The following is a 144179-nucleotide window of genomic DNA, read 5'->3' on the forward strand; positions in this document are numbered from 1 at the left end:
GTTCTACACGCACTGATGTGTTGACAAGTAAGAATCCATCCCCATCTAGGATGCTTTCCAATACCACAATTAGCTTTTTCCGGTTGATAATGTCAAAGCACAGGATAGATAAATTCCAAAGATTTTTTGGTTTTTGGCACATTGCACACAACTATCTGTGACTCCATACTACGTTTGTTGTCGATATGGAATGTCTGAATCTATGTTGACTCATATTTAGGAATTCATTTATAGGGCCTGAAATACGATCCAGCACAACAAGAGAAAGTATTTTCTTTTGCGTATTCATTGACGTAATTAGGCGTAGACTGTTTAAATTTCCCTTCTCGTTTCTAGATTTCTGAATTGGCATTAAAGTGAAATTCCCCGCGTCAAATAGGCTGTACATTTTAATGGCCTGCACAAGACTGTGAAAATCAATTCAACCACTCTGCCCAGCGCGTATTTCAATAATTCTACATTCATGTTGTCTGGTCCCATTTTCAGGCAGAAATACTTCATGGCGCGTGATGTCTTTATTATGTTTTTTGAGAGTTCCTTCAAATAGTTCCAGATGATGATTCTGATTTTAAATAATGTTCCGATATTTTCTGTAATTAATTCAGCCACTTCATGTTAAGCAAAAATTAGTTTTCCATCATATCAGTATTTGTCTTAAAAATTTGCTTCTGCCATGGATCGATCGTTATAACTGCTGAATGTAAAAAGATGCGGAAGTATTCTTCACTCGTGGAAAAGTATCAATTCCTTCTATTCGCAGTTGAGACGTTGGTTCCTTGGGTGGAAAGGCAATCAGCTTCGTTCAGATATCGGGTGGGGTTTTGAGCGGATATCCCTCGCGATAGTACGCTCTAACTCTTTTTCGATTGCGTCAGCCTCTTGCCCAGTAAAGAATCAGCGTTTTTGATTAATCCAATACAATTTAGTTGACTAGTTGATCAAATTTTAAAAAATTTTACGAATGGTCTTGTAAAATTTTGCATTGTCGAGAGGGATTCAATTTTTTTTAATTTGGACCGTTTGTGTTGTTTTTTTATTTCGGCGTATAATTTTTCTAATTTTTATTTCGATAACTGTTCTTTCCTTTCATAGTCTCAGCGTTGTATTCTAATCGTGTGTATTTTGATCTGGCGTCTTAACTTTTGCAGATTTGTCGAGAAGTTTCAAAGCATTTATTTTTTCCTCTGATGTATTCCCCTCCCAGTTTTTTTGAGGTGTGTATCAGCTGTCTTTAAGATCTGCTTCACTAGGTCCCATGACTTTTTAGGTGAAAATTGGTTTGATATTGCTTCTAGTTTGTCAATCTCGTTGTAAATTTTTTCGGTCATTGCCAGACCATGTTGACCTATGTTTTGTTAACTGGATAAAGGCCGTGTTACGAAGGAAAAGGTTGTTTGTTTGACAGAAAGTGGCTAATAAAGTTCTTGAAAAATAGTTCTCTTGCTCTTTTCTTTATTTTGTATTTAATTTTATTAAGTTCTGTTTTAAAAGAATTAATGAGTTCAGTCGAGTTTAACGATTCAATTAGTAGACGGAGTTTCTTTTGTTCTTTCGTCAATTTGTCTATTTCTTTGTCAAAAGTCTTCTTGAATTTCCTTGGATTTGGTGAGATATTAGGGATTGTCCGGGACACAAACCACCTAATTCAAAAGTCGTGGAAATCGACGGAGAACCCACCAGACTCCGGACTTTGAGAAAAAAGAACTCGTGAAAGATAGAGGTGTGGATTGTCAGAAAAAGTCCACTCATTCCATCTCTCCAGTCTGAAAGAAGGCAAATACCTTTTCCCTTTTAGGCAGTGCATTGGAGAAACAGCAATAAGTGACAAGGTTAGGTCGGAGGAAGAAGTGGTGGAGGGTTAGTTAGTTTCGGCCACTTCAGTTACTCCTGAACCCAAAATAAAAGGCTAACATAAAACTAATTATTAGAAAAACATTTTTTAACCTTAAAAATTAACCTTAAAAAGTTAACTTTATTAAACAAAAATTTTTAACTTAAATTAACAAAAATTTTTTACTTAAAAATAAAGTGCCGTAAACTGATGAAGTTGAAAATATTTAGAAAATAATAAAGAATTATAAATCATCGACTAGGTGACGTGCAATGCCCATACTCGAAAGTGTATTTTTATAATGTGTCATATATTCAGGATCCGTCAAATAAAATATTTTTGGGTCCCTCTGTGTCTTATTTGAGTATTTTGATTGGCGATAAAATACGACTCCAATCAATATGATACTTATTACTGAAAATATGAAAAAAATAATCCAGGCAGACACCAAGACTTTCCTCTTTAAATTGTTGGAATCTGAGTCCGAGGATTCTAAAATCCCCAAATAAACGGTCTTTGCTGCTTTTCCAAAATTATTTTCAACAAGACATCGAATACTCATCGACTTAACAGCCAAAATACTCAAAAATGAATAATTTTTCGACACTTTTGATACAAATTTATTCGAACAATTTTCTAAATGTTATTCTAATATGATTACCATATTCCTCTGAATTGATATACCACTTTATTTTAGGTTCGGGATACCCTTTTTCAGGAATACATTCAAAATTTGCCGTATTACCAGACGTGACGTTTTGTGAGCGAAGAGAATCAGAAATGGCAGGCAATTCTTTAATATTTAAAACTATTTCAACCATATATAGACACAGTGAATGTTTTATCAACTCTTGAATAAAATGACACTTGATGGTAAGACATGCAAGTAAAATTTTCAGGTTCTTTTTTTTCATTTGCCTCAACTTTCAGAAAGTGAGATGAAATCAGTTTGTAATTCTTAAAATAAAGACCAGGATTTCCCTTCCTAAAATCAATATTGGTTAAAAACCTTCCAAAAAAGAAACAGGGGACAATATTATGAACTTTGCCAAACTCTAATGAAATGCTTGACGTTATTGGATAAACGTGAATTAAATCAAAATAGGATTCTTTTAAGTTATTATTTTTAAAATAAACCTTGAATGGTTTGATTAAAATAAAATGATTTGAATTCTTGGTTTGCAAGACAAAGATACTCGCACATGGAGTCTTCTGCAATTAAGTATTTTATGTATAAAGCATTTCCGTGCACATAAAATCTGTCCGCATTCTCCTTCCCTATTTGGGTCATTTTCCACGTATTTTTAGGCTTTCTGTACCAGGTGCATTGGCCGTTGACTCCATTCCCATGTAGAATGGCATAAGGAAGTGTATATGTATTATATACTACAATAATAATATATTTTATACCAATGTTTAGTTTTGGACTCTCTACGTCCATTGGGAGAGATATTTCGTGACCACATTCGTTTTCGACAGAACATTGAAATATTTCATTTCCTTCGAATTTCTGACTGAATGTGAGCTTATTGCCATTTTTGTAAAAATAATAATTATTTTCAAAGTCAATAGGAGTCCCACCTTTAGTCCAACTGAATATTTTATATATAAATATACTTATATTCATTTTTATCTGTCTCTATTGGACATGTAATACTACGTTTATAGTAAGTGAGTATAAATTTAGTTTGGGGCATATCCATTGTCGGGGGGATGCAGTCGAGGGATATACTTGAATAAATAAATATGAGCAGATAAACTAACATTTGTAGTCATCTACGGAATTATACATATTTATAATTCATTTCCTTTGCTGCTATTTATGTCTATTTTTATAAAAAGGGTTACAATCCTCAAAATTAAACTTTCACAATTTCAATTCTTGGGAAAAAATGGTTTTCTATTTGTCTAAAGAATAAAGAATCATGCGAGTAGTTAAACAAACATATCCCATAAACCGAAAGCACAGGATGTCTAATTTCTAAATTTGGATTTAAGGATAAAGGAAATATGTGAAATATAGAAAATCATTGGTATTAAAATACGCAAACAAGTGTAATGCAGCAATCCAAACTAATAAAGAACACCATTTTCATAAGCATGATGCATGTGTGTATTTTCGACCATCATTAGGTAGTCTCTACAACTGGCATATCTAATCAGTCTTCTCTATTTTCAGGTCATTGATAAGCCCTCGTTACGTCCTCACGGCACTTCTTCTCTAAAGTGGGGGCTGTGCCCTCGCCCTTGTTGGAGCACAAGTATTGATGGAGTGTTGGTGAGTGCGTCAATGGGGTGACGGGGACTGACTTGTTCCAACGAACTGTCGATAGTGGATGACACAACATAACTTTACAGTCCTCTCGTCGTTGTTCTCAATTCAAAATGGGGGAATACTGAGCAGTATCCTTATCTGGGAATGGTTTATGAAACTGCACTTTATAATAGAAATAAGAATGCAGATATAAAAACAATCCAGTAGTATTCACAAATTATGTCTATACTTACCAATTCCTTGGCATTAAGAACTTTACTGGAAATTGGTCCTATTGGGATTACAATTTGTATATCAAATTATTTGTATTTGTATTCAGGAGGTATAATTGTGTAGAATTATAGGAATTTTTGACAACACAGATGAACATATTTCATTTACAGTTCGAAGATCAGTCCCCTTCCATAAAAGCCTCGTTAAGTGAGCAAAGTGGCCTTTTCAGTGCACTGAGTAATTTCCTCATTATGACCACCATCTAAATCCTCCAAAATACCACCCACCGAATAGAGGAACTGTAGCTATACAAACCTGTCTTCCGTCTTTTCCCCTATTAAATTAATTTATTTAATTTTGTTTTTTTTCAGTGGTGAAACGCATGCTTAATAGACTAATTATAAAGCAATAAGAGTATTCATAATATATGACAGCGACCCAATTGCTTGTCTTTACAGTTTTGGCATCCCCCTTTGTGATCAACTCATATAATAACGAGACCTGGCAATCCCTCAGTGGGATCAACTCGAGTAACAACAGCATCTCGGAATCGGCCACTGTGACCTGGATGACCAAAAGACCTCGAAATACATGGGGATCGGGGAAATCAGCGACGGCGGAGTTTTTCCTCAACTTATTTTTAGACGACATCCAAATATTTGACCAATTATTCCAATTTCGACCAAATTATTTCAAACGCAAGTGCGGGACGGGCGGGAAGCAGTTTTATGAGGAATTGAATAGGGGTGATGTGCTTCTGGTTGCTAAGGTCTTGAGACTATCAGTTATGAGTATTTTGAGAACAATCAAGTCCCCTAATATAAAAAATAGCCTACAAATAACACATCAGAATGGAATAAATCAATTAAATGGTGGAGGGGTAGATGATCTAAACCAGAGGTTGTCAAACGGTGTGCCGCAAGACGATTTCTAGTGTGCCGCCTGACAAATACAAATTTGAACAATTTTTTTCTCCAAATTAATTCAAAAAGGTAAACAAATTAAAATAATTACTAAAATTTAAATAATCATTTTTTTATTATATATTAAATGACATTTACATTGGTTAGCCATTATTTATTAATTTTTTAATAACGTGCGTATCAACGTGCTTATGGGTAAATCAGTTCGTCGTTCTTATAAAAATTCTTATTTGTCATTTGGATTTATATGCAATGATAAAAATAAACTACCTCAATGTTTAATTCGATTGGGTTATTAGTTTTTTAATATATTTAAGATACGAAATCCTTTTCTTGTCCCTGAATCAAAAAACTTGTCTATTAAAGAAAATGAAGAACTTATTTCGCTATTTAATGATCGATTCTTAAGATTAAAGATGACGGAGTTAGACATTGGAGAATTCTGGATATATATTCAAAACATATATCCCAGTTTATCAAAACAAGCACTGACCATAATTTTACAGTTTTCAACGACCTATTTATGCGAAGCAGGTTTTTCTAAGCTGCATAATATGAAATATAACAAACGCGAAAGTTTGAGAAACATTGATGCTGAAATGCGGGTGGCTTTGTCAACCATTCGACCTGATATTGATGATTTTTATTTATTTATTAAATCACCGAGACCACGCTAGAAACCGAACAAACGTCACGTGATCCCGATGCACTCAACCAGGGACCTCATCCTCGCTCGGTGATCTTTCCACGAGCCCACACAAGATCGCACAGGGCGGCAGGCCGTTTTTGGCGGAGCAATCGCTGACGGGCCCAGGTTTAGCTTGATGAGGTCATCTAGGGAGGCTGGACCGGGTCATGATATATGCAACAATAATAATAATTAAGTCTTAATTAGTTTTACATATCTTAAAAATTTATTTTTTTTATTTTTAATGTGTGCCGTGGATTATTTTTTTAAGATTAGTGTGCCGCGAGAATTATTTTTTGAAAAGCTCTGATCTAAACATACCAAAACACAGCCTGACCACACGAATCCTCCTTCCCATGGCGGAGGGTGGCAAATTATGCCAAAAGAGAGCCCGGACTGCACCATTATTGCCATGAGAGGCCACGACCTTCCCCAAATGCACCGAAATCTCGACCCGACGATGGGATAGTTAGTAGGCCTGTGTTATACACATTTTTGACTGACTTTTTCCTTTGTAGACATAACAACACTTTTCTACTTAGAAAGGGAAATCTACAATTTTAGTCAATGTATAAATCTCGACGTATAAACAATAGCTTTTAATTATTTTTTCATTATTTGTTAATTTAATTTTAATGGGATTGTCTATTGGATTGTCTGGATTTTTATATTTTTTAAGAATAAAAATTAAGCCGAAAAATCGTATTTGTTAGACGTTCAATATGTGTACAGTTAAAATCTGAAAAAAATGACTAACTTTGGCTCCTAAAAGAGCGAACGAACAAATAAAGATAACAGAAAAAAGAATTTGTTTGAAGCAAAACAGAAGAAAAGACAAAAAAGGGAAAGTAGATGTTAGCTCTTTTCTCATTTTATCAACCGAAAACAAAGGTGAGAACAACAGCTGAACAAACTTTTCAGTTCAATATCAGTATAATTTAATGACCATTTTCTGCTTCACACCTAACTTTGTCGAATATCTTTGGATAATTACCTGATTCTTTTAATTTTTTAAAAATAATTGCGAGATTAATAGTTTAGTTTACCTTCATATAATGTGCTAATCTTTTTTGCTAAACAAAATACGTCTTATATCAAAATAATCTGTCAAATTATGGGATATTCGCTATCAGAAATAACGTCAAGTTGGATTATATATTTTTTATTAATGCTTATAAATAGAAATCCCTCCTTTGAATGTCCCTCTCACACCAACACGCTTTGACACCATATATGACATCCAACACTTTTGTGTTCTCTTCCAGGACGTCATTGTACAGACAGATGCCGTCCCCACTCTTCTCGCCCTGGTTCTTAATGTCCGCAAAAAAAAGACTTCATTTTATTCCCTAACTTTTAATTTGTTTCCTTTCATAGGAGTATATTACTGACCAATCAAAAAAATGGATGCTTGACCTGTCTACACTATGTGGTACTTTCGCCTGCATTCTCTCATGAATAATTCTGGTGAAGTACAACCAAATATTCTAATTTTTCACACCCTCTAAATATTTCGACATATCAGCTAATAATGTTTTTTATTTTGGTGTAAATTAACACAAAATGTCACAAACAAGTATTAGTAGTATATATATCATCCTGGAATATAATATCTCCTCATTCTACCACTACTACCAACACCACAACCTCAGTGCACTCACAAGCCCACACACAGGAGGATCACCAGAAGGAGGAACAGGAGTAATCCTCCCCTTAAGTGTATCCCTCAAATTCTCCCCACTCGGAACATTACTTCTCCCCATCCCCGAATCTCGTGGCACTTGTGAGGATATATTCTGCCTCAATGCCTCTGAACTCGGCCAAGAACTAGTCGACCGCCTCAGACAAGGCGACTTACTTCTCTTGGGCTGTACTACCCACCCAGTACAGTGACTACAACTCGATATCGATATAGCATCAGACGATGACTAGAATACACCGACAGTACTACTCTTTCCGACTGAACTAAATTATTGCTTTCTACTAAATTCATTCCTGTCAGAATTGAGTTATTTGCCTTTATTATTCCATCCAATATAACTTTTTTGAGCAAACTATAGTCGGGCTCATCCTCCGACGACAGTCCTGAAATATGTGCAGCAAAACGCTGACATACTTCAGGAAGAAGGGCAATCTTTATATCAATCAAAAAACAACATTCTGGTTGAATTTTTCTTTAAATTTCCCCACAGTTTGTTTATGTCGGATTTTATGCCATGGGAGTCCCCCGGTGATAAATTCGACCATAATATACAAAAGTGACCACAAGTCATCTCTCCTGCCTGGATACTACCCATAAATAGCACGTTTATTCACCACGTTCTTGTGGGAGTGCACGGAGGCGTACCTCACTGTCCCACGGAATGGAGAATATCTCTTTATACGACTGGAATCATATTCTCTACTCAAACCAAAATCAATTATATATAAATTATTTTTCCCCCCAAAATTATTTCCCGCCACAAAATTTCCCTTTAATAAAAAAACGTGCAAAAAACCGGTTTAATGTCTCTGTGGATGAATCCTGCTTTGTGGACGACTTGAATAGCCTCCAACATTTCCATGCCAATGCGATATGTGGCTGCAGGACTGAAGACACAGCCCTCCTCCTTACGGACTTGGCTCATGCTCTTGCCCTTCAATTCCATGGATAGGTAACTGAAGGACTCGGTAGTGCCAAATTCGTAGAGTTTACAAATCCTTTTCTGTCCTGGGAAATTATTGGTTTGTTGGGTACCTTCTAATCGTCGTAGTACATAGGCTTCCCATTTTAGTACTTTGTGACGTTTAGTGTTGGATTCTAGCTTTATTGCTGCTTTATTGTTGGTTAGTAAATTAGTGGCACTGTACACCACTCCGAAGCCTCCTTTGCCTATTTGTGTTTTCTAGTTAGTTTTTATGGGTTATTAAACTAATTTCCAGTGGTCGTTGATTATGTCTCCTGAAGATAGTTGATCGGATTTGGTGGAGTCCATTATTTAGTAAAAGACTGTAACCACAACAAACATCGTGGCTCTTAGTAATTTTATTTAATATAATAGTTATTAATATATAAGTAATAAAAACATAAATAGAAATTAAACCCTTAGTAAAATTGACCAGCACAAGTATAGTTTTTTGAGGAGGTTTAAATTTGTTAAATCTGTCTGTGATAAATTAAGTTAAAATTGTTAGATGTGTTTTGTTGGAATATTGTAGACAAAATTATGTTTTGATTTCGCAAATGGAAAAATATGATAAATCATTTTCAATACAACTCTTTCAATTTTTTTTAATTTAAAATAATCCGTTATTTTATCTCTGATTTTGTACTTTTTAATTAATTGATCCATCGTTATCTTTTTAAAGTTATAAAATGCAGTTAATATCTCTGGAGCAAGCTGAAAAATACAACCTTCCATCTTATTAATTGTAGAAATTAGTTTCTTAGTAGATTGACATTTTTAACACCGTCATATAACGCCTTTTCATTTTCTATACCAGAGATTTCTACTAATATAATTTCCTTGACAGTTTCTTCGATCTTTTCTTCATTTATTTGACTACATTTTTTTGAACATCATCATAACTGGTGTTGACTAGCCAATTCATGTTTGGAATTTCTAATTTAGTATTTAACGTTTAATACCTGAACTTATTATCAAGATTTTGCATTAACTTGCATTTATTTTCAAAACGCTTTTTCTTTCTGTTTCCATTGTCATCGTATATGTCCAGATATTTAGTAGAGTTTTTCAGAATATCCGATACAGTGCTGGTTCCAATACCATATTTTTGGCTTAGATCTTTCTGTATTAACTTGGGTGTGGATTGATAATCTTTTATGAGTTGAACTTTGTGGTTCAGGTCGAGTTCAAAACGAGCACGTTTCATTGATATTAAGTCAAATATGAAACTTATTAACCTTTTAAATTAGAATAGAATAGAATAGTGTTTATTGAGGGAAAAGAAAAAGAAAAACGAGGAAGAAATCATCAACGGGGAGATAAAGACAAGGCACCGAAGTGTCTCTTTCCATGCGAACCTTTTAAATTATTATTTTTTAATTTTTAAAAAATAAAAGTTATTTTTAATACCTCTTTGTCCGGTTTGCACAGTGTGAAAAAAGCCGTTGGGACTTGACATTACGGCCGGTTTTCAGAATATAGAGGATCCGGAATAAAGAGGTGAAATTTATATTGAAAAATACTGTAAAAAATTGGGACCGGAGAAAACGGCCGGTATATGGAGAGATCCGGTATATTCAGGGGCCGGTTTAGACAAGTTCCACTGTACATTTATTAATTATAAATGATTCTAATTCAATAAATAAATTAAATTGACTTGATATTATTTTTCTAAAGGAAACCATTTGATTTTATGTCAGATTGTAAAAATTTCTACTTTGTCAAACCTAAAAATTATTTTAAAATATTTAGCAAAATATATTAACTAAATCACAGTTCCTGTTTATTAATTGTTCAATTATGTAAGAAATTACGTTTTAGAAATAATAAAACCCGTATTGTGACGTTTTTTAGAAATGGATTCTTTTTTTAATCCAGTAGTTTTAAACTCTAACAATTTTTACATTCCTAATTATTTTTACCCTACTTTTGATAACCAATATATTTCCGATTTTTATCTAAATAATTTAAACTTGGTCAATTATTTTGCAACTGTTCCTATTGAAATCTCAAACAACATATTTCCTCATTTGACACTCAAAATAATGATCCTCTCTTATTCCACACCGACATTCTACCAATTTGGGTACCTCATGTTTTCTCGGAAAGCCCAATAAATTATTTTTCAGGATTCAATCACCTTGAATTTATGTTTTACGACAATCCACTAGAAATTGGAAACCATTATTGTCCCTTTGATGGCTGTATATATAACTTTTCATATATTCATCCTTCCGAGGTTCATAATGGCGACTTGTCCTGTCCTTTTGAATTTCAGATTAATCCTTTTACATATCCGCATTTTTATAAACCTTATATTATCGACAATCCACAAACAAATAGACAACCTTCTCCGTTTTTGAAATACAAAATTCAATCTTTCATCAAAAACTTCACAAATAAATAAAAACTTCACTATTCCATCTGAAATCCAACCCCCTCTTAAAACATTGATTCAATCCCAAATACTTTTACTAATAATTTGAAAATAGCTTGTATCACCTCTGAAAAGTTTGACACTAAAATCTTGGGTGAAAACAACCGTTCTCGTACCAAAATAAACGTTAAAGACAGAAAACCGGCCAAATTATCAAATAAAGATCAAATCAGTTTGGCAAAGTAATAATTTTTGATACCTTATTGTTTAAGATTGATAAGAAGAGAAAAGTTGCACTTCGTATGAAAATTCGACGACAAGAACACAAACAATTAAATGAATTAAAGAAGAAGTTGAATATCAGCAGTAAAACCCAAGTGGAAACCTTAACAAAAATAGCCGCGTGATTGAAACAGACAAAAGAGACAGTTATGGAAATATGGTGCACTCTTTTATGAAAATCGAGGCTATCATAAATGAAATACACGGAAATAGCCACGATAAATACAAGGAAAAACAGGACTTACCATTATAACTAGTTTTATTATTTGCGGTCGTGGATAAAATATTAACGTGTATAAAGTTTTAACTGCATGGATAAGATCACTATTTGAAATCTGATCAAAACAACAAATATTTGTAATTGATTAAATTTAACTTATTTAAGCGAAACCAACAACAAAGTTAAAAAAAGAAGAAATAAGAAAAGCTATTTTTTAAGAAGCCAATCGATAAGAATCAACCAGGAATCGCTATACAATAGATGCAGAACTGGCCCTCTGAGTGTGGAAATCGTTAATATGCGGTGGAGGTTATTTGGCCATATTCTACGAATGGACATGCTTGCCCCAGCTAACATAGCAATGGAGGGCTACTTCCTGAAAGAGGGATCGAGCTTCCGTGGACGTCCACGTGTTACGCTGCCGGAAACACTTGACGGAGACCTGAAATGTGTGAAGAAAAGGCTAAGGAGTGGTGAGATCTGGACGAGTGAGGAAACTCGCTCACGACAGAGGAGGTTGGAGGAGGCTGGTTCAAAGGATTGTTTTTAATGCTGCACGAGTAAAATTATAACTAATATGATTCTACGTATGTTGCAAATAATAATAATAATCGATACTGAAGACTGGAGGATCGTATAAAATAAAATTTTATTTTGTCAAAAATACCGTTTTTGTCATCTTTCTTATACCCATTATCATCTTTTTGATCTTCGCCGCATCTTTTTTGATCTTTTTCTTGGTTTCGAAGTCCAATTGGTTTTTTGTTGCCACACACTTTTGGGTTTTCCAAATTTCTCATAAAATGTGTATATGTCCGTTTTTTATCGACGACATCAGATAAAATAATTGTTATACTAATCAAACAATATATGTGCCAGTCATCAGTTGTGATACAGTCTGGTAGTCTTATATAATTGGTTCTTGGATTATCTCATTGACGTATAGCTTCTCTCTCGATATCTATAAATGCATTCCAACGTTTGCCCCAAATGTCATCATTCATTGTATTTGAATTGTCCCATTCTCTCCACAGAGATTGTCTTTGTTCATTTCTTTGTCTTTGAGTCTCTTGTTGGCTACTCCAGTGGATGTCTGACCACTCATCGGCTTTAAATCGACATGGAATTCTCATGCAGGTACAGTTGTGATATTGACTGAGTCTCTAAATAATAATTTCAAATTACCTTAGTAGTTCTTTTATCTTTAGACTACTGAAAACCAGCAAATTTTGCACAAAAACTTGTCTTGCTATATATTCCAGCAATTCGTGATCGTTTTTATAGCAGCATTCATCCAAGCATCTTCAATTGCTAACAAAACAAATAGTTTCATTTTCTCTCCAATTGAATTTGTACATAAAAGAACGGTAACTCTTTCTTTATTTTTTTGACACCATCACAAGTATCTGTTAACTCTACGAAAGATTTATGTCGGATTTTTTCACAAATAATCCAGTCTCATCGCAGTTGAAGATATCCTTGGTAGAATATGCTTCCAGATGATCATCATAAGTCTTAAAAAAGTTTTCCAACCTCGATGTGTCGCATGACTTTTTTTCACCAGAAATTGTTTTAAAAAAAGTTGATGCCGTTTCTTAAAACGATCAAGCCACTCATTGAAAGCTTTAAATTCGGGTAAATTTAAAATTTCTAAAAACTTAGGCATATTTAATTATTACTTTTGAAATTAAATAAAAACAACCTTGTCCAGAAAGGGTTGCTGTATTCCCCTGCATGAACCAAAAAAGGCCTTTAAAAGTTTAATCTTCTCTTATAACTTAGCTATAAGATTGTCAATATGCTTAGAGAATGAGAACTAAGCATCAAAAAATCACATTTCGGAGTTGGATAATTTTTATTAGTCGTGAATAGAGTTTTCATGCATTTTTCGGGGCTTAGACTCAGCTGCTTTGTAGATAGCATATTTCCCTGATGTCTTTGTATTACTGTGAGTAGATTTTTGTCCCGTGATTTTATGATGATTTTAATAGCATAGGAGAGTAAGATGTCGTCCTAGTGAGTAAAGATTAAAATATTGCTCATATAAAGATTGAAAGAATTAGTGATCCAGTAGAGACACCGTTTGTTAATAGTTTAAAAACAAAGTTTATTTTGCCATCATTTATAAGGCATCGAACAAAAAGTTAGCTAACCATAGTTTGAGATTCAATTATATATTTGAGCTAAAAATCTTTCAAATAAATAAATTCTAGCTTAATTTTTAATTTATAACCAGGACATACATAAGTATAATAAATTTCCAAAACATTCCCCAATTAATTCACCCAGACCACCCCTCATCATCTCCAACATACTTTACTAATAAAAAAAAGAAACTAATTAACTAAGTAATTTTTCCAAATCCAAACCCTTCTAAATGAGTCATCTCTAACATAACCAACATTTTTATAGTCAATAAAATATTCATATTTAAAACAAAAATAGACTATCCCACCAAATAGTAAATCAACCACGAAATTACTGATTGATACAACGAAAACACCACAATAAAAAGATGACAAGATAAATTCCCAAAATGTCCGCTTCCCTTCATTGTGAGTAGTCTCACCCTCAGAGACCTCACGTTAAAAAATAACTGCGACAGTGGAAATACAACAAGCACGAATTTCAACCACGAAGAAACAAGCCCGTCAAAAATAACAAGAAAAATGACTCTAAAGGGGACATCCACTTGTTAGAAATACCCAACGAATTTGTAGCCCGTCAAACCAACAATTTCGTACACAGAAAGTTCAAGTTTGAAGACAAAACACCAAAATAAAACTGCCAAAACTTCCAATATCCAAAAAACAGTCCAAAAACTGAACAAACTGCCAAATTGGTCAGGATCAAATCTACAGATATATAAATCTCCACTTACGCGTGTTTAAGTCCCTTTGAGATCCCACAAACCAATATGAAAGTTAAAAATCCCATAACTAATTAATTATATTTTAAATATTATAATTTATTTTTTAATTAAATAAATACTTGGAATATATAAATCAATTGCATTTATGTTTTGTCGTGGTGGTAATATTCGTCCGTCGTTAGACCGTAAAGTCCAATCCTTAAAACTGTAAAAATACAAATACTTTGTTAAAAAAAGGAAAAAACAATATTCTTAATTTCTTTAAAAAATATTTAGTATCAACTTCAAAGTGATGTTTCATTCCTGGGACGTTAATCTAAAAATATTTAAAGACACTGACATAATTCTCAGGATTCAGTTGACTGGTGTAACTGCCTGTAATCTTCATAAGGGAGTCTTGTATGCCATAATATGCGATATTCTCAATTCCTCCAAAAGTACTTTTAGATGAGGGTTGATTGTGCTGGGGTTCTTGATTGAGGTTGTTTTTGTGTTAGTACCTGGATTAGGCATATAAAAATCATTTTGTGTTTGTTGAATGTTAGGGTCAAAGTAATTATTCATTCACTAAATCGTCACCACAAAGAATAATTCCAAATAAATTATTTAATTAAGAATTAATATAACAAAATTTATTTTAATTTATAAAATATATTACATCTAATCTTTAACTAAATATAAATTTTATATTGACTAATCATATCGCTAGCGCTAACCGGTCAATGAAATCAATTTAAAATTAACCTAATTTTCTGAATTTCAAAATAAAGAATAATTATTATTCATACCACTACATTCACTTCTAAAGTCTTTTTTGATCTATTTTCGTTACTAATCCATCACTATTTTCCACATTGAGAATATATTTTAATCCGAAGCCTTTTCTTGATTTTGTTTCGTTCTAGTACAATGTTAAATCCAGGAATCCCACAACATATTTAGAACAAACTAATTCGTACAACAAATTATAAGTGGCAATTTACCAGTGGATAATTGAATTTTTCGAATGTATTTCACTCACTCCTTTTCATTATCCAAACTCGTTATTTTAGACAAGCTCCTTGTTATTTTCTAAAATCTCTATACAATATCTCCACTTGTATTTAAAAGATTTGTTGTAAGAAATTTTCGGCTTTCTTTTTAAGACGATATTTTTTATGCTTTACAAGATCTTACTCCTCATTATTTTGTAATGTTTTAACAAATTATATTCATCTTAATTTTTTTATTATTATTTTTTTTTTAAAAAAAAAACTAGCTATTATGAACTGGCTTGCAGGATTGAAAGACAATTCCCGCGTAAAACAGCCAGCGAGATCCTCTGAATGAGGAATATAAATTCCCTCGGATCTCTGGAGCGGTGGGTGCACAGGCGGCCAAGTTTCTTGAAATGGGCAAGCGTCTTGGCCCCAAAAACACAGGAGGTTTCGACAGCAATTGCCCAAAAGCAAAATCGATTGAGTAAATCAACATATTTCGATAGTTTTGCAATTCGGCCTTCTCGGCCGACGAGCCGGGTCGACAAGCCGTAGCATTTAAGGCACCCTTGGCGAAGGAGTCGGAACAGGTGACGTTCATCTTAATTGTTTACAAAAAACTAACATAAAAAGAAAAAAACAAAATTTGCTAATCAGTATAAAATTTTATATGATGTTATGCCGACAAAAAATTATGATTAGTACTCATTCTTGATCTTTAAAAATTTAAGTTATTTTGTTGAATTAATTCCACATTAATTACATCGACGCGTCTCGCGCTCGCAACAAATTACTAATCTTAATAATAAAATGGTATGGTGTGTGTCTGTCTGTCTGTCTGTCTTTCTGTCTGTCTGTCTGTGTCTGTCTGTCTGTCTGTGTGTGCACACCAACTTCAAATTGGCAATACGATGTCCTCGACTTACATGATGAGGTCCTTAAAACCTTCCCCCCAAAAAAAATTAAAAAAAAATTTCTGCATTTTGGTTAAAATGAACAACTACGATGTCCTCGACTTACATGATGAGGTCCTTAAAACCTTCCCCCCAAAAAAATTAAAAAAAATTTTCTGCATTTTGGTTAAAATGAACAACTACAATGTCCTCGACTTACATGATGAGGTCCTTAAAACCTTCCCCCCAAAAAAATTAAAAAAAAATTTCTGCATTTTGTTAAAATGAACAACTACGATGTCCTCGACTTACATGATGAGGTCCTTAAAACCTTCCCCCCAAAAAAATTAAAAAAAAATTTCTGCATTTTGGTTAAAATGAACAACTACGATGTCCTCGACTTACATGATGAGGTCCTAAAACCTTCCCCCCAAAAAAATTAAAAAAAAATTTTCTGCATTTTGGTTAAAATGAACAACTACGATGTCCTCGACTTACATGATGAGGTCCTTAAAACCTTCCCCCCAAAAAAAATTAAAAAAAATTTTCTGCATTTTGGTTAAAATGAACAACTACAATGTCCTCGACTTACATGATGAAGTCCTTAAAACCTTCCCCCCAAAAAAAATTAAAAAAAAATTTTCTGCATTTTGGTTAAAATGAACAACTACAATGTCCTCGACTTACATGATGAAGTCCTTAAAACCTTCCCCCCAAAAAAAATTAAAAAAAAATTTTCTGCATTTTGGTTAAAATGAACAACTACGATGTCCTCGACTTACATGATGAGGTCCTAAAACCTTCCCCCCAAAAAAAATTAAAAAAAATTTTCTGCATTTTGGTTAAAATGAACAACTACGATGTCCTCGACTTACATGATGAGGTCCTTAAAACCTTCCGCCAAAAAATCAAAAAATTATTTTCTGCATTTGATTAAAATGAACAACGTTAATGTCCTCGACATTCATGATGAGGTCCATTAAAAATCTCACGTATTAAGAATATCCTTGATGAAAACGACAGCGAGAATATTAACAATGATGAACTCCCAATTATTCGCGATAAAGAAATTCAATTCATCTTATGATTTTCTCTTTAAAATTAAATGCATATACCATTCAAAATTAAACCTATTATCATATTTGACTTTGACAGAATGTGCAATTACAGATTGCACGACCTTGAATAGAGTGTGCAATTAACAGATTTTGAAAAACACTTTGATAGTTGAAACCACATTAGCAAATCATTAACACAATTTACCACCAATTGACAGCGCAATCAGAAGAATTTGCGTAAAAATATTAACTATTTAGTTAAGTTTTTCGTAAAGATAGAATTTATTTTCGGTATGCCTCTTTTCCTAAACTTTTTATTATTCAAAAATAATTTTTTCAATAGATAACTGAAGGAGGGAAGACGACCTTAAGAAAAGAAGTTTTTCGTAAAGATAGAATTTATTTTCTGTATGCCTCTTTTTTCCTAATATTTTTTATTATTCAAAAATAATTTTTTAAATAGATAACCGAAGGAGGAAAAACGAAGCTGAAGAAAAAACGGTCAGCTTAAGGTAATTAAATCTTTTTTGTGTGTCGTTTTGTTGGCTGCTACTACTCTGCCTGCCGCATCTCCGGCTGCCCCATCTCCGGCTGCCCCATCTCCGCCAGTGGTTTGTCTAATCAAGGTCACTAAGCTAAATCTCCGGACTATAAAGGCTCTTAAGCATTATCTTAACTGGCTGTTAAAAAAATTAGACAGGTTGTTGCCGTGGCGGCAGAGATTTTTTTTGTTTATACTTTTTTACAAATTTTTAAAGTTTTTTTTGTTTTTTCATTTCTTTTGTTTTTAAATTATTTATTTTTATTTGTTTTTTTTATTTTTTTTGTTATTTTCTACAAATTCAACCGGATTGAATTTTTAAACTCCTTAGATCCCTCTGGAATGCCGAATCATCTTTTAAAGTTAAAGATAGGCGTTCCAGTGGTTTTATTACGAAATCTTGCGCTACCTAAATTATGCAACGGAACGAGGTTAGTTATCAAAAATTTGATGGCTAACGTAATAGAGGCGACGATATAACAGGTAAGTATAGAGGTGAGGATGTTTATATTCCACGAATTCCGATAATTTCTGATGAATTACCATTTATATTTAAAAGGCTGCAATTTCCTTTGAGGATGAGTTTTGCAATGACAATAAACAAGGCCCAGGGACAGTCATTAAAGGTAGTTGGTTATTTTTAGAGAGTGAGTGCTTTTCACATGGACAGCTGTATGTGGGATGCTCGAGGGTAGGCAGAAGAGAAAATTTATTCATATATGCCAAGGAAGGACGGACGACAAACATCGTTTATCAACAGGCGATAGAATAGGGTTACATTAAAGCAGGTAGTTTTATACATCTACATAAACTTATAGTTGTTTGATGAAACAGGCCCTCCGCAGGAGCTAGGTCGCGGTGAGCGAAGCGAGCTGCCGAGCTAGTTTAAAATATATGTATATCAAAAAAAGCAAAATTATATTTAAAATACATATTTATAATGTTTTTACTGACAATAATATTAGTTTTCTTTGTAAAACTGACTATTCAACTAACATAACTATTCTACTTGTTTGCTTTGAGTAACAGATTGTCACAAAATGACATCCGGTCATAATTATGTAAAAAACACACATATGACACATTATAAAAAATAAATACAAATTAACTATAATTAATAAATATGAAAACTTTTATCACCTTCTTTATTTTAGTAATTAATGAAATTAATATTCTAGGCATTACTTTCAGTGCACATTTTTAGTCAAGGTAATCCAATAAATATAAAATTTACAAGACTTGGAAAATAACCAAGAATTTGACGAATCTGAAGAAAACATTTCAGAAATATTAGAAGATGAAATGGAAATTTTAGGTAAAAATAAAGAAATAAATAACTTAGATGAATTAAATGAAATCGACAAAAAACTTGACAGTCAGGATGATTTGAATTTACAAGATGTTGAGGATTTAATAGAAGATGAAGAGAAAATCTTAGGTAACGTAATAAAACAAATTTCCTAGATGAATTAAATGAAATTGAAGACAAGTCGGAAGACCAAGACGAAGAAACTGATCAAGAAGAGTTGGAAGACGAAGAGGAAACTGCTGATGATGAAGATTTGGAAGTCGAATCTGATAAAGAAATAGAAAATACAGAGGAAGAGGATATAAGTATAAGAATATAATATAAAATAGACTGTCAGGACAATTCTGAATCATGCAAAACATGGGCAGAAGGAGGGCATTGTAAAGTCGTACCATCTGTGATGAACGCTTGTAAAAAAAGTTGCAAAAATTGTCGTGGCACTCAAAAAGCAGGAAATCCGACTGGTAAAAAATATAAAACACAATTTTAGAATGTGTTGACTATGGGACTGAGGACTACTGTTCAAATATAAACTGCGAAACTCATCGAGTGGCGAATTTAATAACTTGCAGAAAAACCTGCAATTCATGCGACGGTATTTTATTAGAAATATAATTTTTAGTATGTCAAGATTTTGATAATAGATGTAATCCTAAGTATTGTGACAATGCATCAAAGCACAGATGCCGCAAAACATGCCGAGTTTGTAATTGATTCGACTTCAGTTAATTAACATTACTAAAAACGGACTATAATTATATTTCACTAAAACTAATATTTTAAATAAATTTATTCGATTTGGGTTACTTGTTTGAACGATTACGTGTGATCAATCTGTTAGCTTGACCAATGAGAAATCTGAAAAACGATTAAAATTATATTCGATTAATTAAAAATCATTAAATCACAATCTCATTGATAGATCAGTATCTTACTGTCTTAATAATTTTACAAAATTCAGTTTTGATCTGTTTAAGACATATAAAAGAAATAGTTAAAACATCGATAAATTTTTTTAAAGATTTAAGCAATTGTGGCCAAAAAAATCCCCAGAAGTTTTTTGATCAGAGTCCCAAGTCGGAAAAGGTTTTGCACTGTTTTTGTACCAAAATGAGTAATAAATATAAAGCTAACAAAAATACAGTCAAAATACGATGAATGTCAAACAATACTATCATTCTTTAGGTATAACTAATTAATAGTGTTTATTACCTTCTTTGAATTCATTAATAATGTTTAGGAGTTCGAGAATCTGAATGATGATTTTTATGCCATCAGACATAACAAGTTGATTAGTGAAGTTAGTCTGGATAAAATTGATTATTTTTTAGAAACAAGTATTTAATAATGATTACTACATTTTTCTTAAAAATGAATATACAAATAGGAAAGCATGTTATAAAGACATTTCAATATGATAAATATTGTCATTTGCCATCCTGAATGTGCTATTAGATAAGCAAGAAATAGTAAACAAGCAACACATTGCAAAAAATGACATTTGTTCATAATTATAAAAGTATCCATATGATGCATTCTAAATATATAAATGACACTTTTTAATATCCAATCAAACATGGGAACATTATTAATTATTTTAGTATTATCTATGATAAAAAACAATTTAGGGATTTCTTTCACTACAAATTACAAATGAAGGTAATATAATTTTTTCACAAATTAGAAAATGTCGGATGGGATATTGACGAAACTGAATTTGATGAAGATTACGACGTAAATGAATATTTAAATCAGGACGAAAAGGATATTTTAGGTAATATTAAACCAGTAAACGCAGATGAGATAAACACCGACGAGGAAGATACTGATTACCAATTTGAGGACGAATTTGATGATGAAAAAATAAAAGATTCGACAAAAAATAAAAAAGAAATCTTAGGTAATATCAAATTTATAGATATTTCCAGATGAAGTAAAAGAAATTGAAGCCGAAATCAGCAACGACGAGAAAATAATAGAGCAGGACAAATCTGATGACGAAGATGTGAAAAAAGCAAAAGAAATAATAAATGATGCCAAGGATATCGTAGGTAATAATGTAATAACAATTTAGACGACGTAAAATCAATCGAGAACATGAATGAGAATGAACAACCAGTTCAAGACACGAATAAAAACGAAGAAAAATCAAAAAATATTGGCAAATATACAAATAAAATAAATAACAGATTGCAAAAATGATTATCCTGATTGCAATCACTGGGCAGAAGAAGGACATTGCCAAGTCGTAGAAAGTGTACTGAAACATTGCAAAAAAAGTTGCCAAAATTGCGCGGGAATTAAAAAAGCAAGAGACCCTACTGGTGAGTAATATTTGAGATTACAAGAGAGTGTGATGACTACGGAAGTGAGGACCACTGCTCACGTGTGGACTGTGACTCTGACCGTGTGGCCAAAATTTTGACTTGCAGGAAAACCTGTAAATCATGCGATTGTAAATATTGAACTTGTAATTTGTAGTATGTGAGGATTTTGATGATAGATGTGATTCTAAATATTGTGATATTTCATCAAAACACAGATGCCGAAACTTGTGGGGTTTGTTAATAGTTTATGTTAAATAATATAACATTACTAACAAAATTGATTTTGATTACTTAAAAGAATTAACCTTCACGTATATAATTGGTTTTAAGAGTATCTATGTATTAACCTTGGCAAATAAAAACAGCTCCAAGACGCCTCCTAATCAAGACAGCGTAAAGATGACTAAAAAAATTCTACGTATAAACCGTAGAAAATAAAAACAATCTTTTTTGATTCATTGATGAAAAGATGATTGTGCACAGTCGATTCAAATTAATAATTTATAAAATATTATTAGAATTCAAATACTTTATTAATATTAATAGAATAGATCTAAAATAAAACTTAAAATTATAGAATTATTATATATTAAATACTAAATATTAAAGCAGTTTCTCCGATCTCGTAATTTTACTATAATGAATTACCTTCTTGAAAACGCCAAACTAAGTTTTATCACCCTGATTCCTATGCAAAACGTATAAATCTTTCGCCTTTTACTAAAGATTTCCGTGTGTAGGGATCTACTGGTTCTTTATTTTTTGTGCCTCTTCTGAGGTTTTTTCATTTAGAAATAAAATCTAAACACTTCCATACTTTACTACTTTTATTAACAGCAATCAAACTCTGGTTCAGAAGATTCTCCATTTTTTTCCCGAATCTTCAATACCAGGGGTGTCAAACATGCGGCCCTCAGCGTACTTTGCCAAACATAAGTGCGGTCTGATTTAATGGCTATAAAATGCAAAAAATTATTTTTGCTTTTTTTACATTTAATTAAAATTTTTAATTGTATTTTTAAATCGTGTTTGTTAATGCCAATTTCTCGAACTAGTACCAATGCACGATACTACTACAAGTAAAGATATCTTTATAAAACTACTACAAATTCTCTTTGAATATGGGTTTGATTTGAAGAAGCTTGTATGTTTATGCACTGATGGTGCTCCGAATATGGTTGGACGACATGCTGGCGTTGCCGCTAAATTGCGAGCTGAAATAGAAAAGGTAAATCCCGGGTCATCATTTGCTCATTTTCATTGCATTATTCATCAGCAATATTTGTGTTCAAAAATATTAAAAATGGAAAATACCATTAGTTTGGTCACGAAAACAGTAAACTATATCAGAGGTCATCCCCTCAACCACCGGCAGTTTAATAAACTGCTGACAGATATTAATAATCAGTTCAGCGACATTTCTTTTTATACTCCAGTCAGCTGGTTATCACTTCACAAAGTTGTTAAAAGATTTTATTTGTTGAGATCGGAAATAATTTTATTTATGGAGATGAAAGGGCAAAACACAGACGAAATGAAAAGTCAATCTTGGATCAAAGATTTGGCATTTGCAGTGGATATTATCACACATATGAACGACCTTAATTTAGAATTGCAGGGCAAAGACAAGCTCATAACTCAGTTGTCAGATCATATCAAGTGTTTTATTTCGAAAATAAAATTATGGAAGTTTCAGCTATTAAATGAAGATTTATCTCATTTTCCTACGTGCAAAGAGCTCAGGAGTACTGTTGATGCACATAATGTAATGAATTTTTCTCAGTATGAAAGACAACTAGAATCGTTGTTAAAGGAATTTCAAGAAAGATTTAATGATTTTTCGTCTTTTGAACAACAATTTTCATTATTCGCATCACCATTCTCTTTTAATGTTTCTATTGCAGATGAAAGTTTACAAATGGAACTATTGGAAATCCAATCAGATTCTATACTTAAAGCTAAATATTTGGAGGTTGGAATACCTGCTTTCTTTTCATATCTTCCTGGAAAGTTTAAAAACTTTAAAAAGTTTGCAACAAAAATCATTGCTATGTTTGGTTCGACATATGTGTGTGAACAGCTTTTTTCATTTATGAAAATGACAAAAACTGCTCAAAGAACAAGACTAACTGATGAACATTTATCCTCTTTAATAAAAGTCGGAACTACACGAATAGCTCAGCCTGACATATCAAAAATTGTATCTAAAAAAAGATGTCAATCCTCTGGAAGCAGCTCTCACCAAAATTAAAGGGCGATAATTGAATAATTTAGTTTCTCTTATTTTGGTTATTCATCATAATAAATATCAGAACTAATCTTCCCTTAATGAGAAATTATTATAAATGCGGCCCTCGAAGCGAAATTGTTACAAAATGCGGCCCTCAAAGCGAAATGAGTTTGACACCCCTGTTCAATACCTAAGATGACTGCCTACTTTGACAGTTGGAGCGCAAACGAATCGAAGCTGCCGCCGGACTTCTCCTTACAGAAGAGTTATGACAAGATTGTGTGCGAAGGTCGGTTCGAGAGTCTCCTAAAGACATCGAATCAACATCGTAGAGCATGCTTGCTTGCCGGGAGGTCCACGGGGAGTGGAGAATGGTTGGAAGCCTTCCCGATCGGAAGCTTGGGGACTCTCTTGGATTCTGACACACTGTGAGTTGGTATCTGTCTACGTATCGGTCTCAAAGTTTGTAAACCACACAAATGCCGCTGTGGTGCATCGATTGATCAATTTGGACTCCACCCTCTTTCCTGTCGAAAAAGCGCTGGTAGATTCCCGAAGCATTCAGCTCTCAACGACGTTATAAGAAGAGCTCTCGATTCAATCGGATTCCCATCAGTGCTGGAACTACCTGGATTGGACCGAGAAGATGGAAAACGCCCAGACGGGATGACTATCTTTCCGTTTTTGGAAGGAAAGCCTCTCGTATGGGATTCAACATGTTCCGACTCCTTGTCAAAGACATACATGTTGGAAAGTGCCTGCAATGCTGGCACAGCTGCGGATAAAGCAGAGGACATCAAGAAGAAGAAATATGATAGGCTCACCGATCGTTACGTTTTCCGGCCGGTTGCTGTCGAAACCCTGGGATCGATTGGGAAGGAGTCGTTGTGCTTTCTCAAGAGTATTGGACGTCTCAAGACCTTGAGAACACACAATCCTCTGGAGACGAGATGGCTCCTCCAGAACGTGTCGCAAGCAATAGTGAGGGGAAACAGGATCGCCATCAGTTCTTCTTCTTATTGTCCTTAACAATTTCTTTCGTTTCAAAATATTACTTTACTACTACTTTTCGTTTCTAAAAAGACCATCAATTAATTATAGTGGCATTTCAACATATTTCGTTCGTTATTTTCTCCAAAAGAATGTTCAAATAAAATTAAATACAACGTCTAATTTCATCCAAATGCTTATAATCAATTTAAAAAGAGAATAATTATTAGAATAGACCAAATCAGGATGAATACAATCGAATATGATCCTCCAACATTCTTCGAGCCCTCTTGATCTCCCCAGTAGACCCACTAATAGTGACCAGCATCTCATCCCTCGTCTCCCCATCCCCAACAATAACATCAGCCCCCGATTCCTTCCTCAACCGAGCCAATCTCTTCCCATCATGTCCAAATGCAGGAGTAGACAAATCACACGGCACAGATATCTTCATTATCGAACACGCCTCGTCACTCTCCTTCACTCTCTTCTTCTCAGAATGCTTCAAACCACTATCAAAGTGAGAAAGCAATTTGGCTCTGTGCTGTCTCGGCATTCTAAACTATTTTATGAAGAAGACCGACCCCTTTGAGCCATATCCCTCCTGCAGGGTCCACCCAAGATAGTCACAAGTAGCCAAATCTGAATACATGGTGGGGATATAATAAATCTCCGGTCCCCAAATTGGATTCTAATCAAAACTCAAACAAAATGCGAAATTTGACGATAAAACTAAAAAAATACTTTTTTGAGGTGATTTTGAATGTACGTGATTGCCCCTATGATTTGATCGACTGTGCCTCTAAGAGCAATGACCCGGTCTGTCGCACAGGGACAACAACACTTGGACATTTTAAATTGACATTTTGTTGTCTAAAATAATTAAAAAATACAACCTGAGTCAATTCCTCCACCACTTGTGTGTTGAATGACTCAACCTGACTTTTATGAATCAATGGCTTTATTTCCAGGATGGAATTATGGTCGGAATACTCAAATATATAATCCACAATACATCTTCAAGCCATTCAAGTATCCTTCTTAGACATTGCCTGACAACTTCCGTGTTTGGACTGATTCGGAGAATTCTTTCGGGGGACTCGCTGTCGGGGATATTCACCGTGGCTTTGAACTATTTTATAGAGACCTTTGTACCTCTCGTTCTAGGCGACGGACATTTTCTCCACGGAAGCCTATTACTGCTCCTGCGTTCTGAAGTTGATTTTAGGGATATTTACTCTTGTTTGGAGGAGGAATCGCATTGAGTCATTGGCTGATTTTCCTTTACAAAAATTGTCAATGTCGTCTAGTGAGTATACCTCTCCTGTCCTTTCGTCGATATATTCATTTGTTGTCACTTTTTCTGCTGGAGCTGTTTATATAGTACATCAACATAGGGATACCACGAGACATTAGTATTCAGTAGTTTTTATTATAAATATAATTAAATTTTATATAATCAATATTAATAAAAAATGTCAATAAATTATTCCTATTGCTGGAGAAACAATCTTTAAATCACCTCTATTACTCACATTTTATTAATTTTATTTAATGTTTTATTTAACGCGAAACTGAGAGAACGAAAACAAGTTATGTTGTGAATAAAAAAATCTTGTTATGATACTTAACTTAGCCTCTTCGGTATGGTGACTGTTTCCAAAAACATTGAAGTATCTATTAGTAATGAGAGTCTTTATTCTCTGTTCGATAAGAGGGCCGATTTAGTCGAGTTTGCCTTTAAGTCGCTAAACGGATTATCCAACTTCATTAATATTTTTTGTCGAAAATGTTAACAATCAGTTGTTTTCGTCGAGAACATCCAACTTTTGTATCCGTATAAAAGTTTTGGTTCGACCACATTTTAATAAATACAGTCTAACCTCTTTTTGGGGCACCTAGTGCCCCAAAAACAGGGGTTTCCCCAGATAGAGGGGTTTTCTAATATTAACGAAAAAAACTAACGTTTTGTTAATTTAAAACCAAAAGATATTTATTCTTAATTTCATTTAACAATTTTAGTCTTTACTTGTTGGGAAATGATCCGTTATTTTCGCTCCGAATTGGTACTTTTGAATTAATCGATCCATTGTCAAATTGATCGATCCAAAACGACCTTGTCGAGAAATGAATGTTTATCACTATTATCGGGCTCTCTGAAGCCCTCAGAACCTTCACATCCATCAAAATTACATCCATCAAAACAACAGAAACACGTTATTATTAGTTATTATAAAATAAAATTCAAAAATTATAACTAAAAAATATATATAATATTAAATGCCCATAACGGGGTTTATCTTATAAAGAATAAACAGAAAAACTCCTAATAGAAATTCAAATTGCCCCAAAACCCGAGGGTGACCCACGTCCGGGGTCGCCCCAATAAGGGGTTGCACTGTATAAACAAACGTTTCGGTATCCATGTCTAGGTGAATCAAACTTTTTAGAATTGTGTTGCCTTCTTTTCCTTCAGTATGCATCAAATGATCCTTTTTTATTGTTTTTAAAAGCCATTCCAAAATAACGAAGACTCTGAATCCGAACAAACTCCGATATTAGACTATCAGCCTGTTTCTCACTTCTTTTTTCCGATATATGTGTAACTGTACATTTTTCCGATGCCAGAGAAATACTTCCTTGTACAACAGATTTTGATTTTCGAAACTTTCCTTAATAATCAATGAAAAGATAGAATTATGTTTATGGTGGATATGTAGCCTGGCGGATTGCCAAACTGTTTCCCCGGATAATGGCAATCGAGAGCCGTTGCATTAGCCAGTTCGCCTCCCGAGGATCATGGGTGCGCATTGAGATTTTGGCTCCGAGCTTGCGAAGGAACTTTTCAGTTTTTGGACCGAGAGCACCCGACGTCTCAGCCGCGATCGGCACCACGGAAAACTTCTCCGAGAGGGCAGAATATTTTAAAAGCTTTAAATCTTCAGCCTTCTTAGCTGCAGATTTAGCCTCCAGGGCACACGAAGTTAAGTGAGAAGCAGGAAAGGTGTCCCAGCAGGTTGCGTCCCAAACGAGGCCTTTTCCGCCTTCGAAGGGGAAAAGGGTCATCCCGTCAGGACGTTTCCCGTCGCCGCGGTCAAGGCCCGGTTGCTCGAGGACTGAAGGAAATCCCGCCGAGTCGAGGGCCCTCCGTATGATGTCGTTCATAGCAGAGTGCCTCGGAAAACGTCCTGCACTCCTCTTGCACGATAAAGGGTGCAGACCGAAAGGGTCAACAGTGCAGCCACAGCGGCACGTGTGCGGGACACATTTCGAAACTAGTTTGAGAAACATGCGTTATGAATGCACTAATCTCCAAAACATGTCCGTTATGAGCACATTATCCACATAAATGCAATTCTGGTGTTCTGACTTTGAAATATCTGCCATATAAATGTTAAATAATAGTGGACTGAAAGGAGATCCTAGTGGAACTCCTTTTTTAAACACTATTTCCGAATTAGATATAAAAATTTTTGTTTTCTATGAAACTTCTGAACCAATTAAAACATGTTTTATCAGTTTTTGTGTTGGCAACTCGAACAAAAAAGTTCCAAATACCACACACTATCAAACATGGGTGGATAATCTTCTAAACACGATTTTCGCCATTATTCTTGACATTGAGTCAATAAGATTTATAGATCTGTAATATACACCCCAATCTTTGCTTTTCCCCGATTTTGGTATCATCCGTACTTCTGACCGTTTCTAACCCGATTGTTGATAACCCCAAAAACCAACTTTCATTGAAAATCTAATTTACTAAAAGAAGCAGTCTATCTGGTACATTTTTTATACCCTCATTGAAATCCAGTCAAAACCATGTGGGTTGTTTTTACAGATATTTATTGAATCAATTGTTTTCTAGATACTACATTTCTTAGGCTAACCTCTTGGACTTTTCTAATTGTTCCCGAAACAAAGAAGTTAATTTTACTTATGACTATATATTTTTTTTATTTTTAATAAATTTATAAATTCTCTGAATTTATTAACTGACATTATTAATAATGAAAAATTTTCATTAAAATAAATAATTTTTTCCTTTAAAAAAAAAATAAATTATAATAAACATTTTTTGTATGTGGTTAAATTCGTTTGCTATTGTTAAAACATTTATCAGAAACATGCAGAGTAAGAAAATGCTTTTCATACCACTAGCTCAATATAATTGCATAACATCCGAACTTGTGGGCGTAAATAATAACATTGGTCTCATCCAAATGAATAGACCTAAAGCCCTCAATGCCTTATGCGACGAGATGATGGGCGAAATAGACCAATGTATATCCCAATACAATAAAAATGAAAATATAAAATGCATTATTCTTACCGGGGACTCAAAAGCATTTGCCGGTAATCAAAAAACTAATCAAAACAACAGCGGGAGCTGATATCTCTGAAATGCACCAAAAGACATACGCAGAAAACTACAAAAATAATTTTCTCAGCAACTGGTCCTGCATCCAGGAATGTCGTCTCCCAATAATCGCAGCAGTCCGAGGATATGCAGTTTGTCCCTTTCAAAAATAACTGATAAGTTGGGTGGAGGATGTGAAGTGGCCATGAGTTGTGACGTGATCTACGCCTCAGAAGATGCCAAATTTGGACAGCCCGAGATCAAGTTGGGGACCATTCCAGGCGGCGGGGGGACTCAGACTCTGATAAGGGCAGTGGGTAAGTACAAAGCAATGGAAATGATTTTGACCGGAAGTACAATAAGTGCACAGGAGGCACAAGATTGGGGTCTTGATGAATTTATGACTATTGATCGTAGGATTGGTTTGTAGAGTATTTCAAAGCGACCAAGTGGTGAACGAAGCGATTAAAACTGCTGAGAGGATTGCAAGTCATTCCAGAATTACTGCCATGATTTGTAAAGATGCTGTCAAGTCTGGTTTGGAGACATTAAGGTCATTTTAGCTGAGGAAATGTCACTGACTCAGGGACTTCGTTATGAGAGGAGACTTTTTTGGTCGACTTTTGCTCTCGTAGGAATATGTCTACATTTCTTGTAGAATGACAGAAAAGAAGGAATGGGAGCATTTCTTGAGAAACGGACTCCACAATTTACTAATGATTGACTTGATTTTTGTTTGGTTATTTTCGTTTTGGAATAAAATAATTGTCTTATAAACTGCCAAAATATTTTATTTTTAGATGAAATATATTGGAAGGATTTAATTATAAGGTACACCTTCCATCGTGCCCGACTCAGCCATGAAATACCATTCAGTCCAAGACCCGCAGTAAAGTCCAAAATTATCGACTCCAGAAACCAATTTAACAACAAACGGTACAAAACATGCCGTGATTCCTTAAATATACTAAACAATAAACCTGATGAACACATATAATAAAATTGTTCACTCATGTCAATTCCAAAATTGGCAAAAATGTGTTTTATTTCATTTTTATTCTTTAATTTTTTCATTTTTCTGTCCAAAAATTCCGTGAACGGAATATTTACTGATCCACGGATATGTCCAGGTCGCACCCCTAAAAATGATTTATCCAAAACACACCAGTAACACACTCTTCTTGACATCCATTAAATCGTTCAATGCAACGAGTATCGACCATTTTAAAAGTTTGTTTTTTAAAACTTTCATAAACCTGTTTAAAAGTGATGAAATCTGATTTTTGATTGACTACAAAATTCCCGTCCGAAATTCCCATAGAGCTCAGCCCCTCAGTCACCGGAAAACCACATTTGACCCATGCGGCCAGTCCCCCATCAAGGACCCCAACATTTTCGTGCCCAAACAACCTAAACATGAACCAAACCCTTGGAGAGGAGTAGATCCCATAGTCGCTGTTATCATAGCAACATATCCGATCGGAATTTGAAATCCCCAAATTTTTTACGAAAAGTGCGAATTGCTCTCCTGGTGGAAGTGTGTTTTCAAATTGTGATTTTTTGTCTTCGCATTCTGCAATGTCAAAAAACAGTGCTCCTGGAATGTGTTTAGTGATATATTCCTAAAATAATTATATTGGTTTCTTTCCTTATAAGGGTTGCGACAATCAGCACGTGGGTAATATGAGCAATCTAGGATTTTTATCTTGTTGGTTTGCAAGCTTTCAAATAAATCTTGTGGAGAGAGTAAAATCGTGATCATAAATTAAAAAGTACAGATGTTTATTGTTCACGCCAATTAAATGTGAATTATTTAAATAAATGGGGTTAAATTAAAATTCATATTTATTATATTTAATAAGTAGTTTTTCTTTTTGGTTAATTATACTTTTACTCATAAATTGGATGAGTCAATTCCTCACGAAAACTGTTCCCCGCCCGTCCGGCACTTACGTTGGGTCCAGAGTTCAACATCGGGAAGAGCTGAGAAAGATCTTGAGGATTGTTGGAATCACCTAATTAATTACCCTAATTAACTGTTGTTGATTCTTGGGTTAAATAAAAAAAGTCAATTTTGACAATATTGACAGTTTTTAGATAATAGGAAAGTGGAGACAGTGACTATTCGCAGTTCTTGGTGATAAATAGATAAATTCAAAAATATTTTTTGCTAAGAATTAGATTTTCTACAACTAGATTTAGGAAATTTTCTCACACGAGACTCACATTAATATAAATTTTAATTTAACCTGGTTTACCCTGGTCCTTTGGTCAATAAAAGTCTAAATGTTTAAATTTCGATATTCATGTAAACAATTATTATAAATTTTCAGTTTTGTCGATTGTATACGACTATAAAAAATAAAATAATGATATGAAAAGATAAAAACTGATATTAAAGAATTAATTTTTTCCAATAACAAGAAATATTAGTAAAACCAGAAAAAGAAATTAGAATCCATAAATGAATAATTTGAGCATTTCAATCGTAGCTTCTGGCTGATCAGTGGGGACCATATGTCCAGAATCCCTCACAATCAACTGCATCACATTCCCAGCAAATTTGTAGTATCCATTCACACGGGAAGGTCCTTTTGTGGAATACCAAATTTGCTGAGGCGCAGAAACAAATTCTTCTTTTCCATTCCAATTAAGTTTTCTTAAAAATTGACTTGTGGCAGTGTAGGGAACTACCAAATCCACCTGACCCGAATAAAAAAGAGTCTAAAAATAAATCAAAACGTGTTATATCACTTTGTATCCGGCATTTATAAGATACTCAATTGTAGGGGACATTGTCATTGCTTCGTCTGAGGACAGTTTGAGATAAACGGGTTCAGAAAAGCCGTAAAAAGTCAAATTTCCTGCATTTAGTCGACGTGAATTTCTGTTTACATAATCAATATAATTCTGATAAGAAGGTTCCTTAACTTTTAGTACCTTAAATCAAACCCTGTCAAGATAAAAGTTATATAAGTCATCCAGTCCAGTGAGTTCGACCATAAGATCCCAAATCCGATCTTGATACTTGTAATTTATTTATTAAACAATAAACTTGGCCGGCACGATCAAAGTCCCCTTTTTGGGCGTACTGTCGAACCAAAGCGATCAAGTCATCGAATTTTCCAATTTGATTATCAAAAATAAGTCCAACGTTAAACAAATATTCCCCATAGTCATTCATCTGTTGTAAAATGACAAAAATACATTTGTGGGGTCACAATATCCATTTCCGATGAGCATTCCAATTAGGTTGATTGGCGTGGGAGTGTTTTGGTTGTACTGATCTATTGCATAGACCATTGCAGGAATGTATTTCCCAGCGTATGACTCCCCAGTAATGTACAGAGCATTCGGTCTTAGTTCTGGAAAAAGCTGATAAAATTGTTGCATCATTCTAATTTATATCAATTTGATAAATTACATTGATAAATATAAACCGACCTGATTTTGGGTGGTGAGATAACATTCTTGTTTCGAAAAACTAAATCCTGTTCCAACCTGAATGTCAAAAATATTGAAATACTGGATTATCAATGTAGATTACATTATATTCATTTGTCCATGAAAGTTTTCTCAATTGTACTATGACGTAAATCACACTAAACTACAGTTGTTATTAGAATCAAAAAAGAAGGGGCCATTTTCTACAAATAGTCCATAAATTGAAGATGATCCGGGTCCACCTTGTAACCAAACCAAAAGAGGGGCTGACGTATTTCCATTCTATTAAATATTTATTACAAATTGTTTCACCTCTGCTGGAAAATACCAGAAATACATATTCCTGACACAATCAATGCTTACTCTGAAGAAACCAGCGTAACTTTCAATATTTCCAATTAAGGGTTCGACTCTGCTCAATTCACGTGCCAATTCTGTTTTTCCTTCATTTAAATAGTCAGTTATAATTAAGGGCTCGTCGCGGTTGACATTAAGAGTGTTTTTGCTTCTATATGGGTAACTACAGCCGACATTGAATATTGTTAAAATTATATAGAGAAAACTCATTTTGAAATTTTAATTATCTGTTAAAAGTGCATTTACTTTTGGGTTTACTATTTGAACTTAAATAAAAATATATATATTAATATAAGAAATATAAAGTTATAATACCACATAGAAACGTTTTCCAGTTTTTTGAGTCGCCAGAAAAAACGTGTATTGAAACTAGCGAGAGAGGTCAAACCAAAGATCGTGTGTTCTGTGTTCATGGCAAAGATTTTTTCAGTTACATTTCAGTCTTGTGGTTTTTCATTATGTTTAACACTCGACTTTATTAGTGTTATTCATAGCTAGAACATTATTCTCAAACAAAATAAAATAAACATCATCTATCACACCATCATAAAAATAACAAAAATAGTCAGTATGAATGAAATGAATGAATGAATTTTTATTAACGGAAAAGCCGAAAAAAGAGGGAGAAAGTTAATGAGACAACGTATGCCTCTTCTTCGTTGTTTCCCTCTTTTTTTTTTTTTAATATTTAATTCGAGAGGAAAAGGCTCTCTCAAGAACACTTCCAACCGTTCCCGTCGCGTCTTCCATCACTTGAGGGATAATAGTCAGTATAACCATTCCATTCAAAAGAAGATTTACTTTAAGTCTACAAATCTTTTGTAATGGCTTGTCCTTCGTATTTGTGTTAACCTCACTCTCTCTTGTCTTTCATACCGGCCTTCAATATAATTTATTGTCATATCCGGGTTCAATTCCCCATTAAAACATTTTTTAAATAACCAGTTTGAAACGATTGGCCCAAACATCCAACTCAAATGCAGACCAAATGAACGCTCTGGGTCACATAAAAAAATAATCTAAAAGATTCTACATTTCTTCTCAGGATATATAAGAGCCACACAACACACATTTTGAGAATGATCAGCTAAGATCACTAAATTCTCAAAAATTCTAGAAAAAAGACTCAGAATTTGTAAATATAAAACACAATTGATAAGTAAAAGTATTAAATGATAATTAAATTCATTTTTTATCCAAAGAAATATCTCTGTCAATTGTCTCCTGGTCAAAGTTGAGAGCAAAAGTGGTCCCGCCATTATGCCAATGAGCAGCCACGGAAACTCCCAAAAAATAAAACCAAAAAATACAAATCCAGAACACACCAAAACTCCCTCAACAATCCCAGCCTGAAATGAGGCACAATTCGGTCCTCCCAACTCCTTTGGATATTGAATAAAGCGATTGACAAGAGGACTTTTCTCTATTATATAATCTATATACAGTGACTCCTCTGAAATTGGCCATTTTGGTTCCACGTGTTTTGTGGTCAATTCGAGAAATGGCCAATTTGAGAAATAAAATCAATCTTTTGTGTAAATTAAATTTTGAATAAGAACAACTTTTATCCAGAAAATTTTAAGTAATTAAGCATTATTAATGTTCTTAAAGTAGAATTGGATGCCCATCTGCTTTTTTTGAGTTTTAATGACATTTTCCTTATAGCGCCTTATGATGTAATCAATTGAACTTCATGTTCGTTCTCAATGTTTTTTAGGAGGTCGTTTTCAATTTTAAATAACTTAACCACAATGTCTTCTTTGTCATTGAATCATTGGATTCTACTTCATTGGATTCTACTTCAGCTTCTACTTCTTCTTCATTTTTTATATTTTCAATATCCTCAACGTCTTGAAATGTATCATTTTCAGAATATTCAAAATTAAGAAATTCTTCGACTTCTAAGGGATCAAAAATGTCAGTTTTTTCTACTGCAATATCTTGAACTTCAACTACATGATTCTTTTTGAATGGGTTGCTTAATATTCCGAAACAATTTGCAATCGTTTTTTCAGACACATCTTCCCAAGCCATTTTTACAAAAATTACAGTATCCTTTAGAGTTAACTTTTTGTAGGAACTGTATACTGAAATATTTTGCTGTTCCAACAAATCAGTCAAATACATTAACTTGTGTCGAGTAAAATGTGTTTTAAATGTTTTTATTATACCCAAATCCACAGGTTGAATAAGACCAGTACTATTTGGAGGAAAAACAATATTTTTATGTTATCCAAATTTGATGGAACACAATGTGAAGGACAATTGTCCATGAGAAGTAAAATTTGCTTTTTTTCATTTTTGAGATGGTAATCAAAGTTTATTTTGATTTTTATAAGTTAAAATCTGTATTTTTTGATAAAAAGTGAGACGAGTATAATTACCACGAGAATTGTTCGAAGACATAAAATAACTGAAATTTTATTAATTTGCAAATTATATAAAATATGTTTTAAAATTTATGGTCAATTTGAGAATTGGCCACTTTCAATGGAAATTCGAATTTTTCTTAAGATAATTTTATAAGTGTGGTCAATTTCAGAGGTGGCCAATTTCAGAGGTGGCCAATTTCAGAGGAGTCACTGTATCAGCATTCCCAAATCCACATATTTGCTTGTTGTCGGTCTTGTCCAGTTGGTCTGCCTCACTTCCGAACAGACGCTAAAATACTAATTGGGCATAAAACCTTCCAGATTGCGGATTTTAAGAAAATTAGCATTTGCAGGACTCTGACTTGATGTTTGTACGATTTTTCAAGGGAAATGAACACTGCGTTTGACATGCGCTCTCCAATTTTAAATCCGAGGTGGGATAGTCTATTTTTGATGTATTTTTTAGTTGCCTGTCTTGAAATAGACTGACTGATTTTTCCTTATCTCGGTAATATCTGACAATTTCAACAAATAAAAAGTAAAATGCACTTTCATTTATCTTGGATTAGTTATTATATTAACCCCTTGAATATTTCTTGTAATATCTTTTTTCTTATTAATCATAATCACCACAAGGACACGTTGAACTTAATTATAAATAAATTATTTTTACAAATTTAATATCATTATTAATAACACAAAGACAACCGGCTCTTTGAGCGTGTCTCAATAGCCGTTCTCAGGGGAACAGCTTCTCAATTCTCTCTGCGGGTAGTCTTTGATCGCTTTTTTGTTTCGTTTATTTCCATTGACTACATGTTAAAAAAATGACAGACGCCCATTAAAATACTCGTGTCAATATTAAAAAAATTATTTGTTTGTAACATAAGCAGGATTGTGATGGGAATTCTTGAATCTACTTTTTCCTGTTTAAAAAAGAGATTATTTTTTGTTTATCAATTTGTAATATCTTTAGCTTTTTTGAATGATTTGTAAGCTCTGATGGTGTATTGTGACAATTGTAAATAAATTTATGATTGTAAATAAAGTTTTTGTTATAAACAATGAATAAAAAAATATTTCGACCAAGGCTAAAATTTGGCGATTTTTACCTTTATGAATACATTAGTTTATTTTACTAATAAAGTTGACGCCTTTGGGCTACATCCTCTGTCTTGTCGAATGAGCGCCGGCCGATTTTCTCGGCACACTGAAATTAACAATCTAATTCACAAAGCTCTGGAAAGAGCTGGTTTTCCTTCTATTCTGGAACCGACGGGCCTTGTTTTGAAGATGCAAAAGGTCCAGACGGCTGTACGCTTTTCGCTTTTGAATCCGGGAAGCAGCTCGTTTGGGACGTCACCTGTACCGACTCTTTCGCCAAGGGTGCTTTGAATGCTACGGCTTGTCGATTTTTTTTGACGATTTCTCTTTTTCAAATATATTTTTATTAAAAAAAAAGTTGAAGCTAAACTTGTATAATAAGACACTGTTCATAGACGTTGAAAATGTGCCTAAACGCTATCGTGCTTCGTTTTAGACAATTTTAAGGATAAAATATTTTTCGTTTTAAAGAGAATAGTGGTTTGTCTGTAAGAATTAGCATTTTCTAAGTTTTTGAGAAAACTGATTTTCTAATAAATTTGGATTTATTTGAGATTTTAATAAAAATAATATATAAATTCATTTTTTAAAAATTATTTAAATAATAATAAAATATTGTCAATTTACATAATGCACGGATTCTATTTCATTGCTCTAATTTTAATAAATAATTTAACTGCAAATAAATTAAACCAAATTGGAGAGTTTTTTATGAATATTAATTTGCGTTAGTTTTAGCTGTGACTGCTATTATTCATTATTCAACCGGGGTGATAATCCACGAACTATTATTGTACAGAATTCCCCACCACAACGGAATTCCAAGTTTGAATTTAGAGATGCACAAATCTTGTACTGAAAAGTTTTATATTAATAATAGTCAGTGTGATTCCAGTTCATTTTACGAAATATGGGAACACTCTTTTGACAATTTGCCTAAATTGTCTAAAATGTACATCTAACATTTATAATCATTAGCGATCTGGAATATTGTGGTAGTTTGAATTTTATTGACGTCGATGCTTTTTCAGATCTCACCCTTTTAAAAACAATGTAATAATCATTTTTAATTCTAAAGAGTAATGCCACAGAACTCCATTTTTGTACAACCTAATTTTAAGACCAGAACATCTATTCAGTATTTTAGTCAATCATTGTTTAGAATGTTTTCATCGAACAAGATGTGCATATACAACGGCGAGTTGGAAGAGTATACAATGTATTCAGAGATTTTCTTATATAGGGTTACCATGGAGGATTCTTCTCTATATTTTGATACTACATATGTTAAATTAAGAAGTAACTGGCCTTCAATAAAAACTCTAACATTGTCTGAAACATATCGTATGTTTTACTTAATTATCAATAGCCTGCGATAAATGCGACCACCTGGAGACAAATAATATTCTATGCATAACTGGATGTGTGGAAATGGATGATTTATAACCGATTCTACGTAAACTAACATGATTTAATTTTCTTTTCCTTTTTTGGTCCTAATTAATTTCATTTTTAATTTTATTTTTAAGTAAAGTAACATTTTAATTGACAACGAAAATCGTTAAGTCCCAGCGGCGAGGACGCAGTGTGCGTTGCCCCGAACAATGGCCAGGCCGATGCGCTGGTGGAACCAGAGGCCCTCTTTCGTGTCCTTGAGCCTCCTCCCAATGGACTGCCCGACCTCGTTGAGGAACGAGTCAGTCTCCTTTCCCGCAGCTCCAGCGGTCTCCAGGGCGATTGCCGTAACGCGGTAGCGGTCCGCAAACGAAGAATATTTTTGTATTTTGATCTTTTCGGCGTGGTTTGCAGCCGAACAAGGGTTTGTGGCGGAAGAATGGATCCTCGATTTTGAAAAGGTATCCACAACGGTAACATCCCATACGAGGGCCTTCCCCGACGAGTACGGGAATATTGTCATCCCGTCAGGCCTTTTGCCATCTCCCCGATCGAGTCCGACCGGTTCGAGGAGGCACGAATGGCCCGCCGATTCGAGACCGGCCTTCACGATTTCATTGAGGGCCTTGTGTCTGTGTTCCCTGCCTGCGCTCCTCTTGCAGGAAAGTGGGTGCAGTCCCTTTTCGTCAACGTCCTTACCGCATCTGCAGCGGTACTTTACTTTACTTAAAAATAAAATTAAAAAAAGGTTTCTGAAAAAAAAATTAATTTCATTATTACTTGCTATTTAACCATTGTTGATTATACCGGACAAATTAAATTTAGTAAAATTTAAGTCTCTTGAGGTATAAAAAGTATCATCGAACACAAAATTTATTATTTTTAAATATAATTAAGTCGCATTCTTAAATACATTTTTGTGACAATTCATAAGATGCTTTAAATTCTTTTAGAAAAGTTTTTCATTAAATTACAGACAAAAATTGAAAAGTAAAAAATCCAAATGAAATTAGTTTTTAATTAATGTCTATTACTACCTTGATTAATTTTAAAAATTGTCAAAAAAAGTTTCTATAAATTTTTTTAATCAATTAGGTAAACTTTTTAGATTTTTAAACAAATTTTTTAAATTATATAAATTTTTAAACAGGCTCCAACTCGATCTGAAGATATAATCTTACAAGACACCGGATTTGCATTTATTATAAAGGTTTTCATTAATTATCTTCAAAGGCCATTTGATTTTGATTAACGATTTTAACTGTGTTCTGTGTAAAGAATCAAGACGGTACATATCGTGTTTAGAGATTCCCCATGTGCCAGAACCGGGATGACAAAAGCCCTATATATCTTAAGTCTGGTATTTAATCCTATTTTTTGTGATTCCATATAGCCGATATTTTTTTTAATGCACCCATAGCAAGAATCTTCCTGCGAGTAACATCTTCTGAGTCCCCTAGATACGAGCCCAGTTTCTTTTGCTTTCTCCAAGATTCGTCTGATCTACGATCAGTACGTGTGAGCATTGTAAATTCCGTTTTATTGGGATTTGCGAATAAAAACCATTTCAAAAATACGTGTGGAAATTTGTTGAGAATGTTCTGGAGTGTTTGAATATCCTCAGAAACAAAGTTCAGATCGTCTGCATAAATCATCTCCTCATAATTGTTTTCAACGAGAGCTCTGAACTCTCTTAGTGCTGCTTCAAGGTATACAACGAAAAGGACCGGAGATAGCGAATCCCTCTGTGGGACTCTACGAGAAGTCAGAAAAAAGTTTGAACAACATTTGCCAAGTTTGACTTTTGTAGTTGTTTCATCTTTGTTAATACTCTTCCTTTCTGCGTACGGAGTTCTTTGATTTTTTCAGGTAAGCTTGTATTTTCCGATTGTAATATGACTTCTTTTTGTATTAGAGAAAGTCGCCCACACTCTTGACACACAGTTAATAAGGTCCCGGTGAACTGCGAACCCGAGACCATAATGTCGTGATTCGTCAACCGGTTCTACACATTACACTGTAATTTTTGTCTCTTGTAGACAGCAGACGTAAATGTTGTATTTTGATAAATCACGAGCAAGTTGTTGTTTTTTGTAAGCTTTGCTGAGTTCTCTGCAGTTTAAAGATCCAAGAGAAAAAGGAGAGGCCGGTAAAGAACACGAATAAGACATAAGTGCAAGAGAGGCACGTCACCACCTCAACCAAAAGAGCTATGTCCTACGCTTAAACGACCTGGTTTCAGCATCCTGGTCGAGACTTACGGAGAGAATGTACAGAACACGGCACAAGGGAGACTTAATTAACTTTATGTTTTCTCGAAAGTGCTTTTAATAATAAACAAAATGGTTAGGATAAAGTTTTTAATCTCAAGTTTGACTCAATAAGCATACTCGGCAAAGTTTTTCCATTGTTATATTTGTAAACCGAAATCATTCTGAACTTATTTTCTCACGAATACTCTCCAGTGTTTTTCGGATAACCACTGACTGCTTGTGTGGGTTCTTCGATTAAAGTTAGTGGCGGATTCCCGACATTCAACTTTGGCACAGATTTTGAAAAACTACATTTTCTGTTCATAAAGTGACAAGCCTAGACGTTTTTCCCTTCAACCAATAAGTTAAGTAATAAATTGACAATACAATAAGTATTATTAAAAATTAGTTTCATCAGACTCTTGAGGACTGTACTGCACTTCTCGACTATCAAACCTCCAAAACTCGTTAATATCAATAAGAACAGAAAAGAACACTCCTCCCTGGCCACTAAACAATATCCAATCCCCAAAACCTATCAATTAAATCTCTAAGCGTTATTCTCCTCGATTCCCCAACGGAAAGCATATCGAACAGTTCATTACTCACATCGCTCACGGAAATAGGGACACATCCATCCATTTCGAACTGTTCTTGAATACACTACAATCAACAAAGCTCATTCACCTTATAAAAATAATAAATATTCAAATCAGTGAGATATCCCTTTCCGTCCAGGTCAAATATTTTGAAAAAATATATCAAAGATCGCTCTTCTGTGGGGTTTTCCAAGGCCAAAACAAGATCCAAGTATGTTTTGTAGTCCTAGAGAAGCCATTAGTGTCATGACTAACAATCGCCCCATTATAGGTCACTGATACATCAAAAAATCTCTCTATAAACGTACAAGTCAATGCCCCTTCATTATATCTATAATATATATTAATTGTAAATATATTATATTTATTTAATAAATAAAATATACTGGGACAAATCGGTTTTAGTGAGCATTCCACGTTGTTCTCGATCTAATTGAAGAAACTGCCCATAAACCCGCCTTACACTCTCTTCTGAAAACCAATTCGAATTGGCGGGAAAAGAATGATCTTCTCGCAGTTCAAGTAAATCATCGAGAAACCCCGATGCCAAAATATCCGTCAATTTAACCACCTCTCGACCATTCTGGTCCAAAAAGAAAAAAAACTTGCGGACCACCGTGTAGAGATAAACCTGATAAAATGTCTCAGGCATCCCGGAAAGCTGAACTTAGAAAATCGTGAATAACCTGAGGCAACGTGGGGATCAATTCCATTACGTAACTTCTCAAATCCTGAGAATTTTCCCGCCAAAAATAAATTACCGATTCATTGAAGTAGCCCTCCCCTTTGGAGTCACACAGGGACAGTCCAATGAGTGATTGGTACAGCCAAGTCTTCCTCATCAAATAGGCATACAAATCCTCGATTTTGACCTTGTCGACCAGGCCAGATAATTTTATAAAGACAGTGGGACTCAAATATGGTCTTGGATTTGATTTTTCTACTTAAACCTGCATTTTTCGGGGACTGTATTTCTGATTTGACAGAATATTTCGTAGGTGATTGTTCTCTCGTTTATATCGGCGTGTTCTTCTAATAGTTCTAGAATGTTCTGGAATGTTCTTTTTGTTTAAAAGGTACTTGTAGTTGGTCGTCGTTGAGTAATTCGTTGTTTTTAGATTCGAGAAAAATTGCTCTGTGAATAAATTGGGCGGGAATGACCTTGAGTGTTCCCTTAGGAGATGAGATAGGGGATCTTCCTCAGTGGGGGGCTGACCTTGGAATATCCATTTGGGTTACCGGGTGGTAGAATCTGGGGATGGTGAGGGTGGTGGGTGTCCCCATTAATTCTCGATAGTATTTTTCGGTGAGTTCCAGTTCGTTTGAGTCATTTTTTTGAGGTGTGTCTATTAGTAGTTTGATATGGTTATATACTGTTTATGTATGATAGTAATGTGGACTTGAGGTTCGCCATGTAACTTGGTAACTGATAATATTTATTTAATTATTAAGTAAAAATAATATTAGTTTTTGTAAAAATGAAATTAATTATATATTATTTCACCGGTTTTTGAGAGGAGCACCAAACAAATTGTATAAATAAATTTATTTTATCCTGAAAATAATTATAAAGGAACTGCCCATAAACTCGGTCATCTGTTCACTTAAAGAACTTTAAGATTTACGTGGACTTTTTTATTCTAGAAATATTTATATTCTTATAAACATAGTCATTCTAATTTTCTAAAGAATAGTTTAAATTATTTTCTTTGATGATTCCATATTTTGTTGCATCGACATGATCGAATAAGAAAAGCCTTTCATTGTTTATATAAGCATCAATGTCATGTTTAATATCGCCGATATTTATATTTTCTTCGGTTTTCATTTTCTCGCCAGTTTTTGGGATATTTTTCGCTATGATTGGAGGTTTTGTTGCCGTCGTCTTATTTTAATCATTATAACTGCCAAAACAGACAGTTTTTAATAACATTTTCAAAATCATTTTGAGTAACACCATAATTTTTTCTGACAGCTGACAAATCATTCTATTTCTGCCAAAATAATTAGAATTATGTGCCTTTTAAACGTTGAGAAAATTGTATAACCTCAATCATTGTTTATTTTATTTTTTATAGAAAAATATAAATGCACTTTCGTCAGAGAATTCAAATTTTGTTGCGTGATTTTGGAATCTATGCTTTACTTTTTTTCATATAAAATAATATTTTAAAATAATAATTTAAAATCTAGTTGTCATGATTCTTCTGATTTGTATTCCGATCCAAAATGAATGCTAAAAATACAACAAAATCAATTCAAAAATCAAAAGAATTCAAGTACTATCAAAACTTGTATCAAAAAATTACATTTTCTGATTGCATTCCAAATGCTTTTTCGGATGATTATTTTTCATCAAATGAATATAAGAATTACTCAACAAGTCGATCCTTGTTCCGACTACACGAAAGAACAGAACCAACAAAGCAGACAAGCTCAGCTCGTCTTCAAATATTCTTGAAAATAAATGGAAAAATAATTTCTCATAAAAAACATATTTCTCTATCGACCGATAAGCCAAAAAAAGTGATATCCAACATTCACGAGTAATACATTCCCGAATTACATTTAAGACAAAAATCCATAAGCAAAAATATCAAAAATAAATTAAAAATGACCCCTAACGAAATGGAGGAAATTAAAAAGTTTATTTTTTTAGTTTTGACTTGACGTAGACTAAAATTCGACCAGGAAATGACAGATTTGAGTAAGATTTAAATTCACTGATTTATTTTTAGTCCCCTCCACAGAATCTGTGACTGAGGAGACTGTAAATAATTAAATTACATTAAAATTAGTTAGAAACAACAAGAAAAATCATCGAAGACTTGTTCTGTCCTTGTTGTAAAACTAGAGAAAATGCATGCACCAAACAAATTGTATCCATACTTTGTTGCATCGACATGATCGAATAAGAAAGCCTTTCATTGTTTATATAAGCATCAATGTCATTTTAATATCGCCGATGTTTATATTTTCTTCGGTTTTCATTTTCTCGCCAGTTTTTGGGATATTTTTCGCAATGATTGGAGGTTTTGTTGCCGTCGTCTTATTTTAATCATTAAACTGCCAAAACAGACAGTTTTTTTAATAACATTTTCAAAATCATTTTGAGTAACACCATAATTTTTTCTAACAGCTGACAAATCAGTCTATTTCTACACCAAAATAATTAGAATTATGTGCCTTTTAAACTTTGAGAAAATTATATAACCTCAATCATTGTTTTATTTTGTTTTTTATAGAAAAATATAAATGCACTTTTGTCAGAGAATTCAAATTTTTTTGCGTGATTTTGGAATCTATGCTTTACTTTTTTCATTAAAATAATATTTTATTCGAATAATATTTTAAAATAATAATTAAAATCTAGTTTTCATGATTCTTCTGACTTGTATTTCAATTCAAAATGAATGCTAAAAATAAACAAAATCAATTCAAAAATCAAAAGATTCAAGTACTATCAAAACTTGTATCAAAAAATTACATTTTCTGATTGCATTCCAAATGCTTTTTCGGATGATTATTTTTCATCAAATGATATAAGAATTACTCAACAAGTCGATCCTTGTTCCGACTACACGAAAGAACAGAACCAACAAAGCAGACAAGCTCAGCTCGTCTTAAATATTCTTGAAAATAAATGGAAAAATAATTTCTCATAAAAAACATATTCTTCTATCGATCGACCGATAAACCAAAAAAAGTGATATCCAACATTCACGAGTAATACATTCCCGAATTACATTTAAGAAACAAATCCATAAGCAAAAATATCAAAAATAAATTAAAAATGACCCCAACGAATTGAGGAAATTAAAAAGTTTATTTTTTTCGTTTTAACTTGAATAGACTAAAATTCGACCAGGAAATGACAGATTTGAGTAAGATTTAAATTAATTGATTTATTTTTAGTCCCCTCCACAGAATCTGTGACTGAAGAGACTGTAAATAATTAAATTACATTAAAATTAGTTAGAAACAACCAGAAAGATCATCGAAGACTTGTTCTGTCCTTGTTGTAAAACTAGAGAAAATGCATGCACCAACAAATTGTATCCATACTTTGTTGCATCGACATGATCGAATAAGAGAGAAGCCTTTCATTGTTTATATAAGCATCAATGTCATGTTTAATATCGCCGATGTTTAATTTTTTTTCGTTTTCATTTTCTCGCCAGTTTTTTGGATATTTTTCGCAATGATTGAAGGTTTTGTTGCCGTCGTCTTATTTTAATCATTATAACTGCCAAAACAGACAGTTTTTAATAACATTTTCAAAATCATTTTGAGTAACACCATAATTTTTTCTAACAGCTGACAAATCAGTCTATTTCTACCAAAATAATTAGAATTATGTGTCTTTTAAACTTTGAGAAAATTATATGTCACGTCCAGGGCTGCGAGCCGTCCAGGGCTGCGAGGTCAATGCTTAAAATGCAAAAAAATATTTTTTTTTAGAAAACTTTTCATTGGAAAAATTATTAATAATAAAAATAAAACTTATTATATAATTTTAATTTAAATATTAATTATAAAAATGGTTCTAGTGGAATTAACACTTGAAACAATTCAAAAATTAAAAATTTCAGTGAATCCTGTTCTGTCCTTGTTGTAAAACTAGAGAAAATGCATGTGATAAAATTCTGTCAAAAAATGTTAATTTATCAGAAGTAAAAAACCAATTTCTACTTTCCAGGAAGTCCAAGACAAAATAATGAACATGGCTGTGTGTGATTCAAGTTCTGTTGTAAGAAATCGAGCAAAAAGCATACTGAATCTACAAATTGGTGTAGAAAAAGTTCAGAAATTGATTCAAAAGTTGATCCAAGGTGACGATTCAGATAAAAAGAAGTCCCTCAGTATATTATCATTCAGTATACTTGTGATGGTCACATTGAAGGGGTCATCAACCAGAAAATCACGGATTTAATCCGACAACTATTCCAAGACGAGAGCTTTTCTATTAGAAAGCTATGTTGTCGTGTTTGTTCTGAAAGTGTCGAGTTGTTTGAACTTTTTGAAAATGAGATTTTCCGTGTTTGCAAATATGATCAATGCGAAAGTGTCAGATTGGAGGCTTTGAACAGTTTGAATATGAATGATGACATTTTAGCAATTATGATGAATTGTAATGAAGAGAAATTATCTTTATTTATTTCAAAAATAATATTAATTGAGGAAAATGAATGTTTTCTAGGACATGTCCTGAGCTTTGTTGGGACTCTGAGTGACATTAATAAACAAATCCGTCAGTCCTTACTCGTTAGAAAAAACTTGCTGAGTAGGGATATTAATAGGTATAAAAGTTGTTATTATTTTTAGAAAAATTAATAATCTGTTAAAATGTTAAATTAATTTTAAATATATTTTTAATAAATATTTATTTCTTAGTTGTTTGTTGTGGGGATTTTTTGTGTTTAGATACTATGAACATATTTGGTAAGAAAAAAAGTATGAAGGAACAGGTATAGACTATAAAAAACAACCAAAGAGCAACGAATGGATATCCCAGATTCGGAAGGAAGGCTACATACTGGACAGACACCTACGTGGTAATAAAACATTAAAAAAGCTATCAGAACTGTAGAAATGGAACGAAAAAAAACAACCACAGAAAACGAAATCAGGAAATACGGCCGTGAAAATAAAATCGACATTTGTAAAGTATATGCCAGACAGTTGGTTGGGGAACGTAAAGCCATATCCCGAATTTACACAGCGAAGGCTCAGCTCAGTTCAATCCAAATGCACATTCGAGAACAACAAGGCAGGGGAATATATTAATATAATCAGGCATTTTGAGGACCACTGGTTGTATGGAAAAGAGTACAAAAGTGATGGCAGCAATGCAGTCGGCAGTGTCCTTGCCTGGCCTGCAGAATACGATGATGAACCTTTCGAAGGAAATGATGAAGGCAGGCATAGTGGATGAGATGATTACGGACACTTTCGACACTGTTCTTGGCGATGCGGAAGACGATCAGATCGCGGATGAGGAGGTCAACAAGATTCTTGAGGAGATTTTTATTGGTTTGATGTTTATTTTTTGTATTTAAATAGATAAGGTTGGTGGGTCAGTTTTGGTCAATCCCGGGGTTGCTCAAAGTACATCTGTCCTCCCAGAGCCTGCTAAAAATATTGATCGTGTCAATGAAATGTGAAGTTCTTTATTTAAATTGACTAATTTTGATTTATGAAATTAGTTTGTCTTAATAAATTTTTATTAAAATTTGTGCTTTTTTATCTTTTGTTTTATGTGAGAGACGATGTATATTTTGGCAAATAATTTGGTTTTGTTTTTTACGACTATCAAGTACAGACAATTCTATTGGAAATGAAGTTGTCATGCTTTAAAAATTATATTGATAAATTATCTATTTGAGAAACAATTAAGACATTAGATTTGCTAAAAAAGACTTTTGAGAGCATGCTAATCAAACACAAGCACGTGATGAAGGTATCAGGTTGTCGGAGATAAAGATATTTGGCTTATTGAACTGAGCTATTATTGTTCTAAATTAGATCTTTTGTTTTTAGTTAAAAAATTAAAAATAGTGCCAAGTAACTGAAATTTGCGAGTAACTAAATTTTTTTATATAATTTTATTTTCGAAATATAAAATAGCTTTTTGGAAATTCATTGGAAAAGAATTATTCGTTAATTATCACGTTCATAACAATTTTTATTAAAAATTGAAAATTACAGCTTATTTTTAATTAAAAAAATTAAAAAATGTAATTGATTAAATTTACGAGGATGACAATTTTCAGATTAGGCAGATATTTTTGATGAAATACCTTAAATTGAATAAAATGACTTAAATAGAACAATATTTATTAAACACTTTGTAATAAAATGATGGCTTAAGTTCGTTCTAATTAACAGGGCTAAATTTTATTAGACGTGTAATTTGTTCATGACAAATCGATTAGACAGATATGATAATTTTCGGAAATGACAATATTCGAATTTCGGTCTTTGGCCAAAATTTTATGAAGAACTGAAAACGAGCGCTCCACCGAACACGTAGTGGCCTGACACTGTAGTAGTTGAAACTCTTTCAAAGACGAAAAAATTCAATCTCCGTCAACAAATTTTAGAATTTCATTCGAGTTAAATCTTTTCTCAATATATTCATTTATTTTACATGTATCTTCATTTAAATTGAATTTTCTCAGAAAATTGTATGGTTGTGTGGAATATTCATTCCACATCTCTTTTAAATCATTAAAAAGTTCTTTATTTTTTATTGATTTCATTGCTCTCCGAATCAATATGAATTTTCCTTCTAGCGAATTACATATTTCCAACACTCTGGGATAATTTTCTGGTAGTACTTGATTGCTCGGAGCCAGTTTCCTCATCTAGTAACAATAGGTTCTAGAGATAGTCCTATTTCATCAAATAGTTTCCTTCGACTATTATTTTTAAAAACAAGTTCTTTTATAAGGGCAATTAAGTTATCCACTACTGGATAATTTATTTTTATCCTTAGTGTACAATAGTGAATAAAATGTGCAATACATGTTACGTGGAATAAATTAGGATTTTTTAGTGTTTTTCCGGCTGAAATCATAAACTTTGACACGTAGGTTTTTCCTTTAAGTAAAATTTTTCCTTTACATTTGCACATGTTACACATCGAATCGTGTCATCCATAATCGTATCATCCATAAGCTGACATACAATTGATACATTCGGCAAAGAATCTTATGGTATACAATCGATAAGATAGCTGATTTGAAGATCCGTTATTTTCCCAATAAGAATATTTACATATTTTTTTACCGGAATGAAAAAATTGATTAACGCAGGATTCCTTAGTTTATATAAGGGAATATTTCTGAAAGAAATTATTCAGACAGATTTAGTGAAAATCATTAGTAGTAGGAAGAAACGTTTGAATCGTCTTTTTTTAATACTTAGAAATTCTTTTTCAAAATTAATGTTGATTAATTAAACGGGGGGAAGCCGACGCGATCGAGAAAGAGTTAGACCGTACTATTGCGAGGGATATCCGCACGAAAAACCATCTCGATTCACGGGCCTCGCCAGTGAGAGAGGACATGCGAAACCCGATCTCCTGACTTTATTGACTTTTTTCTCTACTAATGACAATAACATCATCCCAAAGTTACATGCCTTTCTGATAGTAGTAAGTTGAACAACCTGCGACAAGGAGAACTCCAAGATCTGGTAAAATAAGTCTTTTTTTCATTTTCCTCCTGTTTAACGAGAAAATTATCAGAAAAATTGAGGTAAAAGGCAATGGAGATTACACTCGAACCTATGGGGAAAAAGATGAGTCAGAACTGGTCTCAAATCGAGCATATCACGACTATGAGAATTATGAGACCTATCAACTCGGCATTGTCCTTTTGGGAACCGAAATCAGATTTCACCGTGATCACGGGGGGTCGCTCCAGAATGCTTATGTCGTCATCAACAAAGGCGAACTTTTTTTAAAACAGCTTTTAATGGCACTCTATAATTTTGAAAATATCTTCATCTACGAAGAACATTTAGAAAGAAAACTTTTTCATCACTATGAGATTTCCATGTTGAAAATGCAAATTAAGCATTATTATGTTAGCAATGTACCTAAAAAATTAATCGTGATGGTCAAATTGGGTCTCGTTGAAAAAAACACCATGAAAAAAAGACAATTCATTAAAGAAAGAGAAGTAAAGCTCTCAATTGCACGCATACTTAAACATCAGGGTTGATACAGGAAGATAAGTAATTTATTTTTTCATTTAATGCAAGTAATTAAGGGATACGCCATGAAAATTATTGTTTCGCAAACGGAACTTGTCAAACTGATTGAAACCATTCGAAAAGTTGTCTCTTTTAAGCCAGCAATTTCTATTATGGCGAAATTTTAATAGAATCATTTGATGTTATTATGCGAGCGCAGACGAAAGCAAACATGATTGAAGAAGAAGCAATCACCCTTCTTTTAAAGCGGTTCTTTAATTCATGGGAGAGATAACTGCTTAAGATATCAAAATTGAATTCTCGACAAGAAATTGCTTACGTGTGCAGAGAAGCCTTGAATTTCGTTTTAATTTATTCATAAAAATGAATTTCCTGCACGTCCTGGTATGAACCAATGACAAAGCTTTGCTCTACCTGTAAAAAATTCAAAGAAATGCTAACCAAGTCAGTCCTTAAAAATGAGACTAATAAGCTCGTCTTTTGCAACTTTCGAAATTATGTGAACAAGGCTGTCACGTTTAGCTTGGCAGTTAATCTAATCTATGGAAAAAATTGTGCAGGAAAAACGAACCTTTTATAACCTATCTATCTACCTAGTACAAGGAGTTCTTTTTGCACATCTCACTTAACAGACCCAATTCGAAAGAAAAGCCAAATATACATTTTAATTCAGTTTGAAAAAGATGGGATTGAACAATTCCTTACGATTGGGTTTGATAAAATTTCAAAAATTCACTATAACGCAACCATACTGAGCAATTTTTCACATTTACTAAGTCTTTTCCCCTCTGTTCCCTATGCTTTTGTTGATAGTCAACTAATTGCTGGAGCTCCACTAGAGAGGCGTCGCTTTTTAAACATTCAAAAACCCTAAACCATTTTTGACCAAGTTAGGATATTTTCATTGTGGAATTTGACTCGAAATTCTATAGTTCACTTGACCTTAATACGAGATAACTATTAAATCTGCCTACATTTCAATTAGCTCCACCTTATATGATACACATAAAGCAAATGCAGTATCTATTTCCATGGGTGACGGAAATATTTTCATACTAGGCAGATCTTCCTTAAAATCATTAAAACAAGTTTCGAATTCATCGATTAAGTCACTAATAACAGAAATTTTCATATTATTCATCATCGCTGTGGTTTAAAAGTATTGGAAAATGAATGGTAACTCTACTTGCAAATTGTATTTTGAAAATTTGTAGTTTTTCAATAAATGTAGATCCAGTCCGTATAATTCATGACATATTTTGTTCTTTGGTGCAGAGAAGTATTCAAAATCAAAAAGTGTGTATCCCTAACCCTATTCTGGCTTACGAAACAATTCTGCGACCATTTTTTTGATATTTGAAACTCCAGATGTTCACGCTTCCGCGTTATTTAATTCGTGTCGGTTCTAACTCTTCGCAAAACCTTGTCCTCAATGTTGAATACACAGATGTCATTTACCGCATACGACGTTGTCGAATGCACCGTTGAGTTATATGAACTTGTTATCCTGTCTATTATCGAAATCCATTTATAATCAAAATTTTCAGACAAACATATGGAGGGCAACATATATTTTGAGGATTGGTTCAGTCTTTCTACCTGCCTCTGCACCAAAAAGTACCTTGCACGACCTCTCATGTGGTTTATCCTGTACTCCTTACATAATCGGGAAATCCTTTCGTTTACAAATTCCTTCCCATTGCCCGTATGAAGAATTAAAAGTTTTCCAAACATTAATATTATTTTATTTATTGCTTTGGACACTTCCATAGCTAATTTGAACAATAGTGGTGACGTCCAACAAAACTTGAGAATGAATCAAAGCCAACCAAAAGCCATGCGTAATTTTCGTTCTCATGTGCATAATGACGTAAATCCACTAGATAAAAAATATATCTAATATAAGACTAAATAATGATGGCTTCTCTCATGCTATAGGCTCTTATGGGCTTAATTGCCGGCCCGGTATTCATAAGATTTTTCGACAGACATTAAAAACAGGATTTGAAAACAAACATAACCTCACTTAGGCAAGATCCATAAACAGTATCTTTAAGAAAAAAAGCAGTTTGTCTTGTCTAGATGCCCATTTTTAGATTGAGATTTTCGATAAAATTTTATTTTCTTCTATTTCTTCGAAAATGAAGGTACATAATAAGATCCCGTATGTTTTAAAATAAACTACGTCTTTTTTGGAGTCGGACAATCTAAATAATGATGTAGTCCTCCTAGAATTCGACTCATTCTGATTCTGAGTCATTCCATCTGGCAATACACCATCTTTTTCTGTAACGTTAATAATATAAACTTCATAACACAAAATAATGTTAACGAGATCGGAAAATTTCAAATCTCAAATGAAGTCAGCCATTCTAAAAAATTAAATTTTCTTTCTTTTTTGAACTAAAAAATCTAAATTGATAAATTTCGTGTTTATATTCATTTAATTTTTTGATAATTTAGCCAGGCATGTACGCCATAGGTCAACACGGGTAACACCATGGCGTTAAACACGCGTAGCCAGGCACTTTTTCGCAGCCGGAAAGCACGCAACGCGCCTAATCGCTGCATTGCACGAATTTTAAAAATGTAATTCAAGTCGCTAAAAAATTAAATGACATTTTTATGGATTATGAAATATTTACAGTCTGATAACGAGACAGAATTCAAAAATTTTTACATTTCTAATTTGAGTAAAGAATTCAAAATTGCTCAAATTCATGAAAGGTCGAGCAATCCTCAGAGTCAGGGAATAGTTGAACGATTTAATCAGACAATCACGAGGAGTTTATCCAAATTGATGTCCTTGGATGATAAAAAAGAGTGGATAAAAACATTCGAAGAGCTGAATTTTTGTACAATCAGAGAGCTCGTTCATTTATGTGTAAATTGCATTTTTTTATTTTCTAGGCCTTAGTCCATTTTAAATATATGGTGGTATTCCAGGATTGAACACTACTGTTGAATCAGATGTTAAGAAAAATCCAAAAAGTTCTGATATAAAAGAATTGGAAGTTGTATAAAATCCCGACATTTATAATAAAGGTTTTTTTTATAAATTTTGAGAGAGTGATTTTGCAGTTTTTATATTATTTGTCTCGAAATTTTAAAAGCAACGAGAACTTACATTCAATCCGTTATACTGAAAAAAAACTCTCGAAAGTATGTAATTGAACACAAGCATGCATCTGGTGAAGAATACGCCTCTGCTACCGACCAAATTGTGGACCTGGTATGCTATCGGGACAGGTCAATTGAAGCTATAAGACATATAAAAACTTTGTCAGAGGGGAGATAGGGCGCTAGCCTAGCCGCAAATTTTCCCCCTTAAAAAGAAGAATGTTTTTTTAATAATAAGGAATCAAAGCCTTAATCTAGATCGTTTGCAGACGGTGGAAGTGGAGAAAAGGAGGAAGTATGACCTCCTTGACATTAAGCTAGTGTCGATGCATCAGTGCAAAGGCCATGTCATTTCGTGTGTGATAACATGGGATGGACTGGTCACTAATTACCATAAGGGGTACTTAAAAGAACTGGGTGTAGATAAATCTCTACAGGCTTATATGGAGTCAACTGTTCTTAAGAGGACCCTGGAGAGTGTCGTTTGATCGCCAATCCAGTCCTCCCCCCTGGCTTATAGTAGGTATGATGCATTTGTGATTAGTTTCTTTCTATTAATAAAGTTATTTTTGAGGAGAATTATTAAATTTAGTCAAAATGTGCAAGCTTTCCATGACTTTTTGGCCCCACTGTATGGCGAATGATTGGAATAGTCATACTCCGAGGGGCCTCATTTTCGATCCAAGCAGCAAGCTTCTTAAATTAAATTAAAAAAAATAATTAATTGAATCAGCATAGCAATCCTTCTATGCTGTTCCATTAAAGATGAAAAAAAGTATTAGAAAGTATAAATCACCCAGATGCCTTAAAAATATTAGAACTGATGATTATGGAGTAATGTTTTTAAATTATACATGTAGGTTATATACTATGCATATAAAAATGCATGGATAACTAGTAATATTTCCAACAATTGATTACAAAAAAGTAATAATGAAATGTTTTCACAAAATTTAATTGTTCTTGATAATGCTACGTGTCAAAGATTTGATTGCAAGGAATCATTTCGTCCATTCTCAGGACATGTCCAAAAAGTCTCCAGCGAGCCTCGGAGTGAAAATGGGGAGAGACTATTCGGATAAATTTACTACCGGGATTGGTTCTCCGCAAGGGAACTCTCTTTCGCCAGTCCTCTTTGTAATCTATTTAGAATCCGCATTAAGGGATGTTAGAAAGGAATTATTATAGGCACTTTCGCGATGCCATGGATCATGACAAAGCTTGTGCAGCACAGAAAACAATACGAGTAATTAGTTTATTCCATTTCCCGCGATATTGGCCGACGTCCCGTAGTGCATCGAAATCGTCCCCGTTCTACAGTTCTTTACCAGCCCTCTTTAGGTCCCTATCCAGCGTACCCGGGAGAGAATTTCTTGGTTATAATAGGTATAATTGATCAAATATATATTTTAGAAATAGTTTTACTCAACCTTACCAAACATAAACTTGAAGTAATCAAAAATATTCAAATAGATGTTTTTTATATGGACCGATTTCAGAAATCTGAAAAAAGATACAGAAAATTAGCAGAACAGTTAATTTTCGAGGAGGAAGGGATAAAATACAAAAACCAGAGGTTACGCTTTTTTCCCCAAGAAGAAAAGGAACTTAAACTAAAAACTATCGAGGTGATCGTTACATAATTATTATAGATTAAACATATGAGGACACAATCAATCGATCAAAAGCTGGATTAGCTCAACTAGTGCCTCAAATGGGTCTTTTGAAAACCATAAAGACTTTTATCAAGAAATCGTTTATAAATATAACATGGACTAAGAGAACACCTTTTGGAATTTTTATGCGAGGAAATAATCTAATCCCGGAGGAAATAAGATCGGCGTTATTATCATTCGAAGGAAATGAAGCGGTCGAATTATGTCAATCGGAGATAATTGATCCGATTATTTCGAAAACAAGGACGATTCTTTGAATCAAGAAAGTGTATATGAAAGCCATGTTCTCGCTGGAGAAAAAATGAAAGGGAGGCGGAAATGGAAATTTGATGAGGATTTAGCCGTAGGAGATAATGTTCTACTCAGACACGATATTGATGCAAATCCGAATAATCGAAAATATCCCTTGTACGATCAGATCGATTCAATTATATACGAAATATCCGAAGTTGATAAAGACACGTGCACACTTAAAGATCTGAATGACGTAGTGAATTCTATTTCACTGTAAAACGTCCTCCAATCATCGAACAAATTATAAAAGAATGCGAAATTTGTAAATTTGCCCTACCATTGAAAGTATTTTTTTTTTAAATACCTAGGTGTCGGATTCTAATTACCATGTAACTGCAGGAAAACCCAATGAAAGATTCCAGGCGGATCTTATTGATGTTAGAAGATATAAAGAGTTTAACGATGGATGTAATTGGATACTGACAATTATTGACATCCACAGCAAATTTGTTGTCTGCAAATCTTTAAAAAATAAAACTGCTTCTGGTAAGACTTAAAATTTAATTGAAGAAGTGGTGAATAAATTCCAAAAATTGTTTTATCAAATTGGATATTGTCAGATCTTGCAAACGGACAACGGGTTGGAATTCAAAAACCAACTTATGGCTCAACTATGCGAGGAAAACAAAATTAAGCATATTTATGGAAGGCCAAAGAGGTTTAACCAAACCTTATGCCTATTCAACTGGGCGTGGGCGTGAAAGGAGCTTGCGAAGAAGCCGCCCATGGCATACGGCAGCTGACTTCTGCAAAATGTAATGAAATCCCATTTCTCCTTAAAATTGATGTCAAAAACGCGTTCAACTCGATTCGGCGCGATCATACCCTTGAAACTGTCCGAAGCCGTTTCCCTGCCTTATATCCGATCGTCCATCTGTCTTACGCCTCCCCCAGCTGTCTCTTGTTTGCCGACAATGTTATTATGTCCGAAACTGGTATTCAACAAGGCGACCCTCTTGGGCCTCTTTTATTCTCACTCGGTGTTGATCACATTGCCCGCCAATTGTCCTCTGAGGTCAACATTTGGTACCTCGATAATGTTACTCTTGGTGGGGCTTTGGAGATCGTCAAGAATGATGTAGAAAAAATTATTTCTGGTTTTGCTTCCATTGGACTCGCTTTGAATGGATCCAAATCTGAGCTGATATGTTTGTCTGCGAGCCCTTCAGAATTCAAACTTATTTTTTCCACCTTATCTCACCACATTGAAGACCTGTGCATCACCCAGCTTGATGACCTTATCATTCTGGGTTCTCCAATCAATAGCAAGTCTACTAGGAAGGCTTTATGTAACAGGCTCGAAGAATTGGAAACTCCATTCTCCCGCATTTCCAAACTTGAATCCCATTTAGGCCTTTTCTTGCTCAAGAACTATCTCTTTATACCGAAGCTAACTTATCTCATGCGCTCATTTTTAGAAAAAGTTACATTTTCCTATAATACTTCACATCACACACCAATAAATGAGACGCCGTTCAAAAAGTTTAGGGGTATTTCTGGAATTAACACCGTGATTAGTGAAATACCAGGTTTTTATTTCATTTATAATTTAGATGAAAATATTGAGGCATCGTTAGAAACAAATAACACTATTTTTAATTTTTCGTCCCTAGATATGAATTCACCGTATTTTAAAAGAATGAATAAAAAGATGGGAGTGCAGACTATGATTTTGAAGAAGGGAATGACGTATAATTAATTAGTAACATTATAGGTTCGAATATTAGAAGATTATGGAACAAATCCATCATTAAAACTGAGCAGATTTGAATCCCCATATGAAGAAAAGGGAACAGTGAAAGAAGTAATGTCAAATAACAGATTACTAGTGTGTTACCATTCCTAACATTTAGATCGAATTCAAAAATGAGACTAGGATCGTTACTATGAACAGAGTTAAAAAATGTTAATTTTTTTAAGTGTTAACATGTCATTAGTTTTTTTTGATTGATACAAAAATACATCAATTAAAATACATCACCTGTCAAACTGATGGTCGCCAGCGTGGATCGCGACATAATAAAATACGTAATTGATTCGGAAAAATTGGTGATGCCGGTTTCTGCAGACTCTTGGTAAAATTCATTAAAACCAAAAATTGATAAAAATTGAATAAATCGACTTAATTCCATTATCAAGTTATTTTTAATTAATTATCAGGTTATTTTCGTTTGATTTTAATAAATTTTTAAGGGGGTATTATCCAACCTGGGGCACTTAATAACTAGATTGTCTGATTTTTATCATTTAAATTAAAAAAATAATTGAACCAGCATGACACATGGGAAAATAAAATAAGATTAAATGATGAAGATGAAAAGATTAAATAATAAAGATGGAAAAATAAAAAAGTAAAGGTGAAGAATTAAATAGTAAAAATGAAAAGATATAAATGATGAAGGTGATAAAAAAGATTAAATTATCGTCGAAATAAAACCAATTCAATTACAGATTATCCTATATTATAAGAACTTCTGTAAATCAACAATATATTTAATCCATTTTAAACAGAAAATAAAAATTCAACCATTAATATCAAATAAAAGATGATTATATAAACAAAAATATCCACAACAACCAAATGAATTATTAGTAGCAACGTGGTTATTTGATTACATTAGGTTTTCCAAAATAAAAATTAAGTATATTAAAACGAATTTTATTATAATATGTCACATGCCCTGTTCGTTACCATGCCCCCGCTCGTTACCATTGCTCTAAATTTTTAAAATTTCAATTTAAATATTAAAATGATTGAAATATATTTACTTATTAATTTAAAAATTAATAATATTATGGATTTTATTTTTTCAAGCTTAACCACCATAGAAGAAAGAGTGGATCGGCAAACGACGACTTGTACGTCACTTCGTCTGAGGATGTATGAAGCCTTTGTCAAACCAATCCTGACATATAATTCGGCGACCTGGGGAATGTCTAGTACTGAACAACGTGGACTCGATTCTTTTCACCGCAGGCAACTTAGATCCCTACTGGGATTGAACTGGCCTATAAGAATCAACCAGGAATCGCTATACAATAGATGCAGAACTGGCCCTCTGAGTGTGGAAATTGTTAATATGCGGTGGAGGTTATTTGGCCATATTCTACGAATGGACATGCTTGCCCCAGCTACATAGCAATGGAGGGCTACTTCCTGAAAGAGGGATCGAGCTTCCGTGGACGTCACGTGTTACGCTGCCGGAAACACTTGACGGAGACCTGAAATGTGTGAAGAAAAGGCTAAGGAGTGGGAGGATCTGGACGAGCTGAGGAAAACTCGCTCACGAAGAGAGGAGGTTGGAGGAGGCTGGTTCAAAGGATTGTTTTTAATGCTGCACGAGTAAAATTATAACTAATATGATTCTACGTATGTTGCAAATAATAATAATAATGCTTACCATTATCATTAAAAAACAATAAATTAAGCATGCTGTTTTATCTCATGGTTATGGTTAGGGTATAGGTTAGGGTTAGGGTATAGGTTAGGGTTAGGGTGAAGGTTAGGGTTTGGGTGAAGGTTAGGGTTTGGGTGAAGGTTAGGGTTTGGGTGAAGGTTAGGGTTAGGGTGGTGAAGGTTAGGGAATGGTTGGGTTTAGGGTTTGAAAAAATTTAAAGTAGAATTTTCGAATGGAGATACAAAGATTGTTCACATGAAAAGAATCAAAAAAGGACAATTTAATTTTTCGTTTAAACTTCAGATCTATATATGATTTTAAACTAAAAAACTGGATAAAGTTTGAGTTTTTTATAAGAGATACAGATGATTTTAAACCTTTATCTTTTTACATTTCAAAAAATGTTTTAAATAAAACTAAAAAACTGGTTAGAGTTAATTATAAAACTATCAAATTATGTGCCTTTAAAGCGTTTCACACAATTCACATTTTTAAAATATGTTTTAATGTGCTATCAGTCAAAATGGTTTGTTGTATAAAATAATTATTTTAATTTATTTGTTTTAAAGCATCTTTTAGTATATCATTAAATTGTACTCTAATTCAGTGTTTCTCAACGTTGGGCCCCAGGCCCACTTGTGGGCCTGAGAAATTTTGAAATGGGCCTGAAGATTTAATTGGGCCTGGAGTGGGCCTCAAAGAAAATATGTTAATACTAATACTAATAAATCTTTATTCGTTATTATTTTCAAATTGATTTGATTTGTTTTTAATTTAATGATATTGTCATATTTAAATTTAAATATTATAGGCCTGATTGTATAGTTCATGTCAAAAGTACACAAGGAAAAAAGGAAGACTACACGCAAATACCAGACTGATTTTTTATTACTAGGCTTCATCCCATCAAGTGCTGATTCTAAGAGGCCTGAATGTGTGGACTGTGGCTTAGTAATGACAAATGTTTCCATGAAGAAATCAAAATTGTTCGCCCATCAACAGTTGAAGCATCCTGCTTCTGTTGGAAAGGAGCGCAGCTATTTCAGGAAGAAAGTGGAGTTACGCCAAAAGAATGCTCCAAAAACTTTAGAATTCTGCTTAAAAAAAGCAAATGAGCATAATAACAAGACACTAAAAGTCAGTTATGCAGTGAGTGAACTGGTTGCTAAGGTGGGGAAGCCACATACAATTGCAGAACGTCTGGTGAAGCCAGCAATGTTGATCTGTGCTAAAGAACTGCTAGGAGAACAGGCTGCCAACATTCTACAAAAAATCCCATTGTCTAATGACACAGTGAAGAGAAGGCAAATTGAAATGGCAGAAAACCTCGAGAAACAGCTTGTGGAAAAATTAAAAGTTTCTAAGTTCTCACTACAAATTGATGAGACAACAATCAACAATTCTGCCTTATTACTTACTTATGTCCGATATATTGATGCAATGGCAATTCATGAAGAAATGTTATATAAAAAAGTTGATTGACACACGAAGCGACACTATATATGCGGCTGTTTACGACTATCTGTACGATAATGGGATCCCTCTGTCAAATCTGTTGCAGATTGCAACAGACGGTGCCAGCGCTATGACCGGCAAACAGAATGGCTTTGTAGCTAAATTAAAAAAAGTTGCCCCTCATATATTGGCAATTCATTGCATCATCCATCGAGAACATCTTTGTGCTAAATCTCTCAATGATGACATGGAACATGCATTGAAAGTCGCTGTTTCAACAGTGAATTTTGTCAAAGCCAATGCTTTGCATGACCGCCTATTTCAACATTTATGTGAACATGAGGACCACCAGAGACTCCTCATGCACACTGAAGTGAGATGGCTTTCCAAAGGAAATTCCCTAGTTCGTCTTGCTGAAATGTGGGATATGGTTCTTATTTTTGTTCATGACATGAAAACACAAGCTTGTAGCAAGAAGCAGAAAGATAAAGCTGAGACTTTGTTTTCAGTGATAAATAACAACGATACAAAAGCAAGGATTTTTTACCTGGCTGACTTATTCGCACATGTCAACCAACTGAACATGACACTGCAAGGGCGAAATGCTAATCTGATAGATAGTGCTGAGAAAGTACGCTCTTTTTTGAACAAGTTATGTCTCTGGAAGATGCATCTTCAAAAAAATGAATTTGCTTATTTTTGTAATTTTGCCAAAACTGCTCCGAGCTCAGAAGTAATCGCAAGCTGCACTGACCACTTGAAATGCTTGAAAGAAGATATGACTAGAAGATTTAAAGATATCATCGAAATGAATCCGCCTAGTTGGATTATAGATATAGCACATTTTGACGTATTAAGTGAAAAAGACATTGATCCTATTATTGCTGGAGAACTTCTTGAACTGAAGGAGAACAAAGTATTAATGAAAAATATTGAAAGGGATGGCTTATATGGATGGATGAAAGTAGAATCGATTCATCCATTACTCTTTGAAAAAGTTGTTCCGTTTGTACTTGGCTTTCCCACCACTTGGTTGGTTGAGACAGGATTTTCTGCAACAAACGATTTACTCACAAAAAAACGCAATCAATTGCAGATTGAGAAGAGAGGAGACTTACGTTTGAGGTTGAACCAAGATCTGGAAATTCAACTTGACAAATTGATAGATAGACATCAAGAGCAGTGTAGTCATTGACATTTTAATAAGATTTTTTATGTTAATAAAAATACTTTTTTGTTAATCAAAGTTTTATTAAAGGCAATGGGCCTGAGATTTTATATGACCCTGAAAATGGGCTCAGGGAAAAAAAGGTTGAGAAACACTGCTCTAATTGACCTAATATATAGGTTGAATTTTATCGTTGTGATGTGATTATAATTTTTCTAAAAAATTGAAAAATCATTAATCAATATTTTCAGAAATTAATTCGGAGGTAACGAGTGGGGCCATAGTAATCCCGAGGCATGTGACATAATATAATTAAATTATAATTTTTGAATTTTATAATCTGGACCATCTTCACGGACGGCGCTTAGATGCTCGAGAGACTTGCATAACTCCAAAGTTTCTTGCCAGTTTAAGATAATGTGACTATCCAAATAGTATGACTATTTCAAAAATATTTATGCAATCAGTCCCTCTGATGGGACACGTCCTGAGGTAGACCCGACATCCTGATTTTTAAAATACATTACAGTCTTTCCAAAACGTCCCGGAAGACTTCTTGCTAAAAGACTGGAATAGTAATGGCTGTGGAGAAGGACTATTACTTGGACTTGAGGCCAAGACGAATGAGGTTTCCCAATGAGGCCAAGACGAGCAGGATCAGCACTGGCATGTGCATAACCAGGAAGGGAGGTTCACAAATATTTGCCAGTTTAGTCACGTGCTTACGGAATATGCACTCAACCATCCCCAAAAGTAAACATCAGTCATTAAAATATTCAAAAAACCAACAAAATAGTTTCCCTCGTATACATGCTTCTGCCAAAATATTGATAAAACGTGCACACAAGTGCCGAATCAGACCATCTGTGTGAACAAGGCATTGTTTTAGGAGAGAATATTTTTGCAGAATTTTCTCAAATATTCTTCCTGCTGTTTTAAATATTTTTTATTATTATTATTATTATTAGCACTGTCATAGGAACATAATGTAATTTAAACTAATTAAGTTCCCACATGTGCCACATATGAGACTATCTTTTCGGTCATAATTTTCCATGATGTGCGGTTGTATGCTATACTCCTGAGAGTATCTAGGTCGTCTCCATTTTTCAGTTGTCTTTTAACGCGTTGTAGTTCTTTGAGATTACAATAGGTAATGTATTTCGTGGGCGTCCTCGGGACGCAGATCTTTCGTCCTTTGCGTAATATGATTCCATTGCCCAGTTAGCATAAACATCCTGGTCGAGTCTTAGAATGTGGCCCAATAGGCGCCAACGTGCTTCGGTAATGTCCACACTGACGGGTCTGCTGTTGCAGATATTGTATAGGGTGGAGTTCTTGATTTTCTTTGGCCAGTTGATGCCAATAAGAATTCTAACTGTCTTCTATGGAATGCATCAAGAGATTTTGATTCAGACTCAGATATTCCCCATGTTCCTCCGTTGTACAAAAGTATGGGTTTAATAAAAGCATTGTATAATTTGGCACGTAAGGCCGTTCCAACCTCGCGGTTTCGTAGCCAAGTGGTCCGCAGTTTGTTAAGTGCAACAGTCGATAGCATCTTTCCTCATAATGTCTTCACTATCTCCTAAAAGAGTTCCAACTTTTTCGAGTTTCGCCATTTTTCGTCTGTTCTATTTGCCTCCGGTTGATTGTTACATATTCGGTTTTTTCTATGTTCACTTTTAAGAACCATTTTTCCAGTGCCTGAGGAGCAATGTTCAGCAGTTCTTCGAGAGTCGACTTATCATGAGACAAAAAGTCTACATCGTCGGCATATATCACTTCAGTTATTGAAGTAGACTTCACTAGTTTTCTCAGATCTCTTAGTGCCGCTTCAAGATAGACAATGAATAGTACAGGTGATATTGAATCACCTTGGGGCGTCCCAATGCTTGTTTTGAAAGATTGATTGTACGGGTCCGATCTTCACCGTTAACTCGGTGTCTATAAGTAGTGCTCGAACCATTCTGATCGAGTCATTGTCAAGAATAGTTTTGAGGATCTCCATTAGCTTGTCTCTGCGGATTGTATCAAATGCCCTGCTCATATCAATGCCCAATATTGTGGTCGCCATTTTAAATTTCTGAGATATGGCACAGATCCATCTATGTCCCCATACTACATCTGCAGTTGATCGCCCAGGCCTGAATCCACTTTGGCTAGCCGACAGATATTCATTAACAGGGTCCTTAATACGTTCCAGTGTTACGAGTGAGAAGATTTTCCTTATTGTGTTCAAGAGTATGATTGGGCGAATGTTGTTAAGAGGACCTTGCGGCTTGTTGGTTTTTGGAGAGGAATTAGCGTTCCTTTCCCAATAGGCGGTATGGTATTTCCATGGAACATCTCGTTCAGGAGATTTGTGATTATAGTTGAGATCTCCATTGGGGAGTACTTTATCAATTCACCGTTGATGTTGTCTGGACCCGCCGCACGGTTGTTTTTTATTTTTTTATAGCCTTCAAAACTTCAAGGTGTGTTATTTTGTTGTTTAGATAACGTTCTTCACCCTCATCGAGAGCATCGGCCCTGCCATTGAATAGTATTTCGAAGTGGTCGGCGATTGTATTTACCATTTCGATTGGGTTTCCAATTGTTTTCCCATGTTCATCGTGCACAACCAGTTTTGTTTTCTGTTGTCGTCGGCGTAGTAGTCTGATGCTGCGTACATTTGCGCACCATCCTTTAAGTCTTCAACTTCTGATATTCGAGAGTTTAATAAAGCTTTCACGTATTTAAGATTTTCCTTCTTGATTGTTCTCGATATTTTCCTACGTTCTCTTTTGAGTTTTTCCTTTGCCTCCTTGTCGTTGGTGTTTTCAATTTTCAGTTGGATGGCTTTTTGTTTTGTTGCCATTTCGGCAACATTTGGATTCAATGGGTTTGAGTGGTTTCTGAATGCAGTCGTTCCAATGGTTTCCGTTGCAGCTTGTGTATTATGAAAAATAATTTTTTATCTAATTGTAAGTTAAATTAATTAACATTTATAATTCTCATTACACGTTAAATTGTATTTTTGTGATGCGTCGCTGTGTTAGACTTTCTATCAACGAAAAAATTTCTATACTACGTTATATTCTGACAACCCATTCGTTTTTTGCACCTCAAATTTCCAGGATTTTTCTTCACGGTTAAAAAAGAAAATTTCTCCGAGAACTATAAACGACCTTAAATCAAAATCGGACCTTTTGAATAGGACTGACATCAAAAAATTAAACATAACGAGAATTCCAAAACTCAAATTTAATGAAATTGATGTAGCGATGATAACATGGATTAACTTAATGGAATCTAGAGGAGCAATTCTATCAGATTTGATGTTAATTGCAAAAGCTCTTAAATTTGGAAAAAAATTTTCCAGAATTTAAACCAAGTCGTGGGTGGCTAGAAAAGTTTAAATTACGAAATGGTATCAAGTTAAGAAAATTTCACGGAGACAGTGGATCAGTAAATCATGATGAAAAATCTATTACTGATTTTAATGAAACAATGAGTTTAAAAATTGAACAATATGGATTGGACAATGTTTATAATGCAGATGAAACTGGTGTTTTTACAAGGCGATTCCTTCCAAAAGTGTGTGCACCAAATCACGGCCTGGAATAAAGTTGTCGAAGGATCGATTTTCGTTACTATTATGCGCAAATTGTTCTGGTTCCGATAAAAGAAGGCCTGTGATGATAGGAAGATTCAAAAGTCCAAGGTGTTTTAAAAATTTCAACATTGGAAAATATGTTACCTACACCCATTCCAATAAGGCATGGATGAACCGTGAAATTTTTAACAAGTGGCTCAGTGATTTTGATTCTGAACTTGCAAAGAAAAAAAGAAAAATTCTACTTGTAATAGATCAATGTCCATCTCATCAAATTATTGTCACGTTAAACTCAATTGAAATTCTTTTTTTGCCTTCTAGAACATCCTCGCTCTTGCAACCAATGGATCAAGGAATTATAAAATGCTTAAAGCCGAATTTACCAATTTGAAAATAAATGATATAATCGAAAAGGTCGAGGCAGGGGAAAATTTCAGAATGCAATTAATGGAATCACCCTTAAAACTGCTGCGACATTAACATTCTTCGCTTGGATAAAGTTACTCCTACGACCATCAAAAATTGTTTCCGTCATGCACAATGGATAAAATGTGAAACAATCACAATCAACAGTGAATCTAAGAACTACGAAAATAATTATGAAGAAATAATTAAGAAATTTCAAATTGACGATCCAATATCTTATAGTGAATTTGTTGATTACGGATATACTGAAAATGAAGAGCTAATCGAATTTTTAGACAAATCTGAACAAGCTGGTACATTACAGTCAAAAAAAGTTCAATCAGTTAGTGATTTATTAATAATTATACTTAGGAAACAATTATTGAAGAGGAATCAAATGAGAAAAAAGTTGATCTCTCAGAAGCCTTCAGAGCTCTAGAGATTATTAAAACTTATGCTTCTCAGGTAAATGCAGATATAGATGATCATGAAAATATTATGCGAATTTTTTTTTTTTTTTGATTACTAATGGTTTATAAGGTAAAGAAATCACTAATTAAGAGGCGGAACCGCAGCCGAGAGGAGGATCGAGGAACAGTTCCCCCTTAGAACTGCGAGAGAGATGCGCTCAAAAAGCCACATCAGTTCACGGGGGTCGTTCCTTGCCCTTCCCAATGACCTTCCGATCTTCGAGAGGAAACGGAGAGTAGACGGGCCAAGTACACCGGAAGTTTCCACTGACACCGGTTCGAAGATGAAACGGTCCATCAGGGAGGCGTACTTAGATGCCTTCTTCGTCTCCGCCCTCTTGGCTGCTGAGCCAGCCTCGACCGCCGACAAGGAAAGACATGATGATGCGAAAGTATCAGAGCATGTCGCATCCCAGACGATTGCTTTCCCGTTTTTTTTTTTTTTTTCACGTGTTGGTTCTTGTGGTGTTTTCTTGTCTCGTTCCTATCTCGTTCTAAATCAATCCACCCAATCCAATCTTCCTTTCTTATTTTTCTTTTTTTTTTTTCCAATTTACCCCCTTTTTATCTTTCTTTCCAATGTTGTTCTTCCCTCTATTTCTTGTCTCTCTATCTCTCTATTTTTCTTTCTCAATCTTATCTTTACTCTATCTACTAACTCACTTTTATCACTCTCTATCTTTTCATACCTCTTCAATGGCCCACAAGCATTTTCTCCATGAAAACACCCCATGTGGCATTTGCCTCTCATCCTCCTCCAAAAAGAACGGTCTTCGCTGCTCTTCGTGTTTCACCTTCCTCCACCTTAGCTGCCTTAAAATCCCAAAAAAATCCGCAGCTATTATCCCAAAACTACTCTGCCCTTCTTGCCTTCCGTTGTCCAGTAACTCCCCTAAAATGTGTGGCGAGATAGATGTCGCAGCTCAAGTCCCATCCTGTCCGAGCGCCGAAGAGGTGCTACTATCTATCTCTCTAATACGTAAAAATCGCTATGTTCTCACTAAGATTCCTAAATCCGCACGCCCTTCGGCGGCTGACGCCCTTTCCATGTTATTCAAAGCGCTCTGGACCTGAAAACTCCGTTCGCTTGGATCCGCGTCTTCTTGTTCCCCCTTTATGCCTTGATTGCCTTACAACTGCAAATCCGACTGCTCCTTATCCTCATTAGTCAAGCATAATATCTCCAGTTTCCTGAACTCTTCCTCCTGTGACCTCTTCCTATCGGAGATTATTACCGACAACTGTCCATCCACTTCTTCCAACATAACTGATTCTTGCCGTGAGGAGTCCAATTCGGCTCCTGACTCAGGCGCTTACCTCGGCCACCGTATCATGGCCAAGCTAATGGAAGGCGACGTACGCGCTGCGCTGAGGGTACTGGCATCCAACGGGGGAGTTCTGGAATCCTCACCTGGTGTGGTCAACACCCTTAGAAACAAACATCCATCGAGCCCATCCGATCTCCGACCTTTTCCATCCACCAATTCAATTCCACTTGGCCCGGCTCTTAGCTTCGAAGCTGTGTGCCAGGCCATAAACTCATTTCGCCAAGCAGTAGCGGAGGATTGGACGGTCTCCGTCCCAGTCATCTTCGCAACCTAATCTCGAGCCAAATCGGTGAATCGGGCAGGCGGCTTGTCAATGTCGTAAATTCTCTTATAAACCAAATGCTTGCTGCTGACATCCCCCCCTTCGCTCGCAATCTCTTGTTCTCGGCCAATCTTCTTCCCTTTTCGAAAAAGGATGGTGGAGTCCGCCCAATCGCGGTTGGCAATGTCTTTCGTCGGTTGGCGTCCAAGATTGCCTGCTGGTCTGTTTCTCCCGACCTGAGCAAAAACTTCGTCCCCACTCAAGTCGGAGTCCCTTCCGGTTGTGAGGCGGCTGTCCACGCCGCCAGGCGGTATCTCTCTACAGCAACACCGAACAGAGTCCTTGTCAAACTGGATATTTCTAACGCTTTCAACAGCGTCCGACGTGATTCCTTATTAGATGCTTGCTTGTCTCGGTGTCCATCAATTTACCGTTATGTCGATCTGTCCTACGGTTCCCCCAGTTCTTTGATTTGTGGTTCTTCAGCCATCTCTTCTGAAAACGGAGTCCAACAGGGGGACCCTCTTGGCCCTCTCCCTGTTCTCTCTTGCTATTGACAGTGCCGTTAAAGCATGCCAGTCCGAGTTCAACGTCTGGTATCTGGACGATGCCACCATCGGGGGCCCGCCATGCTCAATCCTCGAAGATCTGAACATATATAATCCCCGCACTTTTTTCCCTTGGCCTGTCTATAACCCTTCGAAATCTGAGATTTTTAACATCTCTATGATCCCAATTATTTTAACACATCTATCTATCCATTATTTAATTCGCTTCTCCCTATATCAAGGCTGTTACATCCTCTGATCTTATTGTCCTTGGCTCCCCAATCTTTTCCTCGGCTATCCCTTCCTTCCTGGAGCTTAAGCTCACAAAAATACAAGAATCTATAGCCACACTTAAAACAGTCGACGCACATGCTGCCTTCTTCCTGATCAAAAATTTCCTTGCTTTCCCCCGGTTACAATTTTTCTTACAGTCCGCCCCTTGTCACCGCCATCATTGTGCTCTTCAGCACTTCGATCTTTTGCTAAGAAACTCAATTTCGGCTAATACTAATGTCAATTTTGATGATGCCGGGTGGCAACAAGCGATCCTGCCAGTCCGTCACGGCGGACTAGGTCTGCAAGCTCCTTCTGTTTTGGCTCTCCCTTTCTACCTACCTTCTTCGTCATACCGCTGTAGTCCGCTTGTCCTTAGGATTCTTTCTCCCCATTCCGAATCCGTTCTGGACCAAGAGCTTTCTCATGGTATCGAAGTTTGGTCTTCCCGTGGCTTCGACATTCCTTGCTATCCCTGCTATACAAAGGCGTGGACGGAAACAATGTTTCTTCAGTTATACAATTCGCTATTATCCTCCTGTGATCAACACCGGCGCGCTTGTCTTTTGGCCGCATCCTCCGAATGGAGTGGCGCTTGGCTCAACGCATACCCTTCCGGAAATACGGGAACCCTGCTGGACCCAAAAAGTGTGCAGATTGGCATTTCTCTTAGACTTGGTCTGGACATCTGCTTTCCACACACTTGCCGCTGTGGTTCTGTCGTAGATCGGAAAGGTCTCCATCCACTTTCCTGTCGCAAAAGCCCTGGCCGGATTCCCAGGCATTCTGAATTAAATTCCGTAGTAAAACATGCACTTGAAGCAGCCGGATTTCCCTGTCAGCTGGAGCCTCCTGGCCTTCTAAGGGAGGATGGTAAGAGACCTGACGGGGTCTCACTCCTTATGCGAATTGGGGAAATGTTAAGAAAATCAATTAAAAAAAATAAAATTTCTGATTTTTTTGAATATAAATAATTTTATGTATTCAGTCATTTGTATATAAAAAGAAATACTTAATCTATATTGTAAGTTCATATTTCAACTATAAAATATTATTTAAATTGCCTCTCTAATCCGCCGATTTCTCGAATCCGCCGATTTTTTGGTCGGTCCCAAAATCAGGTTATTTTCGTTTGATTTTAATAAATTTTGATTTTAATAAAATTTTAAGGGGGTATTATCCAACCCGGGGCACTTAATAACTAGATTGTCTGATTTTTATCATTTAAATTAAAAAAATATTTGAACCAGCATGACACATGGGAAAATAAAATAAGATTAAATGATGAAGATGAAAAGATTAAATAATAAAGATGGAAAAATAAAAAAATAAAGGTGAAGAATTAATAGTAAAAATGAAAAGATATAAATGATGAAGGTGATAAAAAAGATTAAATTATCGTCGAAATAAAACCAATTCAATTACAGATTATCCTATATTATAAGAACTTCTGTAAATCAACAATATATTTAATCCATTTTAAACAGAAAATAAAAATTCAACCATTAATATCAAATAAAAGATGATTATATAAACAAAAATATCCACAACAACCAAATGAATTATTAGTAGCAACGTGGTTATTTGATTACATTAGGTTTTCCAAAATAAAATTAAGTATATTAAAACGAATATTTTATTATAATATAATTAAAATTATTAATTTTTGAATTTATATATTCTGGACCATCTTCACGGACGGCGCTTAGATTGCTCGAGAGACTTGCATAACTCCAAAGTTTCTTGCCAGTTTAAGATAATGTGACTATCCAAATAGTATGACTATTTCAAAAATATTTATGCAATCAGTCCCTCTGATGGGACACGTCCTGAGGTAGACCCGACATCCTGATTTTTAAAATACATTACAGTCTTTCCAAAACGTCCCGGAAGACTTCTTGCTAAAAGACTGGAATAGTAATGGCTGTGGAGAAGGACTATTACTTGGACTTGAGGCCAAGACGAATGAGGTTTCCCAATGAGGCCAAGACGAGCAGGATCAGCACTGGCATGTGCATAACCAGGAAGGAGGTTCACAAATATTTGCCAGTTTAGTCACGTGCTTACGGAATATGCACTCAACCATCCCCAAAAGTAACATCAGTCTTTAAAATATTCAAAAAACCAACAAAATAGTTTCCCTCGTATACATGCTTCTGTCAAAATATTGATAAAACGTGCACACAAGTGCCGAATCAGACCATCTGTGTGAACAAGGCATTGTTTTAGGAGAGAATATTTTTGCAGAATTTTCTCAAATATTCTTCCTGCTGTTTTAAATATTTTTATTTTTTGTTTTTGTTATCAAAATTTTTTTAATAATTTAAATAAATATAATAAAATTTTACGTAATATTTTACTATTTATAATAACGTTGCGCATGTTTTTGCTTTTAATATTTTGTAAATATTAATTCATATTATTATTTATATTATTTCAAATGAATGCATATTAATATTTGCTCAGGACTTTCGATTGTTTATAATTGTTAGTTCCGAGTTCTGAATTTATCTTATCAGTATTATAATATGCATTAATTGTTTATTCATGATTTAATTTTGTTTTTTAAATTTTTTACACTACAATCAATTAAATATATACTGGATTTGTCGTTTTTGTAGTTTTATTTTTTGAATTGAGTTATTGATTTTATTTGAATACTATTACGTGATCAATATTTATTGAGTAACCAATCCATGCTATCAAAGCCGCAAGATAAAGTGTGGAAAAGGCACTAAAAGATTTTATCAAAAACAGCAGTATACTGAAAAGCTCAATATGCACCGTAAAGAGTGTGATAAAGAAATGAAAGCTCTTGAGGTTTATATCCTTTTAATGCGAACTTTGCATTCCCTAGGTCTTTAACATTTATTATTATTTTTTGTAATTGTTTAATCAGGAATTCAGATTATTCGTGAATTTTGAAACAGATAAATCCAAAAAACGATCAAATTTGTTGGAATAATTTCTACATCTTGTACAATAAACTAAGAAATAGTATAAAAAATATCAACTTTGACTTAGAAGAATACTTTCAAATATCTTTGAAATGATATTCGTGTCCGGAGAATTAGAACTAAAATAATCATTATTAACATACATATTATTCTTCTCAAAATATGAGGGTACTTGCGATTATGTAATGAATTGCGTATTCTCATATCCTCATGATTCAGTTTTTCGAGAATATTCATAAGAGTCTTGCTGTTGCTTATCTTTTATCGTGTTGAAGAGATCTGTAATTAATTTAAACAAAATAAATTACTGAATAAACAGTGCATAATCATATCATGGAAGAAGCAGGAATTTAACTTTGTTTTGTCGATGTGTAATTTAATTTTGTGTTCCAGCCATGGTTCATTTTTTAGATCAAGGTGTGGATTAGAATTATAGCGTTGATAAAACGGTGAAGTAAATATCAAAGTCTGTAAGACAGAGTTCAAATAGCAATTGTTTTTCATATTTATTCGTCTGGTCCATAATGTCCGTTTTCTTGGGATTTATTCTTTTTTACGTTTTTCTTTCTTATCGAAATTTTCTTTGAGTGACTGGAGTATAAAAGGAATGTCGCTGAACTGATTATTAATATCTGTCAGCAGTTGAACAAATTTTGGTGTTTGAGAAGATGACCTCTGAATGTTATCGTGACCAAACTAATCGTATTTTCCATTTTTAATATCTTTGAGCACAAATATTGCTGATGAATAATACAATGAAAATGAGCAAATGATGACCCGGAAAATACAATTAAAAATTTTAATTAAATGTAAAAAAATAAAAAATAATTTTTTGTATTTTATAGCCATTCAATCAGACCGCGCTTCTATTTGCCAAAGTACGCTGAGGGCCGCATGTTTGACACCCCTGTTCTAGTAAAAGTAAAAATTCAATTCATGAGAAAAAAATAACCCAAATGAGACTCAACATGATGTGTTCGACTGCGCAGATCCCAAATATTTTTTGTTGTGAGGCGACTGTATTCGTCACCACAGAGCAAGAATCAAAATTTTTCCGTACATGTGTGGGACCTATGTTCAAACTGGTTGATCGAAAGCATTACAGGGCTGACCAGAGCAAGGCTCGTCCTCCTCGCAAGTCGATGTGGTTTGGCTCACTTGAAATCCAGCTTCCAGCCCGAGGTTTTCAAACAGCGTCTTCAGAGCCAAATAATGCGCGTTAATTACCCTGAAACCAGGCTCTACGTGCCTGGAATTCAGATTACATCCCCATTTACCTGTCGGGTTGCTTCCTTGAACTTAGGGCTAATGGATGCAAAAATTTTATTTTACGCTTGATGTGACATCTAAATAAACTTTTTTTTAAAGATAAAACTTTTATTCCAAAAACCAAAATCATAATAAACGAAAGAAAAAAAAGACTAAGCTGGACTTGCTGCAGGATTGATAGACAATTCCCGCGTAAGACAGCCAGCGAGATTTTCTGGATCAGAACGTAAATTCCCTGGGATCTCTGGAACGACGGATCCATAAAAGGCCAAGTTTCAGGAGGTTAAGAAGAGTTTTGCCGCCAAAACACAGGACGTCTCTACGGCAATAGCTCAAAAAAACAATGAATCAAATGGCTCAACTTTGAAATTTTCAAATATTCAGCCTTCTCTGCCTCCGAACCGTGTCTAAAAGCAGTAGAAACCAAGCCTCTCTTTGAGAAGGAGTCCTTCCCAAGAAAGTTGTTTCCCGGCTTCAAAGCAAACTTCTAAATAAATAAAATTCAAAGAAATTGAAATATGGCATTTTTCATTCTTGTGAAAGCGATATTGTTTTAAAAAATTAATTCCGTTGAAGAGAATACAATACAGGATATTTTACATTTTCCTAAATTACGAAATATTTGGAAGAAATAATTTTTCTAAACTCCAAAGAATGCCAAAAATTAACTCTTCTCTAAAAGTATTTACCGACCCCTGATTTTTTTTCCTCGTATGTAAGCTTCTCGTTTTAGACATTATCAAAATTCGTTCGAAGAAATATTGAAATAAAGACAATTCGTCTAATCAATAATTCGTCTAATATCAAATCTTATTAGACGGGCGCATAAAGTCTGTGATCAACTAATTAAGGCTCTGATTGAGGTTAGGGTTTTATTCAACAATCGATATTAGACGAATTTGCTTTAGAGAAATTGAGTATAAACGTTGAATTGTCGTCTAATGAACATTTCATTATTTTAAGACAGCTTGAAAAGATTTTACTAAACTATGTCTGATCATATGGTTGATTAGTTATATGGCCATCATGCATAGAAAGAAGTTGTTTTAAACACTGCTTTGTTATTCGGGTTAAATGAAAATGATCTGGATGGCACCATAAAAGGAAAGCGGTGGATTTTGATAAAAAATTTGGATTTTTTAGTTATTTCTATTTTTAATAATTTTCATAACTTGACTTTTTGCAGCTTAACTTTATTTCTAATTTTCTTTTTCCTTATAAATTCTCGAAATTCCAAACTGGACGGATATGTCGTACACGCTACAAGTAAAACAGTAAAACTCCGAAATTAATTGATTTAAAGAACTTTAAAGCCGATATCTTGAATAATTACCAATCATCTCTTATATTCTAGTCCAGTGGTCGGCAGGTTTTTTGTCATCGCGAGCCAAAATTTTATTTTTGTATGAGATATATGTTCGAAACAAGAAAAATTATTTAACTTCCCATTCCGAAACGACATGTGTCTAATCTGGGACACCTCATGCACAAATACGTCTTCTCCATCGTATCCTGGTTCAATTGCAGCTTCGGCGAAAGTAAAAAAACGGAAAAATACAAAGTTTTCATTTCCAACCTCCTAATCGCGTTGGAAATTTCTGAATCCCCAGTTTGCACACATCCTAATTCCTGAGAACATTGGCATCCTCATTGCTCGAGAAAATAATAATTATTTTTAATTGCACATCCGCAACAAGAAAGAAAGTTACAATCTTTTGCCACACACCCCGTGATAATTGCATCTAATTGTTCTGTTTTTAAAATGGAATATAAGTCTTGCTTCTTGATCTTCATTAGATAGTTACGAATTTAGTCAATTGGGACCAAGCCAAAATTGGCGACTAAGAGAATTTGGCAAGTAAAAGAAATAATCAATATCCTATCTTCTGTCAAAAAAATTTTCTATAACTTTTAACCACCTATTTGAATGATTCTAAACATTTAAATAAATATCTGAAACATTTATTAAAAAACCAAGATTTTAAATAAAGTAATCATTAATAGTTTTTTTGAATGATCTTTTCTCTATATTTTTTTGCATTTTTATCAAACCTTCAAGCATATTCACATTAAAATAATCGTCATGTAAAAAATATTTTTTGAAGTCCGAACACTTTTTATCACGTCTCGATGTGTAATATATTTGTTTCTTTCACAATCTTTAATAATTGAACTGTCTAAATTGTCATTTTCATCGTTATTGTTTTGTAGAAATTCATGAAGTTTGTCATTTTCAGAGTACGTAAACTCTATAAACTCCTCTTCTTTTATGGGATCTGAGATCATTAATTTATCTACAATTTGTTCGAATTTTTTTATTTTATGATCTCCCTTAATAGGTTCTTCAATGGTTTTTCCCATTTGGTGTGCTGAAAACATTTTGATATTGTATTCATCGACATATTTTTCCAGGCAAGATAAGAAAATAAGACTCCATCTTTCAGTGTTAATATTTTATAGCATTCAATATTTGCTTCACCGTTATTTATTTTTTAATTATATGTTTAAATTTAAATTTGTTGAAATGCGATTTGAATGATCTAATGATTCCTTGATCCATCGGTTGAAGCACAGTAGTCGTGTGTTTTGGCAAATATAAAACTTCTTTATTTTCTTTTGAGAGTTTTATTCCAAATATTTAACTATTCACTAAATATTTCCACGTTCATCCAAGCCTTTGAAGAATTGTGGTATTGTAAATACTCATCAACGTTCAAGTTTTTGAAACACCTTGGTTTCTTAAACTTTCCGATAATCAATGAGGTTCTTTTATCATATTCAGTCATATTTGCGCAAAGCATTAATAAAAATCTAAAAATTGGCTAAAAAATATTTAACCTATCTTTAAGTAATTTTTGTTTTAGTCGGTGTTTCCAGCAGACACTTTTTGATGGAACGGTTTTTAAAATACGCCTGTTTTGTCGGCATTATAAACATTTTCGGAATCTATTCAGGTAATGATTTCAGAATCAATTGATCATCAATTATTGATGAATATCTGAGTTTCAAAAAACGAGGTGGCGAGCAAGAGAATTTGGCGAGCAATGTAATTTTCTTAGTAAAAATGGCATTTTGTCCAAAAAAGTGGCGAGTTATAGAATTGGCAACCAATAAATGGTAAACTGTATCAAAAATTAACTTCTCGTAGAATAATTTTTACGCGGGAATTGTCTTTCAATCCTGCGAACCAGTACTTAATAGTTAGATTTTTGTTAACAATTTCCATTAATAAAAATACCCATTTGTATCTAAATATTGTATTTTATTGATTTTAGCATACAGACTATTGTTATATAATTAATTCGAATTCCTGGCACATAACTTTCATACGAATAATTATTATAACGCTAAAAAAATAATTCCAATAAATGGGGTGGGTTTTATAATCAATAACTAAAATAAATTACCAATTTTTGTGGTACGATTATATATTTTCGGTTTTACTGCATTTCGTTAAGCCGATCGGAAAGCCGAGACAACCACTGTCTCCCCTCTAGTCTTGTACTCTTCTCAGTTAACTCTCCCTCAGTTCAGTTTTAAACATTGTACAAGCAACATGGCATCAAAACGAGCAAGTTATACCCCAGCGTTCAAAAAAAGTCATCAAAGTGAAATTTCTGATTTTCGTCAGCGCAAAATTTTAGATGTTTACTATATTTGATTACTGCATTTTTCAAGATTTTTTTGGCCCAAAATTTACCTGAGTGTTATTTTCGATTGCACGTTAAAATCTAGAAAATATGGTAATCTATTATTAAGTTTTTTCTGTCAAATAATAATTATTTAATAGCTAACCAACATAATTGAATATTGTTGATAAAAAGAATAATCTATTTAAATTAATAAAATCATCTTTCGAAGGATCATTAGCGGGCAAAGGAAGTTATTAGGGAAGAAAGAATTAATTTACGAACGTAAATAATCGTTGATCAATATAGTATTTATATTTATAGTCGCCTCGAGTTAGTATTACTTTAAATGTATTCCGAGCACATAACACACACCGAAGAAGAGGAAATTATTGGATACGTCAATGTTCCTCACAAAATGGTGGAATTAGTCAGGCAAAACAAAGGATTAGCCAATAAACTAATACAGGAAGGCACAAATGCAATCATTGTCACATCTAACAGTAATAAAAACACTGTTTTGAAATTATTGGGAGTAAAAATGAGGTGATAAATGCATTCGAAAGACTTAAAATACGTTTGAGGACTGGTGCATTCCAGAAGTCAGTGATTGACTCAATAAAAATATCACTACCCGAGATTGAGACTATCCAAAATAAGTCCTCGTATAGTAATCTAATATGTCGCGACCCACGCTGGCGACCATCCCACGCTGGCGACCATCAGTTTGACAGGTTATGACCTTCAGTTTGACAGGCGATTTAAACCGGAAAAAATTCATTTTAAGAAATGGTTTAGCGTCATTTTACAAAAAAATATGGTTTCTCTCAAAAGATGTTAGCACGAAAAAAGCGACTCAATTTATCATTATTAATGATCGGTATATTTGCGACTCCTAACTCATAGTCTTTATCTAAAGGACGAGAATAACCAAAAACACAAATTGGTCATTTGTCTGGACAATGAAATGGAGATGAGGACACTAGCATTCGCCATTCACCAAGAATCCCAATGGGGAATACGAAAGCTTCAGAAAAAGTGCAGTGAATTCTATTTCACTGTAAAACGTCCAATCATCGAACAAATTATAAAAGACTGCGAAATTTGTAAATTTGCCCTACCATTGAAAGTATTTAAAAAAAATACCTAGGTGTCGGATTCTAATTACCATGTAACTGCAGGAAAACCCAATGAAAGATTCCAGGCGGATCTTATTGTTGTTAGAAGATATAAAGATTTTAACGATGGATCTAATTGGATACTGACAATTATTGACATCTACAGCAAATTTGTTGTCTGCAAATCTTTAAAAAATAAAACTGCTTCTGGTAAGACTTGAAATTTAATTGAAGAAGAGGTGAATAAATTCCAAAAATTGTTTTATCAAATTGGATATTGTCAGATCTTGCAAACGGACAACGGGTTGGAATTCAAAAACCAACTTATGGCTCAACTATGCGAGGAATAAATTTGAAATAAATTAGGGTGTAATTGAGCGCTTTAACTAAATATTGACACGTGGTATGGCAAAACTGATGGATAAAGAAGGAACTAAAAAATGGAAACAATACGGAGGACATATTACGAACAAATTTCGACCTCTCTAAAAATCAAATTATACAACATGCTACTGAAACCGGTCTTATTGTACAATTTCTCTAGATAAAAAAATACGTAAAAATTGGAAACAATTTTTAGACAAAGTAACTTTTTCCTATAATACGACACACCACTCGGCGATCCCAGGTTATAATCTTATTTATAATTTAGATGAAAATAACGAGGCATCGTTTGTCGAAGATGAACTTAATGTTAAATTTACGATGTATTTATTTTTAGAAATGAATAATAAAAGATTGTGGGACGAATCCGTGATGAATCCCCATATGAAAAAAAGGGAAAAGTAAAAAATATAATGTATAAATACAGATTAATGGTTAGTTGTCTTTCCTAACAAACATTTAGTTCGAATTACGAAATAGTTACTATGAATAGAGATAAAAAATGTTAAGTTTTTTGATTTTTTAGCAATTATCTTTAGTCAGTAATTAGTGTCAAACTATGTAGGTCGCCCTGTCAATCTTGTCAACAATGAAGGTCGCTCTGGTCGCCAGCGTGGGATGGTCGCCAGCGTGGGTCGCGACATAATATATGTGCCGTGTTGTACATATTACTTATATCCAATTAAGTATTATCCGACATACTTCTCCCGTTCATTATTTCATGTATCCGTCTCAATACTACCGCGACTATGGTTGGAATAACTAATTGCGTTTTTTATTTATTGTCCTTTGTTTCTTATTTAGTGACATAAAAAAAAGTTAAATCTTTTGTGGTGTAGTGCATGTCTGTTTTAAACAAACAATTTGAAACATATTCTACGGGCCTTCCTGCTGATATAGAAACTGGAAAAACAGACGAAGTAGGATGTTTGGCTCGGGAACTGCATAAAGTCCAGGAGATTACTTCGGGTGCAGCCTTTAGCACAAAACTGCAAGCCCTGAAAGCCATGGCTGATGCTGTAGATCACTCTGATAAAGTAGAGTGGGCCAGCGAGGTTGTCAGACTTTCTCGTCAGAGATTTAATCGGATTCCGAGGAATGGATGGTCTATTATAACGGATACTTTCAATGAAAAGTTTGGGACCACGAAGTCTATCTCCGATTTTAAAACACTCTCAAGGGTGCCCTGTACAAAGAATTTTACCAAGAGTAATTCTTGTGGAGCTTCCTTACAGAATTATGAAATATCCAATTTAAGAAATTGTCTTGAGGAATTTAATTTCCAAATTGGGAGAGTTCAAAGTCTTCCCCGAACTAACCGGCCTGCCACTAAGAAGATTCCTTACAAACTTTTGGATAAAAAGCTACTATTTGGCATTAATCTTGCAATTAAAGAATATTCGAAATCCTATCCTCCTAAGAACTTGGATGAAATTTCAGATATTATTTATGCTGGTCAAATTTCTTATGAAAATATATACAATTCTTCTCGAGTAAACAGTAAATTTGTTGAAAGTACATCTGAAAAAATTGAAACATTAAAAACAAATATGTCTATGGTAAATAATTTTCCTAATATGACTGCAAAAAGTACGGAGTGGAAAAAAACCCTCAATGTCTTATGTTCATATGGCTATAAAAAGTCAAAAAAAGGAGAGTTTGCTAGAATCTCAATTTTAATTTCCGACAAAATAAAGATCCTGGAAAAGAAATTACGTACTCATGAATCCAGGAAGTTATTTAGAAGGGATAATTATTGTTTCGAGTTGAATCGAAGAGCCTTTTATAGAAGAGTGAATGGGACTAACATAGCTAGTGAATATGGGTTTGGTAATGATGAATGTTTAAAGTTCTGGAATGGTATTTGGGATCAGAAACCACTTCCAGATACTCAAATTAGCATCACTAAACGGATTACTGGAGCTGAGATGTATCCAGCAGTATTTGATGAGGAATATATTTTGGAAACTGTTAAACAACTGCCTAATTGGAGAGCCTGTGGGTGTGACGGAGTTTATAATTTTTTCATCAAGAAATTTGATGCATTGCATGAGCATTTGCATAAGGTGATTGTGGATGTTATTAATGGAAAATGTATTCCAGAGGATTGGTTTTACACTGGGATTACCTATCTTTTACCTAAAAAGGAATTTTGTGAGACGCCCAAAGATTTACGACCAATTACATGCATGCCGAACTTATACAAACTGATAACAAAATGTGTCAATAAGAAACTCAGTGATTTTGTTGACACGTTCCAAATAATCTCAGATAACCAACTAGGAACGAGAAAAATGTGTCAGGGTGCTAAAGAACAAGCCCTAATAAATCAGTGTATTAACCAAGAATATGACAACTCTTTATATTCAGCATGGATAGACGTCCAAAAAGCGTTTGATTCAGTAAGCCATGAATTTCTATTTAAAATTCTGGAGTGCTGTGGACTTCCTTGTTGGATTATTAGTTTTATTCGTACTTTGGTTACAAAATGGCGAATTAAACTGAATTTTAATAGAAATGAAATCGGAACAGTTAAAATATCAAGAGGAATTCTGCAAGGGGACTCTTTGTCTCCACAGCTATTTGTTTTGGTGATGGATCCTTTGAGTAGGATATTAACTGGAAAATACCCAACAGTGCATATTAGCCAGTCTAGTCCATTGATGATTACCTATGCCACTAATCATTTGCTTTTTATGGACGATCTAAAAATATTTGCCAAGGAAGAGGCCACGATTATTAAGATGATGCATGATATTGAATTATTTTTTGAATCAGAGGACTCAATAAAAACATTGAAAAGTCGGCTACTAATGTTGAATGTTTATCAAAGGAAGCAAAATATTTGGATGGAACTGAAGGTTATCGATACCTTGGAGTGTTGGAGGATAAATGGAGTAATACTCTAAAACAGGAAATTTTAGAAAAGATTTCCGATGAAGTTAAAAAAAGAATTAAGGGTTTGGCAAGCACAAAACTGAATGCAGTAAATATGTTCAAAGCAATTAACGAATCCGCACTATCACTTTACAATTATTATATTGGACTAATCAACATTGAACCACATGAGTTTGAGGATATTGATGTTGATGTTCGGCGTATTCTTTATGAGACAAAACTTCATTTAAAGCCTGCAAATAAAGAGAGGCTATATTTACCAAGAGATAAACTTGGAAGAGGGCTCACTTCAATCGTGTTTAGAAGTGAATGCATGTTGTTCCAATTCCTTTAGATTTGGAAAGAAAATCTAATGTGTGTCTGAGAAAAGCTGGAATTCTGCGTGCTGTCAATTCAAAGAAAACACATATGGCCACGATCGCGGGATTCCTAACCCAGAAGTATAACTTGGATGATAATTCCTCTGACATGGATGTACGGAAACTTAAAAATGCTCAAATTGAATGGTTATTGACGAAAATTAACAGTAAATCTCTTCATTCTATGTTATTCAAATGTTTAAAAGACTTGAATGTTGATACTGCATCATCGTCGGGCTGGCTTGCAAAAGGGAATAATAGTCCAAGAGCCGAAGCATTGTATTGCCTTTTACAGGACCGAAACTTGTTCTTTGAGGAAAAAGGATCAAATTGCAGTCATTGTAAATCTGCTAAAAAAACAGTCGATCATTTGGCAACGAGATGCAATAGAATGTTAAATAGTGATTATATACGCCGTCACAATGAGGTGGTGAGATGTCTCCATTTAAATCTGTGTCGTAAATATGGAATCACATATTCAAAGAAACTGAAGACTCACTCAGTCCAATCAATAGTAACAACTGAGAATGTTGAGATCAGAGTCGATACGACGCTGATGACAGACATCAAAGTACAACATAACAAGCCGGACATATTTGTTTTCGATAAAAGAACAAGGGAGATTACTTTAGTAGAGGTCGGAATCACTTCTCAGGAGATGCTGAAGGGGGTTGAGGTTGAAAAACTTCATAAATACGACCTCCTCGCTGGAGAGTTGTCCCAAATATACAAAGCGAAAGTTAAAATTGTCCCTATTGTTATGACTTGGGAGGGAATTGTGAGTAAATTCTACAAATCATATATGGATTTTTTAGGTGTGGATACTATTCCGAGGGCATATATTCAATCTATTGTACTAAAGAAAACTCTTGAAAGCATGTTAGTGGAGCACCGACATGGGATGAACTTTCAAGAGAGTGATGTTAGTGAAGTCATTCATTTTCTACAACGAAAATCTCTACAGCAATTTGAGGACGACGAAATCGTGCCCATGGAACAACAATCCTGGAGTGAGGATCAGATTGGTGATGGTCGACAAGAGATTGCAGTTAGAGAGCTAAGGAATGGCTCAAAAAGAAAAAGAATGAATTAATACGTCAAATCAATATTAAATAGATCCGAATTAACATTTATAAAATATAATATTTAGTGACATTATTTTTTCTATTATTTGGTAGAGTACTGTGTTTCCATTTGTGTCCTAAACATAAATGTTCATATGGTGCTGTTTGTTCTCAGTGATTACCTTTTGAAAACATATTTAAGGAAGGTTAGTTATAGACACGTGTTTGATATGAATACTTCTCTAGGTGCTTGTTAGATATTTGAATATGAATTTGTGTATTGTAAATTAGTCGTTTTTGCCACTTTTGTAGGTGTTTTTGATGTTGTAGTCGTTGTTGTTGTATTGACCAGATTAAGTAATATGCAACTATCAAGTTCATTTATCATGTTCGAAATATCAAATTTTATTGAGTAACGGTCCCCGGAGCAAAAATGTCCGCACAGGTTACATTCCATACGAGACACTTCCCTCCGCTGAATGGGAAGACCGTCATCCCGTCCACACGATTGCAGTCTCCGCGATTAAGACCAGTGGAGTCCAGAACCAAAGGAAAGCCTGCGGCATTAAAGCCCCGTTTGACGACGTTGTTCAAACTGGAATGTCTCGAGATACGTCCAGTTCTTAACCGGCAGCAAATCATAGAGGTAACAGTGCACGAGTAAGTTTGTCTCTAGATAAGGTAACATTGAGTAATTTTTCGACAGACTTCCAAATAATAAAATCCAGGCCAGACAACAGGTTGGCTTCCCGGAAACAGGACACGAAAATTGGTACAATCTTGGAAATTTTTTTATTGTTTAAATCAGTGATTCTCAAGCTTTTTTGCTCAGGGGCCGCAAATTAAAAAAAAAAATTTACAGGGGCCGCAAATAATTTTTAAGAATTATTTATTAACCAAATAATCAAAATTAGGTTTAATTCTACTTGTTGAAGTACGTAACAAATCACTCAGATGAGTATCAGTCAATCTGCTGCGAAACTTTGTTTTAATTCGAACGAGTTTACTAAATGTCGATTCGCAGACATATGTTGATCCAAACATTGCTAAATTTTTCTTTGCATTATTGACTAAATTCGGAAATCGGTTCTCTGGAATTCTCGAATAAAAGTCAATTATTGAAATGTTGTTGAACAAACTTTTCAGTTCAACATCATTTTGCAAATCAATCAATTCCAGTTGGTAAATCCCGGAAACCTCCTCACTTTTCATAATTAATGGAGATGCAAATAATCTCATTGAATTTGCACCTTCTTTAAAGCTCTGTCAGCTTAAATTAAATACTAAAAACCTGAAATCTTGCATCAATTGCAAATTTAAATCTTCAATTATTTTTAAATATTTATCAGTTGAGCCACTTTCGGAATTTTCTGACAAATAAGGAAAATGTGTGTAATCATTATTTGATATCTGCGCTTTCCATAAAATTAATTTCTTAACGAAGGCATTTATATATCCATAAATTTGATAATTTAGCTTATTTTCCCCTTGTAGTTCGACATTTAGGGCAGACAGATGCACCGATAGATCCACATAAAATGCTAAATCTGCTACCCATCTATTGTCTTTCAATAATGCATTGTCCACTTTATTTTCAGTGAATAAAATAATTTCAGGGAGAAGTTGATAAAATCTAAATATAAAAATAAAAGAAATTAACCTTTTGAGACAAGAGCTACGGCTTAACCATCTTACTACTGAGAAAAGAAGGACATCGCCATAATCCGAATCGGTTTCAGTTAAAAATGTTTTAAATTTTCGGTGATTCAAGGCGTTCGCCCGAATCCAATTGACAATTTTTATCACTACTTCAGAAACATTTTCCATTTTAATATTTTTGGAAATTAGGTTTTCCTGATGAATAATGCAATGATGCCATAATACTGGAGTCCAGTTATTATCACACCTCCATTTATTCATACGTCCACGAAAACCAGTTTTACTGCCAATCATATAAGGGGCTCCATCAGTTGAAATTGAAACTAATTTTTTTGGATCCAGTTGATAATCTTCAATTAATTTCACAATTGGAGAAAAAATCTGTGTTCCTTTAGTTTCTCCGTGAAGTGAATTCAATGAAAAAAATTCTTCGTATACTCGAAAGTCAGATGTTACTCCCCTTATAAACACTACTAATTGTTCGATATCTGAAATATCTTTGGAACAATCAAGCGCAAAAGAATAATATTGAAAATCTTTACAAATTCTAAAAATTACAAAACAATTTGCATACTGTAAAAGTTCGTTAATCAGATTATCAGATATATCACTGACTCTTCTAGTAACAGTATCGTTACTTAGAGGTAACTTGTGTGCAATATCGAAAACAGCGGGCGAACAACATTCCGATGCAAATATTTCGATTGCCGTTTTATATAATTCGCCATCAGAATAAGGCTTCATATTTTTAGCCAATAGGTAACTAATTTTGTATGATGCCAGGTTAATATTAGACGAATATGTGCCACTTTTGAAAGTAAATGATCGTTTTAAATAATCTTCTTTCATTTGTTTTAGTTTTTTCGTCCGAGAAACACCAGTGAATTTGTCATAAAGAATAGAGTGGAAACGGTAGTGCCGTTCGATTGTATACGTTTTTAGAGTTGCAATAATAGAATGGCATATTAGGCAAAGAGCCTTTCCATTGATCTCAATAATGAAATATTTTTCTTCCCAGATGTGTTGAAAAATCCTATTTTCCTCGGAAAGTTTTCGACAACGTTTAGAATCAGACATCACAACAACAAATAAAAAACGTGACATTTTTTTATTCATAAAATTTAAAAATATTAAATTAAAAAATAAAACATTTATAAAACCTAGGGGCCGCAAATTAAATCCTAGGGGCCGCACTTGAGAATCACTGGTTTAAATTATAAAAAAAATCTAGTTACGAAAAAGTACACGTGCATGGTTTTCGATGAGTCGATTGATCGCAGTCACTCGCCCTTTAGTTCTGTAGATCATCAATCGTTTTCCGTAATTCCCTTAGTACTAAAGCTGGGGTAAGAATTTTCTGCTTCTGTTACCCTTCTGGTCACCTCTTTTCTTATTTTTTTAAATATTTTTAAAAACGGTTTTTCATTTTTATGAGATGAAAATTGTTCTTTCAAATGAGGGTTTGAGACTTTTACAAATTTTTCAAACTTGTTATTTATATATTTAATTATTTGTTTATAAATAACTTTGATTATATTATAATAAAATATCTGGTAAACCTAATGTAATTAGATAACCACGTTGCAACTTACAATGGTTTTGTTGTGGATTCAACAAATTTTGTTCTCTTAATAATTTTATTTGTTTGTTGTTGTGCTTTATCACTTTTATTTATCACTTTTTATTCTTGTATATTAATGGTTAATATATGTATTAAAATCGATTAAATATATTGTTGACTTACAGAATTTCTTATAGTATTCGATATTCTGTAATATAATTGGTTTTATTTTGACAGTAATTTAATCTTTTTAATGCTAACGATTTAATACTTTTTGGATATTTTCCAAAACCCTATTTTTTCGTATTTTCATGTTTATTAAGATTTTAATTGGTGGCTTGCCCTTTCTTAAATTCATTTTTATCATTTTGAACGCACAACTCAACTAGTAATAATAATCTTCAAAAATCTCAATTATTTATTATCATTTAGTTGTTATTTTTGGGCAAAAATAATCATAACATTTTTGAAGGATTCAAATCTATCTTGATAAGTGGGGCTATTTTAACAAATTTGTTTGTAGTTTGCGATTTGATTTCCGAGATTGAAATTTTATTTTTCTTGATTCACCTTGAAGTGAATCATATTCAGAAGAATGTTTCGAATAATGCCTCTCGACATTATATTTCTTAAGACATTGTATGACAGAATGACAAATTAGGCAATGTGCGTTACCATTTTCTTCAAAAACGAAAAAATTTTCCTTACATTCGGGGTTAAATGCACGATTTTCATGAATAATTTTTCTACTTCGTTTAACACGTTTGTCAGACATCACAAACAATATTATTTAAACATTAATGTACAAAATATTTAATATAAAAACAAAAAATATTTAATATATTTTTATAATTTTAATCGGGCCGCGGTTGAGAATCTATGATTAAGATGCTCGGCAATATGAAACTGTCGGCGCTGAATTGTGTCACGTGAAAGTGGAATTGCTTCAAAGTTATGCTCCTTGTCGGGATCAATGCATTTAACTGATTCCATGATACATCTTTTCACAAGTTCGCCGTCTGAAAAAGGTTTTTCAGCAGATCCAAGGATATGAGCAACTCGAAAGGATGCTTTAACTCTTGCATTTGTCACATTTAAAAAAGTTTTTAAACATTTTTTTGTTGTCTTAATTTGTATTTCAAATTTTCGACGGAATCTTCTCTTGAACACTTGGACTTGACAACTAGGTGGTCTAAATGTCTTTGAAAATGTTGTTTAGCAATGTACCGTTTTATAGTTTTCACAATCTCATGGCACAATAAGCATTGGATTTATTTAATATGAATATTTTTAATTATTATTTAGGGTTTTTCTTGATTAATTAACACTATGAGCATTATATTTAAGATTAGTTGCTCGATGACCTGCCCACGCCCGCACATTCATCGACTCACGGCCGCACTTGCGCATTCCTGGTTAAAATCTTTATATCTTCTAACATCAATAAGATCCGCCTGGAATCTTTCATTTGGACTTGCTGTCGTTACATAGTAGTTTAATTAGATCAATAAATTTTTTATTTGATAGTTTTTGGCAATAATTCGGGCAAAATTTTTTAAAAGCAGCACTTTTTATTTAAGTAATGAGTCATTTTCTGACCTCCATTGAACAATTATATAAAATATGGGCGACGCAATTGACATGAAAAAGATTAGGATAAAGATTTTTTAAAACTTTCCGATTGTACAAAACACAGCTTTTCGAATGTGTTATATCCACTCTTTTTTATCATCCGAAGCCATCAATTTAGATAAACTTCTTGTGATTGTCTGATTAAATCTTTCAACTATGCCCTGACTCTGGGGATTGTTGGGTCGTCCATGAATTTGAACAAGTTTGTACTCTTGACAGAGTTTTCTTATATGGTCATTCTTGAACTCCGTATCATTGTCTGATTGCAAGTCCAAACTGAGTCTTGCAAATATTTTAGATGGAATTAGTTTGTAGAAAATCCCTGTTTTATCAAGGTTATAAATTTCATTGGGAGTATAGGCTTGCATAAATTTTGAAATTCATTTAAAAATCTTTCGATGTCAACTTTTTTTATCAGTTTTCATTTGCCCATGCAATTTTCTCAGACGGAATGGGTCTTTTTTTAAACTTGAACAAAAATCCGGCAGAGTTCTTAAAATTATCGAGAGAAAGATCATGGTGAATGCAAATCTCGAATAGACGTCAATCACAGTCAATAACCAAGAAAATTGATCATTGTCATTTTCAAACCTTGGGAATAACACAATTTTATACCTTTTTAGGTTAATCAGATAAATCTGAAATCTCTCATTCGGTACATCCGCAAAAATATGACTTACGTCGTCATATTGTTTTAGCGGGACTGCAGACTGGCATTCATCGCAGTCTCATACCACCTGACGAATAACATCTCTTTTAACAAAACAAAATCGTTTTCCACACAATTCTTCTAGTGAATTGTGTCCACAATGGTTAGCGTCGTGGATCTCTTCTGCAATTGTCCCCATCTCCTATGTGTTGGTTGAGGCAATAACAAGTTTGTGATTAGATAAAGAATTTTGAAGATTGAGCTTTCCGTCTATTAAAACGAATTTTTTAGGCTTCTTTTTTAGTTTGTACTTCCGAGAAGCTGAGATGTTGAGGTCTTGTCCTTCGAATATAGATTTTATAATGTTGTACTATTCATTATTTTTTATGAAAACTTTGTTAGGCATCAGACAATTTATTAATGAGATAGTTTATTTCTTTTATTGCCAAAAATTATAGTATGCCAGCAAAAATTGGTGTAGATCTTTTATGTTTTTTGGACAACCAGTGGAGGTTAACAAAATGACTTTTTAAGCACTTCACTGTCGTTAAACATAGTTTATAAAATAAGTCATTGTTATTATTTAATTGAAATTCTTTAGGAAATTCGTTGACAATTAATGTTCTTTAGTTAGAAGAGGCTTAGACGTGCGTGGCATACAAAAAAGTTTAAGTAAAATAATAATTTGTTGAAATAATAAAAAAAATAAAGTTAAAAAAATTCACCTTACAATTTATTTTTTAAACTTTTTAACTTTATTATTTTTTAAAATCGTATTCTTATATTGATTGTATCATTTGAATATGGATTTTTTCAAACAATATACTCCAATTTATTACCGAGAAAAAATTCAAAAATGTCCTTAATGCACGGTATAATCAGATTCTCCACAATTGTATGTGGTTTTTTGGTCTTTTGCGATCCGATATTAAATTCCGAATATTATCTTTTTTGTTCAAATATTTGGTTTTCCGATAGTTTCGGGATTATTAGAAACTTGATATCGAGAAAGTAATGAAGGCTTCATGTGTTCAGGGCAAAGAATCTTGTGGCAAATAATACACTGTGGATGTCTCACGCCGTTTTTAATCACGAAATAAAATCCATAGTTTAGATCAGCGGTTCTCAAATGCGGCCCCCGGGGCCGCATGTGGCCCCCAGGATTTTTTTTGCGGCCCCTCTAGAGTAACTAACTTTTTTAATTTTTTAATAATGTTTAAATTTAATTATTCATTCTTAAGGTTAAACATATCCATAATTGGTGATTTCATTGATCAATTTGATGCACGTTTTGGGGTACATTTATATAAATTTAATTTTTAGAATTTTAAAGAATTCCTTCCTTTAATGAAAATATTCGCAACTTTATTCAGCGTGGAAATTAAGGATGCGTCTGCAAAATTCAACTAGAACTCATTAATTTACTGGCGGCATTGTTCAAAAATGCGTCTATTATTAATTTTTACGAATTAATTCCTCAAGACAAATTCAAAAATATAACACACAATGCATATATGAATATATCAATGTTTAAATCTACATATTTATGCGAATCAATATTTAGTAAAATGATTCGAATACAAAATAAATATCGTAACAAGCTCACGGATAATCACTTGAGTCAGCTTTCACGAACTTCTTCGACTTTACTTATTCCGATTTCAAAAACTTAATAAACAAATAGTACTTTCTTTTTAGATACAACGCCTTTTGTAGATTTTTTTAGCTTTTATTTCTTTATAAAAAAATGGAAATTAAAAAAAGAAAAAAAGAGTCTAAAACTCATTACGCATCAGCAGTGGCTGCACTCCGGATTGCAAGCGAGTTACCGGCTTGGAAAATATAAAAATATATTAAAATATTTTTTGTGCGGCCCGCGAAGCTAATCTTAATTATCGATTTGGCCCTTGAGCTAAAAAGGTTGAGAACCCCTGGTTTAGATAATTATCGTTCTATTTTCGAATTTTGTTAAAACGTAAACTCATAAGAAAAACTAGTAGTGTGGAGTTATATTTTATAAATAATTATTTAATCCAATTATGATTTTTACTATAATTAGAATTAATAATTTTTTATGTTGATCCGAAAATTAAATAGATTTTCACACATTTTACGCGCACTTCAGTTTGCGAACCACTGCATTAAACGATTCCTCTTTTTAATTTTACAAAGCCACCCCTTGCTTCCTTTAAAATAATTGAATCGAAGCAAATATTTTGGCTTTCTCAGTAATAATTTTATCGTTCAAAATGGCTCCTTTAGCATCTATTGAATTAATCCAAAAATCATATCATTATTGATTTCACTAAACTTTACATATTCTTTGCAAGAAATGTCAAATCTTACGTTGTTCAACACATTTTCTCTCTTATTTCTCAGGTGATCAATAGATCTACGAGAAATAGGTAGATTATATTTTTTGGAAATAAATTTCTGAAATTTTTATGGAATAATTCAATATTCGATTCAATGAACTTTAAAATGGTAACTTTTGTTTGTTTTTTTATCGTGTAGTTACGTTTCATGAAAGCAATAATCGACAATAAAAACGTGTTGATAAATTAATTATTTACCAGTAAAATTAAATAAAAAATTATTCAAAATTGAGAAACATGGCGGATTTATTAACAAAAATCTTGGCAGATTCGAGAGACTTTACTGTATATTGATTCGCTTTTTTAAATAAGTTTGTATTTCCGGATTTAGTTTTTATGTGGTTTAGTAGTAGTGCATTTACAAGATTTTGGTATTCACCGTCATTTTTACGTAGCATAAGGATTGAGTTTTTGAAGATACCATTTTTAATTAAAATAACGCTAAACCTTTTTTATAATAAAATAACTACTTCCAGTCCAATTGAGCACAATAAAGTTGTTTAATTACAATCAAATGACCATCGACATTTTAGGTTGGAGTCCACTAAATGGTCCGGCATCAATAGATCCTTGACTCCAAGGGTTTCATAAGCGTTCAAGAGATCCTTCAAATCTATTCTTAAGTAGACCATTGGCAGTGAATACAATATTAATACATTGTCACATTGCCATATATTGTTCACATAGACTAACGAGGAATCTGCCAATCTTTGTGAATTCACGACTGCATGTACGACATCCCAGTCGTGTGTCTTTACCTAGAATCATTCTATTCGCAAAGGAAATGCCAACGACAGTCGGTCAACCTTCAAAATTCTTTAATAAAATGCGTTTTTCGGAGAATTTGAGAAATGACGAATTTCAAAATATAACCAATAATTTGTAAGTAGTAGTGAACAGTTGCCAGAACTAGATATTTGACGATCTTAGCAAAATAAAATGATTAAAATATGTCATATTTTTGAATAATTTAATGAATAGAAAAATCTGTTGGTGCTTCTGAACCATATGTTTTGGATGAATATATCAATGATATTTTGATCAATACTAATCAGCCGATTCATCTGTAAATTTTAATACCTTTTATGTTTAGAGTTTTATTCTTGTCTTTGTTGGAAATTTCCGGATCTTTCAATATAAGATGACAGCAATTTCATTAAAATTGAGACAACTTTACTTTGCCTGATTGGGTCGGGAAAATTTATGCAATGATTTGAATAAACGTATTCAATAAATGTCAATTTCATTTTAAATTATCTAATTAGAATGATTTTTCTTTTTTGCTTGAAGCAAAGTTTTCTACAAACTTGTTTTCACTTTTTATTTTTCGTAAAGTTTTTTTCATAAAAGAGACGTGTGGTGATCACCTGGTCTACATTTAAATAGCTTCATGAACTGAGATATAAATGAACTTTTAGTTTGTTGACCAAATTATATTTTGTATTTATTAATATAAATAAAATGTATTTTTAATCAACGATTGTTTAAGTAGATTTAGTTTGTTGTATTTGTTTTTATTTTACTTTTTATTACTTTTTTTGTTTAATTGGATTTACAAGAATATATTGGATGTAGTTTCTTTTAATGATTAAGTTATTTGAAATTTCATCATTTTTGAGATATTTTTGATTTTATTCCTTTAATCTGTTTCTTTTACTTATTTTGAAATCTTACGATATTATTTCTTTAATCCGCTTTTTTATTTTTTCAGAAAATGTATTCTTTTGATTTCAATCTGGTACATTTAATCGTTTAATTTTATCAATTTTCTAATCTTTTTGATATCCGAGACTAAATTAAGTAAACTTAGACTGGTCGACGTGTAAGCGGGTACTTTCAAATATATATGAACAATAAACATTATCCCAGTTTCTTTGAAATGAAGGAATTCCCTGGATTTTAAGCCCACGGCAGCATATCCCGACAATTCACACTGTTCAAAAAAGGGAAAAAGAATAGTTGACAACAATGTGCACCACAATGTTTTATATTGACCTACCTATGAAAGTACATTGATACTCATAAATACTAATAAATCAACTATAAGTGAGTGACCCAACGTTTATTGACACAACATATCAGAACAGTCTATTATACTCCAATTATAATAATAAAATAAACAACACAAAATTATTAATAATAAATATAATCCAAATTATATAAACACACATTATATTTAAGCGTCATCTTCAACATTCTAGAATCTACGAGAACAAATCCTCCCCTCATTCGAATTATCCTAAGTTGATAAAAACTCAAAAAAATACCAATTTATAACCCAAAGAAGATTTTCCATTAAATTTTGAATAGGCAGAACACATGAACTGAGCACCCAACTTATCCAAGCCATCTCCCAATGTGCCCAACCTCTCCTCCAACTCAGGAGGACACTCCCCCATTTCTAATACACTCACTCACAACCCTCACTCAACAACCGACGTGTCATCTCCCCCTTCTCCACACTCCCACAACCTGGTCTATACTGTCCTCTCTCCTCCTGACTAGTCAGTGATATAACTGGTGACTTCACAAATGGGTGTTCTGCTTTGAAGGGATTCCTCCCGAATATACAATTCTTTGGCTGACCTTCCCACTTAATTACAATAAATACCAAAAATATATTTGGCGGGAAAAATTGGGTGAGTTCTGTTGGCAAGGTAATCCTCATATCTTATTTCGGTACTTTTGTCGAAGTGGTCGCAGTTTTTTTAGAAGATAATTAAAATTAATTAATTTTTTTAGTGAAAAATAGATTATTTAATTTATAACCCTCTATCAATAATTTAAATGGTTATTAAAATTATTTAAAAATTTATTTAACCAATTTAGTCATTTTTAGTACGCGGCATCCAAATTCCAGGACTGTAGAAGGAATTTATGTCTTTTACAATCTGTGCAAAAGATTCCTTATAGTTCTGTATTTGTTTTCGCCACATAAATTCTGAAAAAATAACTAACTAAAAAAACCTGCGAAATAAGATCCCAGATGATGTCTTACAGCTCCTCTTTGAGCTTTATTCTTGCATTTTGCACTTCCCCACATTCGTTCTACTGTCTGGGTGTGCACTCCCGTCGTTGGATCCACAAAGAATTTTCTGAATATATTATATTTCCTTACTTATGGTTAACGGTTTCGTGTGTGTAGCCGTTTTCAACCAATTGATCAGTTGAATACCCTAAATGTTAATCAAATAATGCTAACCTTTCCAGCAGTCACTATAAATAATGCTTCCCACCTCGACATATCGAATTACTAGACTGAGCAGTGTTTCTCTGCTCCTATCCGCGACTGGTTGCAGAAAACACTGTTTGGTGGCTCGACAAATACCACCGAAGACCCACTGTTTTGGTAAAACTCTTCCAGAGTTGTTTTTCCGTTTGGAAAACATACTCTCGTCTACCTCCACAATCATACCAGGACCACCTGAAATAAACATTAATAATACCAATTTTGCCGTCAGATCTTTTAACAAGTGCGTCCACACAGACTTCACGTAAAAACATAGCCCAATCGACATATGTATGTTCACCCCAATTGTATTCGTGATGAAGCCATTTGAAGGTATGCCTATCGTAACTCCATAAGTATATGTAGGCGATGACATCCTCAAATGGCAATCTACAATTCTCTAACCAGGTATCTAGAATTATTTGAGAGAAATTATACCTTTTTTAATAGAACATTGGACTCTACAACCAACTCTTGAGCATTTCCAATTGAGCTTCGGTCCCAAGACTAATTCCATCTGATGTCCCTTCGGACATATACGTGATTTTGAAAGGATATCCACATTTTGCAGAAAATGCACTGCATCCTCCTTACTTATTGGGAGCTGTCGGAATTTGATGTTGCATAAGTCCACAACAGAATTTTCCATGTGACCTATAGTGCCAGTTTATATCAATATTAGGTACATGCTCGCCATAATATTAAAAAAATTAGAAAATAATTAGTAAAAAATTTAATAATATTTTAAATTATTGATAGAGCGACTTAAATAAAATATAATATATTCCACCTCAAAAATTATTAGATTTTTTAAAAGGCCTAAAAAAACTGCGACCACTTCGACAAAAGTACCCTTATTTCCTTAGGCGGTAAGATCAAAGGAATACTTCTATTGATTTTCCGTGATATTCGGGCATTGCCATGAGGGTTTCAAAACACAATTCGACTGGTGGGAATACTGTTAGACACGTGGGGTGATAGTCCAGTGAGGAGCCATTCGGGGATTGGTCAACTGGGAAGGGACTGACCGAAGGGAAATCGAGCTCCATATTTTGAGTGGAGATATTATTTTCTGTGTTATTTTGGGTTGTTAAAATGGGGGTTCCGAATATCATTTTACTAAAATAATATAATAATTATTATATTAAATAGAATAAGCTCTTAAAAAGAAACAACAACAAACCACCACAATAGGAAATATTTTTAAAATCGATTTGTAATTAATTAATCATTAATTAAATCTAATTAAACTACTTTTAATTAAATATAATTACTTTAAAAATTATATAATAAAGCATTTGATTTTTGTACGTAATGGATATAGGAAGGAAGTATATTTATATATAAATGTGATTTACACCATTTACAGGAAATATCTGAATAAGGTTCTTCTTTGTTTACTTAGAAACGTGTTTGTGGAGAGTTTGGATGTCTCAGGCACGACCAGATTGACTAAGGAATAGATTGGGGGTTTGAAAACGGCTTAGTCGGTTCGAATGTCTCAGACACGGCTTATACGTGAAGAAGTGGATCATTATGCCCACTAGAGTCAGTCGGGTTAATTAGTATTTTATGATATATTATATTGACTTTTATAAATAAAATTTTTTTATTATAAAATTGGACATGAAAAATGCTTTTAATTGCATCGACCGCTCATACTTCCTTAAAGAATGCAGCAAACATAACATTCCATTACTCCGATGGCCAGCATGTGCTACGGTTGCACACCTGAACTAATGATAGACGGACACACGATCTTGTCCTCCTCTGGGGTCCAACAAGGTGACCCCCTTGGTCCATTACTCTTGGGCGTTAACCCAACAGCACACGCCGTAAAATCACCGCTCAACGTTTGGTATCTGGATGACATTACTATTGGTGGTCCTGCTCACCAAGTCATCTTGGATATAGAATCAATCGCTGTAAGTCTGAACAAAATTGGATTACAGTTGAACCCTTCAAAATGTGAGATCATAAACCTCAACGCCAACGAGGAAGATTTCGCGACTATAGTGGAAAAATATCACTCAATCTTACCGGGTGGTATTATGTGACATGGTTTGCGCGATACCTATGGTTTGCGCGATACCTGACGTGACCTTGAAATGTATAATTATGACATTGATGGGATTAAATTATAAATCTTTTAATTAGACCGCGACTCATTCTTATCATTTAATAATTTACTAAATTAGCTAAAGACTCTCTCATTTTGACAAAAAATTATATTTATAGGAATTTAATTATCAGAAATTAATTTTTTTTTGGTGGAAAACCTAAATTTCTTGAATTATTTCTAGCGTGCAAGTATATTTGCAGCAATGTCCTCGTACAAAGGTTATGTAAAGAATAGTTTGGAATATCAAATTTTAAAAGATGCTTTACAGGATAAATTTCCTGAATATCTTACAAAGCAAAAAAAATATAGACTAGTTAAGAAAATTGAAAATTTTACTGTAATTAATGAAAGGTATCATACAATTGTAAATGTATAGATTGTATCTTAAATGTGCGAATTCAGATCACAAGCTAGTGATTTGTCTAGACAATGAACCCGAAATGGAGATCGTTGCTAAAAGTTTGCATGACTTCTCGCATGGAGGAGTTAACAAAATTGAATATGAATGTCGACAACGATATTTCACAGTTAAAAACGAGATTATTCGAAAAGTCATTCGAAACTGTGAAATTTGTAAATTTGCGCGACCCTTAAAAGTTTTAACTTTTTTAAATCTTAGATTGGAGATATAAATAACCATGTCTTTGCATCTTGCCCAAATGAAAGATTTCAGATAGATCTTATAGATCTGAAAGTTTTTCTACTATAAATAAAATTTTAAATGGATTTTAACGGTCATTGACGTATCAGTATTTTATCGAACAATCGCGTTGAGGTAGTTTAAACATTTAAATTTAATAGATAAAAAATTCGATGAGCGAAATTTCGATTGTGCCAATGTCCAGACTTAAAAAATAATTAACAAGTTATTATTCTTTGAAGTTTAATATTAATTACAATATTGACATTAAGTTAAGCTTCAAGGTCACGTCAGGTAACGCGCAAACCATAGGTATCGCGCAAACCATGTCACATATTATAACCAGGAAAGGGTCGCTTGAAGTCTTAGGATCTCCCATTTTCTCGGAAGGAATCGAGAAAATACTGTCCGGAAAATTATCCACTTTTGAGCTCATGTCAAGCAGGCTATCCATCCTGGACGCTCACGAAGGGTTTTTCTTGTTGAAAAACTTCATATCACTCCCCAAGCTACAACACGTTCTCCGCTCTGCCCCCTGCTTTATAAACCCTGAACTTCTCAAAGAACTGGAAACAGGGCTGAAACACAGTGCCGAAAATCTCTGCAACATTCGTTTTGACGAAGCCTCGTGGACCCAAGCCACGCTTCCAATACGATTCGGAGGCATTGGTCTCCGGTCCCCAGCAGATATTGCATTACCCGCTTTCCTCTCTTCTCGATTGTCGTGTGACTCACTGGTGGTTGCTGTTCTCCCCCTTTCCACTGAACGCAACGCATCCTCCTGGTATCAGATGGCAATCGAAATTTGGTCGAACAAAGGCCTCAAGACACCTGCTAACTCATTCTCACAGAGATGTTGGGACGACCTGTATTCTATGTCAATTTACTACCACTTGGAAGAGGTCTCTGATCAATCTCGTCTTGCATGCCTTAGAAGCGCTTCACAAAAACAATCCGGAGCGTGGCTCAATGCATGTCCTATCCCTTCAGTCGGAAACAAACTGGACGACGAGACATTGCGAATTGCAATCTCCTTACGCCTTTGCATGAAGATCTGTCGCCAGCACCGCTGTAGTGCGGGCTTCCGTTGACGAATTCGGACGGCACGCTCTCTCATGCAGACGCAGTGCAGGCCGGTTTCCAAGACATCACGCAATGAACCTAATTGTCAAGAACGCTTTGCATGCAGCTGGTTTCCCGGCACAGCTGGAGCCTCCTGGTCTCATCCGCACAGACGGAAAAAGACCTGATGGGATAACAATTTTCCCGTACACCAACGGGAAGTGCCTTGTTTGGGACTGCGCTTGCACCGACACCTACTCAGAGACAAACCTGATCGCCTCAGCCTCCTCTCCAGGATATGCTTCACAGAACTACGAAAAAATTAAAAAATTAAAATATTCAGAGCTCAAGGACAGGTTCATAGTGCAACCGATTATTGTGGAGTCATCTGGAGTCTTCGGTCCGGAATCAATCTCTTTTATTAGGAAACTTGGATCCCTGATCTCGGTTCAGACGAAAGATAGAAGGGAGACCGAATGGCTGTTTCAACGCCTTTCAACAACCGTTGTCAGAGGTAATAGCCACGCTATCCTTTCTGCTCTTAAGCAACCTTAATTAACTTATATTTTCTTTTATAACATTGGCTTTTAAAAAAAAAAAAAAAATTAAAAAAAAAAAATTATAAAATTTATGATTTTGTAATGTCTTCTAAATTTTGTGCTTCATTTCTGGAGAAAATGATTTAAAATGTCATTATGGTCTATGATTTTTATTTATTTAATTTACAAAAATACGATTTTTTGATATATTACAAAATAGTACTTTATTTAGAAATAGGTAATAAATTATTTAACACGTTTTTTGTTCGTTTTAGTTTTTGTTGTTTTTATTAAAGTAGTGATGAATTATTTAAAACAGAATTATTAATATTTCAGTAATGATGAAATTAAACATCAGATTCGAGATCCCGAAAGGGTGAACCCACTCGATCAATGATGATTTTTAATTCTGAAACTGATGATTCTTCATAACTTATATTTTTATTTACACTCTTAAATTTCCCCACCATAGAGTGGTTCTACCTTCTTGCCTCATTATGATTTGGATTCGCAGTTTATCAGGACCTGACGAACTGTGTTCCAAAAGTTGGGACCATCTTACAGTGTTGTAAATCAAATTCGGAAATAAATTTGACTCGGTGCTTTCCATTATAAATATATATTCTTTAACTGGATTGCGAGGTTCAACAAGCACAGGAGAGTTGGATAAATTCTATTTTATTCTTATTAGTGTATACAACTCACTCTCTTTTTCTTACTTTCTGTTGTTGTTGGAATGCTAGGGCTTGAAGAACAACACAAAAATTGAGGACAAAGTAGTCAAAAAATTGTTCGATTTTTTCTAATACAAAAAGAACTCAGACTACAAACGGAAAATACAAGTTTACCTTAAATCAAAAAAATATGAATTTACAAAAATCTTTTGTCAGAAAAGAAGCAGAAATACAAATTTCTGAAATTATGAAATGCAAAGCTAGCATTCCAGCCTTGGACTTTGATTCTCTATTCAACGTCTTTACTTAAACTGACTACACATTGAAACCTGCTAAATCCAAATTGACAAACCTAATAAGTGTATTGGAAACTCTGCAGTCCATTAGAAACTGAAAAATCCTAACAAAACTTTTAAAATACGCCCCAAAGGAACTAGCTAAAATCTTGACAAATATTTTGAATTGGTCTCTCGTGGAGGACAATCTATCAGGGAAAAGCATGGCTAATAGCATTACAAAGACCAGGAAAGCCAAGGGTTCCGTTCGCAACTTTAGAGTAATAATTTACTAACTTTCATTCACCAAGCACTATTTCTCATTGCATTACACTATATAAAAAAACAAATTTCATTTTCCGGTCAAAGTAGTTTTCAGACAGGCAGTGTAATGTGGGGACACAGATGGTACTGTGCCCTATGTCTAAAATACAATAAATATATCGCAATACTTGGCATTGATATGTCCAGTACGTTTGATTCAATACACAGTGAAAACTTATGGAAGTTCTAAAAGTTTTCTTCTCCTGCTTGTGCAAAACACTCATCTTGTTATCCAAATTGGCGAATGTGTCTCCGACTTTTTTCGGATTTAACATTGAGTTTCACAAGGGGATTCACTATCCCCGGTCTTCTTAGTTTTTTACTTTATTTCAGCGTACTAAGAGAGATTTGTGATGTTATGATGATTTATGCAAAAGATCTGGACTTTGTGAGAATACTAAAAGAATTTGGTATATTCTTCGAAATGAATTTTATTCGTTAATCCCGACAAAACGGAGCTTACATAGCTCACACGTACTGATCGAAGATCCGACGAATCACGGAGAAGGAGAAAAAAGGTGGACTCGCTTTTAGGAGACTCTGAAAATGTTACTCGCAGGAAGATCTTTCCTATGAGTGCATGAAAAAAATATCGGTTATATGGTTTCACATAAGAAAAATAGGATTAAATACTAGTCTCAGGATATGTAAAGATTTTGTCATTTCAGTTTTTATTTATAACACTTGCACATGGGGAGTTTCTAAACATGTAATTGGTCGTCTTTATCCTTTTTATAAAACCTAGCTAAAATGGATAATCAAAAACAAGTGCTTCTGAAGAACACATTTCACATTTTTATTGAGTTTTGAGGCCTTTTACCCGATCTGAAGCTTTTTTCTACTGCTGATCTCGAAGTTTTTTGTGCTCAGATCCACGACCAATCCTCCATCTGTATGATAAACTCGGAAATATTGATTCCCATCCTGATTATTTCATTCTCAAAAATTATCTTTATATCCCGAAAATCAATTATGTCCTAAGAAGTTCCCGCAGGTTTTCTATTTTGATTGATTTGGATTCTTTGGATTTTTCACGCTCTGGTGCGCTCTTCCGCCGAGATCTTTAATGTCAAGTTTGATGACGTTGATTGGTCTTCTCTTAATTAATTTTTTTTTAGTTTTTGCAAGGCTGTTTTTTTATCGGTATATTAAATGTCTAAATATGAAATAATTTGATTTTTTGATTTATTTTACTATAAAAAATTTTTTGATTGGGAATTTTCCTAGATCTGCAAACTAAATTGAACAATTTTAAGTAATAATTAAAAATATTATTTTTGGGTGATTTTTAATATTTTCAGATAAAAATAGTGCATTATAATATATTTAATCACCATTAAAGTCATAAAAACGAAGGCGATGGGATTCAAATCCACGATAACCCAACAAATTAATAGCCCAATTTTTCAGATATGTTTATTAATAGAAGGATCAATGTAATTTCAATCAATCAAATGAATTTTTAGCTGAGTCCTCTAAATTCAGACAAATTGAGGAGAAAATGGAGCACTGGAATTATATTTCAGAACAAGTTTACCTTAATCACGAATTTAGAATAAAAGCAACTAGTTGAACAATATATCAATTTAAACGCTTCTTATTACAAATTTACAATAAGACAATATTACAAATATGTCTCAAATTTATTACTAACGTGAAATAAAATATTTTAAATTTTGTAGTTTTTTTTGAAAAACATATATTTATGAGCTTTTTTTATAAAATCGAAAATTCAAATCCAAAAAAACTGAAAAAATTTAATTTACTTAAATATATCAAATGAAGTTTTTTTAATTTGTTAAAATTAAATCATTTGCGATCTCGCTACATTGCAAATCATACAACTTTTAAAGAAAAAGACATAATTATTCGGAATGTATAAATCTGCAAAAACATACAGTGACATACAAAATATCGTCAAAAGATCGTTCGGCATGATATCAAAAATTATCAGAAACTACTTAAATAACTGCTTGACAGGCAGAAAAGTTGGGATCGTTGCTTAATCGTCAATAAATATTTCAAATGAATGATATTCGAAAAGACATGCCCATTTAAACTCTGTTAAATATGCCAAAACTTTTACAGAAAAAACAGGAAAATCAATAACAGCTCAAACAATAAGAAATACAATGAAAAATTGGTCTGAGCTTATCTGCCCACGAAAAGGCCACTTCTTACCCAAAATCATAAACTTCGACGATTGACGTATCTAAAAATTAATGCTCACAAATAGCATCATCTTCCTTGTTCTGTAGCATAGTATTGAACAAAGCAAACTTATTCTTCAAATACTCCCGACTACATTTCATCCTCGAGATGACTCGCACTTGATACTCAAAAGCGACGCTTGCCCACGAAAAGATCGACCAATTCTCTTCTGACTTTTGACCTCTCGGTAGTTCTTGCTGTGAGCTCCTAGACTGAGCAAGCAGTAATTCTTCCTGAAATAATAATATCCAATAACCTATTCTTTCAATTCCTCACATGTCGTGATTTCACTTTATCAGTCAGCCATACTGTCGGACTGTTCCACTTGCTGCTTTTTAAGATTACTATAAATAAGCAGCCCCCAATACTTAAATAGTCCATAGGACAGGTATAGGTCATCTCCATACCTCGCGACTTCCAATACCTTCATCAGTCTGTCGATCTCGTCGTCGTATATCTAAATGACAGTCCTCTACCCACCTTAGTCACTTCGCCGTCGTCCAAAAGTGTATTTGGTGTTATATTAGTGACTATTTTTTACACTCGTTGAAAGTTTTGTCTCAATTCACACTTCAGAGATTCTTGCAATCGATTCGATCCTCAGTCGTGGATATTTCTGGCCTTCATTCTCACTGAGTTGCTCGTTTATACCAAATTAATCTACAAATTTGTCACCTTCGTTTATTTCCACTCAAGACAGAGAGGAAAGCTAACTAATCCTCCCATGTTTATTTCCTATTTGTGATCTTGTTTGCTGTCTTAAAACGTTCTAGTTTGTTGAGTTATTCAGTAAGTGAAGGAAACTCTCACTTCTTTGACCACCGGGAAGTGTCTTCTCCAATTGAAGGGGGCTATAACCTTATTATGTATGCTTGTCACCAGCCGTCTTCTCACTTGGACAGCAGAATATCTCAAAGTTCATTTGTCGATCAATTTCATTAATTTTCTTACATTTTATCGCTCCATAATCTTTTCTGTTGTAAGTAAAAAATGTCGACTTTCCTATTGTTGGCCAGAGTTGTTTTGAAATCATAAGACATTCCACTGGTCTAGGAAATGGACCTTTAAATGTGTCGTTCTGGCAATTAACGATCTCTGATTCTTCTCCAAGTGTGGTTTAATAATTATCATAAACCAATTGCAAGTTAAAAGAAAAAAACATTTTTGACAAATATATTTAACGTTTAAACAACCTGGTTCTCCCAAATGCCGCAATAGGTCACACAGAAACTGTATTTTGTGGAATACCAATTAAGACATCTCCAATCATCTTGAATTGAGACTTATTGGCTGTTGATTTGCGACTAAAGTCGGTATCCCCATACTCTTAGGTGGCTAGCCCTGTACGTGGCCAAACAAGTAGTTATACAAGAAATGTATTACAAATAATGTTAGGTTATGACTGAAGGACTGATTAGTTAGACAACTTCCTCATCCTCTTCTCCAACATCCCCTTCTATGTCTGGAGAAGCGTCCTGATATTGCTGATATTCACAGACGAGGTCCTGTAGGTTAGAATCGGCCTCAGTGAACTCCATTTCATCCATTCCTTCCCCAGTATACCAATGTAGAAATGCCCTCCGACGAAACATAGCTCGAAACTGTTCAGAAATTCTTCTAAAAACTTGTTGTATGGCTGTGCTATTCCCCACAAACGTGGCCGACATTTTGAGTCCACGAGGGGCAATGTCACATACAGCAGTCTTGACGTTGTTTGGGATCCATTCAACAAAGTACCCACTGTTCTTAGTTTGGACAGTCAGCATCTGCTCGTCCACTTCCTTCATGGACATTCTTCCGCGGAAAATTGCAGCCACCGTGAGATAACGGCCATGGCGTGGGTCACAGGCAGTCATCATATTTTTGGCCGCAAACATTTGCTGAGTCAATTCGGGGACGGACAATGCCCTGTACTGCTGAGAACCTCGGGAAGTCAATGGCGCAAAACCAGACATGAAAAAATGCAGACGCGGAAAAGGAACCATATTTACAGCCAATTTCCTCAAATCTGCATTAAGCTACAATTCCTTAATAAAAGAGACAACCTGCCCAGGAAAACGAAGACATGTGGTCACTCCTGACATGGTGGCGGACACGAGGTGGTTGAGGTCCCCGTAGGTGGGGGTAGTCAGTTTAAGGGTCCCAAAACAAATGTCATAAAGTGCTTCATTGTCGATGCAATATGTCTGGTCAGTGTACTCTACTAGTTGATGCACGGAGAGAGTGGCGTTGTAAGGTTCCACCACCGTGTCCGACACCTTTGATGAGTCACTGAGGGGGTACCTTGGGGGAAGGCATCACGGAATATGTGCTCATTATACGATCGGGGTATTCCTCCTTACTCGATTTATCACGAGGGACCCCATTCCTGAACCTGTCCCTCCTCCCAGTGAGTGAGTCAATTGGAATCCCTGAAGACAGTCGCAGTTCTCGGCTTCTTTCTCAGCACATCGAGAACTGAGTCGACTAATTCTGCCCCTTCCGTGTAATGTCCTTTTGCCCAATTATTTCCCGCCCCTGATTGACCAAATACGAAATTGTCAGGACGGAATAGTCTTCCGAAGGGACCCCCGCGGACTGAGTCCATGGTCCCTGGCTCAAGGTCGATCATGATTGCTCTCGGGACGTACTGTCCGGCTAAAAGGAATTATTTTTGCTATACAAACTGGAAGCTTCGTTGTAGTAGACATTGATTCTCTCCAATTGGACGTCATCCTCTCCTTTATAGGTCCCTGATTGGTCAATTCCGTGTTCGTCGGAAATGACCTCCCAAAACTATTATTGATTTTTAGGATTTATTGACCTTGGAACCGATTTGGTTACCGCATTGGCCTGCCTGCATGTGTACAATCTCTCGCATTTTAGATAAGTGGACCGGAATTCAATTATGCTTTATTGTAAATAAGGATAATCCAATTATTAATTTAATATTTCTAATTTACTTATATTATAACTAAATGCTATCAAATTACACCAAATTTACATACTTTAAAAATCGAATTTTTAATACAAAATTCTGATAAATTTACGTCATTATAATAATTAAATAATAATGAAAATCCCCATTTACGTAGCCCAGAACAATACATTATGTATGAACGAGTATATATATCCCCAGCTCATTTAAATAGTAAATACATCGATTAAACTGGCAACATATTTCATCGATAAAAACTCTGACAGTACAATAAATAACCGTCCGCGGATGGGTTATAAGAATATAAAGAAAAAACGGAAAGGTCATCACGGAAAAAGTCCGCAGTGGTGAAAGTAACTCAAAAGTTCGTTTGGTCAAAAATTATATTTTCTAAACCAAACAAAATCAAATTTCAAGAATTTTTTTAAATTGTTAAAAAAACCACGTAAAATCATTTATCATATCTGAATTGGATAAAAATTATCTTAAAGAACCCCACGTGATTATCAAATGAATATTTTATTAGAAAAAACAAGAAAATTGTTATAATTAGAGAGTACTGGATTGATTTGTTTGATTAATTTCACATTTCTTTACTTCTAAATTTTGTCTTATTACTGAAATGATAGTTGACAGGATATAAATAACAAAAACTAAAAATAACCCAAAAATAAATACAAATCATAAATATTCCACCAAATAATATCCACTGTTTCCCATCCGCGTAAACCAAAAGAACAAAAATAAAAAAATTCGAAATAACCGGAAGAACAGGCACAAACGGCGTCTACAAATATTAAATAACGGAACCTTATAGACTTCCTTTTCTTCTTGTTTGGGGATCCTTTGCAACACGATGAGACATCCAATCAAGCCCAGACCCAGCAGTCCCATCAACGAGAAATACAAAACCAAATTCTGAATCGGAAATTTCATCAAAATTGCAATAAAAAATGTACATAGTGCTACAAAATATATACATGTATGAATACTAGATATACTAGTCATAACTCTAGCAATTTTAATTTGTTTCGATGAGAGGAAATTATTGTCTGGTTTGTTAAAATAACTAAAAATGAGCAAAAAAATGAACCGAACGTTGACTATAATCACATTCAAAATAACTGTGGCCACAAGAGTAGAAACCTCACAAATACTCAGAGCCGATTCAGCAGTGAAAAACAAAGACACGACCCCTTATATGAGGGAGTGATAGTACCCATTAAAGCACACAGAACTAGACAGGCTCTTCTCACCATCACTTCGTCGTCGGGGTGGAAAAGGACCCTCGGAAAAAACCCATCCAACGTCATTGAGTACATCAAACGAGACCCTGTAAAGACCAACCCAAACAGACTAAACATAAAATAACTTTCTGACTTTGAAATCAAGCCGCAAATGCAACCAACAGAAATGACGTAACCCAAAACTGGTTTCCCTTTATCGAGGAATGCCACCAGGAAGGGTGCTTTGATGTCGATTTCATAGTAGGGCATCATCAGGGAAATCACCACGGTGGTGGAGACATAGGCCACCGTGGCCACCACTATGGACAACACGGTGGCCAGGGGGATGGTCCTCGTTGGATTCTTCACTTCCCCGGCTGTGAGGTCAGTGGGGGATATTCAACCGATCACGGCGATGATTTCGACCCCCGACAGAGAGAAGAAGGCTGCCAAAGTCCCCACAAAAATCCCCGAGAAACCGTAAGGGGCGAATCCTCCGTTTCCGTGAAAATTCTCCCCCGCGGATTTATTAGACTAAAATTCAAGTTTCCGTAAAAAAACAGGAGGCAGACTCCAATTTTGAATTTCCGCAAAACTCGAGCCTCCAATGACCACGGTGATGAGGACAATTATGTTAACGGTGACTAAATAAACCGCAAATTTGCTAGAATCCTTAGACTTGAACAAAAAGAGGACTGAAATGATCAAAAAACCAAACCCGACATGATCAAAGTGACCCCGATTGGCAGAGGATTAAAAATACTCTCAAAATATTTTAATCGGGTTATTCTGAACGTTGAGAAGTAATCAGAGATTACGTAATTACACAACGAATCAATATAAAAAGACAGGGACTTGGCAGTGATGACCCCACCTACTGTAAAGATCAAAGGATACCGAACAAATATGCTATAAAAAACAAAAATCCAATAATAAAGGCAGTCATTTCGCCATACACGGCATACCCGAATGCATAGAAGGACCCAGATCTGGGCATTCGAGTACCCACTTCTGCATACATCAATCCTTCAAAATAAGGAAAGTGAGGACCACCACTCAGAATGGCCATCAGGGCGGCAAGAAGAAAGGATATGATCGTGGCAGGACCGGCTTGTTGATTGATCATTAGTCCAGAGGCCATATACACCCCTGCTCCTATAATACAGCCAGTGCCTGTTTATATTTGTAGTATATATACTCATTGCTGTTAGTTTGAATAAAGTAATGTGACGATTTTGCTTCTGTTCATCGGGGGATATGTCGTGGTAGTGTTTCCTGGTGAAAATACGGACAAGGTCGTTCATTTTGGACTGAAATGACGGTGATTGACTTTTATATCAAAGACTTATCTCGGCAGTGATAATTTAGATAAAAGTAATTGGCTTTTCTTAAGAAGATAACTTGTGATTTTATAAAAAAAAGATTAAAAAAGAATTAAATAAATTTATTTGTTAATTATTTAAATAAATATAAATCTGATTGGTATTTGTTTTAGTGATGGTTGACGTGCGTCGTGACATATTAGGCCGCTGTGAACTATACGACTGTAATTAGCCATAAATTAACAAAAAATAGTCCTCTACGATGAAATATCAAAGGACAACACACCAACATCAACCCCCGAGTCCAGAAACAGTCTATCCATAGCCTACAAACACAAAATAACCGACCTCCGCAGATCCCACTCCGCCCTATGCTGGCACATGCAATACGGCAACAACACAGAACTCAAAGAACACGAAGAAAGCATCAAAAACTACAAACAACTAATATATGAAGAAATCGTGGACTTTTGTAGCCGGGCAATCCAGCACACACAACTCCAAATCTCCGGCCTGGAAAGCCCAGAAGAGGACCCCCAAGCACACGTGTTTTGTCTCACTCAGTACCCCCCACACTCATAAGTAGAACGGGGGACTACGAGCGGTATATGGCAGAGGTGGCCCCTGATGAGGAAGTCAAGTTGATCAATGCCACAAAGAGCGAGGACGCGTATAAAAAGGCTCTGGAGATAGCCAAAGGGCTGAATCCCTCTGAGGCGAGCTATCTGGGGCTGTGTCTTAACTACAGTGTCTTTTTGTATGAGATTCTGGGGCAGACTAAGCGGGCTACTTCTCTGGCGAAGGAGGCCTTTGACTCTGCGGTGGAGCCGATGAGTTCGATGCAGGGACAGTCCACTGCCAAGGGGATATTTCATCAGATTAGGAGGAATCTGATTGTGTGGAATAGTGAGAGTGGAGAGGGGGATACTAACCTTGATGGGGACAGTTGAGTCGTCCTTATTAGTTATTAACAGTCATTATTGGTTATTAATTGGGTTATGTTATTTTTGTGGTACCACAAGAGAGTGTACGCGTATATAATTTATTATTTAATTAAATTTATTATTTAAATATATTTGTTAATCAGTTTAAGGTTGATTAAGTTTGTGGTTTTTTATGGCTAATTTAATTCAAACAGTTTGTGGTTTTAATTCTCCAATCAGAGTTAAGTCAATTCCTATGAGAATTTATAATTTATTGGAATGTTTATAATTTATGTTGTATAAATCAATATTGTTTAATTATTTAAAATTTAAATAAAATTTATTTTTGTCAAATTCTTGTTGTATGCCACCTCGAATAGTAGAACCTCTTATTGTTGAACATGACGAATTATCTCTGGAACAAGACGAGTCATACTTACAAGACAACTCAAAAGGAGCCTACAAGGTCACATATGTGTGGAGAAATATCATCCTAATGGCATTTTTCCACATTGGGGCACTCTATGGCTTATTCTTCGTAAGTTGGAATTCCCGCATCTACACCCTCATATTCTGTACTGTGCCCTTATCTCACCCCTAGCCGTATTATTGTACATGTTCTCTGCCCTTGGAATAACAGCAGGAGCCCACCGACTGTGGTCCCATCGAGCCTACAAGGCACATGTAGCCCTAAGACTGTTCCTCATGATTGGGAACTCAGTGGCGGCCCAAAACTCTATTTTGGAGTGGAGCAGGGACCATCGAGTCCACCACAAGTATTCGGAGACCGACGCAGATCCCCACAATGCACTACGCGGGTTTTTCTTTTCTCACGTGGGGTGGCTTCTGGTGAGGAAACACCCGGAAGTGATAGCGAAGGGCAGGTTGGTGAATTTTGAGGATTTGGAGAAGGATCCCGTCGTGGCCTTCCAGCACAAGTATTGTTGGGGTGTCGATTTAGGCATTATTTGGTGTTTTATTTGCTTTGTTGCTTCATTCTCCCCTCCCTGATTCCCTTCTGGCTGTGGAATGAGACTATTTGGAATGCTTTTTGGATGGCGGCTATTTTTCGTTATGTTTTTACTTTGAATTGTACGTGGCTTGTCAATTCGTTGGCTCATATGGTGGGGATACGGCCGTATGATGGGTCTATTGGGCCTGTCGAGAATTTGTGTGTTATTTTGGGGGCATTTGGGGAGGGATTCCACAATTTTCATCACACTTTTCCACATCATTACGCTACATCCGAGTTTGGGGTCACTTTTAATCCGACGACTCGGTTTATTGAGTTTATGGCGAGGATTGGGCTGGCATATGATTTGAAGACTGTGCCGGAGAGTGTTATTCTTAAGACGATGGATAAATTCGGAGATGGGTCTAAGGGGCTGTTTCCGCATTTGAAAGGACGTTTAGATTAACTAGATTTTACTAATTTTGTTTGGTTTATTCATTAACAATTATTTTTATTCCAGTCATTGTGGTCTATTAAATCTGCTTAATTTGCGTCATTCGATTAATAATTAGCTTGTTTAGATTGGATATTAAGCAGAGTGAAGTAATATTTTATTAATGCTCACAAATTAAAAAACAGTGGCTCGTATGATCTATTTTGAAATTATTGAAAAATGAAAGATGTCGGATTACTGACAGTCAAATTATTGTTTTTCTTGTTTGCAGTATTTTGCTTTTAAACTGATATTTTCATTAGTATAGTTCTATATAAAAAATCAAATGACTTAATTATGAACTATATCAGGAATTCGCATTAAATAACTTTTTTTATTGCAATATAAATTAAGTTCCTGGAGTTCGTAATTTTGGCATTGATCAGACTGGTCTCTTACATCTTGATAATCATCTACTGAAATGTACTTCTCGGTGAAGAATTCGATTGGATTTTATTCTAACCGATTGGTATGCGACATTTGTGAGTCTGAGAAAGACCAGTTGATGTATATACAGCTTATATTGGTCTACTCTCACTTGATAGTATTGGAGAAGACCTCGACCTGTCAGTAACTCAAACATTTTTTGTGGTCCTTGACTGTTTATTTTCAAACAACCACTCTCTATTGCCCTAATAGTAATTTGTCTATAATCAGATTGAACAACACTGTCGATAGGCTTGTTTAAATTGCAAATATAAATATTAAGCAGAGTGAACTAATATTTTCTTACAATAATCATTTGATAAATACGATCCGTAGGATGATCGTATTATATTGTTTGATTCAGAAATAGAAGAAATATGTGATGAAAATTGTTTGATTCATGAAAATTATCAAATTGACGGCAAAAACTTTTCACAGAACTGTTCGAGAAAACAAAAACAGCAAGACTAAGTTGAAGAGGAAAATAAAAAAAATTATGTTCCACACTATATGAAGCTTGTGAATATGTGAAGACGAAGAATTATGGTTTATTGAGAATGATTATGAATAAAGAGCAAAAGTATACGAAATACAAAAAATTTTAAGAAATTATCAGACTAATCATTCTCAAAAAATCACTGATTACATTATCAAAATCTAAAAATAATCTTTTTAATTATACTTTAATATTATTAATCGTTATTTTGATTCCTTGTTCTAGTTTTTGTTCACTTTTTAAACTACAGTATTTAATATTAATTTAAATTTAGTCAAAATATGCAATTTGATTTTATAGCAATTATTCAACCTAAACAGAATAAGATTTCAGATATTTTTTGACGAATAAATCTGTAGGGTTATTTCCTAATGTCTTGTTTTTCATTAGAATTAATGTTGTGTGGAACAATCATTCTAACACTAAAAAATTTAGAAACAACATTTATTCTATACAATGCAGGTTTTCGATATGAGCAGATAGAGAACAAATCTAAATGTATTCACTACAGATTTAACTCAAGAATAAGACGAAAGACTAAAGTCTTACCTTTTGAGATCAATCAGATCTATCTGAAATCTCTCATTTGTTTTGAGACTATTATGTGGTTTTCAGGATCAACTTTTTTTAGTGCTGTCGCAAATCGAGATCACATTCCGATACCACTTTCCTGATGATTTCTCGTTGAACAAAAAATATCTCTGATTACAAAACTCTTCCAACGTGTTATGTCCGGTATGAGTCAATTGATAAATTTTCATAGACACTAATTGCATCTTATACATCAGTGGTTCTCAACCTTTATTTTGTATCGCCCCCTTGGAATTTTTTTCGCCTCTCCAATTTTTATATCGCCCCCTTATTTCATTAGTAAAAATTTTTATTTAAAAAATAAGAGTTTTAATGAGATCCTTGTGGTTGATGAAGATTGACAAGTTTTTCAAAATTTGTACTTCTTTTCGTAAGTGTAATTCTAATGTCGCCTCTTTCTTCTATATTTAGTTTGTTTCTTTTTTTTCCGATCATACTATTCAGAGTGCTGAATCCTCTCTCTACGCAGTATGACGTAGGAAAACATAATATTATTGGCATCATTTTTTCCCATAATTTCGGGAAGTTTAAATTAATTAAATCTTCAAATCTTTTTTTCAAATCTTGTTCCAAAGATTCTAAAGGAAATTCATAAATTTTCAGATCGTTGTCATCAAAAGTGTGGTTATAAAAATCGAATTTTCCAAATTTTCTATTACTTAAATTAAATTTGTAAAATTGAATTTTTTCAATGAATGTATTTATAATTCGTTTGCAATCAATTAAATTAACATAATCTCCTTGTAAAGCCAATGAAACTTCATTTAATTTTGTAAAAATCCAATTTAAATAAAAATATTTTTTCTATGAATTTTGCAGGAATTAAACAATTTAAATTTTTCTTGTAATCTTAAAAAATCAACAATTGCATCAAATAATATCACAAATCTTTCAAGACAATTTCCCTTGGATAACCATCTTATTTCGGTATGTAAAAGTAACCTAACATAATCTTCATTTTGATTAGTGCAGTATTCACGAAAAATACGATCGTACTTGCTGTTTCTTTTAATTTTATTGATAACTTTGATAACAATTTGCATTGATGCATTCAATTCTTCAGATAATTTTTTGCAATTAAATGATACCGATGTAAAATACATTGAATTGAAGTGGACATTGGAGATTTTTGTTTTAGAAAAGCTAAAAAAACCACGATATTTTCCAACCATAGCCATTGCGCCATCAGTTGCGCACGATAAAATATGTTCAAATGGAATATCATTTAAGAATAAATAAGATTCAAACATTTTGAATATTGACAATCCTGTAGTATCCGTGACTAAAGATTTTGCAAATAATAACTCTTCTTGCAAAATAGAATCATCATCGAAATATCTTTATAAAAAGTATTTATAAAAAGTAATACCTTACATATGCCATCAAAATTGACTGATTATCAAAGACAACTGATTCGTCAAGTTGGACTGAAAACTTGCGTTCTCTGAGAAATAAAATTAAAGATTGTTCAATTTCATTAGAAATTTCATCAATTCTTCTTCGTATAGTGTCGTTGCTTAATGGAATAGTCTTCATAATATTTGAAGAATCTTTTTGTAAGATATCGTTTATAAATAAATTTAAACAAGGACGGATGACATTTTCTGCAATCGAATGGGCATTACCTATAATTTTTTGCGATTATCTCTGCAACTTTATATGAATAAGATATCCAGAGACATTTTGAGATATATTTTTATTAAAGATTGACGGTAAGGTGTTTTTATTTTTAAAATTCTTTTTTAATTTTTTTTTTAATTCTAGAAAAAAGTCTGGCTTTTTTCCAATTGAATTATGATGTTTTCGCTTTAAATGTTCAATCAAACGAGACGGTTTCATTGCCTCATTTGAAAAAATTGTACCACATTGAAGACAAAGTGGTTTATTAGGATCTTGAGGATCTTCAATAAATCCAAGAGAAATATATTCATCTTTATACATTCTGACTTTTTTTTGAACACGACCCGTAAAGATAAAAAGAAATCACGCTTAGAAATTTAAATAAAATATAATAAAAATATCATATTATTAATAAATATATTAGACTCGATTATATATCTTTATTTTTTCAAAGATTATCGACTTCTAACATAAGATTTTAATTTTTCAAATATTAGCAATCAGCCATCGCCCCCCTGGCAGAAAAAATCGCCCCTAGGGGGCGAATCGCCCACCGTTGAGAACCACTGTTATACATGATTGTCTGCAGAAAAGACTATTTTATAATTTCCACATGAGTCTTTCAGATATAGCCGCCCGGTAATGAAAGTAAAATTCTTCGACTTTTGAGTTAATTTGTATTTTTTAGTTAGATATTCCAATGATCCCCTGCTCTTCCAATATTTTAACTATATCATCATATTCTTGGACAGTTTTGACAAAACAGGGAGGCATCAAAAAACTTTAAAGAATACGTATGTTAAATTATCTATTTAAAAATTATCAAATGCTGCGCCTTTTAAAAATATTGAAATTATACATTTCTTAATTTTAAATATAATAACTAAGAAATTAGATTAGATTTTAAAAAATTAGATTGCGGACTAGATTTACGTTCCTTTACAGTTTTCTTTGTGGCTCATTTTTTTACAGCAGTCGCCTTTTTAGAGACAGCCTTGTTTTCACCAGTCTTCTTTACGGCTGGTTTCTTCGCAGGCACGTCTTTTTTTGCTTTGGACACTTTATCTGGCGATTTATTGACAGCTGGCTCTGTTTTATATACTTTCTTGGATTTGACAGCCTTAACTTTCGGACTGGCAACTTTTTTAGAAGCCGTCGCTTTTTTTGTTTTAGTTGCTTTTCTTTCAGCTTTATTATTAAGAGATTGGAGCCTTTTTGCCTTCCGCTCTGCTTTTTTAGCGAGAAGAGAATTGGGAAGGCAAAATGATCCAGTGGCACCGACACCCTTACAAACTCAAAAAATAAAGCGTACAGATATTCTGAAAAACTGTCCACTCTCAATCGAGGAATTAATAACACGCTTTATAGCAAGATTAGTCCTTTTGTCATTATCCCCACGTTGTAATTGTTTTTGATATATAAGAACACTGTCACGGGTCGCCAGTTTGTTGTCTGAAAAGATTCCATGGCGGCAATAAACAGTCCATTCGTGATGAAATTTGAAATGGAGAATCTACATAGTTTCACTCGTGATTTCCTAAAAAAATTTTTGTTTGTTTGTTATTTGGCCACTAATATGTCATTACACATATGCTTAGTTTGTCAATATACATTTTTAAATATATCAACTATGCTATATTTTTTTCATCAGAAAATACAACTAAGATTTGAATACATCCTTTATATATTCTTTAAAATTTTTATTAGAGTAAAAAAATCTTTGAATTTTGATATTTATGGCTAGTTTTTGATAAACTGCAAATATTAATGTTTCCACTACAGTTAATATATTATGATATTTTTGCTGCAGTATTAATAAACATGTATTTAGATAAAAACACTCATCTACTTTGAGAAAGTTCATCTTCTGTGTATCTGATTTTTTGACGTATTTTATGTCTAAAAAATGTAGTTACTTGTCAAAAGTAGCATATAAATAATATTCACAAATTTATTTTAAAATTTCTAGTTTCATAAATAACGTAATCTAATAATTAAGATTTTTATTCCATTTTAGCGAAACTACTGAAAATTCCTAGCGTCTTTTTTGCACTAAGGAAACTGACTTCTCGAATAACTTAAATCATTTTTTCAATTATGTTTATGTTCTCTGGCCAAACTCAACGGATTTTTATATTTTTAACCTCGAGTCGAATATTTGTTTAGTTTTTTAACGAGAAAATTTTTTTCACAAAATGACTCTTGTTCTGGAGAAGACAAAATAGAAATCTCGGACAAGGTACTTTTTGTCTAATTATCAGGTAAATCTATATTTATGTACTCCCGGTTTATACTTTTAAACAAAAGTAAAAACTATTCAAACAAATTTGGTTCAAGAGAAAGCTGCTTTAAGCTTTTCTATTTAAATATACTGTATTGTCAAATTTTAATGCTGTAAAGTTTACAGCAGGATACATTCAAATTTTTACAACAGACACACCAAGAAGTACCTATTCTAAACTGTTCTAAGTTTGTGCAGAGCCGACGTTGACAAATTAATTGATATTATATTTAATAAAATAAATCACCAGGTGTAGTAAATTGCTCTTAGTTACTCGTTTATGTGCAATTATTAGACACTATTAAAAACAAATTTTTGTTACTCCTTGCCTTAAACATAGAATGGAGACATGTTCGATGCAGCTAATTGTTTTTGGGACAGAAATACTTTTTGAGTCCTATGTATTATAGGTTTATTGTAGCAAAATCTCTGTAAATTATTTACAGATGGAGCACCAGCAATGCTTAGATGTAACTCTGGTTTCCGAGTTGGGTTGCAATGCTATTTTATTTTATGAAAATTTTTTCGAATTAATGTTTTGAATCTATCTATGTAAAAAAGGAGTTATAACTGTTGACTTTAGAAAATAATATTAATATTTTAGATTTTTCCTTATTTTTTTGCGTAAAAGTTTATTATCTCAAACATTCAGGAAGAATCTATTGAATTAATAAACTCTCTCGAGATTCGATTTGGTAACAAACAAATTCTTACATGTTTTCCCATGGGACGTATATTTTACCATAAAAGCTCCGCAATTAGTTAATTTTATAAAAATTTAATTTTCTAAGCGTCTTAAAGAAATTTTTTGAGAAGAATCATTGAAGAATGCCTTTTAGTAAATCAAATTATAGCGGCGTTTGTTGTTGTCCAAATTTCATTTCATTTGGGGAATTTATGGAACTGAAATCTATTATTTTTTGAAAATCATTAATGAACATTTTTACATATTTTTAAACTTGCCTGAATATATACATTTTATTTTCAAACGTAAAAATGAATTTCATACAATATTTAATCGATTTTGTAAATATAATTTATTTATTTTTGATAAATTTAATCTATTTATACTCTCCAAAATTCTAGAAATGAGATGATGTTTGTACAGATTGGCCAAAACGACATTCTTCAATATTTTCTTCTCATCGTCAAATAATACAATTTTTTGTTTCTCATCAGTTTTTTTATCACAAAAAATAATTTTTAGTTTTAACATTTGAAATTTTCTTTTAAAACACAATATATTTAACAGTCTGTGTTCATTAAATATTCCAGTCTTAAGCAGTCTTTATGATAATCCTCCAAAATTAGGTAAAATAAAGAATTTTTGGTCAAAAAATAAAATTATTTTAATTTTTGGTCAAAAAATAAAATTATTTTAATTATAACATTTGTCGAATATTTTTTATTTGGTAAGCCTACTAAAACGATAAAGTTTTCAGAATTAAATTATTTAAATGTTTAGCTTATTTCTACTATTAAGTTCTCTCATCATTACCTCACTTTAAATCGCCAAACAAATGTACGACGCTCTGAATCTACTCAACTTTTATTTTGTATTTTTAAATAGCCTATTGTCATTTGTGACAAATCTAGTAGATATCCTTCCCTAATCTTTTTTATGGATGAGAGGGAATTTGAGTTAAGGCCGGAGCATCACATGAAACATGTAATAATACCATAGCTTGGTTTGAATCTGTGCTATGTGGGAATACAGGGAATAAGTTTCCTGCCATTTAACAGTTTAATATTGGGCGATACATTTTTGAGTCGTTTCTATTCCGTCTACGATTTTGAAAATGACCGAATTGGCTTTGCTGATGCTAGAAATCAACTAACTTTGATTTATAGTTTTTGGATTTACTAACACGTTTCATTTCTATTGTCATTAATTTGACTTATTTGACAAAAATTTATTTATGATACAAAAAAACCATTTCCTGTATTGAGGAGTCTTCTCGTCACAAGCCGAATGATTCGGATAGCCTCGCCAGAACTGTCTATGGCAAAATCGAGTTATCTTCTTGGACTGTTCTTTCTGGTTTACAAACAAGGATAACTTCTTACATAATGTGCTTATTACGGGCCTTTGGAAGGCCTGCTATATAACTGTGCTGTTTTTTATTATTAGAAATGTTTACAAGGTTGTTCGATGCTGTCTTAAATTTAGATCTCTGTGACATTACAAATCTCCTGGATTTAGACTGCCGAAGTTTCTAAATGCGGTTTCTCGGAAATTTTTTGCTATAAAAATGGATATTTTAATTTCGTTAGCTTTTTTATAAAATTGTTTTGTTAAATGTGACCCCCAAAAAAATTCAAATAAATTAAACTTGTCTCCGATCAAAAAAGATTAAAACAGTGTGCTAAGATATCATTAAATGCCATAATTATTAATATTGAGCTAATTTCCATTAGCTGTATTGAATTTTTAAGATTTCCACCTCTTTTTCCACTGCTGCAGTAATTCTTTGGTTGTTGATATGACACACATTTTTGCTGTGAATAAAAAAGCTGAGTCATCAGAACCAGAGACTTTATTCCCAATAAATCTAATTAAAATATAACCTGAGACTTTATAGAGTTGACACAGAATGCGTAAATACAACATTAATGAATTATGTTGAATACTACTCATTTGTTTCCGAAAATCAACTTGGTTGTAAAAGAATATGTCAAGGTGCTAAAGAACTGGCACTGATTTCAATAAAATATCGCCTCAATTCTTAGTTTTTTGTAGTTTATTGTATTTTTAGTATATTTGCTAATTCCAAATTGTGATCAATTTTAGCGACCTCTAGAATTAAAATATTTTTAGAAACTTGTAATTTCAGCTTTTAGCTGCGATTCTTGACACATTTGTGTTTTTCCCCTCTTTGGTTAATTTAGTTAATTTTATATAATCAACAATTTCAGGAGCAATGTATTCGCTGTTTTTACAAGCCATTGCTTGATGAAATCAACATCACAATATGATTTTCCATTTACTGCAAGCATTCTGCTGATCTATTGAATAGATCGTATTTATGGCATTTCTCGACCTGTTTTAGGTGGTCTTGGGAAGTGATTCCCACTTCGATGAGAGTAATTTCATTCATGATTTTGTCGTACACAAATATGTCAGGCTTGTTGCACTGAATATTCGTGTCTGTAATTATTTGAGAAATAATATTTTAATAATAAGATAAATTTTAACGTTTAAATGTTTATTTAGAGCACCCTTACGTTCTTTCTTATTGTTGTCTACAGAACGGGACCCCGAGTCGATCAGCAATGATGAGGAAAATAAGTCTACACAGGTCAACAGCCATTTAATAAAAATTAGGTCCGTAATCCACACCCTTTTGGAACTGAGAGAAAAGTTTAATTTTTATAAAAATTCTTAAAATGTTAAATTTGAGCATTCGTTAACCAGTAGCGCTCGGTAACCAGCAGCGCCTGTGACATATTGCACGTCTAATATGGTCTGATTGAACAAGTTCGAATAGAATAGGTTGTTTAGATTGCGTGTTTGAATATTAAGCAGAGTGAACTAATATTTTCTTACAATAATCATTTGATAAATACTATGATCGTATTATATTGCACGCCTAATATGGTGTGATTGAACAAGTATGATTGGGAAAAAACATTGATTTATAAAGGGAATCATACCACATCACCAAAAGCCCCCATTTTGCGAATACAGTCGACGACATGAGGTCTCCTAGCAGGTGGACATTGCTCAATCAACGAATTCATCTACAATCACAACACGAATATACAATCGTCGGATTCTGCAAAGCAAAATTCTTCAACATTTGAGCAAAATAATCAGAATGACTCACCCCACTAATCAAATCAACATTGACAGACCCCGCAGACTCCAATATGGACAAGGACAGTTTAAAGTTATCTAAACAACCCTCCCATCGAGAATAAACCGTCCTGGAGAGTTAAATGCTCAATCCTCATGTCGATGTAGTGCTGTCGCTTATTGACAGACGGCTCAGGGTGGATCATGTTGATGGCATTGACCATAAAAGCACTCCTAAAATGACAATCCCTCTCTACCAATAGGAGTGGAATGTCTGATCGACGTACAAGGAGGGGGTGTCGAACAACAATTTAGACAGACCCACGAAATATATATTCCGTTCAATGTGGTCATTAAATACGACCATCCGAGAGTAAATATGTTTACTAATAAACACCAATGGCCTACAGATGAGAGGACAGACATACGCCAACTCACATGTCTTGGCAAGCAGGGACATGACAAAGGCCGACCCAAACAGGCCAACCACATTAAAGAAGAATATTCTAAACACTCCCAATACAATATAATTATACTTTTTTTATATGTCAATATTTTAGTCTGACAAAAGCGAGTGATGAGTGACTTGAACATGTCCTCGAATAACCCCATCGACTCACTCGGCCAGGCCTGGAGGACCACGGCCAGAAAGGCAAAGCCATATCGCTCAAAGCCACACATCTTGATGGGGGAATATGCCATATTAAACAAGACGGGCTACACTCACACACACACTCAACCATCTGGGAGGACAGGAATGTGGAATCCACGTATATATATGCCTTCATAATGCGGAAGAATGAGGGAATCAGTTCGACTGTCTCGTGGAATGTCCCCTTCACCAAAAACAACATGAAATTGCGGTAGACCTCAGACAGCCCCCCCTTTGGGTGTTGTTCTATGAGGACTGCCATCACTTGGAGGGCGTAGGGTTGGAGGTCTACCATTATAAACACCCCCACCTGCAATATCCCCAGCAAACACCTTTTCGAACTGTTGGAGACACATCTGGTTGTAATATGCGAGGACAGAAGGACTGTCCCCACCCACCAGGAACTGACACAACACCTCAAAGAAGTAGTGAATAAACATGGACTTTGATGGGTTCTACTCATCCCCCACTCACACCTACCGATATTATCGAGGGCAGTCGGTCTCGGATGTACTCTCCCATGCACTGGTCTTTGCTCACTTTCCCCACTCTCATCACACTCTGCATTGCATAAACGTTGTCCTCACTCCTCGACAACACTCCCATCACTCCCGGGTAATATACACTCACAAACTGCTCTATATTCCCCCCCATTACTCTATTATACTCACACTACACTCACTCTGGCAGGTATTTGTCGATCAGAATGGCTGCATATGAGTGCACTACCACCGTCGGAGAACGCATAAACAACACACATTTCTCCAATATTCCACATTTCTCTTCCACAGTGAACTTTCTGTTACATAAATATTAAAAAACGTGATTTTTGAATGTGATGAGGAACTTGAGGAGGTCGGCCTTTATAAACCCACATTCTCGTCCACTCAGATCAGCCTCGCCTACAATAACAGGACATCCCAACTGGTTATGTTCAGTTCATTCTGCAATCGAGACATAAAAAACTGTTTTGGGTCCACCAAAGGGGCAGAGTTGGTCTTGGACTGTGAGGAGGCCAGGGAGGTGACCAACAGAATGGCCGCGTCCATCAATTTCCAGTTCTCCCGGGGATTCGAGTTGTACTTCTGCCAGTAGAAGGGCTGACTGACCTCAAGTAGCCGGTCTATGTAGCCTGATAGGGTTTTGCACACACGTGACTCATCTATTGAACATAGGGTGGTTAATAGTTCCACTCCCGCCTTTCTTCTAGTGCGGAAATCTGGCGGGAATAATTGTTCTAGAACATACTAGAACATTCTAGATCCCGCTCAATGTATTCGAAAGGCCCATCAAAGAATAAAGCACATTCATAATCTGAAATATATAAATTAAATAAACCATTTAATTGTAGAGAAGGCACAATAATGTCAGTACAGATGGACTCTATTCTCCCAGGGTTATCAAAGAATGTTTTATATGGATAATCTGCCCCCACAGTGGACAAGTAGTACAATCCACTCGAAGCCAGCTATTTAACTATACAATATCAGCCCCACAGAATCACATTCCACCTCACACGGCAAAGGGAGGACCAGTCTCCACACAGACTCAGCAAAGGGGAACACACAGGCGTGAAACTCGTCAGTATATCGAGACAAGTACAGCTGAATGCACTCACAAATATGTCTCTGTACTTTCATCAGCACTTTTTGAGTACTCTACACTGAAGGGGTATATATACTGGGCACACTGAACTGAGGGGAATCATTATTAACGAGTTAAACCCTTCCATCCACACTCCCATGTTGTCCTCAAAAAAGGCGGGAATATCCTAACAAAAACATTATTTTAAAAAAACCTGAAAATTAAGACTATAAAACATTTTGACACAAAGAACAAGTATTTCATACACATCCACACAACTCGGGTCATGTGGAGACATTCCCGCCAATTTCTGCCACAATTTCTATAAAATCAATAAAAATAATCAAAACAGTAAAAATCGATAAAAGTGGTTGGGCAAATTCCTTCAAAGAGAAGAGGATTTCAGTCCACAGTTCATCCGAGCGAGATTCATAACAATAACTAAAATAAAACACAAATTAAACCGCTTAAAAATTAGGTCAACCACTCTAAACAAATCTTTGACACTTTTTAAAGAAAGTGCGGGAAGTTTGGCCACAATCGAGGTGAGCAAGGCGGGCCAGTTGTCGGGGTAGTCGATGAGGCAGATCGAGTTGACCGTCTCTGCTAACTGAGGTCATAAAAACATAAAAACTTGTTTTTTGACAGACTCAGGACTGATAACCAACAAGTCGATGATTTTTGATTTTATGTCGTTTTTGGAGTCTGGTGAGACCTTATTCCGGGAGTCGTCGTTCTGGGAGTTGTGGAGGGGGGTATACGAATTTGTAGTGTTTGGTCACGTAGTTTTTGAGGGTTATTGCAGCCAAAAGGCGGGTATTCTCAGGGAAATTACAATTTGATGTTATTTGGAGAAGAATAGAGCCATAATGTGCTAAATTTGACTCTGCTTGGGTTATGAACTCAGTGGCTGTGGTTTGGAGGGAGTCTGTTACCTGTGCTTCTGACCTGTGGGTCATGGTGGCAGGCGTTCTCGAGATTGGAAGCAATCTGGACTACATATTGGTCTCCCATGTTCTATATATAAGGACACACAATAAACACGATGTATTAAATTTTATTTAATGATTTATTTTATTTTTTGGTTTTATTAATAAATAAACAATTAATGAATAATATTTTGAATGAATTAGCTAACTTAAATTTTACTTGTTCATAATTTATTATAATTTTTATTTTTAAAATTACAAAATTAAAAATTGAGTTAATTAATTATTTTAATTCGATTATATATTTATAAAAATATTAATTCATTGTGATTAATAATTGTTGTACCTAATGCTTAGATGTTCTTTAAATAGACTGTTAAATATATACAGACCAATATCTACTCATCACCAGAATAGTAAGAAAGTACCATCTCTGGTGGCCAAAATCCGAAACTCTTTCCTACCACTGAGAAATCACACAAATACACGTCTATTACATAGAACTGGCCCGCAATTAAAGGCAATTTTTGGACATTCAGCCAGAACGCAGACAGCATTGAATCAAATGCCTATTAGTAGCCCGCATTTAAAGGCAATAATATGGCACCCAACGAGAACTCACGCTACTCTATTTCAAATGCATAGAACTGGCCCGTTAAAGCGAAGACGTAAGAAGAGAAGTATAATGAAGGGAAAACCATTTATTAAAGGAATTGTAATAAAAACACTCGTTCGTAAACCAAAGAAGCCTAATTCTGCGAATAGAAAATGTGTGAGTGTTCGACTGACTGATGGCCGGACTGTGATTGCCTACGTGCCTGGGGAGAGACACACACTCCAAGAACACGACACTGTTCTTGTCAGGGGAGGAAAGCTTAAGGATGTGGCTCATGTTTGGCTAAAGGTGGTGAGAGGTAAATATGATTGTGCTCATGTGGGGAAGAAGAAAAACGTTTAATAATAATTTTTTTGATTAAATTTGATTTTTAATTAATTTAAAATAAATTTAAATAAAAGGTGTTGTTGTGATGTCCTCAATCAAGTAGGGACAGAGGTGTAATTATGTAGGAATGTTCTTGTAAAGCTGGTAAGTACAGCAGGGACGGGTCACACTATACTGAAGATAAGGTCAAAGACTATGGACAAGCTTGAATTGATCAGCTATGATCCCTGGGGTAACCAATGTGAAATTTATACTAGCGAGACAAAAATGTGTGTATAAGGAGACTGCGAAACTTCATACATTAAAAAGGCGACATAAATAACCGAATATTGTTTTTTTATAAATTAATTTTAATTTATAAATTAATTAATAAATTTATTTATTTAATCAGTTTGTTGTGGGGCTAAATGACTCGAAAGAAGAAGAGTTCTAAAGTAGTGAACAAAAAGCGTGTGCTGGAACCATTAGAGCGATATTTTGACTGCCCCTTTTGTAACCACGAGAAAAGCTGTGCTGTAAAAATGTATGAATATTTTAACCATGAGGGACCATGTGAGGAATGTTGGGTCAGTGAGTTGTGGTGTATGCCAAGAGAAGTTTCAGTGCATTATCAATTGTAGTGGTATCCCTATACTCCTAGACTTGAGTGAGGCAATCGACGTCTACGGGGAGTGGATTGATGCTTGTGAAGCAGTCAATTAATTACTTTTTTAATTATTTTATGTCTTTTATTGTAAATAATTATATAAGTAATCCCACTATATAGACGGTCCTTTACACGACTTGTGTCTAACAACACGTGGACACAACAAGGAGTCATAATTTAAATGAATCAATTGTAAAATTAATTTATTTTTAAATTGTTGTTGTTGCAATAAATATTATTGACATTGGTAGAGTTTTGCTGACGTTGAAATAGAATCGTAAATTCTTTTTATTGTGTGTGAATATACGAGATTACAGACACTTCAATACAACATCGATTTGAACAAGCTTTGGAATATAATTGTCGGGAAACAGAAAACATCGGAGAAAGTTTTATTGATTCGGATATTGTGGAAAATGCGATTTCGGAGAATTTCTGGGATGATAACAGTAGTGATGAAAAGGACTTCAGCGAACAATTTATGGACATTTGGATGATCAACAACATCTAACCACTGCCTGACTTGACCATAGCCCTCAGTGCCCAATCGAATCTTTACGGCAATCATATCTTTAAAGACTCCCAGACCACCCAATTCCTACCACTCACACGGTACAGAATGACTCGACACAACTCTTCCTTATATATATCCTCGGGAATGTCCATCAATTTAGCCACAGCCCGACATTTTCCAAAATCTTCAAAGACACTCTCAACTTAGAGGACTAGCAATTTCAGTAGGCAGAAACAACCATTCTATTAACATATCGAACTCTGCTCTCCTCTTCAAAGCATTAATCTGGTCTTCAATCGCGACGTGTCTTGATAATTCCAGTTTCTGTTGATTCAGTAAGATATCTCTTTCACTATCATTTAGACTTCTCACTTCAGTCTCTGCTCTTCTCAGTTTTTCTGTGTTAATTTTATTCAAATTGTCTTTCTAAACACGAAAAGTAGATTCTAACGCAACCAATCTCATTTCTGCCTGTCTGAGATCATCTCAGATGCTTTGTCTGCTTGCATGACCAGTTTCGCTGTTTCTTCAGTCATTTCCTGCCTCTGCTGTGATGGTTTACTCAATTCCTCGAGTTGGCGAATAAAGTGACCGATGATTTTGAGAGCAAATCTTCGGGCCTGTTTTCAATAAGCCAATTCTCAACGGTTTATAGTTATTGCTAGATGTCGAAAGAAGCTGATATATAATCTGCGTGTTTAGAAGCAATAATAGACAATGTCAAGTTGTTTGGCCCATTAGCCGGAAAGTCACGCAAATATAAGCTGAGGGGGACAACACATAACCTTTTGGTACCCCATTTGGAAGATAGCGATGTTTTGAACTGTGATCCATAAGGGAAACGTATCCCATTCGACCCGATAAGAAGATTGAAAGCCAAAATTTGAGGTTTGGGTCTGTCTCTGGAATTTTGTTGATGACTCCACACAGAGAGACGCTGTAAACGTTTTTGAGATATTGATCGAAACTAGAATTGTTAGTTTTGGTGGTTGCCTCTCATTGAAGCCGTCCAGGACAATTCGCAAAGTGTTGTTAAGTGAATAGTTGTTGAGTGTAGTGGCTTAAATCCATGTTGAGTAAGGAAAGTTAGCAAATGTTGGATATTTGGGCAAGGATTAGTCTGTCAAGGAGTTTAGCTAGCGTATATAGACGAGAGATTGGGCAGTAGAAACTTAAATGTTAGCCGTTTTGTTTGGTTTGATGAATGGAATGATACATGATTTCTTCCAAAGGGGTGGTATTTCGTTTTTTGCAACAGAATTGTCGAAAATAAAGACTATTGCTGCATTAGGGCAAGTCTTTGAGATGATAGATTGAAATGTTGTCAGGGCCAGTTACAGGGGAGTTTTGTGAGTTTATAATGCACTGCGAGATTTTATCTGCAGTGAAAGTCGGTGTACAATCTTTCGAAGGAAGTCTTCTAAAAGATTTGGCGACTTTCCGGTTGTTTTGTTAATGTTTTGTGACTTAATGAAGTGTAATATTTCATTAGCGTGTTAGCCTGCTGAATCAAATTGAGTGGCGTACTTAAGTGGAGATGTGAAATAACAGACTCATCTGATTTTGGCTTTTCGAACATCTGTTCATTCATCCCATTAAGGGTTGACTAAATTTTAGAGAGTTGTAGCCGATTTATAGTAGCAATGATTTGTTTGTTTAGATTCTTCAGTTTTGTAAACAACTCGGCAGATTTACCATTTTCCCGTTTTAGTTTGTTACGTGTCTTTATAAGGGTTTTTATCTCATAGCTGTAACTTTGGGAGAAATTTTTTATATTTCCTTGAAGAATGAATTTTTTGGAAGTGGAGATGATAATTGCATTAATAGACGGCATTTGATACCACCCGATATGGTTACATAACCTGCAATTACTCTACTTAATTACAACAGTCAAGTAATTAGTAGTAATAAGTCCGAACAAAGTTAGTAAATCACATTTCTTAGCACAATCCCATCAACGAACACAATTGTTGTGGTTGGGCATTCAAAATGTAATTGGCCGCAATTTTGATTTCATCACAGTAGTTAGGAAGCTCCTGACACCCATAGGCGATGGCCTCATCAATGTAGGACTACGGACATGGCACTACTCCCACACCCTGAACATCTGGGACTGCAGAATGGAGACAATCTCCGTGCAGGTGGCACAGTAGGTGTCACTCTGGACTGCACATGAGTTTATTCTCTCGCAGAATGTTTGGGGAATGAAGTGGAGATCATGGGTTATTCCTGTTTTTGAAAGCTTGGATTTATTTTTTATTAAAAATGCCAAAAAATCGAGAAATTGTTGTGAAGTGGCCAAGCATTGGTAGCAGGGATAGTCGTTCTAATGTATTATATGGGTGATTACGGTGGAGGGGTTGATGATCTCGATTGACTAAATAGAGTTAATGAATAATGGGATTACGTTCACGAGAGTAATTAGTCCTATTATTGTTTAATAATAAAGGTACCGAGTAGAGCGATCATTTTTGTGGTTAGATTGGGAGTGTATTTAGTTTTGAAATATAGGTTAGTACATCTAAAAACAATTTTGTTAAAAATAATTAATTTTTAAATAATGAATGAAATAATAAATAATCCAGATATGCCACCATCGGCGGTGGCACAATGATCGACGGTCTTCTTTCGCTTAGATATTTATGCTTCAAGTATTCTTAATAGTGACCAGATGAGTTTTTACAGGATTTCTTGATGATTCCATTTACATACAGGATTTCTTGATGATTGTAATACTTAATCTTAAAAATTCTTGATCTATTTAAATATTACAGCCAGGTAGTCGGAGGGATTGCGAGGTAGTCAAGGAGCAGGCACAAGAGCTCACAGAAACTTACCAAGACTTAAGTTGCCTCCGTGGTTTTTGTTGCAACTGTGATGGACAGGTGATATAGGTGAGGTTAAGCTGGAGAGTGGCATAGTACAAAGGGACAGTATGTCTACAATGGTGTTAGTCCTGGTAATCTATCGAAAAGTAATTATTAGTATATTAAATAATATAATTGCATATCATCTTAGGTGGTGATTGTTTTAAGAAAAGTTTTATTGGCCTTAAAAAGACTGCGAGTTTCAAAGATGACTCGTAGCCAGATATGAGGCCTAAATCAATGCATTGTCGTTACCCTGGTCTTCAAGTTTAGGCCTGGGACAGATACGGTGCTACATATTTCTAATTTAAAGCAAATCTCTCACGTTGATTTAACTGTTAAAGGCTCCACGGCATTATTCCTGAACCAAAGACAGTTATTAATTTTAAAATCAAGCACATGTCACCAGAGAACACAGAAATCACACTTTGCTTCATCAATATCAGCTGCCAATTGCTTGAGAGCAGCATCTCAGTGATTATCAATTTAGAGGTCTTGCTTTAGGTTTTTTAAAGGTTTCTGATTGGCTAAAATCTTCCGTGCTATTTTTCCTTTTTGCAGCCTTTTGTTTTTTTGTCTTCAAAAGTTGCAAGAACTGATGATTCAGAAATAATTTGTCACGTCTCCTTCGTGAGGTTCGATATAGAGGTTTCTTATCAAATACTCTGAAGGGAATACAAGGTTGGGACGTCCACACTAGACAAAATATAGTTACCAATTAAGCATCCCATCCTACTATTCACATCTTTAAAAAAGTAAAGTGTTGAAAATTTCAATAAGAGTTTTGCAAAGTTATCAAAAGCTTTCTGACTTGTCACTCGCCATCCATTTTTTGAGGATCTATAAGTGTTCTTGCTTTGTGGTTACATCAGCGATAGGAACTTTATGGTAACGAGGGTGACTTCGACTTTATTTCGATCGACAATCCTGAGGCCGGTCCATCCTTTAAGGGTGCTACTGACAATTAGAGGCCCTTCGACTGCAGTTACATAACAAAAACTCCTTTTGTACTTTGCGGATTTCATTGTAAGCCCAGTAAAGTGTTTCCCTGAGGACTTCATGCAACTCAGCTGGTTCATTCCATTCCAGATAACTGCAGTTTTTAAAAAACTGTTCGATTTTTTCATAAGGAATTTGATTAAAAATAGTCGTCCTCAAATTTTGTAATTATTAAGAACTGCAACGTCTTGCTTAGGGTTGATGAATTTTAAACTTTCATCACAAAATCTGACGTGCAAACTTTCCGACCACCAAACACGTGAGTCAGGGAAATACAGCAGTCGTATGAACTCATCTAATACTACTGTATGTGTACAACTGTCCTCTCCCGAAAGATTAATCGAAATGATCCCCAATGACAGACACTCGTCCACCTTCAGTCCCCAGAATAGATTACTCATTGTGCCTAAGACTACACGACATAAAAAACCCTGTCAACAACAGATCCCCAGTCCCTTTGTCGACGGTAATGAGTGCTGATGTAGGAAACTCTCTCAATCCCATCATATATTCCACCGAGAGTCATCGGGGACCAGAAACGTCGTGATTTCGGACACGTGAATGCAGTTCAAGTACTCGATGAACTGATTTCCCTCCACTTGCATTCTCACAATCCAGTCTTTCCGATATCTCTACATCACAAAAAGGGATTGTCCTGTCCACGTGTCCACAGGAGCATTTCGTCCTTTCAAAGTGCCAGTTGGGGTACTCCTGCAAACCCATAGACACGTCCTCACCCTGTAGGTACTGAAATGGCTCATTACAACACTCCTGGCCACGTCCCACTGAACGACGAGGCCTCTTCGGAATGGAATTAGAACTGACCCGGCCGTGATAGGGTTCTCATCCAAGTCCTAGACGGACAGCGGATTGAGGTTGAAGTCCCCCAATCTATTAATCAACTCAACAAAGAACAGACTTGGGCAAAATATTTTACTTTGAGTAGTTCAGACTTGTTTGAGGATTGTCTTGAAATGAGACTTTTTTGTTGTTTTTCGAAAAAGAGTGTTTTTTAACTGTAATTTATTAAGAATGTATTTGGTAGTAGAAATTGATACGTTCGACGGTGGTTATTTCGGTTTTCTCTTCATTGACATTGAGTGACCATTTATCAAAAATTGTTCTTGCTTTCTCCATAATAATTTCAACGCCAGATCGTAATGCTCTTGCTTATGTGCACCTTACATTAATCACAAGTTGGCCATAATTCGTTTATAAATTTGCAGACGAAATTTTGTAGATTCGAGCACAGGTGCTCAGAATGTTGAGAGGTTTAGATAATAATTATGAAAATATAGAATGTGGGGGTGCGCAAAATGGCGCAATAAGAGACAAAGGGGGACGTCACTTTATGGGTGCATATTTTGCAGGTATTAAATACTCCTAATACATTATAGAATTTTTATGGAGAAGGCAAAATATTTTCATCAGTGTACAGCCTGTCCTAAAAGTAGAGAACTAACCTAATGAGTAGTGACTTGATCATTCTCCCCGGCTACATCGACTTTGCGGCAGACCAAATGGTATGTCTAGAGCAGGCATTCTCAACCTTTTTTTGTTCATCGCCCCCTTAGATATTTTATCGCCCCCCTTTGAAATTTTATCGCCCCCTTGTCCATATACAATTTAAAAATTTTTGGGCATTGTCCCTTAATTGGTTGTTTTTTGTATATAACTCAAAAATCAAAATATAAAATAATAAATCAAATGTAAAAAATTGAATTTTTATTAAAAATTATTAGTGAGACTTTTGATATTGATGTTTACTCGCTAAATATTCTATGTCGGGTTTAAATCCCATTAAAACAGCTTTACTATCTACAATGACGCTTTCATCAATTTGTAATGAAAACTTACTTCGCTTCAGTCTTTCAATAAGGATTTCCTCTACATTGTCACCCATTTCATCATACTTTGACGAATCACCTGAACGTGTTAGTTAATGATTAAGACGTTGTGCGCACCCACAACTACATATAAATAAATGTTAAATAACATCATGTACTGGCTTTGTGAATAACGATTTGATCGTTTTCTTATTTTCAAAATTGTATTTTAAATTTTGAAAATATTCAATCGGCTTTGACATTTTATACGGGTGCTTGCGTTTTAGATGATCCTGTAATCGTGATGGCTTCATCGCCTCATTTGAGAAAGAACATTGACAAATAAGACAATAAGGCTGTTTTGTATCTTCAGTACTTTGAATAAACCCATATTTTAAATATTCGTTTTGATAATGACGACTTTTCTTATTTGAGCGAAAAGACATCTTAGATACCAAACAAGAATGTAAAAACAGCGTGCTATTTTAAAATCGCCCCCTTGTAAAAAATTATCGCCCCCCTGTACAAAATTTTCGCCCCTAGGGGGGCGATTCGCCCCCGGTTGAGAACACCTGGTCTAGAGTGTCATTTCAGAACTTGAAAACCAATTTAACCAAACAATAGTCCTAAATTGTCCATTCGTATCATCCCCCATGGACACGGTGACAGAGTCCCGAATGGCAATCGCCATGGCGTATTGACTGACCGACATTGGTAGTTGGAGGGGGGCATAGGCATAATCCACAACAACTGTCTCCTCGAGGAACAAGCCAGTCATGTCCGACTAGTCAAATCCTCCAAACAGGGCTTCATTATGAACCCAGTTGTCGTCTCCCCCAGCACTACTGTGGCAGAATACAAAATCCTGGTCAATAAACATGGCTTTTCTGGCTTCTCGGTGACGCTGAATGAACGGTTGTTGGGCCTGGTGACTCAACGGGACATTGATTTGTGTTGTGTGTCTGACCAGACGAGGATGGAAATGGTTTGCCTCGACTTGTCACTGCAGGTGATGACCCCCGGAGAGTCATTGGTAACTTCTAACGACGGGATCAACTTCCAAGACGCCTACAAGACCCTCCGAAATGTAAAGAAAGGGAAATTGCCAATCGTGGACAAAGAGGACTGTCTGGGTGCACTGGTCACCAGAAAAGACATAATAAAAAACTGTGAATTCCCCAAACAAGTGGATGTAATTGTGGTGGTATGTGGCACTACTTGACCAATGAAGGACTCCTCCCAAGGCAACTCGGTCTTTCAATTAAAAATGGTAAAGTTCATTAAGCAGAACTACCCGCAAGTGGACGTAATTGGAGGAAATGGTAAAACATTGTGGCAATAGAACAGTGGTGACTGCCTCCCAGGCCATCAACCTCATCAATGCAGGCGTGGATGGTCTGCGAGTAGGAATGGGGTCGGGATCTATTTGTATTACTCAGGAAGGTCAGTCATCCACTAATCCCCCAGTCATGGCTGTTGGTCGAAAACAGGCCAGTGCTGTGTACCACGTCAGTCAGTTGGCCAGACAATTCGGAGTGCCAGTCATTGCCGATGGGGGAGTCCAGTCCCCGGGACACATCGCCAAGGCAATTGCCCTGGGAGCCTCCACAGGTACCCCATTCAGGCACATGCACTAGTCATGATAGGATCCATGTTTGCTGTCACCTCCGAATCCCCCGTGGAGACTGCCCTCATCAACGACGTCAAAGGGGTATTACTCATCTTAGTCACGGGTCCTCCATTCAAGTGGCTCAGGGGTGTCCGGCACAGTCGTCGACAAGGGACCCGCCCATCTCTTCCTCAAATATCTTTCACAGAGTTTAAAACAGAGTCTTCAGGACATGGGAGGACTGTCCATTATACATTTTCCTTCTTACTGACGAGACTACTCGCCTCGAAGGAACACCTCACTATTCGGGAGATAATTTCTTAGTTGAGAATATAAATATTTTAATTAATTAGGAGGATGAATATTAATAATACACAAAGAATGGTCATATTTGTGTCATTTCCTGATATCTCAGCATATCACGTTGTCTCCACATTTGACTCATTGCAAGCTTGTATAAATAATATAAAAATTACTCAGTCGGCACATAGCCATGGTCCTCTGGTGTTTTTAGCAATACTGATGATGAAGTTCCTTTGGAATACACTAATCCACTGTGTTCGGGTATCTTGGACCAAGTCGCTAACTTAAATGCGTAGGAAGGTTTGAATAAAAATTTAGGCAAAAAATTGTACTTTGGAAAAAAACCGAATTGACGGACAAAGAATTCAATAACGGAAATGGCTAAGTTAATTACACAATTGAATATTAGTATTAGAAGAGAGAATGTTAATATTTGTGTCATTTCTTAATATCTAGTGCAATTTAAGTGCTAAAATGCTATTTTTACTTTTTATATTTGTTTAATATAAAATTGAATTTGGAATAATTATTTTTTAATTTTGTTAAAAAAACATACATTATAAATGCTATTTTTAATTTTAAATGCTAATTTTTTTAATGCTAATTTAAATTGCATTAAAATTTTTTTAATGCCACCCATAAAATGATAATAATTTTATTCAAATAAAATAATTTAGCACGTTATATAGTTTTTTGATTGATCCCAAAGCCTGAGTGTTCGTTGCTTAAGAAAGCCAAGCATATAGTCTTAGAATTCAAAGATGAGTTCTGTATTGCTGAAGATGGCCGTTTATTTTGTTCTCTTTGTTTATCCAAAGCCAACTGTTCAAAAAATTCTTAGTCGATTGTCATCGTTCTTCTTTAAAACTGAATCAATCAAAGTAAATTCGGTTAATAAAACGATCACGGAATCTTTTGTACAACAAACATCCAGCTATACAAATTAAATAATGATTCGATCAAAAAAATGTTTGAAACATTCAAAATTAACTCTCCGTCAGAATTTTCATGCAAAACTACGGTTAAATTTATTGCCGAAAAAAAAGATAAGAGTTGACAAAATTATTAACATATCAAAATTTATTTTTAAACTTTTAGAAACGAAAAGATTTTTATAATAATTGATGAAACAGATATCCGAAGGAAAAGTTTTGTAGTGATTCTAATTGGGAGCATTCGCTTTCCAACAAAATCCTATTTGGTTGAATGCAATCATGCCAATGCTTTTATCATCTGCCAAATAATAGATGATGTCATTAGAGAAATGAAGATTATTCGTGACAATTTTTATCTATTAATTTCAGATGCCGCTCCTTATATATTTCTGGTGATATAAAAGTATCTAAATAAATAGGTGGTAAAACTTTAATGGTCATGTATAACAACATGCATCATATGACTTGTGTTTCTCATTTGCTACACAATACGGTTTTACGTATAAAGTGTGCATATCCGGAAATAGATGGTTTAATTGCGAGCATTAAAGCTGCCACAGTTAAAACCGAAAACGTGATTTGTTCATGGATGTAGGATACCCATCTGGTGTGGTAATTACTTGGTATTCTTTTTCTTAATTTATGAAGCTGGGGAAGTTTGTTTAAAGCAGCGAAATATTATTTCATGAATTCCGAAATAATTTGTGAAGTCCAAAATAACTGCATTGTCTAGTCATATAATTAAATTTTTTTTTTGGGAAAAAAAAAATTCATTTGTGAAACTGTTAATGCATTTCAGATGGAGTTTTAGTATCAAATACTAGACATTATATAAATAATTCTGATATTAAACTTCAATTAACAGAGATGATATCCAATTATTTACAAATAACAGATCTTCTTAAAGTTTCGGAATGCTGCGACTACTCAATCAATCGGGCATATTATGATATAGAAGGACTACATTTTTATGGTGACAAGGCAAATATTAAAAATTATATGAATAAAAGAATGGAGGAAAATGGATTTAAATCTGTTATTGAAATGACTGAACCGAAAATTAGCCAGAAATATTATTTTTTTACTTTTACGCTTTCAGGCATCCTCTGCATTTGTTGAAAAAGCAATTAAAATGTTGAAAAATATTTAAAAAACTTCAAATTTTTTAATAATCAATAAATTTTTTGACTTTGAAATTTTGAAAAAATCTCGGTTTTCGATACTTTCCGATCATAAGTGAGCCATCCAAGTCATATTTGAGCAAAGAAACAAAGATAATCGAAAAAATTATTTAAAACCTGGAATGTTTGTGTAGTTTCGAATAAAAATCATCCGCGAATGATTTGAAAATATTTCGAACTCCGATCAGATTTTTTGAATAATATGTAGCGGCCTCAAGCTAGGACCCCCATCTTGTCAAATGCACACAAGGTGGAATTGCGATGTTTCTGTATTTGAATATTTTTTTCTTCTATTGTTCTTGTTAATTGCAGTTTGTACAGTAGCTATCATTAAATCAATTTCAGGATAAGAGTCTCTTATATTCTTACAACAATTGTATAATGAATGAACGGCACAATAACCTAAGGTAAAGATTTTTAAGTATTTTGTCAGCTAAAACATAAAAATTTACATGATTTAATATAATTTGCAGAATCCGAAATTAACAAAAGGAAATTTTCCCTTTCAACCAAATTATTTCAAAGTACATCGTCGACTATCTGAGTAATGATGTTCTTGTTAGGAGCAGATTTTATCGTCTTAAACGATATCAGATATGTTGTTTCAAAAGAATTTAACGATCCAATCATCACAGCAAAGTTAATCTAAATCAAGTTAAAATATTTGTAACTTTTTTAACTTAGTTCGCCCTACAGATTTTAAAAGCCGGCAAATCAAATGAACCAAATGCCTTCACTATTATAAATTGATAAACTGGGACGATGAGTCAGAAGCTGAGACGCATTAATATCACCAATGTTTGCCTATGAACTCTCAATACCAATCATTTTATACCATCCCAACTGAACTAATCAAATATGCCCGAACACCGGCAATCATTGTAAATGTGGTAGATAAAGCATTTGAAGTTAATTCTGTTAATTTATAAATTTGTGATAGTACTCATAATCCAGATGATTCAGAATCGTCAGTAAACTTGTTTAGAATACATTACTAACAACCAAGCTTAAAAAAATGTATCGAATTACTTTTATACATCACAAGGAATACCACAGAGTGACTCCTCGTGAATTAATTCCAACAGTAAATTTTTGACACAAATAAAAGTCAAAGCATCTTTAACACCAATATATTTTCTAACATAATTTCCATGTAACATCTTCTTACAATAGTAGCACAGTGGTGAACACACCGAACACTCCAGTTAAGCGATTACAGGCTTTTTTAATGTTTTTATTTGAAAATCGAATTTAAGGTCACGGCTTTTTTCAAACACAGTTTCGCAGGGTTCCCCCTCTCGCCTTACGCCAACAAAATGTTTATTGCTTCCAAAGATCGAAGCATTCTGACTGCTTCAGCAAGGCTACAACAAAAATAGAATATATTAAATAACTGAATCACTGCGAACCGTCTATCATCTTGTTCAACAATGTCGGCAAACTTCATTCTTATCTCAGATATAAGACTTAGGAAAAAGTCAGTAAATCTTACTACTGGAAAACAACAAAATTTGGTTTTCCCGGACTCAGAAGATCCTAAAAGTTACGTTCAATATTCCACGTGCTTCTTTCCCCAAGTCGACAATTTTTTGACAAAATGTGAAAAGAAGAACAAACTCTTAAAATGTCTCTCCAATCTTTGGAAGTTTGGAAAACAACTCGTAATTGAGTGTTTATACAAACATTATAAATCAATTTCCTGCACCAATAAAATGAAGATCGAGGCAAGAAAAAAGTCCTCAACTTATACCAACATGGAAGCCCTCGTGCACTCATATGGACGAAGATATAATGCAATCGCAGAAACCAGGGCTACACGTTCCAAACGCACTTGGGCGGGCTCACGTGAGGGAAATCGGGCAAAGATGAGGATCCTTTTGAGGCATATCGAGATCACGTGACTTTATTTGTTCCGTTTTTCGTGTTTTATTTGAGGGAAATAAATAAAAATAAAAGAATCTCATTTAAAAATTCTATGATTTAAACCTAGATTTGTGACAGGTCTCGTTTTGAGACGTCATGTGCGTTAACTCATTTTCCGCCCAGAACATGGGTGTATCACCTATTTGAAGCCGACAAGTAAGCTGATATCTGTAATGGCAGTGTTTGTCTCTCTAGTAGTCTAGATGTCTGGAATACAGGGGCCTTTCACACGAAACCTGCTTTGACACATCGAGTGACTATTGGAGAGGGTTACCGGCGACCTATCTGAGTATCAGTGTCTGTACGAGCAAATCTCCCTGGCTATAATCAGAGGTAATGAGCAGGCTATTCATTGCTTGCCCTGTTTAATGATGAATTCAGGTCATAATTTAAATTTATTGATACTTCCGGGTATGATTTTTTAAGTTAAAAGTGTAAATTAATATAATTAGTAATAAACTAATTGAGCCATAACTAAGATAGCCCCAATTGAGTATGCCAAATATAATGATTTAACTAGAATTTATAAATCAAATCTTAACTTGAATTTTGAAATTTGGAAGATGAAATAATTCCGCTGTCTTCATCAAAGTAATTATGAACATTTTTTTCTAAAAATTAAGTTGTAGATCAAACTTTTATTTTTTGGGTTATTAATTATAGTCTAAATGTAGAAATTAATATAGAAAATACTGCGGGATCATTGATGAAATGACTAATAATTTGTTCTATAAATTAAGTTATAAATTAATCTCAACTTGCATTTGAACTTTTATTTATTAAGTTCTTAGCTACATCCTAAATTGTAGAAACTAATATAAGATAAATACTTTGATATTATCAAGGATATTTTCCCAAAAGCTTCCTGAGAATTAATATTAATCAACCAAAACCTCCATTTTCTTCTTTGTTAGAGATTAAACAGGCTAAAGTAAGAAACAAAAACATTTGGATTTGACTGCGCAAAATGGAATATTTATAACATTGTTCATAATTAGCACACTTGGATCTAATTATAGGGTTTCCAATGCTTTAACGTCAAAAGCTCAATAATTATTGTTGACCTTCGAACACTAGGTTGGAGCTTTAAACATCAGCGTGTATACCGCATATAAGCAATACTTACTACCCTACTTTCCCTTCTCAAATCCCATAAAAATATATTCTTTGTATGAAAGTATCTTGTTATCTCTGACAATGTCAACAGCTAATTGAAGCTAAAAAATGTCATTAGTGAAAATAAATGAATGAATAAATATAGATCATTGTGATTTTTTTACGCCAAATGTTCATTTATATTTCCATTGCCACGCAAAAAGTAACAATTGATGAATAGAATATCGATTTTTCACAAAATGTTGTTTTGATTTCACAAAAAAACGTTAATGCTTGCTTATATCACATTTAAAAGCAAATTGCTTGCGCTTTCGACGTTAAAGTTCGAAAACCCTATATTTAAAAGAAACAATCAAATGATAGTAATATTTTTTCGAGACGATTCTAATTGCCATCCAAGCTATTCGAGATAAAGAGATAGAGTGAGTTGAACGTAAACGGTGGTGTTAGTTCCATCCTATCTAGATTCATTTCAGACCAATATGAATTGATTTTCGGATCTTTTCTTTCACAGTAAGGTTGATCTGACCGAAGGAGGTCACTTTCATAGTCTTTAAACGCTAATTTCAGGGCTTAGTGAGGAGTTATTTTATGCTTTGAATAGTACAGTTAGTCCAGGGCAAATTTGAATTAAAGCAGAAAAACATATTGGAGAAGGCACACAGGTTGCCTTTATTAATAAAAACAAGGTGTACATGATTACCTTATATGATAAAATAATTAATTTATTCCATGAGTATAAAATCCGAGTATAACCAGGGTGTTCCATTTCAGGCCCAAAATTAAATTCTGCGACGAAGTTTTCAATGTTTTCGTCAATTCCATCTGTCATGATATTGTGGCCATAGAACTGATGAAGCGGAAGATGTTAAGTGTTTTGTTAATTTTGACTATATCCAGGTGGTTAGAAAAGATTTCATTTGCTGTAAAAAATAGGCTGTACTCGTTTCTTAGTTTTGGAGAAAGAGCCTTCCCAGATATGTTTGATAACTGGCGACAAATTATGGTTTTGTACTGAGATTATTTAACCTATCCCAGTTTCAGTCAAATCTTTACTTAAACGATTGATTATATTAATTAACAAGGAAATTAGGTTGATTAAGCTCATTTTTAAACGTATTTTCAATCAAAAAATGGTTCAAAGGTGATTTCCCGTCATAATTAATGTGCTTTTACTTACATTAAATTTATACATAAAAGAAACAGAAATCAAATGATTATATTTTCAATCCACAAAATACCAGCCTTTCTCAGACAGCCTTTCTCAAATGTATGTGATATGAATTAATTAAGTTGTAGACAAATTTCTCTGTCAATTACTTCAAACTCATCAGGTTCTATGTCTATCAATCCAATGTAATAATTGTAAAGAGACAAAGCGTGCTCGTTCATGGCCTTGAAGAGATTAACAGCATTCAGTTTCGTGCTTGTTAGTCTCTTTATACGTGCTTTGATCTCTGCACTTATTTTTTCTATCATCTCATTCTTCATGATTTTATTTGACTTGTTCTCCAAGACTCCCAAATATTGGTATCCATCAATTCCGTCCAGTATAGTCTCTTTATTAGCAAGAGCTGTACAATAGATTTCTTTCAAAACCAATATCAGTAAAAAACATGTCGATGTGATCTATCATCATAAATATCGTTTCTTGTCTTTTTAGGTCATCCACGAATAATAGGTGGTTTGTTGAATATATCTCCGATTCTCCTCTGGGTTCATGGATACTCAATTTGGGATACTTTGCAGAGAGAAATCGGCTCAATGGGTACAAGCGTAGATAACTGTGGAGATAAAGCATATCCCTGTAGGATCCCGGACTTTATTCGAATTCCTTATTGGATAAGAAATGAGAGATTACTATTGTATCTTATCGCTTTACCTGCAGTTAACTCTGCACTACAGGCCTAGAAAATAAGAATATAATGTCTGCCATTAGTCAATGTAGCATAAGATACAACTACACAAAACTAAACGTGCACAATTATTCGAATATTTATTAATAGTTTATTAGGGATCCATATTAGTAAATTAATTAAAGTGGAGAAATATACACGTCTAAATCATGATGACAATTAAACAAAATCGAGTGAAGTGGCTTTTTTCGTATCTGTTCAATTAAGTGCTTTTCTTCCAAATCCTTCAGAACGTTCAGTTTGAGGCTTTCCGAAGTTGCAAATTGGTACTTTCTGAATAGGAATTCTTTGATAATGGCCATGTGTGTTTTCTTAGATCTGATGGCCTTCAGGAGTCTCTCTCTCCTCAAACAATCTCAATGTATTTTAGGAATTCAAAAAGCATTCGCTTGCTTTTATGCACCACAGAGACCAATCCTTTTCCTAGTCGGTCTCTTGGAAGATATAGTCTATGTTTCATAACAGATTCTTCTTCAATAGATAACTTGTTAGTTATAGAAAAACATGTAAACGACCCCGTCGGGTAGTAAAATGAATTATTTTGACTTACAGTCATAAAAGCTCGACAACTTTCCAGTCAAAAAATCTTTTTTCTGCCATTTTTCACCTTTGGCTTATTTCACTCGATTTGTCATTTACAGAAATATCTGGTTTGTTACACTGAATTTTTGTGTATTTACAACGGCTTTTATGTACAAAGGGCGTAATCATTCGCAAACTAATGACATGTGATTATCAGGAATTTCTTGTGGACAAAGAATATTTACAACCCTCGATTTCTATCACAAAATAATTTAAAGACTTAATTTGTTTTTCCAAGCTAACCTATACTTTCTTATTGTATCACGTGTGGGACCCCGAACGTTTAAATAGTCAAACAACTAGTATTGAAGGTTAGTAAGTAACTCTAAAAAACTACGACTTGAAACTTCAACTGCAGCAAATAATTTGGCAAATAATTTTCTTTAGTACAGAGCCATACGAATGCCCCCGCTATTTTGATTAATCGCTACTTTTAGCACCAAAAAAGTCATATTTCATTATTCCAAGCTCATATCTAATCATATTTAAGCATCCTATTTTGTCAAAGTAGTCTAACTACAGCAAAGACCTACTAGCACACTCATCTCCTCAAATAGCTTACTAAATTAACTTTTTATTCGATCTTATTTTCACAAAATCATTTGTCTGGTAATATTAGTCAAGTATATAAATCTACTGACAAAACAGACTTATGTGGATAACCAGAGAATGAATTAAAAAACCATTTATTCAAAAAACAAAGAAAATTAACGTTTCTTTTGATACAAAGTAGGGACAGCAGGAATGCCCCTGCCACGTCCCTGAGGTCGGATGGCTGCAATGGCACGACCAGCCATCATTCCATGCTTAGTCTGCTTATTAACGAACATTGGGGCATGTTTAAGAATATCAGGGAATATAAACAGTCTAATCCGACTCCCCCGAATATATGTGCTGATATAATGATCCATCATTCCATTCCTGCATAACACATCACTACCCACCTGTATGTCACTGCAGCGTCTGAGAGCTTGCAGTTCATGCTGTCCTCCGCCTCCACCAATTTCCCTCGGAGGGTCGTCCCGTTGCATAATTCGATTGTCACGATGTGCCCCAATGATTCGTGTAGGAGTTTAATCGGGATTCCAATTGACATTTCTAATTTATTATGAAAGGAATTTAATAAATAAAATGTTCTGTTATGATAATGTAACCCACCTCAAACAAAATTGCAATTAAGTATAAAAACATGTTTAATTTAATAAAATATATTTTATAATAATTTTTTTATAATTTTAAATATAATGGATATCTCTAAAAAGATAGACATGACAATCTTAGTGGGACAGGTATTTCAAAATATTCTATAAGAGTATAAATATGAATAAGAAATAATACCAATTCAAAGTATAATAGTTATTTTTAAAAATTGAAATAATAATAAAAATTTAAATTAATAAATAAAATCATATTACTTTATCTTATTGTGATGTAAACATTGAATCTTACAATTTAACTATTTTAGTTAGAGTAATGGCTACTCTGGATGTAATCCCCATTTTAACATTGCATGAAAAGAACGAGGACTTGGTCGTCGAGAGCGAAATGAATGTCCTATACGAGTTGGAAAGTTTTGATGACAACTTAGAATTAAACAACATGTAATTGACAGTCAGCCATACGACAAATTGATTAATAGAGAAAGAAGAGCCACATTATCTTTTAAATCTTTGATTTTGTTGATTTTAAGATTTTTCAAAAAATATTAATTGTAAATTTTATTTAGTTGTAACTGTCGTTAATTTTGGAACCTGAAAAATTATTTTCGGAGTCCTTTTGAAAATGACGATAAACTTTTTTTGAATTTAATTATTGAAGTAAATCTATTAAATAGAAATAGTATTTATTGTGTTTAAAAATAATAATAATATTAAATTCTACATATATTTATATTTCAGAGTTTTTAAAGCAGAGGGTTATTTTGTCTTTTATTCAATTTTTAAATTTTATAAAGACATTTGCTAACCTAGAATTTTATCTTTGCGCAGTGGCAGTATCGTAGTCAATGAGGTTCTACCGAGGCGCGATTATTGCTAATTGAAAACTGCAACCAATTCCCGCACGTCTTTGCTCTGCTAGACGATGCAATTTCTGTGAGCCCACTTGTGGGTTTTTTAACCATTGATGCTTCCTTAGTCCATAAAATTCTGGGTTTTGTATGTGAAAGAAAACAAAAGGCAATGAATTTTTTCGTAAATCAATTTTATTTGATTAGTAAACATTGATATTTTTTAGATAAAGGAGAAAGTTTGTTTAAGACTACTTAGTTTAGGACGCTCTCCCAGGACTGTTTAGTTATATTCTCCATTCCTTACTTAGATCATAATTTATTTGTGTGTAAAAATAAGCTAAAAAATCATCAGCTCAATTAATACAATGCATTTAGAGAAAAATTCGGATTCCAACTCATGAAACCACCATAACTAATTTTGATTCCAATGACTCATTTAAGTGAGGTCTAATATAAGGCACAGACACTATTAGTCATAAAGAACAGTTTTCTAATAAAAAATGGCAAGTGTATAACTAATTAACCAAAAAAAGAATGGCATGCGATAGAGAGCACAATAAATTGTGGAATAAATAATTTTTGGCCACTTATCTTACACGTGGGCTGATAAGTCAGCAGAGAACCGTCCCACTCCCAGCTCGTAAACCAAAATCTTATTCACTTTACTAGCAAAAAAGACATTTGGCCTCATCAGACATAATAAAGAAAAGACTTCTGAAAAAACAAATCTGACGAGAACTCGAATAAATCAGGGAAGAGTGCAGGAATTGAAACCTAAATTGGAATCCATATGAAATCACTTTTTATATTTGGCGGTATTTCGAATGTTATATATCGTGATTTGTCGCTCCTGTGAATACCGCTTGTTTCACCTTCATGTTGGGTGTATTTACGAACCACATTTGGGACGTAGTAGATTCCATGATAAATCCGCATGTAAAAACTCGGAGAGGAAATAACGAATCATTTTCTAACATGGATGAGTGTGCCCATCCAAGAGATTGGCTTTGGCTGAAAAGAGGAGCATCAACTGAGAGCAGACGCATTAATTAAAAATTAATTATTATTTGTTGTTCTGCTCAATAAATCGGATTTTTATAACACTTTTCCAATTATCGACAGAACTGGTGGTATTTTCAAATAATATTTTTGGAATTTGTCAGTCTGCTTCCTAATTTTAGAGCAATTTTACTTCCGACACACCGAAAAAGACAATGATTCTATTTTTCCTTCTCATTAAAGACATTTGCCAATCATTGTGGACACAGTGCTTTAAAAGATCATTCGGGGAGTTGGTAGAGAATGCAATATTTGTCAAATTTCAGTACCACTAAAACTCTCGCGAGGAACAAGCTATCATTTTGATTCACAAAATCTTTCTATAAAGAGGCTATTTGGTTGATAACATGGTTCTTGTGGTGTTGAAAACCTCTTATCCTTTCTAGGGGTTTAGATAGAGCGGGAAGCAAGGAAATGGGCCTGTATCTTCCGGGAACAACATGAGGAATCGTGGGTTTTCTGATAAGGATTACCTCAGCCACTTTCCATCTAGAGGGAATCATCCCAAGTCGCAAGCTACCGCTATACGAGACAATTTAAAAAGATACTAATTCCTTAACATGGGAAACAAAATGTCGGACTCTTAATTTCAGACTCATCCTGGTATATGACATGTGGATATCTATTTCATTAATTGTAACTGGGAATTCGTTAAAAATCTTTTATTAAAATCCTGACAAATTTTAAGTTAAATGTCTATCCTGTACAATATGTACTATTTTCACTCTTTTATGATAAATTAATTTTACCTCATTAGATAAAGAGTCGCATTTTTTAGTTTTATTTAATTTCCACATGCTGTAAATTTGGAAATGATGAATCGAAATTTCAGCTAAAAAAATGATTTTAACTTGCTAATCGAACAGAAACAAATCGAAATTATTTTTATTCTGTTTTTATAAATGTGTGGACTCTCATTACAACTTTATAATTCAAATTGTGATATGTGTTACTGGTGTTAAGGACAAAATCAAAAAACCGTACGATCATACTTAGTCGTAAATACCCGTTCCCATCCGAACACGGCAGTTAAGCGATTACAGGCTGTTCTAGTACTTGGCTGGGTGACCGCCTGGGAACAAACAGTGTCGTACAATTATTTTATTAAATTAAGTATTTAATTTTTTTTGAAAATAGTTGTATAGTATGAAGAAACTTTTATGAGTAAATAATTTTACCAATATTTTATATCCATCTTTCGCAAAACTACGCTTTTACTCATTTTCGATCACGTCAGTTACTCGCCCATTGAAGAATCAGCCTTTTTGATTAATTCATCTACAAGCAGCAATACACAACCAAGTGAGTTTTATCGACCTCACTCGAATCGAATTCGATTAGACCATCACACCAAGATTGTTATGTAAGTTTAACTAACTAGAAACTCCATCTCATATTTTTGATTCAGATTTGTAAATAAACAATATTAAATAGAAATAATGTTCATTTGATCTGAATATTTAATTCCCATTCACATCTGGAGATTTACTCCTTTATAAGAGACCCTTCTATGCCATCTTGGTGTTCTTATCTATCCTGACTTCACTAGAACAAATTTCCACAACTAATGAACAATTTTCTCTCGAAAAAAACCCTCTAGCCTTCTGAAATTTATCCGTCCAGGACCTGATCCCGCCACTTTCTTTAACAAAACAAAGTGCCAGAAACTTGAAAACGTTGTTAGGCAGGCTTTATGGAGTTTGGCCCGGAACAGTTCTTCAGAAAATGAAAACAGTGACCGGTTGATCGACCACATCTAAATCTTCACTGTTCTTCCGCGAGTATATTATTTAGCTTAACATAAGCCAATAAACAATTGGAAATGATTTTTTCCATTATTTTCAAGATTTTGAAGATAAGGCTAACTCTCAAAATAACAAGGTTTTTAAATCTTTGCTCATTCCGTAGCTATCAAACCAAACGTGATAAATTCCATTCCATTTTCTATGAAATAGCCTTGATGTTGAGAATCTCTAAATTTTGAGTTCTTTCATTAAGCTCTACTCTTTCTACGCAATAATACTGTTAGTGAGTGATAGACAATGGTCGCTGGAATTAGAAGACTATCTGGAAGTATTTTTAATTTTGTACTATGCTCTTGGATACTAACTAGACTAATAAATTGTCCAGAAACCTTCCGAGTCAAATCTTCGAAAATGACTCATGAAAATCACCTCCCATACCTGCCCTCTTCCATCTGGAAATGTTACTGTAGGTGCACATATAGACATTACGATGTGGTCAAGAAATGTCTCGAAGTCAGGTTATTTTGCACTTTTTTCTCTACTGATGAAAAGGACAGACAGAAGATATCTGATTTCGATTAGTGCTGACTACTTGTTGCTATCAGTAAGGCTTGACTGAGGCTATCAGCACAAGTTATGCATTGAGTATGAGGACAGTATTTCACTCGGCGACAGTTTGCAGTCCAACTCACTCACCCAGGTCGATCCATCTTATTGCGGTTTGACTCAAGTCCGTCCTTGTACAGAAACTTGTATTTATTCATCCATCAATTCAACTTGTTTAAATAATTGTTAAAAAGTGATCTCAACCTTAGTAATAATTATAATCATTTTTGTAACATTTAAAATTTGGAACGTTGTGATGCTTCGTCAGTTGATTGGTACTTCATCACAGAGATATATATGGTATAACACAACATATAAATTAACAGTCTAAATGGACACCTCAACTCCCGATACAATAAACACCACGTCGATCCAATATTTCAAATCGATCAATTAGACCAACAAACCCGTCAAAGAAAGTTTCATCCCGTCAAAAGTGCTTTAAATTTCCATGTGTCTAACATTGGGTACAGCCACATAAAAGAGTTATTAAATCAAATATAAACTAGAGAACTTATAAACCACTACATGCGCTCAGGAAAGAGGGGCACTGCACGAATTATTGTCGACAAAGTTGGCATTTAAACTCAATTAAAAGGCGTTTTCTTATCTAAAACACTGGCAAATAAGAAAAATGAAGGACGAGGACGTTTTATTGGAGTGCAACCCACTGGTCATATTGGAGAGGGCAGTGGAGAACTGTCGGCCGGTCATGATTTTCAAAAACATATCCCGTGGAGGGCAGACCTACCGAGTATGTCCCCGCTAATATTGGGAGGTGCCTGTTCCGGTGACAGATCACTATTCTTATTTCTACGCATTTAAACTATTGGTTGACTCCAGTCAGATTGTCCACCCTAATTCTCGTGCTAGGAGACTGGCGGTTGAGTTGCTCAGTGCTTTTGGAAACAAGGGGGAGGCTGTGCAGAAAAAGAATGATCTGCATAAACAATGTGAAATGAATAAGTCATATTTACATTATTATAAAACTAAATAACTCTTTTTCTTCTCTTCATAGGGAAATGTTTCATTCAATATCTTCAGGATTTTGTAAAATATCTGGGCATATGCCTCTGATTCGATAAACTAGAATGCCTCTTATTTGTAATCTTTTGTAAGTTTTGTCCGTTCAAAACTGCTTTAAATTTCTACGTGTCTAACTATGGGTACAGTCACGTAAAAGAGTTATTCAATCAAATATAAACTAGAGAACTTATAAAGCACTATATGTGGTCATGAAAGAAAGGCACAGCCCGAATTATTACCGACAAATTGGCATTTACAATTAG

General features: G+C 34.2%; 8 protein-coding genes, 2 non-coding genes and 2 pseudogenes across 10 annotated transcripts; 10 read left to right on the forward strand and 2 right to left on the reverse strand.

The window, feature by feature from the left end:
• The first annotated feature begins 15672 nt into the window (after positions 1–15672).
• Positions 15673–21057, forward strand: LOC115229926 (acidic leucine-rich nuclear phosphoprotein 32 family member B-like). Its single transcript, XM_029800187.1, has 4 exons — positions 15673–15808; positions 19054–19254; positions 19302–19430; positions 20810–21057. The coding sequence occupies exons 1-4, from the start codon at positions 15673–15675 to the stop codon at positions 21055–21057; spliced, it is 714 nt and encodes a 237-aa protein (XP_029656047.1).
• Positions 21058–22128: 1071 nt separating this feature from the next.
• On the forward strand, positions 22129–22234 carry LOC115229937 (annotated as a pseudogene).
• A 278-nt stretch (positions 22235–22512) lies between these two features.
• LOC115229927 (general transcription factor II-I repeat domain-containing protein 2-like) lies at positions 22513–23703 on the forward strand. The gene has a single exon (XM_029800188.1). The coding sequence runs from the start codon at positions 22513–22515 to the stop codon at positions 23701–23703; it is 1191 nt and encodes a 396-aa protein (XP_029656048.1).
• Positions 23704–58592: 34889 nt separating this feature from the next.
• Positions 58593–59246, forward strand: LOC115229928 (zinc finger BED domain-containing protein 5-like). Its single transcript, XM_029800190.1, has one exon. It carries the CDS (start codon positions 58593–58595, stop codon positions 59244–59246), a length of 654 nt encoding a protein of 217 aa, XP_029656050.1.
• Positions 59247–59349: 103 nt separating this feature from the next.
• On the forward strand, positions 59350–60414 carry LOC115229929 (protein FAM200B-like). Its single transcript, XM_029800191.1, has one exon. It carries the CDS (start codon positions 59350–59352, stop codon positions 60412–60414), a length of 1065 nt encoding a protein of 354 aa, XP_029656051.1.
• Positions 60415–79835: 19421 nt separating this feature from the next.
• On the forward strand, positions 79836–80978 carry LOC115229930. Its single transcript, XM_029800192.1, has one exon. It carries the CDS (start codon positions 79836–79838, stop codon positions 80976–80978), a length of 1143 nt encoding a protein of 380 aa, XP_029656052.1.
• Positions 80979–81086: 108 nt separating this feature from the next.
• LOC115229932 (general transcription factor II-I repeat domain-containing protein 2A-like) lies at positions 81087–86649 on the reverse strand. The gene is made up of 4 exons (XM_029800193.1): positions 86536–86649; positions 84353–84377; positions 82645–83105; positions 81087–81131 (listed from the first exon to the last, which is right to left on the reverse strand). Exons 1-4 carry the CDS (start codon positions 86647–86649, stop codon positions 81087–81089), a joined length of 645 nt encoding a protein of 214 aa, XP_029656053.1.
• A 14649-nt stretch (positions 86650–101298) lies between these two features.
• LOC115229923 lies at positions 101299–102761 on the reverse strand (annotated as a pseudogene).
• Positions 102762–104767: 2006 nt separating this feature from the next.
• Positions 104768–106372, forward strand: LOC115229933 (14-3-3-like protein). The gene is made up of 2 exons (XM_029800194.2): positions 104768–104827; positions 105843–106372. Exons 1-2 carry the CDS (start codon positions 104768–104770, stop codon positions 106314–106316), a joined length of 534 nt encoding a protein of 177 aa, XP_029656054.1. The 3' UTR covers positions 106317–106372.
• Positions 106373–106896: 524 nt separating this feature from the next.
• Positions 106897–107754, forward strand: LOC115229934 (stearoyl-CoA desaturase 5-like). The gene is given in 2 exon segments (XM_036499408.1): positions 106897–107228; positions 107231–107754. Coding segments are annotated over 2 exon segments (801 nt in total). The 5' UTR covers positions 106897–106904; the 3' UTR covers positions 107708–107754.
• Positions 107755–139445: 31691 nt separating this feature from the next.
• Positions 139446–139579, forward strand: LOC115229936. Its single transcript, XR_003883377.1, has one exon. It is a non-coding gene; the product is annotated as a U4 spliceosomal RNA (small nuclear RNA).
• A 1938-nt stretch (positions 139580–141517) lies between these two features.
• LOC115229935 lies at positions 141518–141636 on the forward strand. Its single transcript, XR_003883376.1, has one exon. It is a non-coding gene; the product is annotated as a 5S ribosomal RNA (ribosomal RNA).
• Positions 141637–144179: the final 2543 nt, after the last annotated feature.

Source organism: Octopus sinensis, unplaced genomic scaffold (assembly GCF_006345805.1).
Source record: "Octopus sinensis unplaced genomic scaffold, ASM634580v1 Contig13910, whole genome shotgun sequence".
Classification (NCBI taxonomy): Eukaryota; Metazoa; Mollusca; class Cephalopoda; order Octopoda; family Octopodidae; genus Octopus; species Octopus sinensis.

Bases quoted from the DNA above. Each gene is read 5' to 3' on its own strand.
- LOC115229926 (XM_029800187.1), top strand. From the start codon at position 15,673: ATGAGGAATATAAATTCCCTCGGATCTCTGGAGCGGTGGGTGCACAGG. The intron at 15,809-19,053 runs GTAAATCAACAT...AAAATTTACAAG, and splicing joins CCAAAAGCAAAATCGATTGA to ACTTGGAAAATAACCAAGAA. The intron at 19,255-19,301 runs GTAACGTAATAA...ATGAAATTGAAG, and splicing joins AGATGAAGAGAAAATCTTAG to ACAAGTCGGAAGACCAAGAC.
- LOC115229927 (XM_029800188.1), top strand. From the start codon at position 22,513: ATGCACGATACTACTACAAGTAAAGATATCTTTATAAAACTACTACAA.
- LOC115229928 (XM_029800190.1), top strand. From the start codon at position 58,593: ATGTCAAAAGTACACAAGGAAAAAAGGAAGACTACACGCAAATACCAG.
- LOC115229929 (XM_029800191.1), top strand. From the start codon at position 59,350: ATGACCGGCAAACAGAATGGCTTTGTAGCTAAATTAAAAAAAGTTGCC.
- LOC115229930 (XM_029800192.1), top strand. From the start codon at position 79,836: ATGCATGTTGTTCCAATTCCTTTAGATTTGGAAAGAAAATCTAATGTG.
- LOC115229932 (XM_029800193.1), bottom strand. From the start codon at position 86,649: ATGGGGACAATTGCAGAAGAGATCCACGACGCTAACCATTGTGGACAC. The intron at 83,106-84,352 runs GTAAGTCAACAA...ATTGTTCCAAAG, and splicing joins CGAATACTATAAGAAATTCT to ATATTTCAGATATCGAACAA. The intron at 81,132-82,644 runs GTAAGATGGTTA...TGTTTTCAAAAG, and splicing joins ATGTCCTTCTTTTCTCAGTA to GTAATCACTGAGAACAAACA.
- LOC115229933 (XM_029800194.2), top strand. From the start codon at position 104,768: ATGATCAAAGTGACCCCGATTGGCAGAGGATTAAAAATACTCTCAAAA. The intron at 104,828-105,842 runs GTTATTCTGAAC...GGACTTTTGTAG, and splicing joins TCTCAAAATATTTTAATCGG to CCGGGCAATCCAGCACACAC.